The sequence below is a fragment of the Lagenorhynchus albirostris genome, chromosome 13, assembly GCF_949774975.1.
Source record: "Lagenorhynchus albirostris chromosome 13, mLagAlb1.1, whole genome shotgun sequence".
NCBI lineage: Eukaryota > Metazoa > Chordata > Mammalia > Artiodactyla > Delphinidae > Lagenorhynchus > Lagenorhynchus albirostris.
The window spans coordinates 84,628,099-84,772,277 of NC_083107.1; the positions used below are offsets into that span (position 1 = coordinate 84,628,099).

The 144,179-nt window shown below is 47.2% G+C and overlaps 2 protein-coding genes across 10 annotated transcripts; both read right to left on the bottom strand.

Moving 5' to 3' along the window:
• Positions 1-4,142: 4,142 nt before the first annotated feature.
• Positions 4,143-118,754, bottom strand: RNF144A (ring finger protein 144A). Of its 9 annotated transcripts, none has more exons than XM_060168467.1 (10): positions 118,632-118,729; positions 94,548-94,692; positions 42,812-42,957; positions 30,888-30,992; positions 30,690-30,750; positions 24,849-25,056; positions 20,654-20,804; positions 16,041-16,130; positions 12,026-12,222; positions 8,166-8,301 (listed from the first exon to the last, which is right to left on the bottom strand). In XM_060168467.1, the coding sequence occupies exons 3-9, from the start codon at positions 42,944-42,946 to the stop codon at positions 12,028-12,030; spliced, it is 945 nt and encodes a 314-aa protein (XP_060024450.1). In that variant the 5' UTR covers positions 42,947-42,957; positions 94,548-94,692; positions 118,632-118,729; the 3' UTR covers positions 8,166-8,301; positions 12,026-12,027. The 9 variants fall into 9 exon arrangements, with proteins under 9 accessions (XP_060024456.1, XP_060024455.1, XP_060024450.1 ...); XM_060168468.1 differs by lacking the exon at positions 8,166-8,301 and adding an exon at positions 10,842-11,519 and having other exon boundaries at positions 94,548-94,733; positions 118,632-118,754; XM_060168471.1 differs by lacking the exon at positions 8,166-8,301 and adding an exon at positions 10,842-11,519 and having other exon boundaries at positions 20,654-20,801.
• A 9,761-nt stretch (positions 118,755-128,515) lies between these two features.
• Positions 128,516-144,003, bottom strand: RSAD2 (radical S-adenosyl methionine domain containing 2). The gene is made up of 6 exons (XM_060168619.1): positions 143,651-144,003; positions 139,134-139,295; positions 137,326-137,555; positions 135,110-135,259; positions 132,114-132,146; positions 128,516-130,403 (listed from the first exon to the last, which is right to left on the bottom strand). Exons 1-6 carry the CDS (start codon positions 143,997-143,999, stop codon positions 130,239-130,241), a joined length of 1,089 nt encoding a protein of 362 aa, XP_060024602.1. The 5' UTR covers positions 144,000-144,003; the 3' UTR covers positions 128,516-130,238.
• Positions 144,004-144,179: the final 176 nt, after the last annotated feature.

The window sequence follows — 144,179 nt, forward strand, 5'->3', positions numbered from 1 at the left end:
ACCGAATGACCCAAGCAATTGACCTTCCTCCTGTAAACATACACACACACACACACAATTAATTCCTTCATGTGACAAGCATCTACTATGAGCAATTAATTCCTTCATGTGACAAGCATCTACTATGTCTCTACTATGTGTCAGACAGTAGTAGGAGTTAGTGATGCAAACAGTAAAAACCCATATTTATAATGTTAATTTCCTAAACTCCTGGATAAAACTAACAATCGAGTTCACTTTTCTGAAGCTTTCAAAATTTATCCTTTTTACATTTTGGGCCTTTCATAAAAGCTGTGATAAACAGAGAGAATCTGAGGAGTGAGAACAGACTATGCTCTCCTGGAGCTTTCCAGTGTGATGAAAACTGCATTAAATATATGGACATTCTGAGTGGATTTTCTAAGTCGATAAAAACTATATATAGAATGAGTTAAAATATGTATTTAAAAAGACCCAAATAACTACCTAGGGGAACAAGTGAATGACTTTTGGTTTTCCCATATGGAGAATTTTGTTTCTTTGTGTCAAAGAGTCCAACACAGCCATTACCAGTATCCCTGGCAGCATGGGCTGTGATATCAGAGGGAAAAGTGGTCGGATCCGGCATGTTTCACGGGTCTTAGAATGAGAAGAGGGGGAGGGGCCCTCGGTGTTTTGTAGTTGGAGGATGTGAGTGACTATTCTTGGTGGGGCTGTCACCCACATCAGAACCGGAATTCATCAATGACTTGACATGTTGCCCAACACTCTATGATTGACTTGCTTTTTCTCATTTATCCTTGGAAAGGTCCAGGGAAGGATACAGAGAACAAACTAGTGGTTACCAGTGGAGGAGGGGCAACACGGGGGTGGGGGAGAAGGAGTGTGAGACACAAACTATTGGGTGTAAGACAGCTCAAGGACGTATTGCACAGCTTGGGGAATAGAGCCAGTATTTTGTGATAACTGTAAATGCAAAGTAACCTTTAAAACTTGTAGAAATTTATTTTAAAATTTAAATAAATATTGAAAAAAGTAAGTAGAAAAAAAAAATCCCGTGAAGTATTTTAACCCTCATTTTCAAATGAAGAAAGGGACCCCCCTGGGTAAGTCACATGCCTAGGAAGTCACCCATCTGGGACCTGAGCCCAGGGTGCCCTGAGCACAGTGGCCACACTCCTGACCATGATGCTCTGCCCCTTGTTCCGTGTCGGCCCCATTCCTAAAACACACACGCTGAGAGACGCTAGAAAGGGAAGCATTGTAATAAACCAGTAATGAGCAGGAATGGCTATTTTTAAACGTCTGAGTCACCCACGGGCTGAGACAGAGCCCAGCATTTGACACTGTCTTCGGATCTGGCCACATCAACAGCTACGTTCTCCACACGGTGGAGAACCGTTCTCCACACGGTGAGGTCGACCTTCGCAGCAACCCTCCTATGCGCACAAGCCGTGGTCAGTACCGACACCCTCCTGCGCCCTGCAATCTGGGTCCCCTAAGAGGCTGATGTTGGTGAGTGCTGGTACAGTGAGGAGTAGTTTTTGTGGGGAGGACGAATCCATGTGCCCATGTGTATACACACACACACACACACACACACGCAGATTTATTTTGCTTAAAAGCAGTTTCCTTCTCAGCAGAGTGTCCTCTGGGGTGATTCCCACGTTCCAGGGCAGCTTGAAGAACTGAGGTCCAACCAGAGTGGGGAGGGGCTGCTTCAGGGCGGGGGACGCTTGGCAACCGCCCACCTTGGATCTCCTCTGCCTTCTGTGATCGGTCCCACTCGGGCTGGGCTGTCCACCCATGGACCATGCTCCCTCTTTGGGCTGAGCTGTATTCCTCCAAAACATGTTGGAATCCTCACCCCCAGCACCTGCGAATGTGACCTCATTTGGAAATAGGGTCTTTGAAAACGGTCAAGTTAAGACGAGGTCATCCTGGATGATCAGTCCCTGGTGGGACTAATCCAGTGACTGGTGTCTTTATAAAAAGAAGAGATGTGGACACAGAGACAGTCAGGCACACAGGGAAAAGAACATGTGAAGATGAAGACAGAGATTGGTTTGAGGCATGAACAAGCCAAGGAACACCTGAGATGCCAGCGAACCCCTAGAAGCTGGGAGAGAGGCTGGAACTGATCCTTTCCGCTAAGGGTTCTCAGAAGGGACCAAACCTGTTACCCGTTGATCCTGGGCCTCTGGCCTCCAGAACTGTGGGAGAAGAAATTTTTGTTGTTTCAGCCCCCCAGTTTGTAGGGCTTTGTTATGGCAGCCCTAGAAAACCGACACACTCCCCGTAGCTTTAGAATGAAGGTCGAGTCCCAGAGCTTTTCACGCTATGCCCACCGCAGGTGGACACTTGAGTGACAGTCCAGCCCCAGTGTGCTGGTCTGACCAAAGCCCTTGCACTTGCTGGACTGGGCCATTCCCTTGAACACTCCAGCCCTCGTTTTTGCTTGGCTGACCCTTACTCATCTCCAAGACCCAGTTCACACAGCTCATCCTCCTTCTCCGGCTGAAGGGCTGCAGGTGGCCCACCAGATCACTAATCATCGTCTCTGATGGACAGACCTGCCTCACTCCAGACTAGGAGTCCCTGTGAGCAGGGACTCTGTGTCTTCAATGCTAGCAATGAGTCCCCAGTTCACACAACACTCCTCGCTCCATCTGCATCTCCAGATTCTAAGGGTGGTTTTTAAAACGTAGCCATAGGACAGGTAATTAACTGTCTATTTCTAGCCTTTCAGTTCAGGTTAATGAGTGAGGTACATACATTCCTCCATGAGGTGTAGATGAAGCAAAGGAAAATCAAGGTGGAATACTCAGAGTTACTATTCCTTTCCCCTGCTAAACACACAGAATCCATATTTATTTTTTCCCAGTAGAGAAAGGTTGATCACTGATTTTGATGATGCCCTTGTAAACTTTGGTAGTTTTGCAAGTGCTTGTCTCTGTGGACGTAGGCAGAGGAGCCAGGCTGGGATGCTTTCCGATGCCGCCTTCCTGGGCTGGCACCGGGAGAAGGAGACACGGGAGGATGAGTGGGCCCACCTTCCCAGCGTCCCAGATCGTTTTGGCTGCAAAACAGAGTTGAGAACATTCCCAAGAGAGAAAACCTCAGTGTATGTGGATGGACCTGGAGGGTATCATGCTAAGTGAAATAAGTCAGATAGTGAAACACAAAGAATCTATGATTTCACTTATATGTGCAATCTACAAGACAAAACCAACAAGCAAATGAAACAAAACAGAAACAGACTCATAGTTACAGAGAACAAACTGGTGGTTGCCAGAAGGGAGGGGGCTGGTGGATGGACAAGATAATGTGCAGGAGATTAAGAGGTACACACTTCCAGCTGTAAGATCCCAGGGATGTAATGTAATATAGGGAAAATAGTCAATAAGATTACTCAGCCATAAAAAGGAACAAAATTGGGTCATGTGTAGAGATGTGGATGGACCTAGAGTCTGTCATACAGAGTGAAGTAAGTCAGAAACAGAAAAACAAATATCGTATGTTAATGCATGTATGTGGAATCTAGAAAAATGGTACAGATGAACCTATTTGCAGGGCAGGAATAGCGATGCAGACGTAGAGAATGGAAGGGTGGACATGGCGGGGAAGAGGAGGGTGGAATGAACTGGGAGATTAGCATTGACATACATACACTACAGTGTGTAAAATAGATAGCTAGTGGGAACCCGCTGTATGGCACAGGGAGCTCAGCTCGGTGCTCTGGGATGACCTAGATGGGTAGGATGGGGGATGGGATGGGAGGGAGGTCTAAGAGGGAGGGGATGTGTGTGTTCGTATGGCTCATTCACTTGGCCATGCAGCAGAAACTAACACAACATTGTAAAGCAATTACACTCCAATAAAAAAAAAAAGATGGTGAAAGCTTTATATGGTGACGAATGGTTGCTGGTCTTACTGTGGTAATCATTTCATAATGTATAAAAATATTGAATCACTATGCTGTACACCCAAAACAATATCCTAGCGTATGTTAATTATTACTCTTTAAACAAACAAACAAACAAAAAGCCCTGTTTTCCCGGTGGTAGAAGTTCCCCTTCCCGTCCACCTCCAATCCTCATAGTATTTTCAATCTTCAAGACAGCAGTCAACTAAGAGTATAGAAAAGATGGAGCCAGACAGGATTTACAAAAGTAACCTGTATTCCAGCCAAAATATCTTTAAAAAGAAATCCCTTCTAAAGGGTGGGGGGGGCAAACTACATAAGACACAATACACTTAAAATATGTATTGAAATTACAAATCAAACTTTTCCATATGATTCCAAAGTACAAAACACAACATTAAAAGGCATTCAAACAGCTCTTTTATACATCACAGTGTTAGTGGCACAAAACGTACTGACATCTCAAAAACACAAACCAAACTTGTTTTTGTTGTTTTGTTTTTACCACCACTTGTCAAATACATAATGTATACATGTGCATGACTCATTCATGCATATTTTTATACAAGATTAAAATACACCCATGGTAAAATGAGCATGGAATGAAGGAAAGGTCGGGTACCTACCCCTCCCTGAAGGCTGTTGGAATCTCGGAAGACAGGATTGTGCAAACCAAGGACGGGGAGACCACGGGCTTTACACACCCAAACAGCAGGCTCTCCTGGTTAGGATGCGTCCATCATTCTGCTTTAATGCAGCCCCTTCTCTCCAGCAGGCATTTTTGACAATACCAGTCATAACTCTTGTTTACTTTCATAAGGGCTTGGGTTAATGATAAGGAATAAACAAGCTTTGGCATTTTTTAAAGAGACCTTCAGGAAGCTTTATACATGCAAAATGTTTTCCCTTGATGATTTTACTGTGATTATATACACATCCCGGGGTATTTATTAATCAATGAGAATCTGAGAAATATACAAAAAACCCACCCTGGTTCTTTCCAATCCTCTCATTTTTAAAGATGACCAAGGGAAAATGCTCTCTTCTAATTTGCGAAATAACCTTTAACATTTGTAACATAGGAGAGAAAGATAAAATCATCTTGGAGTAATTTTTGCATATCTGATACTCTCCTTCCCCTGGGAACTGGCCTGGTTGCTAAACAGGTTTTGTGCAATAATATGCTGTAAAGAGAATTTGTTCCCCTTTAAAAAGATGCCAGAGGTGGCGGATATTGGTCCCTCAGCCTGCAGCTCCCCCTGGAGGTGGAGCAGATACTGGTCTGGACAGCCATGCGTGCTGTCAAAGGCTCTGCGCATGCTCAGGTCCTAGGTCGGTCTCTGTCCCGTGAGCATCTACAGAGACGCCTCTGAAGGCGCTGGTCCCCTGTGACGATGGCGAGCTCGGCCGGCCAGGCTGGAGGATGCAGGGCAGGATCAGGCTCAGAGACCAGGCACGGCCGGGGAAACCTCACAGCGTTGTCAGTTACCAAAGGGACTCAGATAACCCCACCTGGACAGGGGCAGAGTCAGCCGTGGTCTGTCGCCATTCTCTTCCACCCCTCCTCCCCAGATTTAAAGGCCTCTAAATGAATAAACAGACGTGTGCTTCCAGAGAGTCAGCAGGAAAACCACCTGTAAAAGTGTCATTTTTAATTAAGACCAGCTCCTAAGCATCGAATCCCCAGGTTTTACTGGGAGGGACCGAAAGGTCAAAACCCAAACCGCGGGCCACCTTCCCACATCCTGTTTACGTCTGACATCAAGCCTGGTTCATACTGCATCCCCACAAACAACGGGATGGCATTCCTCCCTGAAAGAAAAGGAGTCATATGGGGGCGATGCAAGTCTATGTAAGGATCTCAATGCGATCCCACTGGTATCTTTCTAGGGAATAGACAGTTTTAGTTTTGTTTTTACTGAATCAGACTGAGCACTCTGAGGCATGCCTGATGCAAAAACTCAGAGCAAGTAGGTACCCGGCCGGCCCCAGAATCTCCGGTGTTCCCTACCTGGGTCAAACCATGTGCTATGAGCAGAGGTAAAGGCACAGGGATGGTTGATGCTCTAGATGTGCACGATTTGCCCATGGACTCTTCTAGGAGAGACAAGACAGCCCGACTCGCTAGGAATAAAGGGACCTGAGCACTGACCCAGGGAATGCAACCTTTCCAAAGCCTCTGGTTCCCACCCCAAAGGAGGGGGTACGACTGTATGGACCTCTGTATGCAATGGGCAGTAGTGAGCACAGGCAGGATGACCTGGGATGATGAAGGCCTGCTCCGTGGACCACGGGACATGGGCCACGAGCCTGCTGGATTCCATACGAATTCTAAAGCGCACTCACAGATCAAGAAGCCATCTCACGCCTGGGCCGCCAACCTCATCTTCAGGCCTCCTGGAGTTGTCACTCTCTCCAGAAAAGCCATTCTACCTCCAGGGCCGATCAAAACGTCTCAAACTGCAGAGACCTAGTGCCCAGGCTTCATCCAAAAAGATGGTCCCAAGCATGTTCTTATTGTTACTGAGTTTTCAAACTGCAATTACAAGGAGGATTTTTTGCATGTAATTTTGACACAGACTGGGTTCCTAAATGGCTTCGGTTTCAAAAAGAAAATCAATACTAGAGGGGACGAGTGAGGTGAGCCTGTTTCTCCTAACTGATGAAATGTTAAGAAATAAAGACATTTCTCTATGGGAAGGTAAACCAGGACCTGAGACAGGTACCCAATTGCAGAAGTCAAGGATATAAAACACCACCACACTTTACAAATGTGCTTGCCACAAGCAAACAACTGAGATAAAAGTCAGGTTTTGTTTTCATTTTACTCCTTTGTGGAATGCTTAGTAAGTTTTAAAAAAAAGTTCCACCATGATAAATCTACAACATTTGCCTTTCTACTATGTTTAGAAGTCCCAAGTTGGATGCAATCAGTTTCCTCTTTAAAAGCCATTATTAAAGTCAACTTTCTGTAAAGAACACACTGTCCAAAGGCAATTGATGGAGTTCCGTGTGTCTTACTGATCAGGGCATCCTGCTGCCATGGTAATCGACACACACAGCCTGTAAAAGACCAATCCAAATAACTAAGTGAAATGGAAGATTTTTTTCAGCAGGGTAAGCAACAGGATTTGGAACTAAGATGATTTCTCCAAATTAGCTTAGTCATTACAAAAACTGTGAACATCCGGAAGCTTCTCCCCCAGCCCCTGGGAGTCCCCCAGCCCTGATAGGAGGCCCCCCTTCTGGGCATCAATGTCACTATTTGCTTGGTTTTGTCTGCTTGAGGAGACTGAGGCTACGGCCAAACCACAGGGATTCTCAGCAGAACTATTTCCAAGTAAAACATTTGGTTTCTGAAGACATGAAAAAATATTTACTGATACTTGGGTGAAAAGAGAGGAGCCCTGTGAGCTGAGCTGAATCACCAGAGAGAGAAAGACAAAAGGCAAACCTAAGGATGGGCATGTCCCTTCAAATGCATCCGTGTTTTCAAAGAAATGCCATGATACAGGAAACACGTTGATAACAGTACACAGCTTACAGCATCCAAAAAGTCTCCACGAGTTTCAAGAAAAACACAAAGAGCGCATAAGGCTTTCTAAATCTCCTGAAAAGTGGCCGAGCCAGAAAGGTCATTTAACCATAACTTCTTAAAATGCACATTTCAAGAAAAGGCATAGGATGGTTTCAATGCACCTTGTTGATTTTTCACTACTCAGTTGGAAAAAAAAAAAAAGAAAAAAACCTTCTAAAAAGGATTTTACTAAATGCCATTAGTAATAAAAAGAGTTGTCATAAACAGAGTGCTTTTCTCAAGTCAGAACACTTGGATTCTGTCTGAAGTGAGACGCGATCCTTAAAAGACTGCTTCTCTCAGCAACGTGGCGCCAGCTTGAAGCCAAGGAGGAGACGGACAACATTCTGCGAGAGAAGGTCTCCTAAGCAACACCAGACGTTCCTAGTCTACCACCACCTGGTGGTCCATACAGCAGCTCCCTTGTCAAGTCTGCAGAGACAGCCTCTGTGGGACGTGCCCCACCCATGCCAGCCTTGCCTCCCCCACGCCGGGGTGACTGCACCTGGGGCCTCCGCCAACGATCTGATACCAGTCCCTGAAATCACGGCATCCGGCGTGACACTGTGAAGCTCAATGGGGCACATAAGGCAAGAAACATGTTTAGTGAGAGGGGGACGGCGGGGTGGGGATGGGAGAGAACCACGCTTCCCGGAGGTGGGGTCTTGTTCCAGCATCACGCCTTCCTCTAGGTGGGTAGGGGGTCGTCGTCGCCTTTACTGCACTTGCACTTGCAGCAAAGTACAAACGGAGTGGCCAGGAGCAGGAAAGGTGAAGCCACCAAGAGCAGGAGCCCAAATCCAGCAAAAATGCCCACAACCTGCAAGAAGGAAACAGAGGAGCAGAGGGTAAGTTGGCTGATCTGTAAGTTCAGTAGCTAAAGTATAAACCACACAACGATCCACGCATCCATCACCCACCCACCTATATCCACCCATCTGTCCATCCATCCATCTGTACCCACCCAACCATCCAACTACCCATCCATCCATCCATCTGTCCACCCATCCATCCACCCACCTATATCCACTCATCCATCCATCCATTCATCCACGCATCCATCGTCCACCCACCTATATCCACCCATCTGTCCATCCATCCATCTGTATCCACCCAACCATCCAACTACCCATCCATCCATCCATCTGTCCACCCATCCATCCACCCACCTATATCCACCCATCTATCCATCCATCCATCTGTACCCACCCAACCATCCAACTACCCATCCATCCATCCATCTGTCCACCCATCCATCCACCCACCTATATCCACCCATCTATCCATCCATCCCTTCATCCATGCATCCATCATCCACCCACGTATATCCATCCACCTATCCGTCTACCCATCCATTATACACACAACATCCACCCATCTTTCCATACATCTTTCATCTCTTCATCCACTCGTCCATCCGCCCATGCGTGTTTCCATCATCTACCACCTACATCATCCATCCATCAATCCATTTATTCATCCACTCATCACCCATCCGTCATCCATCTATCCAGCATCCACTCACCTATCCATCCATCCATCCATCCATATTTCCTTCCCTTCACTTCCTTCCTTTCACTCCCCCTTCCCTTTTTTCCCTTTTTTTCTTCCTTCCCCTTCCCTTCCCTCCTTCCATCTAAATACCCAAACATCCATCCAATTATACATCCAGTTAACCAACAAGCTTCCTCCGAGCCAAATGCTGTATTAGGGGCGGCAAACACAGAGGCACATTAGGTCTTGGCTCTCAAGGACCACCCAGTCTGGTGGAAAGAGACCATGACTACAACTGATAAGAATACATTTTAGGGCTTCCCTGGTGGCGCAGTGGTTGAGAGTCCGCCTGCCGAGGCAGGGGACACAGGTTCGAGCACCGGTTTGCGAAGATCCCACATGCCGCGGAGCGGCTGGGCCCGTGAGCCATGGCCGCTGAGCCTGCGCGTCCGGAGCCTGTTCTCCGCAACGGGAGAGGCCACAACAGTGAGAGGCCCACGTACCGCAAAAAAAAAAAAAAAAAAAAAAAAAAGAAAAAAAGAAGAATACATTTTACAAAAACTGCCATTGGGTTCCAGGGTGTAAAGGGAGCCCAGGAGCCAGACACCTACATTAGCCAGGGGCAGGAGACTTTGCGTGCAATGGGAAACAGTTGAGATTATAAGGGTTATGAGGACGTGGGTGGTGAACAAAAATGAGTGGGATAAGGCATTCCAGGTGGGAGAACAGAAAGGCACAGGCGTGGTGCATTAGGGGGTGACCAGACCTGTGTTATCCCTGGAGTTTAAAACCCAACATTTACTGCTACGAATTCTGATTTTTTTAAAAAAACATATGTTTACCCCTAGGTATGAGTAAATACCGAAGGAAGTAAGCCTCAAATGTAGACATACTGTCATTCAAATCAGGCAGTGAGGCTGGACAAAGAAGCAAGGGGGGTGGTTCTTTAACTGGTCCCCCCTCCACCAGCTGCTGGAGTCCAGAATCGGAATCCGAAGGTGGAGCTCGTCCGCCACCTAGTGTTCAGAGAGATAAATACATGAACCCCTTGGGCTCATGGTTCTAATCCTGACTCAGTGTGTTCACCTCTCTGGGCTTCAGTTTTCTCAATCATAAAATAAGCAGATAAAGTAAAAGATCTCCAAGAGCTAGTATCAGCTCTGAAGTATGATGCTACGCTGCAGCATCACAGCCGTGTGAATGAAAGTGCACCCTTAGATTTTGCCGGAAAATCATCTCACACACACATCCCCTCTCACACACACACACCACGTTGTGTTTCTAAATTAGATTGTGCTTATGCTCAGAATCTGTGTTTTCTGCCGCCTGGCTGAGTCCATTTGTCTGAACATAATGTCAACAGTGGAATCACGCAGTGTGGACTCAGATCACGCTCTGTTAAAATCACGCACACAGATATTTCAGAATATATAAAACCCCCCAGGAAGGCATCACCGGTCTGCAGGGCATCTTGGATAACCTCAACCACCTGGGACACTTTCTCAGTCTCTAGGGAGCCAGGGACTCTTGCACCAATAACACACCAAAACCCTTCACCAAATGCTCACATTCTTGGTCAATAAGACCCCATCTTCATTTTCACTCAGGCTATCTTGTCTCTTTCTTTGCATGCCATTGAACAAGCGATGTTACCCAGTGGGTCCCAACTGGTGATGGGAGGATACAGGTATTGTCAGAGGGAAGTCAGCCAACAATAAAGAATGAGACAGGAAGCAAATACCTCACAACAAAAATAATCACTTCGTGAGCATCTTATAAGTACGTGTCAGGCAGAAATGATATACTGTAGGAAGACAGAAGGATAAAGGAGGAATCACGGTGAAACGAGGATCAGCCATACTGGCAAACCCTGATTTGAAGGAGCGGCTAAGCAGTCAGACAGTTTCTCAAGAGGTACACTCATTCGGAGCAGAACACAGTTTGTGTGACCACCATAAGCCCCTGTGCACAGCCTGGTGGCTCTGCCTTAACAAATGTCCAATATGTGTTTATAGGATGAACCAGTTCAATGGAATCTAGTAGCTTCTGAATCCTCTGCCCCCAGAGAGTTCTGTGACAAAACCACTCCAGGGCTTGGGAACACTAACCCAAGTCAAAGAGATGGTGAGACAAACAGGACACATTTAATTCACTGAAACTTGGCATTGGACACAGCCTGGGTGTCTGCTGCGCCCAGGCCTGAATGCGCAGAGCCCGGGCCACTGGCCGAGGGCTGTGCTGGGGTATATGGGGGCTGCTCCCATGTCTCTTTCCAGTTCTCCATCCAATGACATCACCTTGGCAACTTGAAACAGCCATCCTGGGGGTGCTGACGCCGCCCCGCCCCCTGCCGCCCCATGGCCAGTTGTTGAATATCCTCACTGCGCTGGCCCTGTGTGTGTTCTGAGGCAGGGGATGAATGAGCTAAGGGGGCCGGTAGCAGCTGCGTCGTCTACATGCAACGTTTACCGATTGCTCCCACTGCAGTCCTCCTCGCCCCACCACAGAGCCCCTCTTTTCTCTGCTTCATGAATATCTGCCGTTCTGGATTGGATAGAGTGCGAGAGAGTTAGGGTCTGCTTTTGTCCTCTGAGAGAATGGGTTCTCCTGTTGGGAGGAGGAGGTGGATGCAAATAATGAAAAACTTCTGCCCCAAAACAGAGTCAGGACACTGAAAACAGCCCCAGGAGAGGCGTCAGGACCCGCAGGGGTCAGGCAGGTGGAGATGGGGGCCTGATAAGGGAGACACGGGAAGCTGTCTCTGAGGATGGGATCGCCGAGCTGCTGTCTGCAGGAGAAGAACCCCAGCAGGGAACGTTAAGACGGCTACCCGTGCAGTGAGCCTGGGAGTAGCGTTCAGGGAGCAGGAAGGAGGTGATGTGGCTGGAGTGGAGGGGTGCTGGGGGGAGTGCTGGGGGTGGCCCAGGTCTTTTGCTCAGAAGATACGGAAGCTGGGGGTGTGCTTCCTGCCATGAGGGAGACCTGGAGAAGGAGGCGATCTTGAGGGAAAATCTAAACTTCTGTTCGCGCCTGTGCTAGCTGAAATGTACCGTTAGACGTCCAAGTGGAGATGGCCGGCAGCCAGGTAGGCACGAAGCTGCGAGTTCGGTGGGGCCGCCAGGACGGAAACCGAAGTGAGGCAGACATAGCCTTGCAGTCCCGGGGGGCCGTGGGCTCTAGGAATGCACACAGAGGGCTGACACGACGTCCCCTCCCTGCCGTGGTCACAAGCGCTGGTCCCACCTGCCTATAAATGTAGAATAATGAAACCACGGTTGACCCTGGATAATGATCCAGTCCAATTTTCTCATTTCACCAATGCAACATCTGTGGCCAAAGAGCGATTCCAAAGGCCCCAGCACTTAAGACAGAGAGGAATGGGCGTCTAGTTCAAGTACAAGACACAACTTGTGTGTATTTTCCTGAGCGTAGTGAAAAACACCCTCAGAACAGGTCACTGCGCGAGGCGCCTGCCCTGTAGCCTGGCCCCGGGCGGCTGAATGAGGACAGCTCCACCACGTGTGAACACAGGCATCAGCAATCAGCCGCGTGTGAAATGCCACCCTAGGGCTAAAAGTGAGCTCTCTCGTTACAGGGAGGTGGGTCTCCTGCTCAGAAGAAAAGGAAGAGCCGGTGTGGGTGCGACTCTCCCTTGTCAGGTGCTGGCCTCCTAAGGAAGAAGATTTACTTGACTGAGAAAGAAATGCCGCCCTTGTCTCTTACGCACGATGGCTGGAACAGCGCCGGGAAAGGCAGGGGCCGCCGCACAACAAGCGTGTTTCCAGAGGTGTTCGCGAGGGCAGGTGGAAGGCCCGGGCTGTGACCCCTCAGTGTGGTCAGGGAAGGGGGCAGAATTAGGACGTGCAGAGCTGGGCATGGACAAGACAGGGAGAGAGAGGGGTGGGTGATGAAGACCAAGACAACAGCGGGGCCACAGCGGGGCCAGGGAGAGGGACACAGCACAGCTGGGGGCTTGCGTCCCCAAGGCCAGTGAGTGACGAGGAGAAAAAGAGGAGGGGCTGCGGAGGGAGACCCAGAGTCGGGCCATGGAACGGGGGCCTGCCCGCCATCCCAGAGCACCTGGACATCAGCGCCTACTATGACGTCCGGGCGCTAGGGAGACACTGAATGCAATTTTCCTGAGTAAATTGATGGAAGATAATCAAACCTGCATTTCTGCTTAAGAGACTTGGTGATAAATGCAAAGTGAAACTCCACTCGCGGATCATTGGCGAAGCAGATGATGAACGTGCCCTGAGCCAGAGTCCGTCTGAGGGGTAAGGGAATGGAGGCCACCAATCGGATGGAAAGCCAGGAGACTCACAAGGGAAGGGAGGACTTTCTCAGCTTCCACCTGGATGCTTTACCTCTAAAAGCAAATTACGAGAGTGAAAGTTCCTTTCAGTAATGGAGGTTCTGTACCATGTGCTGGGAGGTGGTTCTAACTATGAAAACTGAAGGCTTAAGAGCTAATTGGTCTTGTGATTGCACACGAATGTCTGCTCTGGGCGGGGCGCTTCCACTGCACACCATGTCCCTCGCTAATTCCCAAGCCTCTGGCCTTCGTTCCTGGTTTATATGTCACATGCTTTGCTAGTTTTCGTGACTCCCTTACTTTCCTTTTGACACTGCTCACTCATATTTTATTGTTTACCCCAAATCCAACACTAACGTGTGGACATCTGTCTACAGCCCTGCGTGTCTCCAGGGTTCCTCACACCCCAAGGAAGAGACCCTTGCACCCCGAGTGCCTTTGTTCAATTCCACCAGCACCGAGAGGGGCCTGAGATCGGGGCCGGGGGGGGCTTCCTTTGTCCATGTGGCTCCAGGGGTGACTCAGAGCTGGCACTCAGCAGGTGCCCCTGGCAGGTGCCGACCGACGATGCTGAGAGAGGCTGGTGGGAGGTGCCCCCAAGATCCTTCCTCAACAACAGGGGAGGCTACGGACCCCCGTCCAGGCTTCTGCATTTCTCAAGGGCCCGTTCTCTAAATGACCGTTACCAGGAACCGCAACTGTTCCAGGACCCCAGGAACACGTGACTCACTCCTGGGGGTAAGCAGGCATGAGGGCTGAGGTGTGAGCACCCAGCCCAGCCTTGCTACTGGACAGGGTGACACGGTCTCCACAGCTCTCACACTCTCCTGGGAAGCTTGCCATGCTCTTAGGGAGCTCAGGCCACATGGAGAGACCGCTCCTTATGCAGAAAGAGGGCCTTTACAGAGGGAATCAGGTTAAAATGACATTACCAGGATGGGCCCTGATCCATTATGACTGCTGTCTTTATCCATCGGGAAGTTTGGACACAGAGACAGATGTACAGAGAGAAAGATGAAGTACTGGAGAGGCGCACCTGGGAGCTAGGACTGCAGGGAACGACCAGGGGCCGGAAGAGGCAGGCGGGGCCCTCCTACAGGTTTCCGAGGGAGCCCTGCCCACACCTCGACTCCAGACTCCTGGCCTCTAGAACCGCGAGGGAGTCTATTTCTGTTGTTTGGGGTGCTTTTTTTACACAGCAGAGGTGGAGGGGCGAGCACTGGAGATGGCCGTACTGGCCAGGAGGACGAAATAAAATGCAGCTAAAATCCACTCTCCACGCTGAGGTCGGCAGACTGGCCCTCGGGCCAGATCTGGTCCGCAGTCCGTTTTGTTTGGTTTGGTTCTTACAACTTTATGGAGCTATAACACACATACCTCGCAACTCACCTATTTCATGCACAGTTTGATGGTTTTTAGTGCACTCAGAATTGTGCAACTTCGCCACAGTCAGTGCTACCACCTGATTGTTTAAAGCGTTCTCCTGGAATGCAGCCACGGGCCTTTGTTGGCTACTGGCTGCGGCAGCTGCTTCCCTACCAGGCAGAGCTGATAGTTGCAACAGAGACCTTATGGCCTGCAAAGCCAGGACCGTCTACTGTCCGGCCACCTGGGGGCTCATCAGCCCTGCCACGTGGTCTGCAGTGAGGATCACCGAAGAAGCACACTTACGGGTGGTCTCCTTCTACTCCCACAAAACTGCCTGAGTCTCGGTTCCTGCATCTCCCAGACCGCCTGCTTCAAGGCTGTGCTGAGAAATGCCGACAATGTGGTAATGGTCGGAGCCCATCACGGCTCTTCCCCGTACCCAGGAGCTGGCGCACACCTGAGTCCTGCCTGCAGCTCCCCTCGGTGGGCTCCCCCGGCGCCCAGAGCACACCCCGAAGATCGCACCTCATCCTGCAAAGCCCATGGGGTCAACTCTGATCATCTCTGACCACTGCTGCCTCCTGGTCCCCATGGACCTTTATGCCATAGCTCCTCCCATCAGCCCATCTCCGTTCGCCCCTGCTTGCACTGTCCCCTCTGCCTTGTCCCACCTACTCCCATGGCCGGCTCCCCAACACTCAGTGCTCAGTCCTAAAGCAACGCCTCCAACAAGCCTTCCCAGCCACACCATCTAAAAGACCTCTCCCCAATCACACCTCCCCTGTAGCTGAATTCACGTCATATATATATATATATATATATATACGTTATCTGTCCCTACACGGAATGTGGGTTCCATCAGAGAAGGATGCATCTATCTTATTCACTGGAGTATTCCCAGCTCCTAGAACACTGCCAGGCACACAATAGGAAATAAATACGTGTTGAAAGTATGAATAACCGTACCAGCTGCACAGACATCATCACCCAGGGACCTTTCCATTCCTTCCCTCTTACCCTTCTCTGTGACTAATTTGCTCACCTGGGAGCCTCTATGGAACGCTCTTCCATTAAAGGCCATGCAAGGATTGACTAAGCACAGTGGGTCATTACCAAGGTCAAGAGTAGGTGCAAGCAATGGAAAGTCTGATGTTGAAGAATCATCAGGGGCTAAGTGTGGTGCATGTTTATTCCAGGCCTACTGAAAGCATAATCTTGGTCCAGGAAAAATTCAGGCAGGAACCCCATTTACTAGCTGTTTTTCTATATAACAGACCTTTGACCAACCGGCAAGTCTCCTGGAAACCCCACACACATGTACACACACACTCTCTCTCCCCCTCTCCCCCAGAGGTCAGAGTGCGAGGTGAGCGGCCTCCTACCTGTGTCCGATGCCAGATGACAGATGCCCTGGAATGACCCAGCTTGTTCCTGCAGGGCCCTTTATCATAATGGATCAGAAGGAAGTCATCCTGAGAAGGAAGGGAAAGAACAGGGGTGGGTGGGACAGTCCTCTCTGTTCAGTGAATGAGTCCTGCCTGGTCCCAGTTTCTCTTTTTAAAGCTCTGATTGGGGATGTGAGAGAACGAGGACAACAGCAGAGGACGAACGTGCACCCGGAGGGAGCTGCTGCCACCCCAGGTCCCTGTGAGTCCCCGGGCTCTCCATCCTCCGTGGAGCGTCCCCGACAGACTGCTCACGGGCCACTAGAGGGAGCCCTGCTCCAGCTTCGGTCTCTGCGGCAGCCTGGCTCCCCCACCCCCACCCCCGCCGGGCTCAGGGACTCTGTGCTGATGCAGGACTTCTGTACAAGTAGGTCAGAGCCCCCTGCTGCTCCACGAGCTGCCCCCAGCCCTGGCTGTGCTTTACTCCCCACGAGTCTCTGCTTGTGCATCTTCCCGCCACCCTGGCAGGATTATTCCGGGATGCAATGACTTCCTTTATGTCTGGTCCATCCTCCTCGCCCTGAAAGTCCTTCCTCTCAGCTCAGACCAAGAAAATGTTCTCAGTACTCAAGAGGAGACCCACCCTCCACCTCGGACTGTCTAGAAGTGAGAGACAGCTCGAGGGAACATCCTGCCCCCTCTACCACCTCCAGGTGTCCTCACATCCCACCTCCAGGTGTCCTCACGTCCCACCTCCATCTCCAATCACCTTCCCCTGACAACCTTCACCAGACCGTCAGGTTCTTGGAGCCGGGACCCTGAGCTGATGTCAGCCTCTGTCACCACATCCCCGGCTCGGTGCGCGGCCCCCAAACCTCAGCGAGCAGCGACCGAGGGACAGGAGTGCGTTTTCTGGACAAAGCCCTCTGCTTCTCCATGTACAGGAGGCGCCATTTTCTCTCCTATCGTCCATGAAAAGGACCAGCTCAGTAAACAGCACAAGAGAGAGGCTGACGCTGTGTGTTCACTTAACTGAGCCTGTAAACAGAGCCTCTTTCTGAGAAAAGGGGAAATAAGCACAAGGCCCAGCGTGTCTGAGGCGGGAAGTCACTCCTCCGAGGGCCGGGCAGAGCCGGGGGCCGTGGTGTCCTTTGGTCCTTAGCGGCCCCGCTGGGTGGTCCTCCCAGGGAGCCTCCAGTCTGATGATTTTATAGGTCGGCCTCGTGGAGCCTGAACACACGCTGGAGCATCAGGAAATCCTGGCTTTCTGGGGGTTGTGGCGAGAGCCCAGACGGCCACCCCCCGACTCACCCCCTGTCCTAGACCCTCATCTGTCCAAGGAAGCACAGGCGCGGGTGAACGCACGCCTCTTCTGGCTGGAGCTTGTCCTCTCTGGGGCCATTTCTGATGACTTCTGTCCACGGAGACTCTCTGTTCCTCGAACTCCTAATTCTGTTTTCTTTCACCCACACACCACGGAGAGTAACGTCCCACTTTAAGCCTCATTTTCCCAGGCTGCCTCTCACGGCCTTACTCTGTAGACTCCTAACAGCCTTTGGATTTGTTTTCTGAAACGCAAGCTGAGCTGCTCTGCGTGACCCAGCTGAAAAGTCTTCAGGGCTCTCGCCTGGCAAAGCTGGACAAACCCGGGGACTGCAGTTACAGTCCCTGGGGCCGCCTGGGGAAACGCGGATCCTGACTCTGGGTCGGGGGCGGGGGGTGTACCCAGGTCACAGATGCCCCACGTGGCCCTCATCAAGCTGCTGTTGGACCAGTGTTTGGGGGGCACGAGCCCCCGTGCCAGAGGTCCAGCTCTAGCTCGGCACGGAGCCCCTGGTCACGTTCCCCGCCTCGGCCAGACACAGACCACGTACAGCCCACATCCTTCCTGACCACGTCCTGTCCTCTGGAGGTGACCCGTCTCCCACATTCTGCCCTCTGCCTGGTCAGCTAACTCCATAGCTGTGCCCACACCCCACTCCCACCCCAGACCCAGTGACCCGCCCTAGAGGGGCTGCTGGCGACTCCACACCAGCCGTCTTGTAGCACTGTGCTCACGAGGACCAGGTGCTACTAGGGGCTTCTCAGTCGGGAGGTCACCAGCCCCTCAAGGTCACGGATTTTGCCAGCGGCATCCTGGCAGCCCAGGCCTCCATGTGGAGTTGAGTTGCCAACACTCACGGCATGCTTCCTGAGCAAAACAAAAGCCTTCTCCCTAACAAAAGCACTCCAACATGCTTTTACAATATAAAAGTGATTTCATTGTGACTTTAAGTTCCTGGATGAAGCCCTTGGGTACACCCACCGCAGGGCCTGCCAGGAACCTAGGTGCGTGGTGAGAGTGAATGTTTCCCTTACATTGTTCAGAGAAGCCTCATCAAGCTTCTGGGTGGAAGCAGAAACAATGGTGCTGGCGAAAGAGAGCACGGTGGACCAGATGCTCGCAGATAACAGTGAATTCCTCAGAGCAGCTCCACCACGGAAGGTGTGAGACTTCCTGTCCTACTCTGGCTGACAGTGACTGGTCGTACCCAAGCTGTTGGGTCTTGGGGTCTGAAAGATCAGAGAGTGGATGCCAAGTCCGTTCCTCACTCCTTCGGTGCTTTGGGGAAAGATGGTTAACCTTCCTGGACTGCTTCTTAAGGTCAGGAAACAATCATTCCACGTCTCACAGAAGGAGTGCCCGTATGAAACAACAGGGCTGTGCAGCGCAAGTCACAGATAGGCTAACCTTCAGCCCACGTAAGCATCACTTCATAAATAGGGACCATTTACCACCAACTCCAAAAACGATAGAAGGTGAGCGGGTCCCTTCTGTCTGTAAGCGGTGAATGTTGGGCCCGCAGGGGCAGCAGAGAAGCAGTGCAGTCCTGGGCCTCACGGGTGAGGGCGGGGCCTGGCGGGGGGGCAGGGGCAAGGACGAGAATGGAAAGAATCACCGTAAGATGACTGATAACTCCGGGAGGTGTATGTGCCCAGGAGCCGGTGCTCGGAGAGGAAAATTCCCGAGAGGAGGGAAGGGGGCTGTGTAAGCCCCTCCTCCGTCTCGGAAGCTCTGCTGCTTCCAGACACACGTTCACACACTTGCCCTAAATCACGGCTACTGTCCTTGATTGACCGCTGCAGAGCAGACCCCCTGTCCCTCAGGGTCTGTTTTCTGTGGTCACAGGGTCACTTTTCAGCAGCTCATCACCTACAGAGGAAAACAGGCCACCCTTGGCCCCAAGGACACTGACCTTCAAGGAGGAAATTGCCCTGTGCTACCTCTGTCCCTGGTCCGGGCAGAGTCAGGACACAACGGGGCCTCTGGCCGGCAGGGACTGTGCTTTAGAGCCAAGTCAGATGGACACACAGACGGACAGAGAGGGTGTCTCTCCAGAGACCAGAGCAGAGAGAGAACAGCTTTGGGCTCAAAGGGGACAGACCTCGGGGAGGTCACGGTAGCAGGGGAGGTCACAGCAGAAGCAATGCTCCCTCTGGAAATCTGTGTCTGTCCATTTCTAATACTTCCCCCCAAAAATCTACCAGGAGATTTGATAACATGAGGTAAAACTGGCATTTCATTTCCTTCCCCCTTTAGGAAAAGTTGATAAGGAATTGCAAATTGCAGGCCAGACTTTAGATAATATAACATAATTTAATAATCAGTTTTAAAAAAAAGAAATACAGTAAAATGCAAATTACACATATATATATTATGTATAATACAGGGAGACTATATATAGCCTATATATGATATATAGAGACTATATATTTGGACTATATATATAATTGTATATATGATAAATAAAGAAACTATACACATAAAGCCTCTGACGGCCCTGAAGACTTTTTAGTGCTTCAGACGTCATTCCAAACAGCAGAGACAGCGCAGGGCACACTGGGGAGACGGTGGCCGTATGAGGCCAGAAACTGCCATCCTGCCAGACGGCAGAGGGTCTGTATGTTCTTCTGCCCTGCAGGTGACACGAGGGTCACTAAAGTAACTGCCCCGCGCCCAGCAGCCGCGGTCCCCTGCCTCCATCATCCTTGCTATTCCGGTAACGGCCCCTGCTATGGACTGTTTGCATTCCCCCAAATCCCTGTGTTGAAGCCCTGACCTGCAGTGTGATGGTGTTTGGAGGTGGGGCTGCTGGGAGGTGTTTAGGTTCAGAGGAGGTCATGAGGCTGTGGCCCCCGTGATGGGATTCGTGTCCTTATAGGAAGAGGAAGAGAGTGCAGAGCTCCGTCTCTCTGCCAGGTGAGGCCACAGCGGAGGCGGCCGTCTGTACACCAGGAAGCGGCTCCAGAACCTGGGGACGCCGGCGCTGACCTCAGACGTCCAGCATCCAGCACGGAGGGACCAACGTCTGCTGTGTCAGCTCCCCGGTGTGGGGAGCTGCTGAGATCCCACCCACCCCTTTAACACCCAGGCTGAAGCCCAGTCTGAGCTGACCCTTCGCTCCCAGGGCTCCTGCACAAACTCCCGTCTTTTGATACCACTGCATCCAGGGAGCTCACATTACCATAAATACGCACAGAGAAAACGCCTGACAGTGTAACTTCAGTGAAGCGGCTGGCGCACGCCTCCGGCTTCAGCCTGACCCCCAAAGCCCCCGCCGCGTACTCACGTCCAGGGACTCGAGGCAGTACCAGCAGAAGGCGTGCTTGCAGTTCTTACACATCATCTGTGCGCACCCTTCATCCCGCTCGATGTAGACCTTGCACTTGGGGCAGCGTTTGATGGGCGCGTCGTCCTCCTCCAGTTGGAAAGTGGAGCTGCTGAGGGAGAAGCTGCATCAGGGCTGTGCTCAGAGGGCCAGAGGGCCAGGAGACACCTGCCAGCACAGGTTAACGCTGGAAGCACTAGCTCAACTAGAGGGACTGAGGTCCCCTGTGAAATATGTTGAAACCAAAGAGACTCGAACTCTGGAAAACAATCACCGAAAAACGGTGAAGCAGCCAGTTTGACTTGGGGAAAAGAAAAAGCAAGATCAGCACATGTCTAAATTTAGACGTGCACAGACAAACCAAAGAAAATAGGGCAAAAGGCTTAGAATGGAGGTCTCTGAATAATGGGATTATGGTCGAATTTGATGCCCTTATTCATATAATTGTATACTTTCCTAAGGGTTGATAACACACGGTATGTTCTTTGCCATTATCAGAAAAAAATATTAAAACACACACACATACACACTAATCGCTTATTAAGATCTACTTGGCTTGTCTGTACAAAACTGTTTTCCTGAGAGGTCTGAGCAGGCCCACAGGGGTGAGTATGGTGGCATTTAAGCTTGGGGTCAAGTGCAGCTCATCTGCACACCGGCTGGGTGGCAACCTCTCAGAGGCCCAGCCTTCTGGTCAGTGTGAGTGTGACAGATGGGGTTATGCATGTGTGAAGGGCAAAGGGCAGTGCAGGCCTGTGTGAAGTGCCCAGTAAATGGCAGCAATGATTCTATGCTGTTCATAAAAAGACAGCCTAGGTATCTTTTTAGGTTGACTGTAGAACGATGTCCATCCCATGCTATTCATCTTAAAAGACAGCTAAAAATATGGAATCACCTGGAAAAAGAAGCCACCAAGGGCAGTCATCGCTGATTATGGGGCACGTACTGTTTGAACTCACTGCAGCTACTCAACGTCACCAGGAGAAAAATGACTTCCCATTGGGATGAGCAGCCTTTTCAGAACCTAATGCATTCGTGAGTATAAATTCACTGCAAGTGAGCAAATTCTGGCATCCTGAGTAAATTCTGGCTGAAGGATCTTCCATAAGCATCGTAGTGAATGTCAGCCCTAATTATGTCATCGCTTTACACGGTTGTCTGAGGATCAGTGAGCTTCCGAACAATTGCAGTCTCAGGGTTTTCCTAAGCTCGAGGCTCCTACACCGTGGGGCACGTGCCCCAGCTTAATAGCTTCTTGTTTCGTTCACTAGTACAAGGTGACCAGGTAAGACGACCTGGAAGGAAGCAGTATGTCCTCGTAGTCAGGGGGTCTGGAGACAGACATGCAAGCCCTAGCTGGGCTGTGTACATACTATCAGTCTCCACGTCTGCAGACATGAGGCAAACTGCATCCGTCTCAGAGCGGGTGATGAAGATGTAAAGAGTTTCTCTGTGCTGAGCACATAGAACCCAGCACGTATACAGTAATCACTCAATAAATGCTAGTTGTTAGTAATACTATTACTGAAAGATAATACAACTGTAGCTCAAATTCATCTCTAATTTAACAGCAAGCTGCGGACCAGCCTGGCTGCACAGAATGAGATTTACAATGAAGCAGGGCTGTCATAACACGTGCAGGTACCTCCATGGGGATGGGCAGGGGCCAGCCATGCACAGACGCTAGCTGCCTCCTTCTGGAATGAGCTTGATTTCTAACAAAGGCCGAAAGTCAGGAGGTACCAAGTCCCGTGATTAAGGTTGAATATCAGGTTAGAAAACGTTGTTTTGATTTGAAAGCCAGGTGTGACCTTAAAATAATGAAACCAATTTTCTCATGTGACTCATAAACTAATTTTGAAGGAAATGCCATGAACAGAGGCCACGTTAGTGGAGAGTGGAAAGCGCCTCTCAGGGAGACTTTTCAAGCAGAAACAGTTAAAATATGTAAGTTCTGGTGCATTGCGGCATGGAAATTATACGGTATAGACAACAGTTTTCAAACATTTTCTGGTACCTTAATTATATTTAAAATGATTATTAGTAACAACTACTACTATACACTCAAACTTGTGAAGGCAGGTAGGAGTCTTTTGACAGTTTCGTCACAATTTACGTGGTCTAATGTCTTTAAGGGGCAAACACACAACATAAATGAGTGGGGCTTGTCAGGTGGTGGGTGGGAATGGGGGTTAAAGGAAGATTTAACTTAAAGGAAAAAAAAGTCTGTTATATGAAAATAACCGAGCATGTCCTCAGTTATAAATGGTAGTTGACAGTCAGCCCAGGGGCCAGGGAGACAAGAGGGAGTGGTGAGGACTGTGGCAAAGTAAAGATGCCAGAAACCCCAGATAAAGAAGGGGTTGCTGCCCAGCTCCAGACACCTGTCTCCTGGTGGGGATGGAGTTCCATGTGGCTGGATAAGCCAGAAAGTCAGATTTTTGGGGGGTAAAATCTTTGTTTTTTATATTTTCACAAAATGAGATTTGTGAGTTCTTATTCAAATTGCCCTTGTGTCAGTTTCTTAGGTGGCACAACCTGATTTTTTTTTCATTTTGTTTGTTCTTGTCCTTTCTAAGGTATATCACGGATGATTTAATATACACGTATGTTGTGCCACCGTGACATAATTGCAGTCTTTGGGCAATGACCTCCATGAAATCAGAGCACCACAGATGAAGAAATACTAAGTCGTCAGGCTCCCACCACCCACCACCCACCACCCTCCACCTTAAGGAGGTTTTATGGATCCCTTCTCCATCCCTCCCAAGAGCAGGACACCGGCTCTTCCTGACTCCTGGTTTCGCTGGTTCTTGGAAGGGAGGAGCCCCTCACTCACTAAGCGGGGCCTTCTCTTAAACAGTCACCCGACTGCTTCACGAGGGTACAGCCCCGCCTGCCCTCTACCTGCTTCTTCCCCAGCCTGGAAATCCAGCTCTCCCGGTTATGTGTAATCTGTCACACTCGCAGTGTGGCTCTCCTCACAAAATTATGAAGGATCAAGACCCTAAGTATAAGTTAAGTGTTTCGGCGCCTGCCTTATGCCAAGATGTGGGGTGACAACGCCCAAACACACACAAGAGCTCAGCCTAGTGGAGGGACTGGCCACATAAACAGATGAACTAACAGCCAACAAGGCTGGTGCTGTCATCAATGCAAACGATCTCCAGCGGGGGCACAGAGGATGGGTCTCCAACCCTGCCCCGGGAACTGGGAAGCTTGACAAAAGAGGGGACATAAGCCATGTCCTCGAGGGTGGCAAGGAGTCCCCAGGGGAAGCAGGAGGGCAGAGAAGGGACATTCCAGGCACAGCGCAGAGGTGCAGTCGGCAGGGGACAGGAGTGTGTCCGGCGTCGCCATGAGGGTCCCTGGGCAGGTCGAGCTGTGGTGAGAGGGGCGGGGGCAGCAGATGGGGACAGAGGAAGACAGGCTGGTGACACCTGCAGGTGGATGGTGAGATTTACTCCACCAGGAACTGGCCTCAACAGGCGCTGGGCCACCTCTATCTGATTGAACCAGATGCCACTGCAGATACTGGAGGACAAAACAGCTGAATACGATCAGTTTCTATGCTTCAACCTACTAAATTTCAAGGTACACAGAGTGATGCTGTGGTGTCCACCTGGCCATCCAGGCTGAGGGTCTGGCGGGGGACGGGAGGGCAAAACCGCTATAGTGGTTTACCGCAGCCTTCCTGCCAAGGCCCCCATTTCAGGGACATGTGGCCCCCTTGGCCTCAGGCACCAGGAGCCTGTATTTGGTGATCCTTCTGGTGTTTCTAACCACTGCCCCCTCTCGTTTCTGCTCCCGCACCCCCATTTCGGATCATCTTCAGCACAATGGAGTCTTGGCAAAACTTCAGGTTATCACAGGACTTAAAACCCTGCCTAGTAACTGACTGTTCATACGTTTGCCTTTCTGGATGGGCAGAGTGTACTCTGTTTCTTATGCAACTTTGTATTTCCAGAGCCTGGCACAGTGCCAGGCACATAATCAGTTCTCAAAATTTAATAAGAAACAAATCCAGGTCTGAATGAGACCCAAGAGAAGACTGACCTTGGAGGCTGACCGGGGTGCAGCCCTGTCCTCCCCAGAGGCGCATTGAGGGAGAAGCCTGACTCCTTCTCCCGGCCTGCAGTCTGTGCCCTGAGCGTACCTGGTCTCCCCGGGAAGGAAGGTGATGGGCATGGTCTCCGGGCAGCCCTGGCCAGGGTGCCAGCTGGCTTTGCAGGCGGAGCAGAATTCCGTGTCGCAGGCTTCGCACTGCACCAGCTGCGGGGTCCGCAGCCCCATGTCCTGGAGCCGGCACGCAGCCTGGCAGGTGGACGCCGGGCACCAAGTCCGACAGGGGTCCAGGAGCACCTCTAGCACAGGGAATAAAAACGGGCAAGTCAAACGCCGCAGGACCAAGGATCTGGCGGGGCTTCGGACTGATGGACACGGACTTCACGTGTTTAAGGGAGAAAAGGAAATCAAGGTCAGACATAACATCCCCTTCACGATCCGGGACCCATCTGGCTCTACCTCCTCGCCCGCAGCCACTCCCCATTTCCCACTCCACTCACGTGGGGGACAGCAGATCCCCAAGTGCCCCCAGAGTCCTCGTGGCTCAGGGGCCCCTACATCCTGGAAGCCTTGTGGTCCAGGGACCACGTGCTGCTCGCTGCCCGCCTGCCCTGGGACGTAGCTTCGTGGAGTCAGGACCGTCCTTCAGGCTCATAGCCTCACAACCTAGCCCAGTGTGGGGCGTGCATCGGGCATCCCCAAATACTGGTTAAGGATGGAAGGAAAAGAGGGAAGGGCGATGGCTGATTCTTCTTCCCATCGAAGGTCAGACCTCTGACTTATGACTATCTCCCTCCCAAGTTCAAAGCTAAGCCCTGAGCTAAGGACTGTATGAAATTCACTCTTCAACAGCAGGCTTTCCCTCTGAAGTGGAGCCCACGTCACTAAAAAGCCTGATTTGATGAAATCAGTCAGGAAGTTGATTTTGAAAAACAGAACACCACAACCCTCCCATTCCTTCACATCTGCTTTCATATCTCGCATTTCTTTAAATAACGGTCCCGAGCTGTCCTTCACGTGAGCCTGGTTACTGGTTCCTTGGACCCTTTGTCCAGTGTGACTGGACTCTCAATGCAGGCCAGCGGGAGGGAGAGCTGGGCAGGAACCCACACGGATGCTGATGCAAGGCCAAAACGCCGCAAGGGAGGCCAGAGGATTCCAGGGTGTGTTCAAAGGCCTCCAAGTCAGCCACTGAGGGTCGCTCTTGAGAAGGAACGGACTGCATTGTGCTGGGAACTTGGAAGCAGTGAAAGGCGCTTGCAGGCTTCTCGGCCACGTGACCAGCGACGGCCAGGGTGGGTGGGTTCACCCACATCAGAGACAGGATTTGTAGTCACTGGGAACTCCAACAGGCTGGGGCTGTCATGAGCTGCAGGCGTCCGGGCCTCACCTCAACAGGCCACCCGTGTGTTTGCCATGCTCCCCAATCAAATGTGGATTCAGCCCGCCATGAATGAGCTGCTGTCAGGTACAACTGGACTAAAACCCATCTCACCATCCAATCCGGGGGCTAACAGTAAGTATTTCAGTCTTTGAGGGCCATGAGGTCTCCATCCAACTACTCAGCTCTGCTGTGGTAGCACAAAGGCATCTGTGTTGATCCGTAAATGAGTGTTCCAATAAAACTTGATTTATAACCCCAAGCCAGGGGCCGTACTAATTTGGCCCACTGGCCATGGCTGGCCGACTCCTAACCTAATCTAACTTTTTTTAAAAGGTGAATTAATCAACAGCACAAAAGTATCAAATTGGTAGGTCTGGCAGAAGCTTTAGAAGACTTGCTAATACAGAGGAACACCTGCATTCAGGAAAATGTGATACTTTTTAATTGTTTTTCTTTATAATAAGGTAAAATCTTCCTGATGCGCCTAATAGTGAGCAAAGGAGTAAAGTTCGCTCTTGTCACGATGAGTTGAGAGTGGGGGCTTTTCTAAGACTGTCTCTGGCTGTCCGATCCGAGGCAGTGGTTTTCTGGGAAAACGCACGTGTGTGGGGCAGCAGCCTGCAGGCCCCTGGGCTGAGGAGGCAGGAGGAAGGCGGAGGGAGGGATGCAGAGGCGGCCGCTGCCCCAGGGTCCTGTGCCTTTTAGCAGGCGGCCCTCCCCCTCCGTCATCTGGAATTTCTCTAAGAGCTCTGCCTCCGGTACTGGTGTGCTGGTGGGTGAGCCAGGGTTTGCCGCACCTACATCACGGGGCCCCTATATGCCCGGCCCCCGAGGGCAGTGCTGCGGGATGTGCGCGCTCGGCCTTCCAACAGCTGGACACGGGCAGGTACGTCCTCAGCGGGGTCTGTTTCCCTGCCAACTTGGCAAGGTGTTTAGTGCTGTTGCCCCTAAAGGGGCAACACTGTCCAGTTTAGACCCTTCCAGTTCCCACCGCTCCCCGCGTCTGCTCTGAGGAGCCTGTGACATCAGGAGGGGACCAGCAGAATCTCTGCCTGCATCTCACGGCAGAGCGCCATCTTCCGTCCACTCCTCTTAGACGGCACACGTGGCTGCCGCCGGGTGGGGGGGGGAGCTTTTCATGAAAGGCCCAATTATATCCTGCAGCGCACAGCAGAGGAGACCCAGTTAGGGTTTCCATGGTAACGACTTCAACTGTGCGACCTGGGTCCTTATGGCACCGCCCATCCCTATGGGAGAGACTCCCTGTGGGAGATGTGGAGGGCAAACACTCTGCCCCATGGATCTGCTAGCTCAGAACACCCTTCTGTCGTGCGCCCGGCACACATGCCCCTGTGGGCACAGCCTGGGCTCCTCTCTCAGACGTCTATTGGAATTCTACATCATCACCCCGCTGCTGGAGTCTGCCAGCTGGTTGTACAAGATGGGATGCAATCAACAGGAAAATCCACACTGGGCAACAGCAGAGGTTTTCTTTCCAGGATGTGTATATACACACATATCTATGTCTGTCCATCTACCTATGTATTACATATATATGTTATACTATACATTAGATACATTATATGATATAACTATTATAAATATTGTATCTTTTATATATATATATATACACATATTTGTATATATTTTCACACAAGGCAAGTAGTGTATTTTCTTGCACACTAGAAGAAACTCATCTTAACTCCCATCTCCCAAAGGTATATTCATAATAGATTAATGAAGCAGTTCCCTAATAGCTCTACTTATCAAAAAGCCCAACTCTTTTAAAAGATGTTTTTCTTTCCTTTTTTTTTTAACATCTTTATTCGAGTATAATTGCTTTACAATGGTGTGTTAGTTTCTGCTGTATAACAAAGTGAATCAGCTATACATATACATATATCCCCATATCCCCTCCCTCCCACCCTCCCTATTCCACCCCTCTAGGTGGTCACAAAGCACGAGCTGATCTCCCTGTGCTATGCGGCTGCTTCCCACTAGCTATCCATTTTACCTTCCCCCTCCCCGTGTCCTCAAGTCCATTCTCTGCATCTGCATCTTTATTCCTGTCCTGTCCCTAAGTTCTTCAGAACCATTTTTTTTTTTTAGATTCCATATATATGAGTTAGCATACGGTATTTGTTTTTCTCTTTCTGACTTACTTCATTCTGTATGACAGACTCTAGGTCCATCCACCTCACTACAAAGAACTCAATTTTGTTTCTTTTTATGGCTGAGTAATATTCCATTGTATATATGTGCCACATAAAGATGTTTTTCTTTCTTAAACACAGCTGTCCTTTGAGAAGCACACTGTGAAGGGCCCAGCATCCCCACTCATACTGGTCCATTCTCACTGCCCTGGATACATAAACAAATGCCTGCAGCGTGGTGTGGTCGGCGCCCAAATAGGAGCTCGTGTGTCGTCCAGTGGGGCATGCAGGCAAGGGCGATGGACCTTCCCTGGAAGCTTGTTTGTTCCCAGCCTTGGGGGTCTTCCAGTTGGGAGAGTAGGTGCTCAGAAAGCACCTCACAGCCTCCCTCCTGGCTTCCTGCTTCCCAAGGACCTGGCTGGAGGAGTGGGGAAACTCAGATTGAAATCAAGGCTCTGATATAAGATGAGACGTGCAAAGTTCACAGGAAGACAGTGTTTGAAACTTTAACCATAGGACTTTTTAGTAACTAACGGTTGTCAGAAAATCATGGCAACTGTCACTTTTAATCCAGTCACCATCCTCATTTGAAAACGAATTTCAAAGGGAGGGAGTACGTTGAAACTTGCTCACTGATCCTGTCTCAGAATTTGCTCAGTGACCAGCTATAATCAAGAGCTGTATTTTATTAGCCCTAACATTTTAACATTTCATTCAGACCGGTCTCTGGTCCTATTAAGTCCGAGTCCTTTTTGTGTGTTTTGCTGCTTTGAACGTAATGCTAGAAAAATGTTTTAAAGTGATGGGTTTGAGAGATATTTTTTTAACCTAAGTCGAGTTGGGTTCATTATTATGCAAAGGAAAAAAAAAATCTTTGACTAAGCTAAAGTTCGGAAGAAATAACACAGTTAAAATTATTATGTAGGAATATTTACCCAGCTGCGTTTTTAAATTCAATGTCATAGAAAGTTCATTTTCTTGTAACCCAAGTAACTGCCACTTTCTGTCAAGATTCCCACTGGAAAATGTTTTCAGAAGACGCTCAAAGTCTCAGAAATCCAACTTAATTTTATTGCTCCACATACTGACTTTTGTATCACATGACATTATATTTAAGCTATAAACTGCCCCAAACCAAACAATATATGGCATTTGAATAAATAAACTCTTGAAAACAAATTTCAATGCCATCAAAAATCCTGTTTGATTTTTTTTAGGTTGGCCACACATTACCTTTTTTTTTTTGTTTCTTGAGAAGTGAGCCTCAAGAGGAAATGCAGCTATCTTTAGCAGTTCTTTAGAAAAAAAAAAAAAAGAAAACTTTCCACATTCAGCTAAACTAAGAGTCTCTGGACACTTTCCTCTAGTCTATTCCGCATTCCATTCCCATCCTGATGGTGTTTTCCTGTAAACACACCACCCAGGGTTTCATCTCTCATAAATGCCTGATCCAGGCAAGGACCGAGAACCAGTCCAGGAAGAGCGGGGAGCAAACTTCAGTGCTCACAAACTGAGCTGAAAATTTTACAGTCCGGATGCAGCATCTTCACAATAAAGTTTTACCTACAGAACATCTTCTACCCATGTCTTATTCTGCTCCTTTTCAGATGAGCCCAAGGTCCAGAATATATATGAAAACGAGGCCAAACAGAATCCACAGACTCTTTAAAGTACCATGTTATGATCCTGACGTATTTCAGACAGCAAAGAGAAAGACCCATCCCGGACGCTCAGCGTGTCTGAACTCTGGAGCGGCCCGGCTCCAGCCAGCAGGGCTGGGCAGGGCACTGCGGGGGACCTGGTCCACACCCCACCCCACTACCCACCAGAGATGGAAATCAGGGCACGTCAGTGAGTCTCTGTGGGTGTCAGGTTAACAGACAACCTTGTCGGGCTGTTGGGAGACTTGGTGAACTAAGGACTCAGCAGCCACTGGTCCCAGCGTGCATGACGCAGCCTGTGAACGCGACGGACATGTGTGCGGTCAGGATGGCGAGCGCCACGATTCCACCCTGCGTGACCTCGGGACTTGCTTCCAGGCCTTTGTATCTCTTAAATTCTCCGGAGGTCAAAGAATTAGTTCTCAGACTGTTAGGCCTTAACCTGGCTGGAGAATAATGCCCCACGAGGGTCTCTTTAAACTACCCCCCAAATCCCAAACCCCTAGAAGCAAGCTGTGTTTCACGAATCTTTCCTGTTCCTAACGAGATCCCCAACAGAGGCCTTCCAGCTGTGAGCTCTGCAGAGAATTCAAACGACAGCCGAACTTTAGAAGTCTAATTTACATCCATGTTTTCACTTCTGCTGTAGCCAAGTGATCTATAATCACAATCACCCAAAGCACTCCCCAAAGTTACCCGGATTCTGTCACGGGCTACGACACTGGGGCACCTACCTCTTTCAAATTGTAGCTTTTTGTATTTTTGCATGATTTCAGCTGCAACCATACACTCAATCTAAGGGAAAAAAGAAAAAGGAGTATAACAATCTGAGGGCTAGACTACAATGCCAGGTCAGCCTAGACAGAACCCATAACCCCCGATCCGCTGAGAAGCCCATGCTCGTGCACCCCAGTTTTCCCAGCTGAACGTGCCTCGTTCTCCTGTAGGTGGCCCTGTTTGGGGCAGGCAGCATCAGGGCAGCTAATTGCAGTTTCTAATCCTTCTTTGATCAAGAGTTCCACATACTGTTTCAGGCACTGAAAAAAAGAAAAAACAAAACAGAGAAATATCTGTAAACATCTTTACTTCCCTAAGGCTGAAGGAGCAGTGAGGCATTAAAAAAAAAAAAGGGCAAATCAAGAACATTGTTCCAATGCGTTTTTTTGTATATTTGCCGTGTAGCCATAGCAACGACCAAATTAGGGGTTGTATTCACTCAACAAATATTTGCGTGGTACCTCTTCTGCACCGGGACTAGGGATGCAGGCTGGACCCCTGGGCCCGACCTTGGCAAACACCATGCCAGTGCGCCCAGGGCAGGAGCAGAGGCATCGAGGGAAGCAGGGAAGCCGCGTCCCTCAGACACACATCAGACGTCAGGCGCCATGCTCAGTCCCCTATATTCCATTGTTTCACGTGCTCCTTAGAATATTCTCGCAGGAAAGGTGTGACCATGTCATCACTCGGGTGTGAACACTGAGTCACCAAAGAAGGAACTGCCAGCTTACCCAGACAGCAAGGGCAGAGCCCAGATTCCAAGCCAGCCTCGCCTGCCTCTAAGTCGCCCCTGCACCCCACACCGAGAACCCAGGTATGGCTGCCCATCCTCCTTCAGGGACCCCTTACTTACTGGGCAATTACTTGCTACCACCTTCCGCTACTTGGCAGTCTGGCTGGACATCTGAAGTAAGTCAGAAAAATCAGTGAGGGACACAAAGCAAAGTTCATAGCAAAGTGAGGAGGCCTTTCCCAATGCCAGTTTACTCTTGCTTCACTGTCTGCTAGTCGTAAAAATCCAATACTCCCTTAAAAAGCCTTTGTAAACAACAAGTAGAAGAAAGGTCATGACCTTCCCTAGTTGCAAGCTCACTACCATTTGTGACTGAGACAAACATTGAAGCTTACATCAGAACTCAAAGAGCATGGGAAACCAGACCTTTCAGTGAAGGGACAACAGAGCACAATATCTCACCAGCGTCTCCAAACCTCCTTTCAGTCACAGCCCAGTGTAATACTGGGGCTCATAATTCCACCACCACTACACTATTATAATAACACTATTACGTGTCACAGTGATTCATCAAGAAAAGCACATGAACTGTTGGTGGGAATGTAAACTGATGCAGCCACTATGGAGAACAGTACGGAGGTTCCTTAAAAAACTAAAAATAGAACTACCATATGACCCAGCAATCCCACTGCTGGGCATATACCCAGAAAAAAACATAATTCAAAAAGACACATGCAGGGGCTTCCCTGGTGGTGCAGTGGTTGAGAGTCCGCCTGCCGATGCAGGGGACACGGGTTCGTGCCCCGGTCCGGGAGGATCACACATGCTGCGGAGCGGCTGGGCCCGTGAGCCATGGCCGCTGAGCCTGCGAGTCCGGAGCCTGTGCTCTGCAACGGGAGAGGCCACAGCAGTGAGAGGCCCGCGTACCGCAAAAAAAAAAAAAAAAAAAAAAAAGACACATGCACCCCAATGTTCATTGCAGCACTATTTACAATAGCCAGGACATGGAAACAACCTAAATGCCCATCGACAGACGAATGGATAAAGAAGATGTGGTACATATATACAATGGAATATTACTCAGCCATAAAAAGGAACAAAATTGGGTAATTTGTAGAGACGTGGATGGATCTAGAGACTGTCATACAGAGTGAAGTATGTCAGAAAGAGAAAAACAAATATCATATATTCACACATATTTGTGGAACCTAGAAAAAAGGTACAGATGAACCTGTTTGCAGGGCAGAAATCGAGACACAGATGTAGAGAACAAATGTATGGACACCAAGGGGGGGAAGCGGCAGGGGGTGTGGTGATGGGATGAATTGGGCGATTGGGATTGACATGTATACACTGATGTGTATAAAATTGATGACTAATAAGAACCTGCTGTATAAAAAATTAAATAAAATAAAATTCAAAAATTCAAAAAAAAAAGGAAAGCACATAAGCTGTTTCCTAAGCCTCTTCCTCCCCCCCGCAGAATGTCTAATCCATTTCATTATAAGAATGCATGGTTACTAGGAACGGATGGGCCTAAAATCAGATCCAGCTGCACTTTCCACTGGTTCTGTGCTTTGAACAAGTCTGCCTCTCTACCAGCCTCATTTTCTGGATCTGCATTTTAGGGTGGTTCAGCCTACATCATGGTGGAGTCGAAAAAATATTGTGCAAGGGAAAGAGGTCGAGGACTTCCCTGGTGGCTCAGTGGTTAGGAGTCCACCTGTCAATGCAGGGGACATGGGTTCCATCCCTGGTCTGGAAAGATCCCACATGCCGCGGAGCAACTAAGCCCGTGCACCACAACTACTGAGCCTGCGCTCTAGAGCCCGCGAGCCACAACTACTGAGCCCACGTGCCACAACTACTGAGCCCACGTGCCTAGAGCCCGTGCTCTGCAACAAAGAGAAGCCACCGCAATGAAGAGTAACCCCCGCTTGCCGCAACTAGAGAAAGCCCGTGCGCAGCAACGAAGACCCAACACAGCCAAAATAAATAAATAAATAAGTAAATAAGTAAATACATTTATGTTAAAAAACAAAAAGAGAAAGAGTCTAGAAGACTACATGGACAAGAGTGTATGCTCAGTATATAAATGACAGTTGATCTAAATGGGTAATTCTCACCATTTTAGCAAACCAGAGTATTTCATTCACTAAAGACTCTAAAGATGGCAGTTCCTTAAAAAATAGAAATCAAGGTAGTCCTCGAAAAGACCCACCTCCTACAGCCTCTCTCAAGAGCACTGAACAGAACGCTCAGACTCCACGTGTCAACTGCAGCCTGGGTTGCTACGACCCAAGGGCCCTGTATGCCTCTGTCCTATCCAAGCTCCCTGTGACCACGCGGGCCCTGAACTCAGGTTTTCCGCAGATCATCTATGTTTCACCAATGCAGTGATGATGAAGAGAGCTCCAGAGAACCGAGTAAGGATGAGCCTAGTCCTGGCACTGCCTCTGAGGCCTAAGATGGCAGAGGTTTCAGAGGTAAACTCATCAAAACCAACACGGGAGCTTCCCAGAACGAGGGAGGGGCAGAGGAGGAGGGAGGGGGTCACGCCGAGCCTCCATCAGGCCTGCACCTCTTCAGTAGGACGGCACCAGGGTTTGGTGGTGTGCTGAACCCTGACAGCAAGGTTTGTTCACAGTGGGAGGTGACTGGAAAGCGAATGTCCTGTGTGGGGCTGGGGGCAGAGGCTGAGGAAGAGAAACACCGCAGGCTTCAGAGCTACAGAGACACCTGGAATCCCTGCCCTTCCAGGCAGAGCCGCGGACCGGTTATGTGAAGAGTTTGGGCCACAGCCCCCTTGACTACAGAATACAGATGCCCACCTTGCTGGGCTTTTGCCATGGTAAGAAAGAAACTATGTAGAAGCACCCGGCACAATTCCCAACACACAGACCAGCTAAGTGAGAGGGACCGCGGTTACCTGCGGTGTGTCTCTCTGGGTGATAGATGTCTTACAGTCATAGGTGAAAAGAAAGTCAAAACCTTAGCAACAAGATCATATTTTACTTTTTACAATTAAGTTTGTCTAAATCGAGTCTCTGGAGGACACGGGAATGCCATAAACTGATAAAATGCTGAAAACTCTCACAGTACTGTGCAGAGAAGTACGTGACGAGAGAAGGTTTACAAAATGCAGCCATGAAAGCTGGTGTGAAGCACACACCCGGGGGCATCTCCGAGTCTGAACGACGCTGTTGAAGAGACTGCTCTGTTGAAGAGACTGCTCGTATCAACAAGCAGTGCGTCACGTCTGCGGAGGACTACCCAGGAGCGTCCGTCCTATGCCATTAGCAGGCCGCTATGCAATTTGCAAAATGACTGTGCTCTGGAAGCATCCGTTTGTTTACTATATAAAAAGAGATGAGGATCTAAGTGTCTGACCAAGCACCCACCGAAAACAAGCCCGGGCTTCTTCCAGATATAAAGCAGACCGTGACTCACAAGCTATGGTTTTCAATCTAATAGCACAAAGATGTCTTGAAACGAGCACAAAAATACGTCAGAGAAACCTCAGTCAAAATATACATGACAAAGGCAGACACTGATGTACTGATACTTCCTACCATCATATTAGTTATAGCTCTCTGTAACCAAATGCCTCAGGACCCTGTGTTCATCACTACCTGTGTTAGCCAACTAAATAAATGGGAGGCTCTTAGGAGGTGTTAATCACTCCCATTTTATGGAGGAGAGAACAAAGCTCAGGGAGGTTAAAAACGAGCCCAGAGGTGGAGTCTGTAAGTGTAGGAGCTCGAGCTCAAACACACGTGTGCCTGACTCCAAAGAGGTGAGGGTTTTGTTTTTTCAAACTCGTGTCTTCTTCCTCCCCAATCAAGAATTCTTTCATGAGCCATCATTTATTACTTATTTTCTGTTACCTCATGAGGTTTTTTTTTTTTTCTTTCAGTACAAAGCATTGTATGCATTTTAAAGTGGCAAAGTCTGAGTCAAACTAGACTGTGTCTTTATGTGTCCCTGATGCTTGGATGCCAGGACATTCCCCGACATCAAGACCCCAAGGCCCCTGTGGGAAAAGATGCGGGTGCAGATCCTTAAGACGCACTGTGCTGGGGCTCCAGTGGGGTCCCACCTCAGGGGCGCGGGTGGTCAGGAAGGCATCCCAGAGATGGAAAGCTGGCCAGAGGGACAAGACGTCCCAGCAAAGGAGCGTCTACCACACAAAGGGCAGGAGGAGGGAGGGGGGCTGTTGAGAGCCGCAGACTGTTCCAGGCCTTTCGCTTTCCACTGTGTCGTCCAAGTCTTTGAAACCCGGTCCAAAGGCAGAGGCAGCACTGCTGACCTGCTAAGGCAGCTCCGCCGTGCCAGAAGGTTTCTGCCAGGGAGAAGGGGGCCACGCAGACACCTCTGCCTGATGTAGAGTCTGCAGCAAGCCTGGATTTCATCTGCTTTCTCCCTTGGACGCCCGCTGGCTACTGATGATGCTAACAGCTGAAAGAAACCTCCAGAAACCGTGCTCGAAGGTGCTTGAGTAGCTTCTGCTTACCAAGATCCACTGTTTACAAACAGTCCATGCAGGCAGGTCCAAACAACTGTGGTGGGACCCCCACGAACAGTGTTCAAACAGCAAGGACCCTGGAACCCCCGCCCTGGGTTGGGATGCCAGCGAACCCGCCTGCCAGATGTGTGACTGGAGCCAGAGCTGTGCCTCTCTGAGCCCCCGTCCTCCACGGTGTGGAATGAGACAAGCCTGGTGGACAGAAAAGGGTGCCTCTGCAGTCGGTGCCCCAGGGTCCGCAGTGCTCCGGCATGGTGCCCGCACACGCACCACGTGTTCTGCCCGGCATCCCCTCGGCCTCCATCACTGAGTGTCTGCTTACATTCCTTCCCCATTAGAAGGCAGGCTCTTTGAAAGCAAGAACCGTTTATCTCTCCAGTCCCTGCGCCTGGGAGTGCTGGTAGAATGCAAGGGATTAACAACGCCGCAGGGAAAGGCAGATGCCAACAACTGGGGAGCTGAGCGCTCACACACACGACAAGCCGACACCCGCATGGACATGGACACTCGGCAGCCGTGCAGAGGAGGGGAGACCCAGGGCGGCGCGGACCTCAGGTCACTGCCAAAGAGCAGCTGGACGACGTGGCATCCCAGGCATCTCCGCAGGCGGGGAGGGCAAGCCCTTCCTCACAGAGCTGTCCTCAGGGAGGCGGGAGCCACCGCCTGGCACAGCAGGCATGACAAGGATGCTTCCTGCATCACCCCCCACCCCCCGGCCATGCCACCAGGGGCTGGAAACCTGAGCAGGCCACCCAGCCGGCCCCGTGGTGAACGTTCTGGCCGCAACGCTGCTCCAGACTGCAGGAATGGGACTCTACCCAAAGCAGGGGAGTCCAGAGTATGAAGGTTGCTTTTGTAAAATTTTTAGAGGAAAACAAAATGCAGACGTACTTTCTACCAAAAGAAAACCCCCAGAAAACAAAACCCAACTCTCATCTCTGTGCTCTCTTTGTCCTCTGCTCTTGACAAACCACAGGATCTGCTGTCTCCTGGACTAAAGCTCCCCTGAGCTCCGACCCCTCGGCTTTGCTGAAGACCAGGTGCAGCCCCACGGTCAGCCCTGCTCCAGGTAACCTCAGGGCTCTGCTCCCTGGCTGTCCTTGGGCCTTTCTGGCGAGAAGACACCATTCTCTCCTCCGCAGGGAGGGCGCTCTCCTCACCCTCGGGCTTCTAAACGAGCTGCAGGAGACGCCGTGTGTGTAGGACAAGGTCTCTCTTCTCCTAAGCCGCGGAGAAGCAAGTATGAGCGTTTCACCAAACCACACCTTCATCACCAAGAGCTCCCAGGGAAGGCCAGACAGAGCCGGCTGTGGTGGGCAGGGTTAACATGGAAATCAGAGTCAGGGACACAAAGGGGTCCTCTGTTTCATCCACTCAACAGATACCCATTTACTCTGCACCAAAAGTCCAGGAGGCCGGAAATGCAGAAGCAACAGATAAACCTTGGGTTGAACTCTTCCTGAAAGTAGAATGAGTGTGTTTCATGCGCAGTTGTGTGGGATCTGTGTGTTGTGTGCATGTGAATTTAAGAAGGCACGTGAGAGAAGGGGATGCAAGGATATGATGAGTTTGAGGGTCTGAGGGTGTGACAATGGGAGTACATGGGCAATTGCTCAGAATAGGTGGTACCTGAGGGCTAATTCTAACAGAGGGGTACTCTGTTCACCCAGTCTCGTTAGGTTCAGCTGTCTAGATTTTCCAAAGGACTGAAGATTATTCCATCGAATGGAGAAACCAAGACTTTTGTTTGTCTTTTATCTCATGAATAAGAAGGGGCTGGGGTGACCGAGAATGCCCATTTGGGTGTCTTGCCATCAATGGGGCAGGGTTCCAGGACCCTGACTGCAGCAGGATGCGGATAGGTCTCCTGCAAGAGAACAGGGAGGTCGGCTTTGAGATTCAGAATCAAGTGCACAAAACAAGGAGAGACAAAGAGGGACCCAAGTGTCCTTCCTGGGTAGGAAGGTACTGAGATCTGGGGGCGTGAGAAGGAAGCCCAGTGCCCGTGACCCAGGACAGAGCCTGCAAATGCCTCCCAGCAGCCCTTCAGTTCTTTGTTATGTTTGTCAGCAAAGCTGATACCAGGAGTCAGCACTTTCTTCTGCATGGTTAATGCACAGGCATCAGGTTTTAATGCAAAAACCAAATGCACTGGAGTCAAGGCACACCCAGTGAACGTTCTAGAGCCGCTGGTCCCGTCTTTCTGAGCTGCAGTGTCCCTTTTAGGAGATGGAGAATCCTGCCCACTTGGCAGGGTCTTATGGGAAGTGCGGCCATGTCGCAAGGCACGGGGTAGACCACCGGCAATCAGAGAAGCTGTTCTTTCACCCACAAGGGGAAGTTTTAGAGGGACCCTAAATCCAGACGTAAAAATGAAAACCACACCTGCGGAGCCTGTGAGCAGTGCCCCAGCTCGCCGGCCCCAAGAACAGGAGCAATGACGGTCACACAGCCAAGGAGGCCAGAGGGTTCCCTGGGAACACACGTGTCTTCTTTACCCACAAGTTACCGAGAGAGATGCCCTCGCTCTACCTGTGGACAGCGCGGGGTGAGGACATGCCATCTGCAGCTGCTACCATTTTGTTACCATCACTGGGAGCCCCAGCTCTGCAGGCTTCCTGGGTCACGGGCAGGATCCTCATGCCACCAGAAGCTCTTAATGCCTACACAAAGGCAGTGCCAGTGGGACTGGCAAGTGACAGTGTCCATGCAGTCTGAGAGCTCAGAGACTAAAGAGTCCCACTTTCCTTCCCTGGACAAGGGCACCAGAGAAGACGGGGAAAGGGACTCGCCCAGGGCCCCCCATTGTTAACGGTGGGGCGGACCCTAGGACTAGCCAAGTGCCCTTCCTGCAGTGTCCAAACTGTGGCTGTCTATGCAAACAATGCCCTGCTGAGAAGCTGGTCTCACTGGAAGATTCATGCACTTTCTAGGCCCAAAGCTTTCTGCTCCTTGCACATCTCTGGCCTCATGCGGGAGGTGGATGACCCAAGCTGCCCTGCTCTCTGCACGTCACCATCCAAGCACAGCTGCACATTCGCATCTTTCTGGCCTGATGCCCTTCTAGTCCCTGCCAGTTATGTCACTGTGGGAACCCCTCATGGCACCCCGTCCTTTGCCTGCCCTTCCTGATGGGGCTCTATCCATCACGCTTTCTTCAAGTGACCCCCTGAAGCCTGCCGGGTGAGTTCCCTTCTCTGTGTCGTCACATACCTCTGTTTATCCTGCGATTACAAGTCTTTCCATCCCAATGACAGCAACCCAGACCTCTCTCTCGCCTACACATGGGATCAGGAGAGCAGAGACTGGAAGCTCTCATCTCCCCCAGGTACCCAGGGCACCTGGCAGAGGCTGGAGCTTGACAAGGACTGAAGAATGGAAGTGACCAAGCACCCACTTTGTGCAAAGCTGATGGGGATGTTAAGGTGTGCAAGTCAAGGTCCATCTCCTCACGTGCTGGATTTCTGGATGAGAAAACATAACTAAGGGAAAGAGTCAGAAGTTCTGGGTCTCGGAAAACAGACATTTCCACCTTCCTGATCCCTGGGGCGTGTTATTTTGAGGGGGGAACCACAGCACCCCACGTCTTTGAGCCTCAAGTCCCCCCAACCTTCGGAACAAGAAGATCCCCTCCAGTGCTGCAAGCTGTCACACTGACCCTGCTTTGTCAGCAGTGAAACACCATAAACGTTCTATGTTATAGGATGCTGCAAGTATAGGGGAGACCACAATGGCCTTGATGGGCTTCATTTTAGCTTAAAATGTCATACATTTTAGCTTCTGGTCCACGGGGCGTCTCCCAGGCCACCAGAAACATAGGCTGACGAAATGGAGATGGGATTGGCTCTCAGTGCAGGATCTTAGTTTAAGGACATATATTGACATAAACGTCAGCAACCCTTTCTCTCCTCCCAGTACTTTTGCACAGGAACTGTTGGTCATACTTGAAGATTTCACATTTTTGCACACAAATGTTCAAGTTTACGTTTATCTCTTTAAGTTTCATTTTCACATTCAGCCAAAACTTGACCATTTGAGCTACCTGGTGGGCGTCACATCTCCAAACCCCTGGAGCTTAGCATCATACCTGAAATGTGCACGGGGCTGGGAGGGTCCCTCCAGCCACTGAGACCCTTGGACCAGTGCATCCCTCTCCTACCTGTGTCACGCCCCATCGGCCCCGTGCACAGGCTCTCCATGACCTTTGAACTCACCCTAAAGCCACCAGGCGCCCGGTAAACAAGGGAAATCCCCCAGAACAGGTGTCATGGTCACGCCACGTTAGTACGTGGTAGGCACACACTTCTGGTGCTCGAGGAATCTGGGGAGATGCAGGTTAAATCAACAGCTGTCCCTCGTGTGGGTTCCTCGGGGCTTTCTCTGTGCTCTTGGGCACCCAGAGCGTCCCAGGGGTAAGGGTACAGAGAGGGACACGGCATGCTGCGTTTAGTAAATCCACTGAAACACACAGATTGTCTGAGTGCATCTTTGAGGACAAGTGTTCCTCAGGACACACGCTTGGGGAAAGCTGCCCAGAGCTCCCTCGAATCCCTGCGGTTCTAAGTCCCAGTTCAGAAGCGAGATGGAGAGGATCTGAGCCTCCACGTGGCAACTCCTTCACACGTCCTTCCTGAACCTTAGGGTAAACTCCGTTCAGCTCCATTATACAGATGAGGCACACAAGGGAAGCTGAGGTCAGAAACAGCCTGCGTTTCAGTGCCCTGACGCCAGACCCCAAACACCAGGCTTTCCCCTCGATCCCCTTCCTCCTTGAGGTCAATCTACCTCAGACCTAAAGCCCATAATTCTCTAGTAGTGTTTTATTTGAAGAGTGCCCCCTTTCAGCTTTGCACAGTTTTCTCTCTTCACTCTTTCCTACCTTCCCAGGTCGGTCCCCAGGAAGAAGACAATGGCAGTTCTGCTGGCTGGGGGGCCCTGAGGCCTACACAGAGGGGACAGCAGGTGACGGAAGCCCTAGGGGACATGGGCGCCTTCCCCCAGTCTGCGACACGCAGGTGTTTCCTGTGCTTCACGGTGCAGGGAGCTGCGGACACAAGTAAGCCTGCCTCAACATCTTAATTTTTAATAAATGGCTGTGAGAAAACAATCACAGCTGTCACCTGTTTCTCAGTGCTCCCAGCAAACCCCTCTTTGAGAAAACAATGTCATTTTCCTCTATTCACAGTCCCTGACTTAAATTAAATGTTTGATCTGAATTAGACTTGCCTATTTATTTTCACTACTATGCTCTAGAAATAGAAAACTAAAACAACAATGACAACAAATGAAAGGCTGGGTAAAACCATGCCAGGGTGAATGGGCGACCTCACAGTGGAAGAAAAGAAGTCGTGGGCCCATGAGGCCCTCCCCACACGACGCAGGCAGGGGACACGAGCGGCAGCAAGCTCGCCTACAGGCATATCTGCAGAGGGGAATCGAGCCAATTGGTTGAGAATGCGGAAAACTCCCCTTCAGGCAAGAGGGAGGCAATTCTTGCATAAAGAGAACTCTTTAATCCATCCCCACGCTGGACCATCTCATCCTCCAGAAATGAAAACGAGTCCAATTCTCTGTGTTCATTGGCTGCACGTCTGTCTTTCCACCCACCTCCCCCCAGGGCTCTCTCCCTCCCATCCTTCCCCAGCTCAGAAAAAGCCCAAAGCAACTTCCGGTGGTCCAGGTTGAAGTTACTTTCCTGGGGCTTTAATGAGGCACATTTCTCGGCTGCTAAGCACACGGCTGAGGCCGACTCTGTGCGGTTCAACCCAGCTGCCTCTCCCGATTATCTATCGTGGGCCCCGCTGCAAACCAGGCATTTGGGGGCAGAACCGTGCCCTCAGGAAGCCAGTGTCTAACATAAAGGGAAGTCAGAGACCCAGACTTAAACGACTAAAAGCTCCGTCTCATCTGTAAAATGCAGATGATGCTATTGAATGCACATAGGTCCCAAACAGGCAAGGTCTGTAAAACAGAGGCAAACAGAATAAGGTCTGTAAAATAGGGGCAAGAAGAAAGAAGTCTCTGAAAATCAGGAGGAGGCTGCCGGGGACAGAACCCAGTCCAGACGTCTGAACCATACATGGGAAGGCCGTCCCTACAGTCCATTTATAACAGGAGTCAAATTCAGAAACTTTTTTAGTTTTTCACAGTTTAAAGGAAAATTGTTTTTTCTGGACTTTTCTTTTTTCTTTTTTGTTTTTGTATTTCTTGAATGGGAAGAAAAACCAAGCAAAATTAAACGAGACAAACTGAAAACAAACCCTACACCCTCATGTTTCTCTTCTGATAGGTAAAATGCTGGGTCTGAGAGAGGCCTGATGGGAACAGAAGCCCCTACAGGCATTAAGAGCAGGGCATTTGGCCCACGGTGACGCTGGCTGCATCTTCAGGAAATTCAAATGTGATTTCAAGATGCAGCCTCTCCGGCTTAGCACTAAAGCAGTGACGGCTGACACGGACAGCTGACTATTCTACCGTACACACTCACCAGGCCAGCACCCCTGCAATCTCAGTCATGTCACTGTTCAATCAAATTTAAAGGGAGCTGTGGTGAAGCTTTGCCTTTCCAGAAAGGAGCGCACACGCCATGCTCAGGGTTTCTCCACTGCGTTCCCAGCTCCTAAGATTCTGTTTAACTGATTACTTTTGCACCACGAGCGCCTGCAATCGAACATGCTTGGGGAGCCTGACTGATTTGGAGGGGAATCCCTCCGATAACTGGGTAAAAGTGAGGGCAAAGGGCTGCATGGTGTCTCCAAAAACAAAAGTGAAAAAGGCTCATCCTGAAATTCTATTAAACTGGCGTTTTCTGCAAGACCCACCAGGGTACAGAAGATGCATTGGCACTGGGCAATGGTCGTCATCTTCTCCACTGGGTACTCCCCGAGACACAGCTTGCAGGACACCAGCGGGTCCAGGGCCAGGTCCCAGGTGGGCCGGCACCGTGCTGTGGTCATGGCAGAGCAGTCTGAAACGAGAGAAGCACAAGGCATCAGACACCTGTGGCCTCCACCAGAACCGAGGCAGGGGTCACTCCTGGCTGAAACTGGGGCTCTGGGGGGTGGCCAAGTGAACACTGAGGGGCCGGGGTTTTAGAGTCCTCGTCTGGGTCCTCTGAGAAGTTTTAGCCAGAGGTCCCTGATCTGAGTCTGTGGGCGATTCCCTTCCCGTATTGATGGTAATATTCAAAACGGCGAGTGATCTACCCGTCGGCATCCTTCCCTCCACGCCTCTGATGGGTACTGAGGAAGACACCGTCCACTAAACGAAGCACCCAGCTCAGGAGGGCAGAACCTTAGCAACCCGGCAAAGGACGCTTTTGTTAAAATAGTTACTAATCAGATCAAAGTGTTCTCCAGTCTCTGCTGTAGGGATATCCCAGGGAAACCAGTTGGTGGAGTTCTGGCCTCTCTGTGCCCTCCCAGTAGAATGGTCCTTCCACACTGGTTTCTGTCCTCACCGCCCAGGTGTCACCTGACCTTCCAGAAGCAGCTCAAGCACCACTGCCTCCGAAGTCCTGGAAGACTGTCTAAAATGTAAGTTTCAGGGAGGCAAGGCCCTTTGGCAGATTTGTTCATTTATGTGGGTCAAGTGCATCCAACAGTGCCCGGTATGTGACAGACACTTCACAATCGTCCACGGAACAATCCTCACTTCCCCACCCTCCCCAACATTCTCTGTGCACATCCACCTCTGGTCTGTGTTCCCCTGATAACAGGCATCTTCCTATTGCTATGTTACACACCGATTTCCACTGCTTACTGCTCGAGGGAAACAGAGAAGGTGTGAGTGTCCAGCTCTTAGCTCGGCTCTGACCCACGGTGGCGTCAATAATTTCCTGTTGATTGACTGAATTCTTGCATGCAGGGAAATGGCTCCCTGCTCCTAGCATACCCCCTGCGGCTTGATTTAAGCCTTACAACACTTATTTTGCACCTGTGGTGGGTAAGTATGTGCTTTATTCTACCAGCAGCCCCTTGCCCCCCAAACTCAGAACTGCGAAAGATTCAGTTAAAATTTCAGATAAAATCCACGGCCATCCAAACTCTCACTATCTGCTATCCAAATCTCAGGATCTAAACTGATTTAGAGAATTTGGTATCCTTCCCTACTGAACCCCTAACCTCACTCTCTAAACTGAGGCATGAAAAGATTTGGATGGCAAGACACACCTACATTCCCCCCGAGTTTGTGAGGCCACGAAAAGAGGGTTTGTCTTGTTCAACTCCACATGTACAGCAGAAGACTGTACGCATAACGACCAAGGTACACACATGAAGGGAAAGAAAACAAGACAAAGCAACACCAACCAACGCCCAGAACGTACACAAAACGGCTCTCGGATCCTGGAAAGTCTCAAAGATGCGTGAGACAGAGCTCCCCACCTTAGGGTCTTCGGATTCAACCCAGGAACATCCTTTGCCAAATAAAAAGCTAATTGATAACACAAGGCAGAGTGTAGGATTATGTGTGAAATCAGTGCTCAAGGCACTCGGGAAAACTGGAAATCAGCCTGGGCTAGAATCTTCCGGATAGAACTTCGCAGGGGAGATAAGGCTTGAGTTTTAAGGGGAGGTTACATTTCATACAGGTGAAAAGGGGGTGGATATCAAAATAAGAGAGAGAGGTAACCCAGCATCTTTCACCAGGCAACAGGGTGTGGAGGCAACACCATAGGGGCAGAAGGAACTCTGCTCCTCCAGGGCAAACAGAATACCCCTATCTAGTAGGGTGCTGGCTTACTTGGCCACTGTCAGCCTCAGTCTGCTCATGTGTGTGATGGGGCCACAACCTCCATCTCCCAGGGCTGGTGCAGGATTAGCAGAGATCATATGAAGGACCTGACACACATGGGCAATGCTCAGTAAACCCTCGTCCCTTCCCCTGGGATGCCTCATTTGGCCATAGTTTATCCACCTGTGAGAAGGCCTCTGATGATACCAGCCAGGGGCTGGGTGTGCAAGTTATTTCTGGGGTCAGGGAGCTGTCATGATACTTTTTTTTAGAAAAAAATTATATCCATTTCTCGTGTTTTGACAGCCACAGCTCACCGGGTATCACTAAGCAAATATTTACTTAGGACGAACCACTGTGGGTTCTACGCAGGGCGCTGGGGGCGGGGAAGGCACGTGTGAGCTGGGGAAGAGACTCTGCGATGGTCTTGGGAACGCACAGAGGAGGTAAGACACAGTGACACACGACCCAGGAGCATGAGTGATGTCAGGGTGGCAGAGCAGCGGAGGAGACCCTGACCTATAAGAGCTCAAGCAAGTGAGGGGAGTTACTGAATTCCGGCGGGAATCGGCATTGGGAGTGAGGGCGGGAAATCCGAGGTCGGGGCAGGGAATGGACAGCAGCCTCCTCCCAGGACAGTTAGTATCTGTGGGCGACTTAGTCTAAAGTAAGTGCGCTTTCCATTGTTAGAAAAGAACTCTGACACAAATTCAAGTAATTTTGGGGTGGGTTGGAGCCTTCCGGCTAATTTAAACAAACATGATCATTTGACCTTAATCCAAGGGCACCAGAACACTTAGGTGATTTGGGGGTCACTCAGCGATCTGGGGGTGCAGAGTGTACCAGAATCAAGGCTCCTCCTGTCCCTGAGTTCATTTTCATTTGGAACATCTCCCTGCATCTTGAATTTATGCTTATGATGATTATTTTAAATGTCCAGTGTTGCCTGGATCCTGGGCTCAGGTGCCAAGACTTTTTTCTGTATGTTTCTCGGCACCTTTTTTTGTTTTAATCCTTAATATCTCTTAAAGCTCACAGTACAGAGTGTCAACTGTGTTTTGATTAAGACTGTTAGCTAAGCCCTATCAGGGATCACAAAGCTTTACTGGAAGCATTGAGAAACTGCCTAAGACTGGAAATGTCCCCAAGAGGACAGAGGTTGCTTAATTGGCTTTTCTGTCCTGGAGAGCTGGGGAAAGGCTGCAGTGGACACTGTCCAAAAGGTCTGGGGTCCAGATTCTGTAGGGCACTGAGCAGCAGATGACATGTCACCCAACAGACCTGGGTCCAAATTCCTGTTCTGCCACTTGGTCATGTGATTATGGAGAAATTACTCAACCTCGAGGAACTTTAGTGTTTTTCTCTCTGTAAAACGTACACACCATCACCTCCCAGGTACACTTGTGAAGAGTGAGTGAGAAAGAATACGTTTAAAATTCCTGGTAAGTAAAGGTCATTAGGCTCTGTCGGGTTCAAGAGCTTGGACATTAACCCATATGAACCAAGGGGAGGAGAAAAACTGAGAGATGGTAAGATGGACTTAGTCTTAGGAAGTTCACGCTGATGGCCGTCATCTTTGGAAGAAGCAAACACCAAAACCTCAGAAGCCTCCTGCTTTATCATCTGCTGTGCAGGTTGCTCCAAGGCTGGACATCACCCCAAATGGCAGAAATCAGGGACTTAACCCTTTGACATAGTCCTTGAAGCCCACGGCCCTGACCGCACTCACTGCCTTTCACCCTGGACCACTGGTCCCATCCTGGCTGGTTCCTCCCCAGACAATTCTCTCTCCCCCAGCTTCTGAGCTTGGCTCCTTTCTTGTTTATAATGACCCTCAGTTCAACTTGCAAGGCTTGACCTCTCACTTCCTTTCTTCCTGGACCATGATTTCCTCTTGACCTGAGACAGTGTGGCCTCCACTGCCCTGGGCACAGGTCAGCCGCAGCCTCTCACCTCCCAGCCCCATGATTCAGCCTTGAAGCAGGTCAGACACGGTCTCCTGGCAACTTGTCAGTATTCTTTCCTACAGAGTAGACACTCTCTAAGGTGAGCTCACAATCATGATTCAATGGGAACAACAATTGGACATATTTTACCAAAAAAAAAAAAAAAAGGATACATTGTCTAAGCCCATCACGACCTTCCCGACACACAGGATGGGCTGAATATGATTTTGCAAACATTGAACAGCTGCAAAATTGAAACAGGAATTTGCAAAGAAAATCACAATGCACAATAAGAGAAAAAAAAGTGTTTGTTTTCCTAATGTGCATGTCAAGTAGAATGAAACAACAAACTATTTTAAGAACATCTGGTCAATTATAAGCATTATTCAATCTAAGCAACTCAAAATGTTTATAAGGCAAGTTACTTATTAAGCACGACTGGGTTATGCAGAGGGTGCATTGTGATGAGAGGTATACAAAGATGAGAAAGAGCTAGAAGGGAAAAAAACCCATTGAGGGAGACAGTCTTAAAAGTACGATGTGGTTATTTGGCCAGGACCATCGCACCTGGGCTCTGGGGCTGTGGATTCTGAAGGTCCCTACTCACCCACTGTCACCCCTTCAAGGCAAAGTAGGGGAAGGGAAAATCAAATTGGTGTCAGCCAATCACTGCAGGACTGCCCTAAAGCCGGCAGAGGCATGTTGGTGGTTCTTCCCCAGCCGAGGGGGCAGGGGGAGTCACAGCCATCTGAGTTTTCACTAGCCTTTCAGGGAATTCCCATATGCAGTGAAGTCTAAGAACCACTGGGCTACATGATTCCACAGGATAGCATCTCCCCCAAGGACCCTCCCACCCTGAAGCCCATAGGGGCTTAAGCCCAACACATGATCACCTCTCAAAAATGCTATACTGTGCAGCCTGTGTCTGCCAGGCACGGGGTTAGACTCTGCATATTAGCCTCCTTTATTCTTTGCCATGACTCCCTCTGGGGAAGCGTGGCCTCTCCACATCTGCCACGTGTGTTAGTTTGTCCCCCAAATTGAAAAGCAGTGCTTTCTACCCTGCTGGACAGTGCTGGTCACAAGCAGACAGCCCATTCCATACACATATATGTGCATCAGGCATTATGTGAACCAATTTTATACATTATTTCATGTATCCGCACAGTGACTTGGAGGCTTTAGTAGTTGTTATTATTCCAATTTCAACAATGAGGAAAGCAAGACACAGAGAAGGCACGTAACCAGCCTGCGAGACGTCCTTTGTATATCCTATGGATTGCATGAGAAGGGAGCCTTCTGGGTCTGTAGACAAACTAATTCCAGTTCTGCCACGGAGCTTCCTGGGCCTCACCCGAGTGCTTCCATGTTGGCGGCGGGGTGGAAAGCTACAGCTTCACAGTTTGGAGCTGCCAGTCACAGCAGAAACATGAGAACGGTGGCTGGGTAGAAAACTGACTGCAGGGAGGTTGACTTATCCAAGTGGATGTGGTTCCATGAACCTTCAGGAAGGTGTCTGAGTGTCATCTCCTCCAGAGGAGACGATGCTGCTCCCAGGTATTCATGCAACTAACGTGAAAACATATTCACACGAACACCTGTGCGTGGATACTTCCAGCAGCTTTATGCATGACTGCCAAAACGTGGCCTCAACCAAAATGTCCTTCAGGAGGTGAACGGATAAATGACCTGTGTGTCATCCAGACAATGGAACATTTTTTCAGGGCTAACGGGAAATGAGCTATCGAGCCATGGAGAAACATGGAGGAACCTTCAATGCATGTTATTAAGTGAAAGAAGCCAATCTCTCTGAAAGGCCACAGACTGTCTGATTAAAACTATATGACATTCTGGAAAAGGTAAAATTATGGAGACTGTAGAAAGATCAGAGATTGCCTGTCAGGGAGAAAAGGATAAACAGGCCGAGCACAGAGGATATTTTAGGACAGTAAAACTAATCAGTATGATCTGTAATGGTGGATGCATGTCATTATACATCTGCCAAAACCCACACCAAGTGTGAGCCCCAATGTCAATGTTGTGGGCAAAGTCATGTCCCCCACAAAGTTCCTATGTTGAAGCCCTAACCCTCAGTGTGATGACTGTATGTCCTTTCGAGGCAATGAAGGTTCAGTGGGGTTGTAAGGGTGGGGTTCTAATCCAGTAAGGCTGTGGCCTTATGAGAGAGGAAGATCTCAGCATCGCCCTCTCTTTCTCCTACAGGTGAGGACTCAGGGAGAAGGTAGACACCTGCAAGCCACAAAGAGGGCTTTCACCAGCACCTGAGGAGAACCCAACCCTGCTGGTTCCCGATCTTGGACTTGTAGCCTCTAGAACTGTGAGAAAATACACTTCTGTGTTTTAAGTCACCCAGTCTATGGTGTTTCGTTATGGCAGCTGGGCTAATACAGCAAGCTATGGACTCTGGGTGGGAGGGATGTCTCAGTGTAGGTTCATCGCTGTAACACCCACACCTCTGGTGGGGATGGGATGTCAGCAGTGGTGGAGACCTCAAACTCTTCTATATGGTACCTCCCTATACAATCTACATCAGCTTTCTAAATATAAGTCCAAATCTCTTAACCTAAAGCTAAATTTAAAACCAAATCTGTTCATCTAAACTGCCCTAAAATAAAAAGTTTATTTTAAAAAATTTGTTATTTTCATTTAAACCCGAATAAGCCTATTAACATGCAGAGTCAACTGGAATCTTTTAAGAATCTAAGATTTTAATCTGTTTTAAGACCATGTTTTCCCCAGGCAGTATTATTTTTATTTTTTAACTTATTTTTTTTTCTATTGAAGTATAGTTGATTTACAATGTTGTGTTAGTTTCAGGTGTACAGCACCGTGATTCAGTTAAATTATATATATATATATATATATATATATATATATATTCTTTCTCAGATTCTTTTCCATTATAGGTTATTACAAGATATTGAGTATAGTAAACTGTGCTATACAGTAGGTCCTTGTTGATCGTCTATTTTATATACAGTAGTGTGTATCCATTAACTCCAACCTCCTAATTTATCTCTCCCCACTCCCTTTCCCCTTTGGTAACCATTAATTTGCTTTCTATGTCTGTAAGCCGATTTCTGTTTTGTAAAAAAGTTCATTTGTATCATTTTTTTTAGATTTGACTCCAAACAGTACTATTAAGTGTGATACTAAAAATCAGAGGAATACGGGATTAAATATAAGTGGGCAGATTCGTGTGCTTATTTTTAACCATCAAACCCCGCACGGTCTTCAGGTGGTAATGAACACAGTGATACTCCAAGAAGGCCGTACAGTGTGGTTCCGCTGGACGAAGCACAAAACACGCTCCCAAGCACAACCACACACCATCAAGGTTAAAAAGGGAAGAAAAAGCTACTTTTCAGTCATTTCGCTGTCACAGGTTCCCCAGCATTCAGACTTTGCAGGGAAAAGAGCAAAGAGGAGACAATCAACAAGGGGCCCAGGGACCAGAGAGAACTCTGGCCTGTCCGAGCTGCACTCTGCACAGGAGAAACAGTCAGAGACCTGTCAGGCACAGGTAAGGGTTTCCACTCCGCATGTCGTAGAGGCCCAAGGGTCCCTTACCATAGACAGGACGAGGAAACTTGCCTTCACTTAACCTGGGACCTTCCGTTTACTTCCCTCCTGCCTCCCAAAGATTCGGACCATTTTACAAGCATATAAACTCACCTCTGTTAACAGTGACCCAGAAGCCTCTTTGTGCTAAAAGCAGGGATGTCTAAGGCAGTCAGCCATTCCCGGGCAAACAGGTCCTGTTGCGTTTGGCTGCCCCCCCCACCCCATCCCTGAGGCCCCATCCAGTAAGGCAACCCCCTTGCCAGGCTGTCCCACAAACCCGTGTCCCAGCCGGGCCCCACGTCTGAGGAAGGTAAGCCTGTTTCCCCTTGAGGTCTTCAGTCAGTTACCCGACACGGGTGTCCCTCAGTCACCTTTTCCGTAAAATGGGGTTTTTAGTTTTGTCTTTTTTTTTTTTTTTTTTTTTTTAATGCTGGGAAATACTTGCATTCAAGCAGGGAAGGGAAGGCAGAGGTCTGGCCCGATGCTCTATTCCTTTAATGCTGTGGGATCTGCCCCGGGAGCTTCTCTGCTTGTAGTTATCTCAAGTTCAACATATTTCAACTTAACCCCCTTCTAGATGTCGTTTGGAGGGCGAAGGAGATCTGCTTCCCATCGCCACTGGGCTCTGGGGCTCTGACTGCCTTGTCTACAGATTCATGGCTTGAGACAAATTTGTCATATTCAAAATCTTGAAAGGTACTAAAAGTGGGTTTAAAAAAACATCCACGAATGGGAGCTCTGCACCTTTCAAATGCACCTGCACAGGTGAGAGCGAAGAGGAGTTCCTTCACCCGGCGCATCCTGACTGTGATGCAGCCCCTATTCCTGGGCGCTGAAGTGCACAGTGGGGTTGAGGGGAAGGCTGACTTAAACGAGCCGCCTCCTTCCACAGAGCAGGCCCACATCCTCCCTCCATCCTACCCTGGCGCTCTGGGTCTGCGCTTCTCTTGCCAGAGAAAACGTCTGGGCTGGGGTGAGGCCAGCACAGTAAGTCTTCCTGCAGCAGGGCCCGGAGCCCGTCTGCCTGCCCGGGGTGCCAAAGAGGGAGGCCCACACAGACACGACAGAAAGCCGGCTGAAAAAGCCCTTACAGACGTTTCCAGCGCCAGCCGGGGCGCCGGCCTTGAGACGCTTCCTCCCCGGCCTGGGCAGACCTGTGCACTTGCTTCTGGAAGCTGCCCCTCTGTGGGAGGCTTGGCTTGCGAAACAAGTGACATTCACGGCAGAGCACTCACTCACAACGCCCCAGTATCTTCCGCATCACAGACTGCTTCCCGCAGGCGGCCCAGCCCAGCCTGGCTCCCTGACCTCGGTCCAGGAATGAAACGAAGAGGGAGACACAAAGGGACTATTATTCCCACCGCAAACGTCACACTTTGGCTACCAGCGAGCGACAACTTTAAAAGTCAGACATAAAGGCGTTGCGTTTTAAGGCCGATGGGGATCCTCATCAGATTGTGTGTCCTTTTAGAGATGACTTCCCTGCTCCCAGCCGTTTAGGGATTTGCTAAGAGGTCGCACAGCCACCTCACGCCACCCCACTGCCTTCTACCTGGCCATGAACGACCCTGATGGTACTGTTGCCAAACCTTGCCAGTGACACAGTGAATCATTATCTCCACTTTTTATTTTTCAGATAAGGACACAGAGAAAAGAGCAACAGAACATGTCCACACATGTAGGATAGAGCACGGACAGCATGGGCCACGCCCATTCCCTGCTCTAAACATTCCTAATCACATTCTGCCAAAGAAAGGGCCCTCAGTGGGGCACAGGTGTCCTCCACGTCCCCCGCCCCTTTAAGTCAGTCCTGGTTGACGGCAGGTGCTTTGGGAGCACGCTCTGGCCAGCTCAGGTGGAGGTAGGACAGGTACAGGTAGGACAGGTAGGTAGGACTGTGTCCTTCCAGGCACCAAACAGAGGTCTTGCTGCTAAGACAAGGAGCCTGGGAAATTCCTTGGTGTGGAGCTTGTCAATCCCTTGGGTTAACAGAACAAGACGTGATGGAGTAGGGAACACGCAGTGGGATGGACACGGGCCTCTGTGAAGATTCCAGAAGCCGGGGTTCTCATGTCAGCATTGCTGCCCACCGACCACGCGACCCCCGGGACCTGTCCTGGACCCTCCTGCATCAGTAGCCTCATCTGAGCACTGGCTCGGGCCTGGCTCGCAGGATTCCTCCAGGCCCCTGAACCCTCCCTCCTTCCACCCACCTGGGAAGCTGTCACCCAGCTCTCAGCAAGAGTGACTGCTGCTGTGACTGCAGCAGCAAAGGGGGGCTTCGGCGGGGGGGTTGGGGGGTGATACATATCAGAGAGAGAGAGCTAGAGGATAAAACATGCTCTCGAAGGATCGATCCTGCCACCACAGACCCATCTCAGAGCTCAGGTACTCCTGCGGCTGTGAGCCCTGTCTGTCCACGAAATCATCTCAACACTCCTGCCCGCCCTTTCTAAGAGCTCACCACAATTCCACCTCAAGCCCCTCCCATCCCAACGCCTACGGTTACACACCCCAATCCTTCCATGTACTCCCGATCGGTAGTTAGCCAGCCGGCGTTAGGTTTCTGTAATGATCCAAACACTGTTCTAGACACGGGATGGCAAGGGCCAGAGGTCTCACCCACACAGCACGTCGGGCAACAACCAAAGCCTTTTCTCCGGTTGAAGCACCTGCTTGTGAAGACCTCAGCATGAAAGAAAAGGGATCAAATAAAAGGTATAGAATGACAGGGAATCTGTTCAAAGAAACCTTGGGGGAGTCGAGCAGAATCACCCTTTTATCAATATTGAGCTGCAGATGGTTTCGGCTTCCTTGATGTACTTTAGCCAGAAAATTAGGTAAAATTTGGAGCTTCCAAATACATGCAGCAGATTTCTTATTGTACCGATATATACACTTCTTCTATCAGGTTTATTTGGATTTTGTCTTTGCTTCTTAAGAACAGATGAGAGGAAGGGGTATTGCTAAAAACAGAGTAAGTGGATACCATAAACTCCACTCGGGTAGTTAGAGCTGATTCATGTTTTCAGTGAGGAGGCCAGGTATCTGCGAGATTCTCTGAAGACAGAGTTGGCAGGATGACATTTAGGACTCAATGAGGGGCCTGAAATAACCAAGAGGCACACATGGCCCAGCCTGAGGTTCCGGTGGTGTCCCTGCAGGCCAGGCCACGGCACGTGCTAGAGGTCTGGGGTCGTTCAGGGTCTGCATGCCCGAGAAACGTACATACACATATACCCCTTAGTTTTCAAATGTACATGATATCATTGGGATGAACTAAAATGTGTCCCTAGGGGAATTCACACCTGGGACAACAGAAGGCAGTCTTCCTTCGATCATTCATTAAACAGGTATCTCGGAGCGCTTTGTTCCAGGCACTGCTCTGGTCACCGGAAACGTTAACAGTGCACAGACTCTGCAAGCACCCCTGCCCTCTGGGAGCTAACACTCCACTGGGGAGACAGGAAATAAATGAGGTAAATCGGTAAAGCAGACAGTGTGTCAGCCAGTAATGCGTGTGCAGTGGGCAAAACAAGCAGGGTGGGAGAGATGTGCTGAAATGGTGTCCAGGGTCCCCGACAGACCAGCGGGGCAAAGGCAGAGGCCAAGCGACCAGTGGGAGACAACGGCAACTGTCCAGGGGAGAGACGGGGTGTGTCCGGGTGATGCCATGAGAAACAGGCCAAGGACAAGCGGTCGTACTCTAGACCTGCTTGGAAAGAAAAGACGCTAGGACGAGCTGACAGCCCAGGTATGGCTATGAGAGAGACAGGGTCCAGGCCAGCCCCAAGGCCTTTGACCTCACAAGTGGAAGGACTGAAGGACAGAGCTGCCCTTGCTCAAGCCTGGTGGGCGTGGGAGGAAGGTGCCAGCGTTTCTCCATCATTTACCGCCGGCAACGAGCCTCTCTGAGCCCAGCTCAACCGCTTTCCCAGGAAGCAGACACGGTGGGTACACGTTACCAGCAGGCAAGGTAGGCTCTGCACGGGGCAGAAGCCCTCCAAGTGAAGAGCAGAGTCTGCGAACCAGGGCCAGGCCTTTTCTTTGTACAACCTTCAAGCTAAGAATGTCTTTTTGCATTTTGAGAGATTATAAGGCAAAGAAAAACACAAGCAAAGAAATGTGGGCCAGCAAAGCCTAAAACGCTCACTATCTGGCCCTGCACAGAAAAGCCTGCCAGCCCCTGATTTACAGGTGGGCATCCTCGATTCCGTGGGTGGAGCCAACTAGGACTCCTGGATGAGGCTCAGAAACAGGAAATTCCTACAAGAAGTCCTCCAGGAGAGCAGGCCCAAGGTCAGGACCAAGGCCAGGGACTGACGACAGCAGCCTGGAAATGTCACATTAAACACACGTAACCGTGAGCAACTCTGCAAAGCCTGAGGTTCGAAGAAAGGAAGTGAAAGAACTAGAGGTTTGGGCCCTTTCTCTGCTTCCACGTGTATGACAGCCAAAGGCCGGACACTGCCTGGACAAGACAGTTCTGAGTGCCCCATCCTTTGTGCTCTAGTTCATTGAGACCCAAGGGCTCCTAAGGATTTGTCCTAGAAAGACCACAGCAGGCGCAAGTCAGAAGGTCCAGCGCACACCCTCAGCATCCAGGAGACTTCTTGTGCGAAGGCAAACAGGAAGCTTTAAATCCCACTTCTCCTAGTTGGAGCAGACCATGAGGTGATTGCTCACACAGGGACCAGACGCATAAAAGTGCAATCACCTCGTGGTGTGAGCCACACTCAGTCCCCGTGTCTTTAGATCTGGAAGCAGTAACCTCTGACACCTGCCAGCACAGGCGTGGGAGAGACATGCAAATCCCACGTGCAGAGCAGGAGTGGTGTCCCCTGCCTTGGACCCTGTAACACTTCTATGACAAGTATCTTCCCTATGCTATCTCCAAACTCTCATTTACACCTCTGGGTATACTCAGAGCTCACTTTTAATCACCAATAAATTATAACCCGCTGCGCCCCAAGTTGGGCAGAATCCACATCACTCTATTCCTTGGGGGCTCAGCTATTTTCTCATTGTAATAATGGCCTGATAACTATTAAAGGACCCCTGTATTCAGAAAACGAGAGCTTGGAACAAGCCTAAAGAATCCCATGTCACTTCATCAGTATGATGATTATGACAATAATATCACGAATCTTTGTTTTCCAAAGCCCATGACCTACAGACTATCACATCTTTCACCTTCTTTCAATCATCTGATCACCTACCTAAAACCCCCTGCATCCCATCACCTCCGGTCCCCTGCCCCTCTTTATGTTACCCCAGGCATTGTCTACATGCACGTCTTTATTTATGTATTGTTTTCTTCCCCCTCGAAAGTAAGTTCCATGAGAAGAGCCAGTATTACCATCCGACAGTTTAAAAAAACCTACTCAGAAAAATATGGCTGTATTTAGTTCTTTCCTTTACTGCCTAGTTAACTAGGTGGAAAAAAAAAAATACTAGCCTCAGTGGGCATTACTTATTTCATTGGGGTGAAGAGAACATTCCTATTTTCTGACCAAACAATGCTGAATAGCATCTCAGAATGCCCTTGTGATTGCCTGCAACGTTTCTGAACTTCTATTCAAAAACACTTTCTATTGTATAGTTGATAATCAACACTTCAAAGAAGGAAATCAGCTCAGTTATCTTCATTTAACAGATAACAGCAGAGGCTGAAGAAGAATAAAACATTTGCCAAAGTCTCAAGGTAACAGATGGCAAATCCAGAATTCTCACCCCCTTCCTGACTTTCCAAAGCCACATTCTCTTCCCGCACCAACATTTCCACTACTCTCAGGTCCACCGAACGCTCTCAAGGCACCCACTGCTCAGATTGCTGACGGGGTGGCAGAGTCTCCCCTGGGGCTTGGAGAGGCCCCTTCACTCACAAGAACTCCACTCACGGCCCCTCTACTCTCGTCCACTGCACACAAAAGCCAATTGCTAACCTGGCTGTTCCACCTTTAGATGACAAGAGGCCACCCTCTGAGAAAAAGCGCCATTGCTGTTTTAACCTAAGAATTTTGAAAGTGTCATGTTTTGCACATAAAAATATCCTTTCCGTCACCGAGAGTCCTCCAGTTATGAAATGAGGCATCTGGCCCCATGATGGTTAAGGACAGTCCATTTAGCTGGCTAAGATACCGAAATCAATCCAGCGTTCCACTTCCTTGATGAGATGATGAATCATAATCTCACGAAAAGCTCCTCTGTCTTCCCCAGGCCCAATGCCAGAGTCTGTACTTTCTAATAATCAGGAGAAACGATCTATCACCCTACTGGGTTTCCTAACCTCTTTGTGAAGAAAGCTGGGTCATCAGTATGTCCTTGGACAGGACTGAAGACCAGGGGTCCAGAGGTGTGGCCAAGATTAGGGAGTCAGGAAGGGTCCTGAGATCCACGTACCCAAGCCCCAGGCTCAACCCTCGCCCACGATTCTAGAACTCATATTCCAGTAGGGACTCAGAGAACACCACAGCTGCTCCAATCTCTCTTTTCTGCCCCTGGCTAAGGAGACGCCAAGTGCAGATGAGCTTACTGGATGGAGAGAGAGATACCCAAGTCATGACAGAGAGATGGGATCATGGAGATGCCACGAACCCCTTCTCGTCCCTCTCCTGTTCCAATACCCCGCCTGTCCCCACTCTCCAGCCTTTAGCTAGACAACACTGGGGACTCTATTAAATATCAAAACCACAAAACTTACTCAAAATTAGTTCTGACATGGTGGCGATGATGCCCCACAGGTGCAGACACAGAGCTTCAATTTAGAGAAGAGTCACAAAGACAGAAGGAAGGCCCCAGACGAACAGGGTCAGCACTCTGCCTGCAGAACTACTTCACCGTCTCCTGAACATGCAGCTTTGTTCGAAGCCCACCCATGAGGGAACTGGATGTAACCAAATAAACTGATGCAACCTTTCCTGCAGGGAAACAGAGATGCCAACTTCAGATAACTCTCAAGAAAACACCAGCTTCCAAGGTGGGCAACATTCCTGCTGGGAATACCCATAAGAAAGCGAGTCTAGAAAGCGCATTTATTTCCAGCCCAGTGTTGAAACCTGAGTTGTACTCCTCGGACCGGCACATGGTGTTCCTGTGCGTGGAGCCTTCCTTCGCGGAGAACAGACGTGGAGAAGTCTGTTTCGGGGAAGGACCAAGTTGTTGACATGATAATGGGTCTAAAGGGACTACGTTCTCTCAAAGACATACAACTCTTTGGTCACTTGAGAATCATCAGTGTAGAATTACAGCACCCAAAATAATAGGACCCGCTATGTCCAGCCAATGTTTTCCTCTTTCACAGATTTCAGGCCTCTGACGCATCAAGGGCCGTCTGCATGCTTCCTGACATTCCAGAAAGGAGCAGGCTCAGGTGCTCCAGGGCCGTGGAAGACCACACACACCCTCGTCCACAGGCACCCAGATCTCATCTCCAAGTCTGCTCGCACCTGCGCAGAGACGATGAGGGATGGGGGCCGAGGGGCTGTTTCTCCGGGCTCCGCAGCAGCCTCACGTGTCTGCAGGACGCTATTTCATCAGGTCTCTCCTGCTTGAAAGCTTCTGACCCCTCCCCAGCAGTGCAGATGCAATGCAAAGCCCTCAAGCTCCGCCTGCACCCACCTTCCTCTTCCTCAGAGCCCATCACTGTCTGCGGCTTACCTTACTTATCTCATTTATCCTCTGCCGCCCTTTCCTCGAGGAGGCCGATGTTCATTGTCTTTTCTCACACTTGCATCCAAAGGCCCCGGCACAGAGGACGTGTCCCATGAAAATAGGTCAGCACAATCTACCTGATGCTCCAAACTCATGCCTGGGAGAAAGCCAGGGTGACTGGGTGAGAGGGATCTCTGCTCTACTAGAAGCTTTTCTGGAACAGGGAGGATTTTATGTCCATGTCATATCCACTACCTGGTATTATGGGCTACATGTGGAAAGTAAATATTTACTGAGTGGATGTCTCAGTAACTACTAAATTAGCAATTTGGTGTGACTCTTCTCTGCAGTGAAATACAATTGCTCATTTTGGCCCAGTTAAATTCATGTGAAAATTGTCCAAAGGACCACGTCCAGTCACCTGTGCTTTGGTGTGAATTCGTGTGGAAAGGCGCCAGCTCTCTCTTCCTGGGAGCCAGGACACTGGCCATAGCCAGCTCCGCGGCCTTGGCCCACCCCCTGAGCACTCTGCACCCTGATTTACTCACGTGGAAGATGATAGGGCTGATCCTCCACCTATAAAGTCAACGGCACATTTTTTAAATTATAATTATCTGGCTACAGTCACGGCGCCACTACTTAACACACATGGCTAATGGTAATACATAATGATAGACCACTACTGAGAGGCAACAGTCAATACTTTTCAAGGACCTTAAAAATGTTCAACTCCTTTGATTAAGTAACACCGGTTCTGGGAATTCATCCATAAGAATAAAAAAATCAGGACTTCCCTGGTGGTGCAGTCGTTAGGAATCCACCTGCCAATGGAGGGGACACGGGTTCGATCCCTGGTCCGGGAAGATCCCACATGCCACGGAGCAACTAAGCCCGTGCGCCACAGCTATTGAGCCTGTGCTCTAGAGCCCCCGAGGCACAACTACTGAGCCCACATGCCACAACTACTGAAGCCTGCGTGCCTAGAGCCCGTGCTCCACAACAAGAGAAGCCACCGCAATGAGAAGCCCGCACACCACAATGAAGAGTAGCCTCTGCTCGCTGCAACTGGAGAAAGCCCACACACAGCAACGAAGACCCAATGCAGCCAAAAATAAATAAATAAATCTATTTTTAAAAAAAAAGAATAAAAAAAATCAAGGGCATTAAATGTTCATTATAGCATTTCCCGTAATATTAAAAAAGTTTTCAGAGCATAAATATACATTTTAAAAAGAAATATCAAACCGGTAAAACGGAAGAATGGAAAACTACGAGCCACAGAATGATATTTTACAGTCTTAACCGATGGCTTTACAATATAATTTTGGATAAAAATCATATGCTATGTTAGCCACCACAGACAAAGAAAGGATACACACCCACACAAGTAAAATCACTGCTTCATTAGAATGAGGAGACATGTTTCTTCCTGGCAATATTCCTTTATATATACAATTTCAAAAAATTCTGCAAAGCCAAGGTAAGTCAAAATAAATAACAAAATTATTTTAAAAAACAGTTGCAAAACTTATTCCAGTTAACTTCCTTTGAACAGTTTTAGAAATTGAGAGATAAAAGAGCAACAGTAATAGAAAATGATCAAAGTACAAGAAGTAGTTCACAGGGAAAGAAAGACAAGTGTCCCCAGATGGACTCATTCCTAAGAAGAGAGATGCAAATTCACTGCATAAGATGCCACTTCTCAACTCTCCAACCGGCAAACATTCAAACGTTTGACAAAACACTCGTCCACGAGGCTGTCGGTCAATAATTGCTCTCCTGCCCGACTTGCTGGAATCCGAGACGATACAACACATCAAAAGGGTTTTGTTGTCAGAATCTACCAACACTTTACCTACATTTATCCTTTGAACCAGAAATCCCACTTCTCGGGCATGTGACCAGTGTATGTGTGAGCAAGTTTGTCATTGTGGTCTTGTCTGAAATATCAAAAGATTAAAAACAATCCAAGTAGGTTAAATAAACTGAGGAAGTCAACCCTGGAATGGATTACTAGGCTACTGTAGAAAGAGGAGAAACATTACACGCATTAAAATGGGAAGATTTGAACGATGTAGTAAATTTAAAAGGCAAAGTGTAGAACATGTATTTTGCATACTGAATGTTGTGTAAACTTCATATGTATATTCGTACTTATTTGTATTTGCATAAAGAAACACTGGATGCTGCAGGCACTATGGAGAACAGTATGGAGGTTCCTTAAAAAAATAAAAATAGAGCTACCATATGATCCTGCAATCCCACTCCTGGGCATATAGCTGGAGAAAGCCATAATTCAAAAAGATACACACACCCAGTGTTCACTGCAGCACTATTTACAATAGCCAAGACATGGAAGCAACCTAAATGTCCATCAACAGATGAATGCATGAAGAAGATGTGGTATATATATACAATGGAATATTACTCAGCCATAAAAAAGAATGAAATAATGCCATTTGCAGCAACATGGATGGACCTAGAGAGTATCATGCTAAGTGAAGTAAGTCAGAAAAATATCATATGATATTTATATGTGGAATCTAAAATAAATACAAACGAACTTATTTACAAATAATGCCATTTGTAGCAACATGGATGGAAAAACAGATTATCATACTAAGTGAAGTTAAGCCAGACAGAGAAAGACAGATCTCATAGGATATCGTTTATATGTGAAATCTAAAAAAATGATACAAATAATCTTATTTACAAAATAGAAATAGACTCACAGACATAGAAAACAAACTTATGGTTATCAAAGGGGAAAGGGGATAAATTAAGAGTTTGGGATTAACGCATACACACTACTACATATAAAATAGATAACCAAAAAAGAACTACTGTATAGCACAATATCTGTAATAACCTATAAGGGGAAAGAATCTGAAAAAGAATATATATATATATATATATATATATATATATATATAACTGAATCGCTTTGCTGTGCACTTGAAACTAACACAGCATTGTAAATCAACCATACTTCAACAAAAAAAAAAAAAAAGAAAATGGAAAAAAAAGGAACACTGGATGAATACCCGAACCATAATTAAAGCAGTTACCTAGCGGAGTGGGCTGGGCTAGAGGGTGGAGGGACTGACTGGGCACAGAGGCAAACAGGACTCTTCAAATATTACCTTTAAATAAATTGATTGTGAACTATATGGATACTCCTGTTTAGAGATTACAAAGACTTTAATGAAATAAACTTAAGTATTTTAATAACAGTAATTTAGAATAAACAGAGGGTCTCTTGCCTGGTCCTAATTCCATCAAGGGATAATGCCTATTCATTCTACATGTAGACTTGCATACTTAACGTCAGGGGATGCATTTCAAAATTGTATAAGAGAAAAGTTCCAAATGATATTTTAATAGTGTTTTTCTTCTCTGAGCTAGCTCAGAGTTCCAAAACTGTCAACGTATAAATGCTTTCCTCCATGTCTCTTCCAAATTTAAAACCTGGCATTTATTTTATTGTTGAAAGGCTCAACGTCTTCTGATCAGCTGCCTGTCAGTGCTAAGTTTTCAGACAAGGGCCTGTCAGCTCACAGAGTAATAAGACTTTCACAGTGTCAGCCTTTGGGGGAGGGTTTTATACTTCCCACAAGGAAAAAAAAGCAACATCAATTCAAATAAAGATTAAGAAATAATAATAACAGCTAACATTGACTGAGAACTTGCTAGGTGCACAAATTCATGAGCCACTTAATCATACAGCAGCTGTAAGAAACATCAGCCCTCATTTGCAGGAGGGCCGGGGTACAGGGAGGCTGAGTGGTGGAGGTGGGGTGCATCTCTCGGCAGGCAGGACCCAGGCCTGTTCTCTAACCACAAGGCTGTACGTCTTTATTTTCTGAATGCAGTGAGACCGACGTAGCACTGGTTGTCACGAGGCAGCTATAACCTCAGCGACACGCGGGACCACGCTCCAGTCGCCGCTCTTGCTTTTTAAGAATCCTATGTGTTCAGTTACAACGTTCCTGGTGAACAGGGGTAAGTGAGCTCGCCGTCCCAGTTTACAGAGTATGAATGAGATGGAGCGGGTAAGTGGGTGGTGTCCAAGCTACCATCAATAGACGAGCACTAAGCATGGTCTGGGAGCTGTGGAGTCTAGAATTCTTACCCAATCTTAATTTCTACATCCTTCCTTCCACTAGTGAATAATGTGCTATGAAAGCCCAGTAAAGGTATAGACCAGAGGCTGGCAAATGTTCCCCATAAGGGTCAGACAGTTCCTACCATAGGCTTTGTGGGTCATAGAGAGGCTCCGCAGCAACGGCTACACTCGGCAGTGGTAGCCTCAAAGCAGCCAGAGGCAGCTCCTAACCCATGGGCAGGGCTGTACGCCAGTGAAACCAGGGGTCAGGATACGGTGTAGATGCCTGTGGGGGAATCCTGCCCGTCTTTCTGACCGTCCCGCTGCTCTAACGTGGTTCAAGACTGTAACAAAGTTTGCCTTTGTTTTGTTTTGAAATCATTTCTATTCTGAATGCCTGAGCCTGCAGTGAAGACACTACACAAGCTGATGCTTTGCCAACTATAGCCCGAAGAACCTGTGCACCGAATAGCCCGCCTGGTTTCACGCAGGACGGGGACCCAGTCAAGGTCAAGAAAGAGCCTTCCATTCAGGCCACGTGCTCTAGTGTTTATTTCTGGCAGAAGTCCTGGGCCTTTGCTCGCGCGGATGTCCACGCCTCTCCTCCACCTAGTGAATCTGTGCCCCCCTCACCATCCAGCTTCATGGCATCTGCCAAGATCACTGCAGTGCGACCCTCCCATGACCCTCCCATGAGTCTCCCCGGCCCCAGGTCCGAGGTACCCCGACCACAACTTAGATTCAGACGCAACGTCTTACCTCCATGCTCAGTATCTAAGACCCTCCAGACAAAGCTATGCCATCTTGCCTTGTGCTCCTGACTCTTACATAAGCATTTATCCTGTGGGTCAATGGCAATAGGATGGCTTTACCATCCCAGTACACACGTGAGGAGCTGAGAAGGTGCAGTACAATGACCCGGCCAGGCTGTGGTTAAAGAGTTAGTGGCAATTCTGAGAGAAGATCCTAAGTCTCTTTATCCAAGGAGCCTAAGACATCACAGGAGCCTAGTCTGATAGACAGTGGCCTTTGCTGAAAGTGGACAATCTCCAGGACCAGAGGCCACTGGGTTTGAATCTCAGCACGGCCACAGGATGGTGGCAAATCACTTAAACTTAACATCAGCTTACAGTTACCACGGCACTATCTTAGGCTGTATAAAATGCATACTGCTTCATTTAATACTTCCACCAACTGTGACGTATGCACACTTATCCCCATTTTATAGATAAGAAAACTGAGGCACTGAAGTGCTGCAACTTGTCCAACATTAAGTGTCAGAGACTAGTTCCAAACTGAGGTGTTCTGGCTCCAGAACCCCACTCTTCCAACCATAAACTCTAGGGCCCCTTGGGCCTCACTGGCAATGGTGTCTGTTGTTATTGATCATTCAACACATGCTGTTATTATGATTATTCTCTCCTCATTGGCAGAGGATGTACACCTCTCTAGCTAAGGCGGGTTGCAGAACTGACCTCATCAACTCTTTCCTGCCTCATCAACTTCTCCGCCAGCCACAAGCATCTACAGGAGGTCTTCCTCTGGGAGTCTGGGCCTGGACACAGCCCAGGGATGGGCCTCCTGATCTCGGCCTTGGTGGGTGTGGACAGTGCCCTCACGGAGGGTCAGACACACCCTGGAACACTGCTGGCTGCCTTGTCAACCGAGATCACAGCAACACCTACAGCCAATGGTAAGATGGTGCATAAGCTAGAGAGGCCAGGAAGTGGGTGGGGAGGACCTAGAAAGGGAAAGGGTTGCCAAGGAGTCTGATCCTACGCTCCCATCCCAAGAAAGAGCAATTAGCCCACAGAAGAAACCACCTGGGGCTGTTTCTGCTCAGCCTGACCCACTCGAAAATTCTTCTAAAAGGGAAAAATCAGTTACAAACACATGAAGACTTGCAGCTTAAGAAGGTGAGGGGTGCGGTGAATGCCAGAAGTTACATAACATCCTTTCTGTAGGCTGGGGGAAAGCTGTCTCCCGAAGTTTGACAAATGAACAAAGAAACGTGGCAGCATTTCAGACTGCCACCCAGTCTTTCTGTGGAACTGATGTGCCCACGAGTGAGCCCATCCCAAACCCTGGCTCGTGATGAAGAGGAGAAGGTGGGGAGGGGGAGGGAGATCATGTAAAATTAGCATCTTCTCAGCTGTGTGCTGAGCTGGGGCTTCCAGGATAGCGGAGGGGTTCTGTGGCTCCGGCCTGATTTGCGAGTATTGCATAAGGTTGTGGGCCTGGGGGTGGGAGCCGTTCCTCCCCAGGAGCCTGAGAACAAAGAAATGAGGCTCCTCCCCCACGGCCCACCGCTCGGGAACCAGGCTGTGGTCTCCCCTGTGTGCAAGCCGGTAAGAAAAGACCAGAAAGAAAACGGCATTAAATTCAAAAGAAGCCAACAGGAATCCAGAAATATACATGCTGTACTTAACCTACAGCAGAGAAACACGCAAGGCCTCATTCAAAGGTAGAGTTGCAGTTAAGCAGAGTTTACTGCACACTTGCTAACACAGTAAAAGACGAGGGACAGCTTTGGGAATCACGCTGTCCAAGCCCTCTTCCATACACATCACTCAGAGACAAGAGACCTCCATGGCCACATAGCAGAGCGGCAGAATCTAATCAGAAGACAGGCCCCTCATCCCCAGGTCTGCGGAGGGGCCGCACCGGCACAGTAAGATTGGAGGGCTGTCTGCGTCGAGAATAAGCTGTTCACACAGCTGAAATGAGGGGCAGAGGGCACGAGGTCTACAGAGAAGGGTCAAGGAAAATGCTCAGTAACCCTGACACTGTACCTTGTTTTTATCCAGACCCACCCAAGAACCCAATCTGTTTTTCACTCTTAACCATCACGTCTCAGAGGTAGCTCCGTATTTTAATTCTGCAGCATTCATCATCTTCCTGGCATTTACGCGGAGCAAGATTGTAACTACCACGTGTACCGGATGCCAATCGGCGGGACCGCCCCCCAGCCATCGCATCACAGCCCCGTCCTGGGCTCACAGCACCAAAGAAATCAGGCCGACTGGAGAAACCAGACAGCTGGAGGAGCATTCAGACGGGTTCACAATGGTTCACAGACTCTTAGAAATCAGAGGATTAAGAGAACACTGCACAGCCCTCCCCAGAGGCCCCCGCATAACTTCCGGGCTACGGTGAACCTCGAGCCAGCTGGAGCTCCTGCAGCCAGGACAGAAGAGGACAGTGGGCAACCAGAGGCACCGGCAATAAAGTCAAACGAGGTGCTAATCAGTATTCCTGTTTCTCTAGATTTGCCAGGTATTTCACAAAGTGTATGTTATACTTTGTAAGAAGAAAAACAAGTAAGAAAAATGTGGCAAAGAAGCAAAAAGTTTAGGAAAGTAAGGTAGAGCTGAGTAATTTTAGCGCACAAAGTTCATGTCCTCAAGGTTTTTGTTTGTCTGCCATTTTTTTTAACAAACTTTTTTTTTTTTGCGGTATGCGGGCCTCTCACTGTCGTGGCCTCTCCCATTGAGGAGCACAGGCTCCGGACGCGCAGGCTCAGCGGCCATGGCTCACGGGCCCACCTGCTCCACGGCATGTGGGATCTTCCTGGACCGGGGCACGAACCCGTGTCCCCTGCATCGGCAGGAGGACTCTCAACCATTGCGTCACCAGGGAAGCCCCAAACGTTTTTTTCTGCAATAAATTGTGTGCAGGCCATGCTTCAGGGGCAATACATTTAGCTCAAAACTTCAAACAGGGACTTCCCTGGTGGCACAGTGGTTAAGAATCTGCCTGCCAATGCAGGGGACACGGGTTTGAGCCCTGGTCTGGGAAGATTCCACATGCCACGGAGCAATGAAGCCCGTGAGCCACAACTACTGAGCCCGTGCGCCACAACTACTGAAGCCCGCGCACCTAGAGCCCGTGCTCTGCAACAAGAGAAGCCACTGCAATGGGAAGCCCACGCACTGCAACGAAGAGTAGCCCCCGCTCATCGCAACTAGAGAAAGCCCGCGCGCGGCAACGAAGACCCAACGCAGCCAAAATTTAATTAATTAATCATTAATTTAAAAAAACTTTGAACAGGGACAAGGTCTTGGGAGAAAGGCAGGGAGCCCTGGGTCCCTTGAGAAGTATCCGTAGGGTGAGGAAACTCAGCCCCTGAGGTTGTGCAGGAAGAAGGCCCACATCCCGGCCCCCCGGGCCTGCGGGCCGAGAGCACGTGGCTGGAACCAGATGACCTAGGTCACACCCACCTGCGGCCCGTGCTCTCTGGGGACCTTGGGCAAGTTACTCAAGCAACCCAGCCTCAGTTTTCCCATCTATAGAATGAGGATAAGGAGATGTGCATTAGTTAGTTAAGGCTGCCTTAACACACCACCACCGACGGGCAGCTGAAACAACTGTCATCTATTGTCGCACAGCTCTGGAGGCTGCAAGTCCCAGGGCAGGCTGGGGGCAGGGTTGGTTCCTCCACAGCCCTTCTCCTTGGCTTGTAGACAGCCATCTTCTGCCCATGTCTCTTCACATCGTCCTCCCTTTTGAGGTGTCTCTGTCTCCATATTTCCCCACTTGATGAGGACACTCATGATATCGGGTTAGAGTCTGCCCTAATGACCTCATTTCAACTTAATTCCGCCTGTGAAGACCCCAGGTGACTGCTGAGGGCCCTAAACTCAGCCAGTGCCCTTCACGGACTAAGCATCATTGTCATCATCACTCCCAGAGCTCCACCCCTGGTGACAGGCTGTCACCAAGGCCGTGTGCAAGGCCTGGACCAGAGGCAGGAGGCACAGCCCGAGGCTCAGGACCCCATCTGTCCAACAGGACGAGTCACACTCTGCCAGCCTCACGCTTTCTCTGCAGGGGACGGGGTGGCCTGGAAGGGCAGCACTCGGGGACACAGCGTGGCCACCATCACCCTTTCTGATGTGGAGGAGGAAGATTTGCAGAGCCATTGCCCACTGCCCCCTAAGTTCTAAGTGCCTCCTTTGTCCTGAAGAAGAGTGAATTAGTTTTTCTAGACATGGTGGCTCAATTGACTTGTGAAGAACAAATTTACAAGGAATTCCGGGCGCTATTTTGTATGGTTGGAGAGAATGACCTTTGTGTCAAGCACGTCTGTTTCTGTGGCAAGAGCAGGCTGGGTCAGAAGCCCCTCATCCCTGCTGCCACAGGACACACTAAAATTACTGGACGGGCTGTGTTTTCCCAGAATCAGTCAAGGGTTTGCCCGGCTGCGGAGGTGAACAGCAGTTGGCTCAGCGGGGCCTGCCAGCCAGGAGGGAGCTGCGGCCCTAATTCCCACCTGGCTTCCTTCTGTGCCCTAAATGTTCACCGCATTCCTCCTTCGACCAAAATAAAATGGAAGTGTTTTTGCCAACATATTTCAACTTGAGAGTCATCCTGGAGGATATTGTGACTCTGTATTTTCTAATGCAAATAAGGAAAGCCCGAGGGCCCTGGAATGTCTCTCTGCCAGCCTTCGAGACAGTGGCCCAGAGAGCGGAAGAGACTTGACAAAGGGACGCACTCGGGGTTGGCAGGGATGGGCTGTCTGCGGACCGTAAGTCCAGTACGTCTGCCCCTGCCGTGCTGTCTTTGCATCAGACTGCCCCAGGCCATAATATCCTGTCTTCATAGAAAAGTTCCCCTCACTCCGTGTCATAGTGGCAATACAGGGGGAATAGTAGTGCAGTGCACGAGAGGGACACAATTTAAAAGCAACTAACAACAAATCCCACAGAACTAAGAATCCTTTCAAGAGGGAACCATTTATCGGGCCCCAGAGATGTCAGCGACTTATTGCAAGCAGTGACCCGTTTCTGAAAAGCATCAGCGTTCCTTGAAATGCTCATAGGAGGTCCGCCAACACACGGATTCCAAATTCAAATAGGTTAGCGCTTTGAGTTTAAAAGTACATCCATGCCCTTTAATTCATCTGATTCTCCCAGCAAGCTCTTGGCTTTTCCCTCATTTCGCACATAGAGAAACAGAGCCTACGGAAGCATCTCAGCTTGGCCTCCCCCAGAAGCAGAAGCAGTTTATTTGGGGAGTGATCCCAGAGACCCAGCTGTAGACGTGCAGAGTGAGGCAGGAGAGGAAAGGCAGCCAGAGCAGGATTCATCAGGAACAGCTCCCCCCATGGGTCATAGGGGCTTCCTCCCCACAGCTGGGTGCTGCAGGGGGCGGGGCGGGGTACAGACCACAGGAGTCACTGCAGACCGGGGGTCTCCATCCCCCCACCAATGGGAGTGCCCAGCTCTGAGCTTCGGGAAGATTTCCTGGGGCAGGTGACAAACGGGCTGTGCCTTTCTGTACATGAGGAATTAGATGTTTCACAGAACATCTTCCAAGCTTGATTTGCGGTAATTTGTCTGATAAATTAGTCTCTAATTGGAGAGAGAACAACCTAAATGCACAGAGATGGGTTAGAATTTATTAGAATACGTGCCTGAATTGATGAGAACCTGCATTCAGGGGGATGGCGATGGGAAAATGCAGGAGCATAGGATGGATGGGACAGTCAGTGAGGGAAGATGCCAGAGGGATGCGGGGAAGGATCGGGGGCTGGGGAGGAGGAGACAGAGAAGTATCCCTCAAATGCCCCTCGCAGGTCCTGGAGACACTCTTGACACGGTAACAGAAATCAAGATTGGAGAACAGGAGTCTGTGCCGGGCAGAAACATGGACGTTACCAAGACAGAAGGGCTTCCAGGTGGACACACAAACCCAGTCTCTGTATCCCAGGTCTGTCAACAGGGAATCGGGTAGCTCATACACCCACAGCCCAAGGGACCACCTGGCATGCCGAAACCTGCCCAATGGCCCTAACCACTAACCTCCTAACTGTCCTGTTCACAGAACACCCTCCTCAGTTATTATTCTACTAGACAAACTTGAGGTTCTTCAGACCACCCCAAAATAGCTTCCAGTCACTCACCCTCTCAGACCAATATTGACTGGACTTCATAAATGCAAGGGAGGAGGTTGTTAATTTAGCTACCATTAGCCTCTACCCTAAAATGTTCTTTTTATAACAGATTGTTTTGGATATTTTGGTGATTGGGGATTTCTCCAGTGGCCATTTACCCTTCTCCCAAAACAACCCTCAAATAAATCACAGCCTTTCCCGTCTCTGGGAAGCCCAGGGCTGGGCCATGGCAACTGGATACCATGCAGTCTGCCCACTGTGCTTGTGGTCTGGGTCCTGCACCCTAGCCTGAAGGTGAAGAAAATACCAACATGGAGAAGATACCCCCAATCTTAAAATATTCTAGAGCCCTTCTGGCCAATTTGTCACAATTAAGACTCACACGGTCAATTAAACCTCCTCTTTTCTTACTATGTAGGAGTTAAAAAAACGAGGCAAACTCAGGGCCTCACGAGGGCACAGCAAGTGCTTGCTGAGTGAGGACTTTCCTAATACTGAACATGGGATTTTGGTTTGGGGACAGTCTTCTTTTTTCTTCCCTTTTCTTTCTTTCTTCTTTTTTTCCTTTTTAAAATAACACTAAACTTTTAAGTCTCTCAAAACTAAAATGCAAATCCTGTTTAAAAACTAGAAACGTAATAAATGAAAACCCCAAGAAACACATACCTGGTAGTTAAAACAAAGATGTCCTTCTACTATTACAAAGTTACTTGCAGAAAAAGAAAAAGGTTGTGCTTATTTCACTGTTCACCTGGAAAGGGTAGACAGATGGCTTCATCTAGGAAACCCTGAAGGTAGAATCCTATAATATTTTCCAAGAACTGGTGTCACTGGCCTATCAGCCCTGCACATCTGGGGAAGCCACCTGCACGCGGATCAGCTGCCTGTGCTCACGTTTTACAACCTTGTCCAAGACTTTGGGAGGTTCTGCCTTTATAAGAAACTGGTCCCCCAAACTTTATCAAGGCCCTGAATGTACAGACCTTTCTGTAACTGAGAGAAACCTACCTCCCCAGGGAAGGAGGCCTGGTGCTGCCAGCCCACGCACCCCGAGGCTCCCATCGGCCTTGGCAGGTGTGGTGGGTAGCGGGGAGGGCCGGCGGGGAGCCCTGCACAGACACCTCAGTCTCCCCGGCAGGGTCAGAAAACCTGTCTCGTGTCACCGCCTCAGACAACCCTTCTTCAACAGCAAAGGACACGTCCTCATTTCCGCACTGCCCATTCGTCTGCCGAGTGCTTATGCTTCTGTAATATGCTCAAAACAGCCTCGCCAGCCAAGGCAAAGGAAACAGTTCCCACCTGAGTACACGCGGCTACACGCAATTCCAAACGAGAGCCCCGCATAAACACGCACTCGGGACCCCGTTTTATGCAGAAAACCCTGCTTTTGTATCTCATCTCCTTACTCTCTCCTTGATCTCAAACCATAAGCCCTGCTCCAAATAAGGAGAATTCACACTGAAACCAGTGTGTTCCTTTGCCCCTGCTTTTTTGTTGTTCCTTTCCATCTCCGCTACTCTTGCAATGGTTTTCCTTTAACCCTACTCCTCTTTTCCGGGCCACTTCATTAATTCTTCTACAGCTCTGCCTCAAGCTGCTGAGGTGGGCCAGTTGGTGAGCAAGGAAAACACGAGACTCCCAGAGGGACCCTTCTCCAGTGCAAAACCGCTTCACTCTGCATAGCCCGTGTGCCCGACGCCTTCCCCAGCTGAGGACGCTCGGGACCAGGGACTAGATTAAATGCATCTCCGTGACCCCAGCTCCTCATCCAGTGACTGGCACGTAAAGGCCAAATGAGCCAGAAACCCTGAGTTTTACCCCTGGACAGGTCATGAACCCGCTGGAAGACTTTTACTCATCAATAGGAGGGAGGGAGGAAGGGTGCGGAGAAAGAAAGAAAATTGGAAGAAAGATAAAGAGAGAAGGAAAGGGAGTTAGTTAAACCACGTGGTTTATTTGGTTCTCTTCTCTTGTAATGTTCTTTCGTTCCATCATTTTCTTTCCAGACGTGGGGCTCAGGCAGAGGACATCTAAGCGGACATCACACAGTTGACTACACAGATTCGTTCTGAGAAGGGGGAGGAAGCCAGACAAAGGGTTTAACTTATGAGAGCCAGGTGCCGAGGAGCAGCGTGACATGTGAGGAGAAGGTGGGGGCACGTGGAGGGCTCTGGGCTCGATCAACACCTTCAAGAACAGGAAGAAGCCAACATGGGGGAATCTCTCTGATCAGAATCGGCTGCATGGTAACTTGGTGCCCTAACAGAATGAGTGGAAATTATTTTCTCTCTAAAATGCATGGACATACTTCAACCCAAAGACCCCTTGCTTGGCCAGTGAGGGTGAAAATACACTCGTGCAAGAGTTGGGCTTGCATCGTTAGGCATTTAAAATCTGTGTCATCAGAGAACTCATGATGCCACCTCGATCCCTCCTCTCAAGGCCCAGTGCCTCTGTGGAAGGGACAGAAAAAGATGTTCTCACGTGCCTCAGACACAGAAAACTGGATCTCAACAATCAATCGCCGCTCTCAGACTTGCTGCCTGATTCCAGGCCACACGCAACTTTTCCCCCGTCCTCTGCTTCCCAGCGCCGAGGACGGCCCCGTTATTCTTCCATCTTTCAAGATCAACATTATGATCATGCGGTCTCCCTAGACCAAGACCAACCAAAGACTCCAAAGGTCCAGCACTGGCCTCACGATGGCACAAACCATGGAGAGGGCAAAGGGCCGTCCAGTCCGTGTGTGAGGGTCTTCACTGGGCCCTGGGTAGGACAGCATCCAGCCTCAGGAGGTTTCCAATGCAGGTGATAGAATAAGACACGTGCACAAATAACTACACAACATAGAAGGGAAAAGAAGTGATGTTTTACTGGTTGCCCAGTAAGTGTGAGGAGCTTTACCTATTTACATTAATTTAGCCATGACCTCAGTCCAATGGGATATTTGTTACCCTAACTTTACAGATGAGGAAACCTACTGTCAGAAGGTTAAAGACGTCTCACAAAATCTTACATGTATTTAGTCAACAATGGGAGATTTCCAAATGCCAACCAGACACCATAGCTAATGCCAAACACTCTAGGAGTTCCCAGTAGAGACACAGCGTTTCCAGATGAACTCATCGGTAATGCTTCACGGAAGAGGAGCTATTTGTGTGTGGCTTTAAGGGACTAGTCGGATGCTGCTGTGCGAGAGGAAACAGATGCCAGGCAGAAGGGCCAGGGAGTGATGGAAAGTAACAAACCACATGCCAGAAATGAAAGCACGACCTTGCTGGACCCACCCGCATCGGAATTCCCATTTCTTAGTGACATGTGTCTCTTGAAATAAAGTATTAACGATGTCATTATCATGCATGTCTCATCTCTCCAAATACATAAACATCTCTGTGAAGGCTGGATCTATGCCAAATATCTTCAAATCCCCAAAAGGTCCACTCCCAGAGCCTTGAGTGTAGTCGTCACTTAACGCAAATCTTAAATGAACAGATAGCATGCTGAGATGCAGTGTACTTTTACAGGAATTCAACGGCAAAAATAAAGTACCTCCACCCCTTAGAAAATCATTGTTTCTTTTTCCTGATCTGATCTTGCTGCATATTATCATTTTAACATCTGAGTACAACGAAAGAAATAAAACGCAATCTAAATATATATCAAATACCTATGAAGCAACCAACCTCTCTGTAATGCAGTAAGAGGCAGTGAGAAACCCACGGACTGCTTTAACATCAGACTTAAAAAAGAGAAAAGCATTTATTATTTCTTTCCCAATTGCAAAAGTATGGCTTGATGTTTTAAAGAGAAAATACAAGAAAAGGCATAAAGAGTCAAATGATAAACTCACAAACCAAGAAAGACATGAAGGAGGCCAGGTTTATTTCAAACACCTAAGCAGGCTGTTTTAAAGGTTTCTTCAATACCCCCCCCACACACACACACACACGCACACCCTAAACTGGCATTACACTGAGCAGTGGCTTCACACAATCCCTTCACTGCCAAGTTCAAAATAAAAGGCAGACAGTACTTTCTTCTGTTCTTCCTTTCATACTGAAGGTAGCAAAACAAACCACTTGTGAATGTGAACACGGCAGAGCTCCCGACACCCTGCCTGCAACACCTCACCCATCCAGGGCAAGGGGAGTAAGTACACACACAGCCACATGCAGGGCGATTTGCAAAGACAGGACTGCCAGCACCTCTTCCTTTTATAGGTGAGGAAATTGAGGGCCAGTGAGATGAAATAAACGCCAGGCAGAAAGCAAGCCCATGGCTCCTCTGACTTCAGTAATTCTTTCCCTGAATTCCAGCACGTCTGAGTCATGACTGCTTTCTCTTCACGTTCAAGATTGGGTTAAATTTCTTCAGTGACAGGTTTTGGTCACCACTTCCCATAACGCGTGCCTGGCCGCTCTCATTGCCAGGAGGAAAGGGCAGCATGTAGGGATCGTCGTGGACATATGCCCCCACTCAACTGCTAACAAAACAGAAGCAAAGGCCCCCTTCTGGGTGAGCCTTCCAAGCATCAGAGCAGACTCTTGCGATGCTAAGTTTCAAAAAATAAGAACATAGGCCAGCGTTTATCTGGAAACCTCAGAGGGCTTGGCTCTGCGATAAAGACTCTCTTCCAAAGGCACCAACGTCTCCATCTACACTGTACATCTTCCCTAGCCCACCCCAGGGGAGAAACAGAAAAAAAAATAAAATTAAAGGGTTTCAATCAGCAAGAAACCAAAACAAGGCACAGTTGACTTTTCCTCTTCTCGTGTGTCCGTGTAGTTTTCCAAAGGCCTCCACTGTCATAAAGCATCCTCTCGAGTATGAGAGGCGATCTGCACATTTCCAAAGAAGAACCAATTCTTAGAATCTCCGAACGTGGGCTGAGGAGATCGTAGGAAGCAAAGCGTCACAGAGAAGAAGTGGCTTAGAGGAGAAACGTGGGATCTCTGTACCTGCAGGAAGGTGAGATCAAAGTCCTATTTGATGCCAGACAAGTCTTGGGGGACCCATGGGACTTGGGGCTCCACTGGCTGTTCCAGCTACAATTCTCCTGCTCGGACGTGAGCACGCAAACGGACCCAAGGCCTCCATGCTCTTAACTAACCATCAAATTCTGCAGAGGTTCTGAGTTTCTCTCCCACTGCTCCATCCCAGGTCTCAATTCCTCCTCTTCCCGTCCACCTTTTCCTACTCCTGGGAACCCCAGACCTCTCATTAGGAGAGAGGCTGTGAACATTTCAAGGCATCCTAAGAGTCCAGGGATGTGAAATTGAGAGCTGCCCGGGTTCAGGCCTGGGATGCTTGTGCCGTGTAATATCGCCGACCTGGCCCGGGGCTGTGACTGGGCTGCAACAGCACCTTTTACAGGGATCCGGAGGCCCCTGTCCTCGCAGGGTAGGGATGGGGGAGGGGAGGCGTGTATTCCAGATAAGTCACTGGGGCAACTTGACGGGAGCATCGCACGTCCCTGCTCTAAGGGGAGAAGAGGACGATCAGAGGAGAAGCCAGCCCTGCTCGACGGTGACCGAGCCACATGCTGGCTCATCTGAAGTAGGATTTAGGGGGGCTGACCGATGGGGAAAATATAATTCTTAATTCAGTACCCAGAGTCCTCTCAGATGGCCCCCCCCCCGCTCTAGACCTTGATCTCTGCACAACCCACCACAGTGTTACTCTGCACCCTGTACACTCAACCCAGATCATGACCCCGACCCTCTCCTGCAGGGTTTTGAGAGAAAAGTGGCAGTTTCTCCACGTTTTCATCCTTTAGGTCTTCTAACGTTTGCCTTCTGCAAAATAGAAGCTTAAGACACATGTGCTGAGTTGATCTGGCCTCGGGAGAACAGGCACAGGTGTATAAAAATGTACAAAAGTAAAAGACAGTGTGCCCTGACCGCTGGATGAGTGGAGGGCAGAGGGCGATGCAGCGGGCAGATGTGGCGTCAGGTAAACATGGCCATTAAAAGGGGGTCAGCACTGACCAGCCCTGTGGCACAGGCCTGACCTCTCTGCGCCTCTGCTTCATCATGGGAAAAACAGGGGCATAAGGCCTGTCTCGTGCGTGAGGTTTCCGCGAGGGATGAACCAGCCTCTCTGTGCACAAAGCCACCCACGGCCTGGACAGAGGAGACCCGCCAATGCCAGCTGCCTGAATCCGGGGCTTCATGACAGAGTCAGCACTGAACTGAAGGGAAAGGGCTTTTAAATGATTCTTAAAGAAAAAAACAAAACTCTAAGCTCCCTAGTATTGACTATAAACACACCACATCCTAACTGCAAGGGTTTTTAAGAAGTGGTCAGTGGGGCTGGTCATCCTTCATGGTCTCAGGCACTGGCAAAGCTAGCCCTTTCAGCACACGGTGGCGGTAGCCCAGGAGGACAGAGGTGAAGCCTCAACTCCTCGACAGCCCGAGGCCACCAGGCTCCCGACTCCTGAGCCAAGGCCCGAGAAGATGGCATCAGGCTGGTGAGTGTTCATGGTGAAGCCGGGCATGTGGAAGAGGCGGGGGAGACGGCACTCTGGCCTTCCCCCTTCACGTTGCTGGACAGCCACCTGCGTCTGGACAACCCGCCAGGCCCCTCAAGCCTCTGACCCCCGGTCTGTGTGTCTGTGCATCTGTATATCTGTGCATCTGTGTGTCTGTGCATCTGTATGTCTGTGCGTCTGTGTGTCTGTGCATCTATATGTCTGTGCATCTGTATGTCTGTGCATCTGTGTATCTGTGCATCTGTGTGTCTGTGCACCTGTGAAGGCAGGCGGGCTGGCTTAGGACCAGGAAGGGGCCCCAGGGTTTGCACAATGATTTGGGGTAGAAGGGAAGGGGGTTCTGCGTCCTCCACCCCAGCTCAGATCACACATGATAGCTGATTTGGAGGGAAAAAGTTCCACTGCCAAAACAAAAGCAGTTTGTAACATGTGGCCTATATTCGTTGCTAAGGCCCCTGTGGGTCTGAGACCCTCTGAATGAGCCCTGCTGCTGTGGACAGCCTCTAGGTCTGGCAACGCCACCAGCCCCGACAACAAAACCAAGGACCGAAAGGCCCCCGTATTCCTCTAAATCCCGTGTTTTCAGGCACTCGCACCCTCCCGGGGTCAGCGACATCTGTGCAACGTGCGGGCCAAACCCCTACCAAGATTCACGGGAACACCGGACTGATTGGGAGGGAAGGCCAGCCTGGGACCCTCTGGGAAGTCAACTGTGGTCACACAGATGTTCCCAGAATAGTGGACACTGAGGCTCTGGCCTGGCCCGAAAAGCCACATCAAAGGCCCAGGAACTTGCCACTATGATTCAGGAGAGGCTGCCATGTCATCAGCTAAAGGTGCGAGTCCCAGCCTGACTGTGTGATGCCCAAAGGGGCCCAGAGCTACTCCGGAACCGCAGACGGGTCCCATGGCCACTTTCTCAAGGTCTGTGCCGAGAGGCCTGAGGGGAGCTAAGGACCTTTCTTCTTAGAAACTGCTCTACCTGCAGTAGGGCTTTTTTTCTCCCTCGCTGGGTGATGAGAGAGCAAGGAGAGCAAGGAGAGCTTGTCTTTTTTGTCCGTCTGTCTGTGTACACGTCTCTGTCACAGCATTAGCGAGTTAGCCGGGCTTTGTGTTTCCATCATTCCTGTTTACTTTCTGGACCTTTCCCAGCTTCTACAGGAGCAGCAGTGCAGAGCAGGGGGCCTACGGAGGGGCTGCAGGGGCAGGGCCGATGGGACGGGGCCCAGCATCCCGAGAACAAGCGGGCCTGTCCCCTGAGGTTGCCACATGACAGCCACTCTACAGACTGCCGGCGTCCCTCTGTCAGCTCCACGCACAGGGCAGAAGCCCTCCGGGGATTCACATGCTTCCCGGAACGTCCCCTGCCGCTCCCACCCCGGTCTGTAGGTGACTAATGGGATGCATCCAAGATTAGGTGGTCTCGGTCCAGGAGAAAAGCTGAGAACCTGTATCGGGCTGCTGACCAGTCAGTACAGGGTGCTGGGAAAGCAGGGAGTGTGAGGTCCCCACGGGGCCTACAGGGTGACACACAGGGTGACACACAGGGTGACACAGCTCAAAGACTGGAAAGGGTGGAGCAAAGGATACTGCTTTTATTACAACAAAAGCATTTCTAGAATTAGCTCTCAGAGCAACCCTCTAAGTGTTCTCTGGGATCTATGAGAGGCCCAGAACCGAAAAGGCTCAAAACGTTTTAAGTGTTGGGCTTGCCTGGTGGCACAATGGTTGAGAGTCCGCCTGCCGATGCAGGGGACACGGGTTCATGCCCCGGTCCGGGAAGATCCCACATGCGGCGGAGCGGCTGGGCCCGTGAGCCATGGCCGCTGAGCCTGCGCGTCCGGAGCCTGTGCTCCGCAACGGGAGAGGCCACAGCAGTGAGAGGCCTGCGTGCCGCGAAGAAAAAAAAAAAAAAAAGTCTACGTGTTGAGAGAAATTACAGTGTTATACAACCCCGTACACATCGCTGAGAGCCAGAGCCGTGCCACAGCGCTGCGCAGAGCTGCTTGGGAGACAACAGAGACGAACCCCCTGGGGCAGCCTCCCTGGCAGAGGCCACAGCGCCGCCCGTACATCAGGGGCTTGGAGCCCAGGACCAGCGCCAAGGTGAACGCCAGGTAGAGCAGGTTCCCTGTGAGTGACCCCATGGCAAGCCCCCTCCTCTCCATCACATCCTTCCAAATACCCATACTGCGCACACACATGTAAGGGGATTCAGGAGGGAATTCTTGAACTGTAAACGCAGTCCGTTTACTCACTGACTAAGTGCACGGCCTTCCAGGCGCTGTCAAAGCCCAAGGAGATGCACGGTCTTCCCCACCAAGCTCACAGTCTACTCAGAGCTGGTTAAATCCTGATGACAGGGAGGAGGGACATGGGTTCCAACAGAAGCAAATGAAGGGGACAGGGGAGGGGCTTCTCCACCGAACTGGGTCTCAGGACCAGCTTCCTGCAGACACTGGACCGAGGGAAGGGAGGAACAACCGAGAAATCACTCCTTGGACTCCAGCCAGGTGCGTGCCGGGGGCCTCCGAGCAGACAAGGCCGCAGGTAGGCTGGAGCTGCCTCGTGGGTTCAGATAAAGACTCTTATCTTGGTCCTTGAAGCTCTGGGAGCCAGTGCTGGAGTTTTGAACAGAGGGTATGTTTATCATTTTAGGACGATTACTCCTCGGCAGTAATCCAGTTAGATCACTGGGGCAGAGAAACCAGTTAGAACTTTGCTGAAGACCAGTAACAATTTGGAAGCGGCCTCTCTGTTTTCAGCAGTGTATGGACATAGTGAAAGGCTACCAGAGAACGCGTGAGGGCACGGGATCTAAAGCGGCAAGCCTTCCAGAGCGTGATGCTGAGGCAGCCCAGTGCCCCCAGGGGCCAGTAGATTAAAAAAGAGCATCTTTGAGGATATACCGGTAGTGAGACGAAAAGAACCCCTAAGATTCAAGAGACCTAGACTCAAGAGCCGATTGCACATTAACTTCACAAGCTCTTGGATGATTCCACACCCCCTGGAAGCCTCAGCGCCCTCATCTGTAATTTGGAATTAATAGCGACCACCCCACGTCTCATGGGGCGGTCACGGGGACTGCATAAACGAAACGGGAAAGCATCAGGGGCGTCCGCGTGGGAGCATCAGGCAGGGAGCTGGCGGCCCTCTGCTCTCCGCCCCCTGACTCTCTAGTTCAGCCACTTCACAACTATTTCGGGTCCGTACCTGTGCCAGACACTGAGGCTACCGAGACAATTAAGGAAGGTGCCGCCCTCAAAGAGTTTACGAGAAAATAAGTGACCATTACTGTGCATCTTGTCCCAGAAAAATAGAAACAAGAGAGGAATTTGCCCGTCGGCAGCCATGACTCAGTCCTCTATGGATCACACCCCCCTTACCATGTAATCTGGGATATTCTGGAACAGCCATAAGCCTTGAAATGATTCAGAGGGACCACCTCGTTGTCAAAGGTCTCGGAAGGCTCAAGGCCATGTGATATTTTTACAGCTTCTTTTGGAGTCAAGAGCAGTACAGATTTTGTACTTACTCTGAATTTAACCAGCATTTAAGCGTGCTGATTATAGCTGCAAATACACTTTCTGCTCCTGCGTGTGACTGGAGAGTGGCCAGGGGAGAAGCCTTGGAAATTTACAGGACAGAAATAGCATGTGGTCTGTCTGCTTGAAGGAATGGGTCCCTCTGTGACCAGCAGGGAGAAGACCAGCAAAGGGCCTGAAGCAAACCCAAGACAGAGAATAAAATGAAGCTTTTTGTCACCATCTCCCTGTTACCAGCCACCTTTTGCCCAGTCTGGGAGACCCCTAAGAAAGCCGACAACAGACCCGGGGCTGGGGTTTCAGAAGACACAGGACGCAGCAAGTCTAGCTGGTGAACTGGGGTCACCCAAGCAAAACGTCTAGACATGGTTCTGAATATAAAGAAAATAATGAAAGTGGAAACGTGGAAATTGCTTCCTAATTGGCTTTGCACGAACGAGCAGCTGTCCTGGTTGTGGAAATGAACTATTAGCGGCAGGAAGGCCTAGAAAAGGATGCAAAGACCTGATCTCTGCTCCAGCCCCCAGCCAACCTGGGGACCTTTGATGTCTCCAGCTTCTCCTCTGCTGAGCTAGGAGCTAGAAGGAAAGGCCTTGTGTAGGGTCTGCACTTCCCCAGCTCTCCCTGGGGGCCAGGGTGGGGAGGCCTTCACTGGCACAGGCTACAGGTACCCCAAGTTTGTTCCAATCTGAGCCTGTTTATTTTTGAGACATCAGGCTTCCCGAAGACTTCTTTGAAGAAAGGATCACTGAACCACCTCCCCGAAATAATTGTGGAAACCACGTGCTACATGAGAAGCACGATTTCCTTTAAGCAGAACACTCCACAATTCTATATCCAGACACATCGGCACTGCCTGGCAGGGAAGCGTGCAGGAGAAGAGAGAGTGTGATCTTGCCCCATAGGGTCTGGCATAATGCCAGATCCCAGAACTTCAAGTCACTGAGAAAAACATGGGACAGAGAGGTTCCTTTTTAAAGAAATACACACTTGGACTTGTTTTGTTTTTTTGTTTTTTTTTTTTGAGGGAAGAGGGTGTAAGTATCTTTATAAATGTTGATATACTACTATAGAAAATAAGGGTAAAATGAAATTACAGAATTAAAAAATCTAGAATACCATTTTGATAAGAAGCAACGTTAATGCTGTTGTGTCCTCTCTGTATGTTTGTATGATGTATGAAGGAAGCCCCTCTGTTTACATACAGGTTACATCTGGATCAGTCATCTGGTCCAAACTGACCAACAAATATTTCTTTACACTAACACTTGCTGCACCCATTTCACTGACCATCTACATAAACGTCATGAAAACCTTCCTAGCAGTAAGGGGTTATCAGCCACAGTGATGCTCCCAATACTGAAATGGGCTTGGAAACCATCCGTATCTTCGGTAGCAACAAAGATTCAATTACTTTAAAACAAAAAAAATGGGAGACATCTACTTCTCTCAGTATGATGAATTAGACTCTGCAGAGGTCTCTCACACTGGAAGATAACTAAAGTCCAGTTAAAATACTGAACCAAAAATAAATAAATAAGTACCTCTAGCTTCTATGCCTCCAAGTTAATTGCAGTGTTCTGAGGCTTTTGTGTATTTTGAGAACAAAGGAGTTAAAATATTTATTTTAGACCTTAGATGTATTTATGGTAAAATTTCAGCAGTTTCCACTAAAAGAAGAGAAATTGAATATATAACTGCCCAATGTAAAAGGAGGAAGTGGAAAAAGAGTACAAACAGACAAACATGCACTTTAAAAAACAAGCAACAAAGAAAATAGTATAAAAACAATTTAGTAGGGGCTTCCCTGGTGGCGCAGTGGTTGAGAGTCCGCCTGCCGATGCAGGGGACACGGGTTCATGCCCCGGTCCGGGAAGATCCCACATGCCGCGGAGCGGCTGGGCCCGTGAGCCATGGCCGCTGAACCTGAGCGTCCAGAGCCTGTGCTCCGCAACGGGAGAGGCCACAACAGTGAGAGGCCCGCGTACCGCAAAAAATAATAATAATTTAGTAGGAAAATAACCAACCCTATTAAATCATATAAGAAATAAACTGATTAAACTCAATAGCCAAAAGAAATAAATGATAAAAATGAAAGTTAAAAACAGAGATACACATAAAACCATAGGAAACTGGAAAGATTGGAAGTCAAAGGATGGAGAAAGGCGGTCCAGAAAAATGCAACCCAAAGAAAGCTATCAGACAAAAGAAGACTTAAAGCAAAAATCATAGCTAGAGTAAAAGAAGGCAATTATGTAACAATAAAATACCCAGTTCATTACGTAGCTATAGTAATTCTAAGTTTGTATATATCAAATAGCTTCAAAATATAAAAAGCAAAAATAAAATAGTTTCTGAAAAGAAATGACAAATATACCACCACAGTGGGGAAATCACAATACATTGTTTAATATAGCAAATATAGAAAATTAGGAAAAACAGAGGTGATATGAAAAGCACTATTAACAATCTAAATTTAATAGACATAGGAACTCTCATAATCAACAAACTAAAAATCCACAATCTTCTCAAAAATACACAGAACATTTACAAAAACTGAGCTTACACAGGGACATATAGAATGACCAGCAAATGTCTAGTAACTGGTATCATGTGGATCATGTATTTTGACATCAGTGCAATTAAGACAGACATCAATAATGAAAAGATTCTCCATGCTTGAAAATCACAGAAGACTCATCAATAAACTCATGGGTTTAGAAGAAAATATTGAACTTTAAAAACATGCAGAACTAAACATACTGAGACTATTGTTTAACAAAACCTATGAGATGTCATTAAAGCAGTACTAAGAAATTTATAATCTTAAATGCTTATATTTAAAAAGAAGTCTAAAAGTTATTGAGCTGTCTCTGGCTTAAGAAGTTAGAAAAGCAACTGCAGAATAAACACAAAGCAAGTAGAAGAAAATAACTATTAACAGGTAAACAAAAATAAATAAAACACAAAGTTAAAATAGAGTCAACAGAGTCAAAAGTATTTTTCTTTGAAAATAATAAAACATACACTGGCAGATTGGTCAAGGAAGAAAAAAGAGATATGGCCCAATTAATATATTTGTAATGAAAAAAATGGATAGGGATTTTAAACTAAATGAATAATTTTACGCTAATTTTAATTTGAAAAACAGGTAACTAGGAATATACTCCTAGAAAAATATAATTTAAGAAAACTGAAAGAAATTCAGTTTAAAAAGAAATAGGGATTCAGATTTTAAAAGCCTCAAAAAAATTAAATAGATAAAAATCTTCCAACAAGGAAAGCACGAGTTCTTGTTTTTAGCTGAGTACTACCAAAATTTCAAGAGCAGATAATTCAAATCATACAGAAAATCTTGCAAGAAATAGAAAAAAAAAATCCTCTTTACATCAGACAAAAAGCAGTTAAAGAAAGGAAAAATAGAGGCCAAAATTACTCATGAGTAAAGAAACAAAAATTTAAAACAAAATAAGAGCAAATAGAATCCAGATGTGCATCAGGCATATATTTAGGGGGAAAAAGTAAAGCCGAACAAGCTAGATTTATCCTAGGCATAGAAGAGAGTTTACCTCGGAATGAGCCATACGTGTAAGATAACATAGTAACAGGAAAACAGTGAAAATCATATGATCATCCTAATAGATGCAGAGCAGCCTTTGATAAAACTCAGCATATACTTATGAATAAAAGCAGAAAACAAAACTGTAAAACAGAAACATAAGGGAACTTCCTTAACCTAATAAAGGGTATTTGGAAAAAAAGTGATAGCAAACAACATTCTTAATCAAATTAGAACACTCCTTATAAAGATTAAGAACAATGAAGGGCTATCTTCTATTGCTCCAATTCATTATTGTACTGGAGGTCCTAACTCAAACAAGGAAAACAGGAAAAAGAAAATGTGAGAATTGAAAGGAATAAACCATACTTTAATTATTCACAAATGGCTTTTTACATATAGGAGGATCCATAGACAAAATATTAGAAATACTAAAGGTTGAGTTAAGAGGCTGGATGCAAGATCAATGTATAGATATCAATTACACTTTTATCCTCCAGCAAAGACGCCATCTCTGAAGGCACCCCAAAACTGAGGTGGCTGGAAACAAACAAACATGTCACATGTACCTAAGAGCATACAGCAAATGAGTAAGATCTATCTACAGAAAAGTATAAAGCTTTCCCAAAAAACATTTGTGAAGACAAATATATGGATACTGACATAATGTTCATGGATAGGAGAACTCAATATCAAAAAAAGTCAATTTTTTCTCAATTGATGTATAGATTGACTGCAATCCAAGCAAATTCCCCACAGGTTTTGTTGTTGTTTTTATTGATGCTATTGCTGTTTCATAAACTAACTCTAAAATCTCTATAGAAGAGCAAAAGTCCACGTACAGCCAAACATCACCCAATAAGAGGGAAAAGATGAAAGGACCAAATATCAAGACTTCGTAGACAGCTACAGTCATTAAGAGCAGGCAGCACTGATACAGAGGTGGGCAAATTAACCAACATACAAATAGAGACAACACAGAAAAACAAACCCATGCACTTAGGGAAACTCAATATATTACAGACTGTATATCCCAGATCAATAGAAAAAAAGGATTATTCAATAAGTGGTACTAGGAGAATTATTATTCTTTATGGATAAAAATAATCCTGGATTCTTCTATCACACACAAAAATTAATTCCAAATAATTGTAAAACTGATAAAAGAAAATAAGGGAGTAACTTATAACCTTGGGATACAGAAAAATATCTTAAATGAAAGGCTCTAACTATAAATGGCCAAGGTTGTATACATTAAATACATTAAAATCAAGAACTTCTGTTCATCAAAAAGCACCTTGTGAAAATATATGGCACAAAATAGAAGGTAATATTTTTAACAGTATGAATCTTCAGAATATATAAAGAATGCTTTCAAATCAATGAAAAAAAATATACAACCCATTGGGAAACTAGAACAAGGAGATGAACAGTCCTTTTACAATAGATGAAGCAGATGATAATTAAATATGTGAAAAGAAGCTCAATATTATTGGTACATTAAGTTCACTTCACTATTAATTTGTCAAAAATTAAGAAGTCCAATAACACCAAGTGTTGGGATAAGGCAGACATGAATCTTAAAGGACACTTATAGTCACTGCTGATGGCAATGTGCATTGGTGGTATAATCACTATGGAAATCACCAGGACATTTTCTTGTAAAGTTGGTCATGAATTAGCCTTTCTTCAGGCCCAAACTCTCCTCCTAGCTATATAACCAAGGAAAAAACATAGTGTACGTATAGCAGAGATATATGTGCAAGAATATAAAGAGCAGAGTGTTTTGTGACAGTAAAAGACTGAAAATAACTCAAACACCCACTGACAGGAGGAAGCACGGATGTTAACCTTATCAGATATTATGTAAGCGAGGTGGATAAATATAGCTACACGGAACAAGGTGGTTAAATCTGAGAAACAAAACACTGAACAACAGCATGACACAATTTTTAATGAGTAACATTATATATACTTTTAGGAGTACAGACTACCAAAAATAGCAAGGGAAGATTAAATGATAGTGCGGGGAAAAGCAGATAGAGGAAAATGTCGACATCAATATCACAGTGTTAATGATATTTTTGTTTAAGAGACAGGTTCATGGATATTCATTAATTATGCTTCATAACTCACATACATAAAGTGTTGTATGTACTGGATCCGACTTTAAAAGATCTGCACATTTCTTTAAAAGATCTGCTTAGAATGGTGTTGTCTAATCTGGTTCAGATTTAAAATGAGTATCTTTTCATGGGTACTAAATTTTCTAGATGGGGAAATCAAAAAAAATTAAAAAAATAAAAATCAATAGTGGTTTCCTCTGGGGAGGACAAGGAGATGAAGCATTTACATTTGTATTCAATAACCTGTCTATATTTTAATAATTTTACTACATGCATATACGTATTTAAAAAATTAAGTACCCAGCTTAATTGGTAAGCTTTAGGAACTCGAATTTGGTGGTTATAAGCAACAATAGCTCATTGGATTCAGAAGGATCATTGTTGATTCATCATCAATGAAATTAAAGAAAACAAGGATGTCCGGGCTGAGCTGGTGGCCAGCTCTCTGAACGGATGTCCTGGACCATGCCCACACCGCCCCCCAATCCCACGCCTCCATTGCCCCAGCCAGGGAGGCAGCTCTGGGCGCAAGAAGTCCAGATTCAACTCCAATACCAGCTCTTAAGGTCTACAGATTTCATGATCCTTTCAATAAAGAGGACATCCTTTGGGTCCTGTCCTATAAAAGAATAAGAACCTTCCTCAGATTATGTACTTGTAATTTCTTCTCTATTCTATTGGAAGCTTTTTGATTCCCTAAAAACAGGGGAAAAAGGACGATGAAATGTTTTCCCCTGGCTAGCCCCCTCTTCAAAGATTATGAAATACGATTTTTTTCCCCATCTTGGAGCAATTTATACACAAAACATCCTGCTTCTTGTCAATCCTCACATTCAGTTCACTCACACAGTGGAGAAGTCACAGTCTGCTCTTCATTCTGATGTTTCAAAACCCCATAGTTCATTTGATTTTCTTTCTGGGGGATATTAGTGATAAGATTACACTCTCTGGTGTTCACTTCAGCTTGCACCACAGTGTTGAACTTGAACTGAGCAGAGAGAATCCAGAACACAATTACAAAGTACCCTGTGGTCATCTTATACAGCCTACACTTCCTAATACTTCTAGGGATGGATGCCCCAGAGCCCAACTGGCCTCTTCCCTCACCACACCAACCCCGCCCACTAATGGACTTCACAGTGATGTTCCAAAACTCCGCAAATAATTCATCACATTTCAATATATATGGCCCCTCCCATAGCTGGGTAGTTACTACTGGCACTCAAGATGTCTTGCAAACCTAAATAACTTCCTGTTGGCATGGATGCAGAGGAACTGACATTCTAATACATTGCTCATGGGACTGCCAAATGTTACAGCCAATGTAGAAAACAGTTTGGAAATTTCTTGTAAAGTTAACCATATCTAGCAAAAAAAAAAAAAGAAAAACACTTAAATAACTTTGTTTCTGAAATTTCTGAACCAAGATGTTCTCCCAGACTTCCTAATCCTCCCTGCTTTCCTGGTGCTGAGAGTGCACACAAAACCTTCTTTATCAGGCAGAAAGGTCAAGTGAGATCTGGAAGTTGGGTGTCCTGGCTTTGTTGGGCTCCAACTTCCAGCTGCATCATCTTGAACAAGTTGCTTTCAGTCTTAGTTTTCTCAACTGGACAGTAGGAAGAACAATAGCTATAATCACAGGAGAGCTGTGTAAGCTAATAACAGTACACAGTGCACATGGAGGTTCATGTATGAACTCCAAAGCGATATACCAACGACAGCTATTAGCAGCCATCAGTAGTTACCTCATCTCTCCCTAGACATTTGGACAGTGGCTTCAGAAGCCAGAGAGTAAATCAAACTCTCTAGGGTTGTGGCTTCTCCCTGCTGTGCTGGAAGACATCCCTTAGCCAGATCCTCCAAATTCCTGCAGCCCTCCCTAGTAATCAGAATATCCCTCCTCAGAGAACAAAATGCACATGACTGCGGGAATGCCTAGCCCTCCTCACAGCTGTGAGCAACGCGCTTCCTGTCATCTTGTTTGCATCTTCTGTGGTTCCAAGGTCCAGCCCCACCTGCACACACACTACCCTCACTGCCCCTTCCCTCAGGTCCCAGAGGAGGCTGCAGGTGGTCATTTCATTTGCATTTGGTTCCTAACCAGTAAATAATAGCTGAAAGTTGTTTACACATCATGAGAAATGTCCCCATCCTTCACGCACATCTGATCCTCACAAGGACTTCCGGGTAGGTAGGGAAGCATTCCTGTCATTTCCGTTTTGCTATGAAACTATCCAGGCTCTGAGACGTCAGTGACTTTCCCAAGCTGCACTGGGCAGTTAGTGGTGAAGCTGGGCCTAGACCTGTCTTCTGACCCCCTGTGTCCATCACTTCCTACCACACCACAAAGCCTTGAATTTGCTCTGTGTGGCACAAAGCAGAGATTTTCTGGTTTTGTTGGAGAGGGGCTGGGCTATAGCCAAAAATAACCTTTTACAAGTACACAGGCCTTTAGCACATTCCTCATTGCCATTAAAACTTATAGAAGAATTTTAAATAGTTGCAGAATATGTAACTTCTGGCATATTGGAAATATTGCCTTTTTAAAATAAAGTAGCAACAGTTGAAAAAATGTAATTTTCAGTATATCATTTTTTTTAATATGCATGAATAGCTAAAGCAATCCTGAGAAAGAAGAACAAAGCTGAACACTTCTCAATTTCAAACTATATGATGCAGCTATGGTAATCAAAACAGTATGGTATTGGCTAAAACAGACACATAGATCAACAAAACATAATAAAAATCCCAGGAATAAACCCATATGTATAGGAGCAATTAATTTTCAACAAAGACACCAAGAATATACAATGGGGAAAGAATAATCTCTTCAATAAATGGTGTTTGAAAAACTGGATAGTCACATGCAAAACACTGAAACTGGACCCCTATCTTACACCATAAATCTAGAAGAAAATCTAGGCAGTAAGCTCCTTAACACCAGCCTTGACAATGATTTTTTTTTATTTGACACCAAAAGCAAAGGCAACAAAAGCAATGTAAACAAAAAAAGTAAACATCAAACAAAAAAGCTTCCACACAGCAAAGGAAACCATCAACAAAATGAAAAGGCAACCTACAGAATGGGAAAAAAAAATTTGTAAATCCTATGTTTGATAAGGGGTTAATATCCAAACTATAGAAAGAACACATACAACTCAATAGTAAAAGTACAGGGCTTCCCTGGTGGTGCAGCGGTTAAGAATCCACCTGCCAATGCAGGGCACACAGTTTCGAGCCCTGGTCCGGGAAGATCCCACATGCCATGGAGCAACTAAGCCCATGCACCACAACTACTGAGCCTGCGCTCTAGAGCCTACAAGCCACAACTACGGAGCCCATGTGCCACAACTACTGAAGCCCGTGCGCCTAGAGCCTGTGCTCCACAACAACAGAAGCCACCGCAATGAGAAGTCCACGCACTGCAATGAAGAGTAGCCTCCACTCGCCTCAACTAGAGAAAGTCCACGCACAGCAACGAAGACCCAACACAGCCAAAAATAAATAAATAAATTTATTAAAAAAAATAGTAAAAGCATAAATAATCCAATTTTAAAATGGGCAAGGAACTTGAATAGATAGTTCTCCAAAGGAGATGTACAAATGGCCAACAGGTACATGAAAAGATGCTCAACATCACCATTCATCAGGGAAACACAAATCAAACCACAAGGAGATGTCACCTCACACCTGTTAGGATGTCTATTATCAAAAAGACAAGAGTTAACAAATGCTGGCAAGGATGTGGAGAAGAGGGTACCCTTGGGCACATGATGGAGATGTAAACTGGTACAGCCACTATGGAAAACAGTATGGAGGTTCCTCAAATTATTATAAATATAACTGCCATGTGATCTAACAATCCCACTACTGGATATATGTTGAAGGAAACAAAATCATGAACTCAAAGAGATATCTGCACCCCCATGTTCACTGCAGCTCTATTCACAGCAGCCAAGGTATGGAAAAACCTAAGGGTCTGTCGGCAGACGAATAGATAAAGAAAACGTGATATGTGTGTGTGTGTGTGTGTGTGTATGTGTGTATTTATTATTATTATTATTATTATTCAGCCTCAAAGAAAGAGGAAACCCTGCCATTTGCAACAACATGGATGAACCTGGAGGCTATTTCTCTGTCTGGAAATAAGCCAGACAGAGAAAAAGACCACACGATATCACTTACATGTGGAATCTAAAAAAAAGGAAAGAAAGTAAAACTCAGAGAAACAGCAAAGAGTAGAAAGGTGGTTGCCAGGTGCAGGAGGGTGTGGGAAATAGGCAGAGGTTGGTAAACGAGTGTAAACTTTCAGTTATAAGATGAATAAGATCTGAGGATCTAATGTATAACATGCTGACTATAGAGGCCCCTTGTTTAAACAAATACACTCAGAAAAAAAATTTGAGAAAAAATACATTCATTTCAATGCACCTCTCCATAGAAAATACCTTAATACATGATTTCATTATAACCATGTTTCAACTATATGTTTGTCCATATTATTTGCATATTTAGCTCCTTCCAATAACTTAAGAGATGAAGACAGTTTTCACTGTCAAACCAATGAGTCAATGAGAATTCCTTTCTATCAGAAAGATTTTACCTTGTTTTTAAATTCAGATAAGTGTGTTTATATATAGATGGTAGATAAATTATGGAATACACCCATAAAGTCAGCCATTAAAATAAGTAAATTCAGGATTAAAATGAGATTGAGATAATTCAATTATGCTATGCAGTTTTCAATACATGATAATGCCTAGATACTAAAGGTTTCCTCACTGATATTAATCAAGCCATGCTAAATGTAGCTAACATCATAAGTATGATAAAGGATGATATTTCTCTGGTAAAAGTAATTGCATGTGTTTGTGAAGCTCTGTTCTTAGGCTTTGGGGAATAATCAAAAACGTACTGTACTTTTTAAATCGGGGGGAAAATATTCCATTAATTTTGTTAAGCCACATGATCACACTTTTCCTTTTGACTGTTTTCCCTGCTTTCCATCTTTTCTTTGTATTAGGAGCACAAGAGTGCCCAATGAATCTGTGCAAATCACTTTTTAAAAAAATCCTATCACTACCCTTAGCAAATCATAATGGTCCCCGACCAGCCACAGGAAAGAGTCTAACTCCAAACCTGCAGGGTCCAGCCCGAGTGGCCTTCCGTACTGCCTTCTCATCTCTGTCCCTCTCTCCTCTCCACTCAGACATGTCTCAGACGTGAAGGGATCTAGTACTCAGCACCCACTTCTCACAGCCTCACTTCTGCTCTGTCCCGCGCTCAAGTTTTGGGAATTGGCGTTCCACACCTGCCTGTTAACATTAGTCAAAGGAAAACATTAACAGCAGAGACCCGCCCCGTGTCTACTCTTCCATCCCTCTTGGCCCAAGCACATGACCTTGCACATAATAGATGCTCATTAAGTGTCTGCTGCTTGGCTGTCTAGAGAAGTCCACACTGCCCCAGGGAACAGGCACTTGCTTCTCCTTGATCAGTGGTTCTCGTTGCCTCTGCACTTTGGGATGTGGAAACACCGAGAATGCTCACGGAGACTTACCCAGGAAATACTGACTTGACAGCAGGGCTTAGAGGATAGCACATATAGCTCTCAAAACAAAACAAAAAAAAAGAACAACAAACAAATTTTTTTAATTAAAAAAACAAAGAAACTGCAATTGAGACAAATGTGGAAAATGTGGTCATTAAGATTTATTTGAACAGGGCCTTCCACCATAACAACTCAGAACAGCATCTCTAAGTGTTTCTATTTCTAAAAATATTGCTCGTGTAACTACCTCAGCCACTCCAAAACCATGAGAAGTTAAGCAGGGTATTGATATTTTCGATTCTAGTTAGAGTTTTAAACGACCTTTGCCTTAAAGCTTCACCAGCCAAGAGCAGGGTTGAGCCCAGCTGTCCCAGCTGCAGCTCTCCACATGCCGGCCATTCCCAAGGCTGAGTCAAGGCCAAGGCTCAGTTAAAGTTTCTTAACAGAAGATTTATTTTCTTACCAATGACATTCTCCACTGGGGGAAGAAAGAAAAAGAAAAAATGAAACTATCTTTTAGATATAGCTATGTCAATGACAGAAGTGTGAATTGGGGGTGGTTTATATCCAACGGAGGCCGTGTCTCTTTATAAAACCTAACCATTTAAAAATATCTTTGCTTGTGCTGGAATGCCATTTTCTGGTATTTTGGCTTCTTCAACATGAATCTTTTGTAACTATGAAGCCATTTCAGCTCTTGGAATTTGCTGGAGACAGATTCCCAAGCAGAACGTCCTGGGAGGTGGGAGTGGGCAGATTCAGGAAAGAATGCACAATTCCACTTGGCCTTGCAGTGCATTTATTCCAGGGTGCTTTCATGTTTTCCTCATACCTGAGGGAACTCTGTCTCTGGACCAGCAAATGTACTGCAGAGAGGGATGCAGTAACCCTAAAACGTTAAAGTCGAGGTTAAAAAAAAAAAGAAAAAGAAAAATCCTCTTAGTGTCCAAGGCCTATGAAGAAGGGGAAGGGCGGCTTCAAATGTCAGCTGTCACATTTCCTGTGTCTTTACTGCACTGATGAGCTGGCTGCAGGCCTCCCTCTGCCTCAGCAAAGAAATGTGTTGGTAAGAAATTAGCAATATATTCCCAGTATTACCAGAGGAACATTGGTAATATCGGTATCTGGTTCGGGATTCAACAAGAGTTCTCGAGCAGGCCCTTTCACAGTGCAGGCAGTGAGGGAGCTCCCTGGTGGCCTAGTGGCTAGGACTCCGCACTCTCACTACAAGTTCAATCCCTGGTCTAAGAACTAAGATCCCACAAGCCTAGAGGTGTGGCCAAAAAAATTTAAAAAATAAAGGGCAGGCAGTGAAAAGGCAAAGTGGGGTGATGAGAACCTGAAGCTCGGGGCAAGGAACGCTGGAATTTAGGTTCCCGAAAGCACCCCAAATCCCCAGGTTCAGGCACACGGTCAGCCCACCACCTCTGGTCTCCCCAGCCATTCCCTCCAGTGTCCCCGGCCAGACAGCTCTGGCCCTTCTCCTGCACCTCCAATTCCCCTATCGCCCAGCCCAACCTCCTCACGACCGATGTCCTCTGTCCTCAAGTCACCGTGGCAATCTCCAGGTGACCTGGGCCATCTCTCTCCTGCAGATGCTATTGCTGGGCCACCCCTGTCAATCTGTCCCTCTCTGCTCAGCCAAATGACAATTCGATTCTTTTTTTGTTTTAATTTTATTGGAGTACAGTTGATTTACAAATGTATGTTAGTTTCAGGTGGACAGCAAAATGAGTCCGTTATACTTACATATGTATCCATCATTCTTTTTCAGATTCTTTCCCCATATAGGTTATTACAGAATACTGAGTGGAGTTCCCCGTACTATACAGTAGGTCCTTGTTAGTTATCTATTTTATATACAGTAATGTGTGTGGGCCTAGACATTATCATACTAAGTGAAGTGAGTCAGACAGAGAAAGACAAATATCATATGATATCATGTATATGTGAAATATAATTAAAAATTGATACAAATGAACTTTTTTTACAAAAGAGAAACAGACTCACAGTTCTCCATAATTCAATTCTTGAGCTATTGTGTGTGTGTGTGCCCTCAACTCCACAGCTGAACTGTCTAGAAAAACACACAATCTCACTGATGAGTACAGGTGGACTCTTACGACTAACAGGTGATCACTCCGCACCTCCTTCCCTTTTTCCCCAAACTTACAAGCCCTCCTGCACCATGGCTCTCTCAGCTGGTGACTTTACTTCCTATTTCACAAAGAAAATAAAAGCGATCAGAAGAAAACTCCTCTTCTGAGCACTACCTCGGCCCCCATGTATCTGTCATTTAGTCCGTCCCCCACCAGTAACTATCTGTGCTCTGCCTGAAGCAAACAACTCCACCTGTACACGAACGCACCTCCCTCACCCACTCAAGACATGCTTCCAGCAACCCTCTGTCCTATATTATCAACTTTTTACTCTCTACTGAATCATTCCCATCGGCGTATAAATAATGTTAATGCTTCCAACTCAAAACGAATTCTCTTGGCCTGACTCACCCCACCAGGTACCACCCCATTTTCGGCTTCCCTTTGCAGCAAACCTTCTCCAAACTGCTGTCAACAATTTCGGTCTCAGAGTTCTCCCTCCATCTTTCCCTCGGTTGCCACAGTCACCAGACCCACATGACATTTTGCTGTTTTTACCGAAGGCACCAATGACCTGCGTGGCACTGATCCAAGAGTCAATTCCGGTCTCCGCCTCATCTGGCCCATCCACACGCTGGGCACAGCTCATCATTCCCTCCTTCTGAAGTGATTTCATGTGGCTTCCGAGATGCCTCACCCTTGGATTTCCCCTCCCTCTCCAGGGGCTGCCTCTTGGTGTCCCACTTCCTTTGCTCTTCCTAAAGCCGTAATGTTCCAGGGCCCAATCCTGAGAACTCCTCTCTCACTAGGATCTCACTGACGTTATTCCTTTAAATCCCAACTGCAGGCCAAAGACCCCCGTTGTACCTCCAGCTCAGATCACCATCTTCAACTATCGGATGTGGATATACCTGTCCACTCAGCATCTCCATTTGGGGGGGTCTTATAATCTCAAACTCAACCTGTTCAAAACTGAACTTCTAACCTCTTTTGGCACCAAGCCCTCCCCACCCTGCAGACTTCCCCATCTCAGGTGGCGACAACTCCCTCTAGTTGCACAACCCAAAATCTCTGCCATCATGATGGACTTTCCCTTCTTCTCAAACCCCACACCCATTCTGCCAGGACATTGTAAAGGCTCTTTCTTCAAAATATATCTAGAATGTGACCACGTTTCCCTACTTCCACGGCTACCAGTGGCACAGGCCACCAAATTATCTCTTGTCTGACTTACTACAATGGATTTCTCTAATGACCTCTAAGTGGTCTCCTGGTCTACCCCCCATCATTCAACACTGATACCAGAATGAGCCTATCAAAATGGATCCCGTCCCTCCTCTGCCTAAAACACTGCACTGATTTCCCGTCGTAAAGCCTAGAATTCCCCCCAATAGCCCGCGATGCTAACAGGTTTCTGTTACCTCCTGACCACTGTCTGACCCCGCCGCCCGACTCACTGCTTCTGCTGGCTCCCCTGCCTCACGGTGTTCCCCCAACGTGCTGCGATGCACAGACTGGACTCTGGGCCTTCACACCCACCTTTTCTTCCAGCTCCAAGTCTCTTGTCCCAGTCGGTTAAATGGCTAATTCCCACACTTCCTTAAATCCACGTTCAAATGTTGACTTTTTTATGAGACCTCCCGGAGCACTCCATTTAAAACTCCACCCCTCTAAACTTGGTACCTTTTTATTTTCTCCACAACACTTATGCCTGGGAATGAGACATGAAATTTACTTCTTCACATGGTGGTCAGTCTCTTGGGGCCTGTCCCCACCCTCCACTCACACGCACCCCCCCCCAACCTGGAATCTCCATGAGAGAAGTTTGCGTCCGTTGTACTCACCGTGGGTCCTGGGTTAGAACAGCACCTGGCACAATACGGCTGCTCAATCCATATGTTCTGGACAACTTAATGAATCACTGAGACCCTAGGGACGTCACTTTGATCTTCTAAACCTGTTTCCTGGTCTACAAAACCGGACTAGCAATAAGAGCCTCATGAGCTTCTTAAAAGCAGAAAATGAGGACCCGTGTGGTAGCCTTTGTAACATATTAATTACTATAACCGCTTAACATAATATGTTGAAGACCATCCTCAAAACTCATTCAGGGGAAGCAAACTAGGCAATTGCTTATTTGGTGTGGTTTAAGAGGTACAGAAAAACCCATCCAGGTTGGGGTCTTTCCCAACAATGGCCTGAGAGCCCACCAAGAAGACATAAATGAAGGTTTTCAAGCTTTCATTTTCCAATGTCAAAGTTACCTTTGAAAAGTCCTGATGGGAGGAGAGGAACGGTCTTCTGGCCAAATCCTGGTGTCCTGATGTGCTCAGCTGGCCCTCCCTCTCATGGCAGGCTGCCCATCTGGAGTAGTGGGGGAAGATCTCTGGCACTGGGATCCCTGCAGACCTGGGGGATGGGGAGTGTATCAGACTCAGCAGGGTGAACACCTGGGGAGCAGGAGAAGGGCACAGGAGCTTAGAGAGCAGGTTGGGGGGTGGCAGGGGGCAGCAAAGATCATTGTGCTGATTTAGAACCCAGCATCAGCCTTTCAAATCCCCAACCCAAGGGGGAAAGCTATTGATATAACTACTAGAAATCTAATCTGATCAACATTTGGAAGGTACCACCGGAGAAGAAACTAAGGTTTATGGTATAGGTAATCAAATTCCACAAATAAGGTAACAGATAAATCTACCAACACAGACAGTTCTCAGATAACAATGTGTCCCTGGGTCTCCATTTCTGTCCCCTCCTTTTCCAATCACAGCCATTCAGGTTTGCCCCAGTGGGACTCCTACAGGCAGAAGTTTAGGGCCATAGAAAAGTTTAAACATAAGGCAAGATTATGTTAACTGCAATCCCCAGGGCAACCACTAACAAAACAACTGAAAAATGTATAAAATATGAACAACAGAATTAAAATGGTATGCTAGAAACTAACACAAAAGAAGGCAAAATGGAGGAATAAAGGAACACAAAAGACATAAGATCCATAAGGAAAAAAAGCAAAACGGCAGACATAAATTCTATCTTATCAGTAGTTACACTAAATTGTCTAAACGCTCCAATCAAAAGGCAGAAATTGGTACAACGGATAAATAACATATGCTGTTAGAAGAGCACCAAAACAGAATCAAAAAGAATAAAATACTTATGAATAAATTTAACAAGATATGCAAGATTTGTACATTGAAAACTACCAATATATCATTACAAGAAATGAAAAACTAAGTAAACAGAAAGGACATCCTGTGCTCATGGGTTGGAAGACAATATTGTTAAGACAGCACTACTCCCCAAATAGGTCTTCAGATTCAATGCAATCTCTATTAAATTCTCAGCTTTCTTTTTTGCAGAAATTGACAAGCAGTTCTTAAAATTCATACAGAAATCCAAGACATCTCACATAGCCAAAAGAACCTTGAAAAAGAGAAGCAAAGTTGGAGAATTCACACTTTTGGATGTCAAAAAAAAAACAACAAAAAAATGCTATTGTAATCAAGAGAGTATGATACTGGCATAAGGAAAGACATAGAGCGCAATGGCTTAGAATTGACAGTCCAGAAATAAACCCATACATTTATGGTTAATTGATTTTCGCCAAGAGTGCCATGACAACCCAGAGGGTAAATGATAGGCTTTTCAGCAAATGATACTGACATTCAGAAAATGAATCTCTACACAGACCTTACACCTTTCACAAAAATTAATTCAGAATGGATTGTACACCTAAATGGAGGAGCAGAAATTATAAAACTCTTAGAAGAAAGCATAGGAGTAAATCCTTGTGACCTGAGATTACGTACTAGTTTCTTAGATATGTCACCAAAAGCACAAACAGCAAAAGAAAAGTTAGATAAACTGAGACTCCATCAAAATTGTAAAGTTTTGTGTGTTATAGAACACCATCAATAAAGTTACATCAACCCACAGAAAGGGAGAAAACATATACAAATCATGTACCTGATAAGGACTTTGTATCCGGATTATATAAAGAACACATTCAAATCAACAATAAAAAGACAAATAACCCAAATTAAAAAATGGGCAAAAGATCGGAATAGACATTTCTCCAAAAAAGATATCCAAATGCCCAATAAGCACATTTAAAAATGTTCAACATGGTTATTCAATTATGGAAATGCAAATCAAAACCATAATGAGATACCACGTCACACCCACTAGGATGACTAGAATCAGACAGAAGATAACAAGCATGGGTGTGGGTGTGGAGAATTCTGAACACTTACACATTGCTACTGGAAACTGAAGTGGGGCAGCTGCTTTGGGAAATAGTTTGGCAGCTCCTTATAGGGTTAAACACAGAGTCACATATGGCCCAGCAGTTCCACATCTAGGTATGCACCCGAGAGGATGGAAAACAAATGTCCACCAACAACCTGTACATGGATGTTCATAGCAGCAGTATTCAAAACAGCCACAAAGTGGAAACAGCCCCAATGTCCATCAACTGGTGAATGTGAAAACAAGATGTGGTATGTCCACAGAAAGGATTTGAAATGCTACAATAAGGATGAACTATGAATATATCATGCTAAGTAAAAAAAAAAAAAAAAAAAAAAAGTCAGACCAAAAAGGCTACAAACTGCAAGAAAACATGTATATGGAATATCCACAACAGGTAAATCCAGAGGGACAGAAAGTAGATTCATGGTTTCCAGGGGTTTGAGCCAAGCAGAGTAAGGAGTGACGGCTATTGGATCAGGGATTTGGGAGGGAACTGAAAATGTTCTAGAGTTAGATGATGCTGATGCTTGTACAACTCTGTGAATATGCTGAAAATCCCTGAATTTTATACTTCAAAATGATGAATTTTATACTATATGAGTTACATCTCAATGAAACTATTATTGAAAAAGAAATATATCAACTGGAAAAAATGTAAAGGCATAATAACTCCAGAATTTCCCAAGTTTCTCTCTTCTCAAGTACAGCATCTGCTCATCAGAAATGCAACACCAGCATCTGAACTTGGCTTATTTTTAGGCATCTATGGTCAGGAAGCAAAGAACAAAATCAATTCTGTCTTTCTAGTCACTTCAAAGTAGGGCATCGGAGAGCAGCAGATGTTTCCATCGGAGTAGACGTGAGATACATCCCAATGGACAAATCCACATCTCCTCTGGAGCTAGCGCTTCCTCCCTGTGCTTTTACTAAAATGACAAGCTTTGCCCACGTGTGGCCTGAGCAAGTGAGTTTTCCTGCAATGCTCCTGACCAGCTCCCAAAGCCTACAGCCTTCAATGTGGAGGCTGAAACCTCTGAGCTACCCCCGCCCGTCACCTGGTCCCTGCACAGAGCAACCCTGTCCACCTGCAGGAAGCTCCTCCTCTGCCCTGAAGCATCAAGGTACCAACTTCAGAAAATATGACCCTGTGTTTGCACATCTTTTCTCTGCCTGTACTTGGCAATCAGTAAGAATCCTTCAAACAAAAGATAATACAAAAGTCTGCTTTACTACATGTTTCTGCCATTTTTCCCAGGTACGAAGAGCCAGTAAATAGAACTATAATCTTCAGCAAGAAAGAAAAGCTCTCGGTGAGCTGCTGCAGTGACAACAGAAGACTTTTAGCTACATTAGAAAAAGGTTCATGGAAAGAGGCTGCACGCAGAGCTCTCTGCCCGGAGGCTGTGCTGTGAGCCTGTGTGTTTTCAGGCTGCCAGCAGGTCGGAAAACCCCTGCCCACCTTCCAGAGCCCCACTCTGGGGGCTGCCTTACGCTGGCATCGCCTGGGCTCCACAAACAAGCAGGGGTTAAAGTATTAAAGTGCTGCAGTGTTTCCCACGGTGGTTCTTCAATCACACGTTTTGTGGAAGTGGTGGCCACCTCCAGCCTTGGCTCAATCCTCCAGGTATGAAACAGTGCCCTTCACAGAGCTCTGCTTACAGAGCTGCACAGATTGTGATCGGTCAGTCCCCACCCTAGGTCCCCACAAGCCCTGCTATTTTTAGTGCTGGTGTTGCAGAGAACTGGGAATATATGTACTGGGTTTTAGCAGAAACACCTATAGTAAACATTTATCAGTTATTAACCTTTTTTTTGCACTCCCACCATCTGGGTGGGAATGATACAAAAACGGATCTGCCATGATCCTGCTCTCAAGGAGATCAGAATTGATAGGAACTTTTATGCCCACACATTACTCTCCTGGGTGATTAAACATAAAAAACATTACTTTTTGTCACTGGAAGAAATATGACACACCACAGCCTAGGACCAGGCTTCTTGTTTCCTAAGTCTGTGCTCCTCTGGAATCTCAATTTCATTCCAATATAAATTTAATAAATTCACCCTTTTATAGGAACAGGGATGTTACATCAAATAACAAAGGTCTCAACTGTTTGGAATAACCTGAGAAAGCCAACCTGGTACAAAAATACGCATTAAAGAAATTATTTCACCAACTGTATGTACATCAATATATAAATGGGTCCTATTAGTGAGTTATATATAAGATTATTCCTTGCTAAATTAATTCACCAAACAAAGAACAGCTGGAATCACTAAAATAACCAGGCTTATTAGAAAAAAACTGGGGGAATTCCCTGGTGGTCCAGTGATTAAGACTCCGAGCTTCCACTGCAGGGGACACAGGTTCGATCCCTATTTGGGGAACAAAGATCCTTCATGCTGTGCCTCATGGCACGGCCAAAAAAAACAAAAACAAAAGAAAACACTGGGGTTAGCGATAACCACTCAAAACCTTCAGAATTTCGTAATACATATACGCACACCCACATATATATATATACACATACTGCAGGATTGCTTGGCCCTGCTGAGGGAGCACTGCGGTCAGATCTAGGGTGGCAGGGGCCAGGCGGAGCACTCCCTCACCTCCACACAGCAGCTCAGGTGCAGGCACACAGTAGCAGGAAAATGGACTTAGCCAAAACTGGGTTTTGCCAGGTGATTACTAAAGTGGGAGAAAGGGCCACATTTCAGAAAGAAGAGGATTGAAGACATAAGGGTGGCAGTGAACGCTGAAAAGAAAGTAGGGCTGACGATCCTGTGGGGATGATGTATTTCTGAAGACCAGGAGCAAAAGGATTAGCTGCACTGAGGAACGATAGTGATCAGAGTGGGTGCTGGATGTCAGGTGTCGGAATAACCAGGTATCACTTTGGGAACGGGCAGATGACAGAATGCTTCACAGCACTCTTTGCAAGATAAAAACTGGAAAGTGACTTAAATGTCCATCAAAAGGGACAAGCTGAATAAATAAGATGGTGTCTTTCATATAAGTGAAGAAGGAGCTGGATCTGCAGGCACTGGTATGAAGAGATGTCTAAGACATAACAGCAAATACAAAGGCATAATACATAACAATGTGTATAATAATCCCATTCACAAACATAAGTTTTAGTTATACACTCACACACACACAAAATTTTTCTAGAAGAATGTAGAAAAAAACAGTTAGTAATCACTTTATACTAAAGAGAATTTTATTCCTCATTTTATTCCTAATTAAACTTTTTTGTTTTACTTTCTACATTTATAACTCTAAGTTTTTAGAACTAAAGATTTTTCATGTAGTCTATTACCCATGAGATGCTACACATTGAGAGAAAGTAGTTATTTTTCTTTGGCTTCACCCAGAATCTCGTACTGCAAACAATTAAAATCCCACAGAAAGCCCCATTGCTTTGCATTCCAGGGCTCCCTGAAGCAAATCCTCAGAGCGGGACTGGCTCTGCCACGGGCACAGGGATTAGAGTTAGTGGAGGCTCTTCCTTCTTCCTGTCTGTCTCTACACTGAATGGACATTGAGATTCAACTGGTTATCAGCACAGACTCCAGCTCACAGCGTGAGATCCTCCCACTTACCTGCAATTCCATACACACGAGCACTCAAGAGAGATCCAAAGGCAGCCCCTCTACCTCTTCCCAATCTTTCAATTTCCAAATCAAGAACGTCTTTTAGTTGCTGCTGGGCTTGAAAGTTCTTAATTCAAAAATCCGTGTAGTTCTACTCGGTTCAGCTTCTGTGGCCTCAGCAAGTGGAGGCTTTCGTATGTGCAATTTGTTTGACTCTGAGATGAATAGAGGTCTTGTTCGGCGTGTATAAAGCCATCTCTGTCTACGGGTATTGTATACTAATAGCATCACACACTGGGAGACAGAGAGCCCCACAGCCATCCCTTTGGAGTCGTCCTGCAGTTAGTTATTTCACATTTGTCTTCTCTGGGGGAAAATAAAACACGGTCTTCAGCAATGGAGATATTTGTCAAATTATAGCTATGGAACAGATTCATTGGCTCCTTAACTATCAATTAAATAAATGATTTTCAATTATCTTGTTGCGATAAAAGGCATTTGGCTAATACCATCATCCTTCCTGATTCTAAGAAATGACTCATAAAAATGAAGCTAATTCTTAGGTTTAAACCTGCTCACAAAGAGCAGATTGATTTACCCAACTGGATACTGAATTAGGCACAGATTAAGCAGCTTGTTATAGTAGAGGCATTACCACAGGAAAGAATGGTTTATTTAGAAGGGTGAGATAAAACACACACCAACTTTAAGAACTTAGAAAATAACTCCTTTGACTATGTAGCTCGGAAAAAGAGAAAGGTGGATCTTTATGTGCTGATAAAGAAAAATCCAAAATAAGTAGAAAAAAAGCAATATGCAGCATTTCCCACTTAAAAAGGGAGGTGAGAGGGACTGGTGTGGAAGTATATAAGAAACTGATAGCAGGTGCATCTGGTTCAGAAGATTAAAAGCCTGGGGCAGAAGGAAGAATTGCTTTGTACTGTAAAAGTTTTTATACTGTTAGACTTTTGAATTTTTAATGTGCTATATATGATTTTTATTGAGGTCAAATTCACATAGAATTAACCATTTTAAAGTTAACAGTTCAGTGCATTCAGTGCACTCACAATGTTGTACAAGCAGAACCTCAATCAAGTTCCAAGATAAGTCGCATCACCCCAAAATAGAGCCCATTACCTACTAAGCAGTTTGTCTCCACTCTCAGTCCAACCAGTCCCTGGCAACCAGAAATTGGCTTTCTGTCTCTATGGTTTTACCTATTCTGGGAACTTCATACAAAAGGAATAATACAATATGTGACCCTTTGTGTCTGGGTTCTTTTGCACTTCATTTTTAAAAACTAAAATTTAAATACAATATTTCCTGGAAAAATTCCATTCAAGTCATTCATTACGTTTTTCAAAAATATTTAAATGCCTAATATATGTAAATCCATTATATCATGTCCCATAAATGACAGAACAATGAAATTAGCCATGAAAAGATTATTCAGCTAATTATGCTCCACTTCAAAGGGCAAAAAGTTATCAGCCTACTGAAGAAAAGTTTGAACACCTACCCTACGCAGAATCTCCTGCAAAGTATCATGAGTAATTTAGAAGGAAGAGAAGGTTAGATTCAAAGCTGGAAGGGAACAGAGGTTTCATTCACTTATAGGTTAAAAAGTCAAGGCCCAGACCCACAAAGTTCCCCAGCGTCACACCGCAGTTCTGAGTGCCCTGGTTTCCATTGATATCCTCTCCAGTCTCACAGCCAACGCCTTCACAAGGTTTGTTATTGAACAAAGGAGAGTAAGGCAGAATAGCACATGTGGGCAGAAAACTGTGAGGGTGGAGACCTGAGGTTTCAGCTCTGACACATAAAGAGCTGTCACTCCCATTCTCACACGAAAGGGCTGGACAAACCCACAATCAGAAACTTTCTGGACCCATCAGAAAACTGAGGGCGCAGGGCAAACCAATCCCCTGAAATCTGGAGAGGTCACAAAGTCACAGCCAAGATCTGCTCACCAGAAGGAGAATCCTCTAGGCCACAACAGATAGGATCACCTACATGGTAATTTTCATGAATTGCTAGAAGTTGAGTATGAACTAGACTGAGCGAGAAAGAAACTACTAGGGGCCACAGTCTTGAGGAGGCCCCCATGCTTTGGTGGGTTTGACCTCTAGGAATCCCACCAGGTTCTCACAGTGAAGAACCAAGAAAATTCACTCCTGGTTCTAGCTTGGAGAGGGGAAGAGTAACCAATTGAAATATGCCCAGATGGTCTACATAACACAGGCCCATTCTGCAGCCCTCACCGAACCTGAAGAACAGCAATGACTTCACTCCAGTCCTGTCTCACCCTGTCTCACCCAAGGAGGAGCAAAATAGCTAAGAAACTCTTGTGAAGAACACAGCCCAGGTACACTGTCCTGCTGAAAGACTGAGGCTTAATGTTGAGAGTATAGAATGCTCCCCTTCCTCGCAACTTACAGCCCCATTAACAGGGCACCAGTATGGTAACAGTGAATTACAGGTGAGAGGGCTGCAGGAAACAGACACCCTCTAATAATGAGTTCTTAGGAAAGTTCTTAGGAAACCACAAAGACGTCAGGGAAGACAAAAAAGTTCATGAGAGGAATTTGAAGCCTCTGGCACCTACAGCTACAGCACACATTAAACACAGCTCAGCTCCTACCAACATTCACATAAAACCTCACCCTAAAGGCTTTCTGCCTTAGTTCCTACTAACAAATACATCATGCTCAGCTATCAACAAAAAACCCACAAAGCATACCATATGCAAGAGAAATTGCAAACTGAAGAGACAGAGCAAGCATCAAGCCCAGACCCAGACATGACACAGGTACTGGAATTATCACACAGGGGATTAAAACAGCTATGGTTAATGCAATAAGGGTTCTTTTGGGGCAGCGTAGACAAAACACAAAGCCAATGGGTTATGTGGACTGAAAAAAAATGCACAACCTAAAAGTTGAGAATTATGTTTTATTTGGAGGATTTTCTGAGGACTTAAGCCTGGGAGACAGCCTCTCAAATCACTCTGAGGGACTGCTCTGAAGAGGTAAGGGAGGAACCAGGATTCATAGGAGTTTTGCAACAAAAACCCAGTCTTCAGAACATTAAAAGATTACAGTTAATTAAAGAAAAAACAGACATCTCAAGTTAATGAATTTAGCACTTTTCTATGTATGGGAAGATATAAGAGTCTGGACTCATCCCGAAACCATTCCTTTGATGTGCACCTCAGCTATCTAGGGCCAGTGTCCTACCTTTCTCCACCCTAAATCCCCTCAGGGTACACAGTTGGTGGTGGCTGCAGTGGCTGATGGCTTGATGGCCACAACATCTTTTGTCTACTGATGTGGCAGGTGACATTTTTCACCCACAGTTATGTAAACATAAAGATGGATTTTTTTTTAAGAATCAAAGGAAACGCTAGAAAACAAAACACTGTAAAGAATGAAGAATGCCTTAGTCGGGCTCATCAACAGAGTAAGCACAGTGAAAAGTCAGTGAGCTTGAAGACAGGTAAAAGAAAGTTCCCAAACTAAAATGCAAACCAAAAAGAAAGAGAGAGAGAGAGAGAGAGAGAGAGAAAGAAAGAAAGAAAGTAAGGGAGGGAGCGAGGAAGGAAGGAAGGAAGGAAGAGAACATCCAAGAACTGTAGGAAAATTTCAAATTTCAACAGGAGGAAAGTTCCCAAACTAAAATGCAAACAGAAATAAATAAATAAATAGATAGATAAATAAATAAATAAAAGAACATTCAAGAACTGTAGGAAAATTTCAATATACATACGGACATAGGCATATGTCAGAATATGACATATACGTAATTAGAACACCAGAAAAAGAAAAAAGAGGAAAATATTTGAAGCAAGCATGGCTGAGAATTTCCCAAAATCAATTACAGACACCAAACCACAGATTCAGAAAGCTCAGAGAACATCAAATAGGAGAAATACCAAAATATGTACTCCTAGGCATACCATACTCAGCTGCACAAATCAAATACCAAATGAAAATCTTGAAAGAAACCAGAAATGAAGGAGAAAAAACACTGTACCTATAGAGGAGCAGGAATAAGAAAGTAGATCTGACTTCTCTACAGAAACCGTACAAGCAAGTAAGTGCAGTGAACTATTTAAAATGTTGAAAGAAAGCCACTACCAAACTAAAATTCTATTTCCAGGAAAACTATCCCTCAAAAGTGAAGGAAAGGGCTTCCCTGGTGGCGCAGTGGTTGGGGGTCCGCCTGCCGATGCACGGGATGCAGGTTCGTGCCCCGGTCCGGGAGGATCCCGCGTGCTGCGGAGCGGCTGGGCCCGTGAGCCGTGGCCGCTGAGCCTGCGCGTCCGGACCCTGTGCTCCACGATGGGAGAGGCCACGGCAGTGAGAGGTCCACGTACAGCCAAAAAAAAAAAAAAAAAAGTGAGGGAAAAATAAATACTTCTTCAGACAAGCAAAAATTGAGGGAATCTACCATAAAAAATGTAAAGTTCTTCAGAGAGAAAGAAAATAAGTCAGAAACACAGATCAACATAAACACAGGGAAAGAGAGAGAAAATAAATGAAGGTAAAATATAATGTTTCATTTTTTAATTTTCTTAATTGATCTAAAAGGAAATTATTTAAAGCAGGAATAGCAACCGTGCATTGGGTGACTACAGAATATGGATAAGGGAAAAGAATGACAGTGAAGTCATAAGGGCGGGGAGAGAAGAATCAGCAACACCTGCTCTAAGGCACCTTTCCTGCATAGCAAGTGGGGCAGTGGTATCTGAAAGCTGACTTAGTTTAGTAAAATATGTGTATTGAATACATACATATATATATATATATACTATATATATATAGCAAACTCTAGGACAACCACTGAAAAAGGTTAAAAATAAGTATAACTGATATGCCAATAGAGGAGATAAAATAGAATGACATAAAATACTCAAAACCAGAGAAGTCAGAAAAAGGGGGAGAAAAAAACAAAGAACAGATGTCATGAATAGAAAACAATTTCAACTATGGTAGGTATTAATCCAACTATATCAATAATCACTTTAAGTGTGAACGGTCTAACCATACCAGTTAGAAGTCAGAGATTTTCAGAGTGGATAAAATAGCAAGACTCAACTATATGTTGTCTAAAGAAACCCACTTTAAATAAAAAGACTCTGGTTAAAAATAAAGGAATGGGGAAAGACATAACATGTTAATGATAAAAGAAAGCTGGAGTAGCTATGTTAATTTCAAACAAAGCAGACTTCAGACCAAGGAAAATCATCAGGGATAAAGAAGGACACTACATAACAATAAAGGAGTCAATTCTCCAAGAAGACATAAAAATACTAAACGTGTATGCACCTAACCACATAGTGGCAACATACAGACACAAAAACTGACAGACCTGCAAGGAGAAATAGACAAACCCACTATTATGGCTAGAGGCTTCCCCACTCCTTTCAACAATGGACAGATTCAGCAAGAAGAAATGCAGTTAGTACATAGCTGACCTGAACAGCACTAAACAGTCAACTTGATTTATATGACACATAGAATATTCCATCCAACAACAGCAGAATACACATTCTGCTAGTTCATATGGAGCACTCTAGGCCATAAAACACATGTTAACAAATTAACAAAAACAACAAAAATCATACCGAGTATGCTTTCACTTCACAATGGAATTAAATTGGGAGTCAATAACAGAAAGAGAGCTGGAAAATCCCCAACTATCTGGAGATTAAACAGCACACTTCTAAATAACACATGGGCCAAAGAAGAAGTCTCAAGAGAAACTAACAATATTTTGAACTGAATGAAAATTAAAATATAACTTATCAAGATGAGCAGAATGTAGCAAACACAGTGCTTACAGGGAAATTTATAGCATTAAATGCCTATATGCCAGAAGAAGAAAGATCTAAAACCAATAATCAAAGCTTCCTCTTTAGAAAACTAGAGTAAAGAGAGCAACTTAGGCCTAAAACAAGCAGAAGAAAAGACATCATAAAAACTGGAGCAAAAATCAATGAAATCATAAACAGAACAAAACAGAGAAAAGCAACAAAACCAAGAGCTGATTCTTTGAAAGATCAGTAAAATTGATAAACATCTAGCTAGGCTAAAATTGTGATGGTTAAGATGGTACATAAAACATAAGGAGTGTGAGCTTTCAATAAGAAATGCACGTAGGACTAACCTCAGCCCATAGCCTGTATCTGCCATGTCTACCAGCAATGCAGTGGTTTAGAGCATTTTCACTGAAAATTTAAAGCAAAACAACAATCAAAAGAGAAAAATAAGGAAAGGAAGAAATGTGGCATTATTTCATTTAGACTGTGCTCAACAGAAACAGCTGAAAAGCTAGAGAAAATAACAGCCTTGATGGGTCTAATACTTTCCATTTCTGTGGACCAGAAGGGCAGTATTGTATCCAACCAGGACGTGCTTCCCAGATGGAATTTGAGAGCATTTAGAGGCAGTATTTGTCCGAGTTCCCAGACCCCTCACCACTTCCTCACATCTCATACCTGGCTGCCCCCGTCCCTGTGGAATTCTGAAGACTTATTCGTGACTCTGCCTTTTGGATAGAGCTTAAAGGCGTTTCTTCAGGTTTTCTCATTGGCGATTTATGAAATCCTCAGAGGAGCCAAAAAAAAGAAGTAGCCCTAGTACTAGTCTCACTTTTTGGGTGAATAAAATGGGACCGTTTACAGAGAGGTTAAAGGTTTTTGCAGAAGTGACCGATGAGATGTGAAGTCTGGGGCAGGATTCTGAGCCACCGGGCCTGCAGTCCTGCTCCATTCAGCTCAGGCAGTGACCATAACCACAGGGCTAGGAGGTGCCCGGACTTCACAGGGCGAGTCATGGTTCTGACATGAACTGCCACTGCTGGGATGCAGGGGCATTAGCTACAAGCCAGCCTGAAAGAGCCCCCTTTCGGGAAAAATGTCAGTGTTTGTATTGCTTTATCTTGTTTAACAGAAGGGATGTCTACTAGTTTACACTCATTTCTCTTCAAGCCCTGTCAGCAGAACGTCCACTTGAGACACAGAGTTATTTGCTGAAATATATTTGTTGTATATGAAATAATAAAATTTTTTGAGGGGGGAGTGCAGAATTTATAATTAAACGTTTTTAAACTGAAATAAGTCCACTATAAAATTAAACAGAACCACAATTTAAAAAATCAAAAATAGAAAAAAATGTCACAATCCTTGTGAGTTAGGATTTCCTTTCTGTGGTATATTTTCCATCTTTGTACACATATCATGCATACACTTCAGTCTCATAATTGTTTTCATTTAATGATGTATTTTAAACATTTTCCCATGACCATAATCTCTAAAAATCTTACCAAATAAGAGCGGGATATTTGCTTATCCATATTTAGATGTTTGCCATTTGGGGCTATTATTAAAAACACACAAAGAAACAAATGAAGAGCCTTTGGGCCTCAAGCACTTCTTTTTCTCCAGATTTAGTATCATTTCCTTGAGCAAAATTCTCCAAAGTGCAACTGTCTGAAGTAATCATGTGGTTACAAATAAAAATCATGCATTTATCCTTCAGTCATCCCTTCCCCCAGATTAGACCTAGCAATTCATTCTTCCTGCTGAGGCAACATGATTTATATTTAAATGCTCCCTGCTCTGCAGCAGGGCTCACCTCATCATATTAGCAAATTTTCCCTGTAGCTAACTTATCTTAGGATTGTTTTTCAATTAAAAAAAATTTTAACCCAGAAATGTTTTATCTTACTACCCAAGGTATTTATTATCACATAACGGTAGTTACACTGTAACTAGACTGATTTCTAGATAAGCAGAGTGGTATAAAGTACATGGGGTCCATGGAAGGAAAGATCTACACACAATCTAAGCTAAAATGATACAAACTACATTTGCAGCTTCTAGATGATTATTTTTATTAGCAGTTCATCTAAGGGTTTTTGTCACGTGGGGTCCGTTTATAAATGTCAGTGGTTTTAAAAACTACCATATGGTAGTGTTTCAGAAAAAAGAGAAAACTTTTAAACCTTCAGGCAGTATCTTAATGTCCCTCATTTATTTATGTTTTTAACGTACTGAATTGCGATAAAAGTTTAGCACACTGAAGCTGGGTGTAAAAGGCCCTGTGCTGGGAATTCAAAAATGAGTGATAGGCCTGGCCTGCCATTTAGCGAGGCGCGTGTGATAAATAAATGGGGAAGTCTGAATCTCAGAAGGCAAAAGCATGGAGAGCAGTGCTTACCTCAGGGATGTTTTACTCCCAGAGGCCCCACCATGAATCATGCCAAACACTAAAAAGTACCCTCATTTCAGGTTAAATATGATTTTCTATATAACTGTGTCTTAACTCTCAGCTGACTAAATGACAGTTGTATTTTGTTGACATAACACGACACGGGTGTTACCATCAATTTTGGCTTTTCAGGTTTTGGGCTTCTTTTTGTTTCTTGTTTTTTTATAATACTTTGGAGCTAATACTTGTTTCCAGGATTTTAAAATACTCAATTTTGCAAAGCTCGCAGGCCCTAGGCACCGTGCCTGCTGTGATCGCGAGTGAAAGGATGCTGACTCAACTCCGCGTCATCCACAAAATGCCAGGGCAGTTCAGAGCCAGGATGAGGTCCAAAGGGGCCACGCAGAGCTCCCAGGAACCGGCAGGAAGAGAAGCAGCTGGTGAGCCAGGATGACCACAGGAGAAGGCAGAGTGCCGAGTCAGGAAAACGGAGGTGAGCCTGGGATGCAGGGAAAAGCAGGTGATGTGGAGGCAGAGGTATCCTGGGTCGCCCTGGACCATGGCAGTGTGTCCAGTGACTGCGGGGAATACAGCCAGCCAAGGAAAGCAGGCCAGAGAATGGAAAAAGCAGGCGAAAGAAACACATCTCAAAGATGCAGGGAAAAAAAAGCTGGCAGCTCTGAAAGCGGGGATGCAAACAAGGCAGGCACCGTTGCCGGGAATGAGGACGACAGCTCTCCGGAGGTCAGCTAGAGAAGGATGCCTGGGTGGGTGGCTGACCAGCTGGAGAAAACACTCTAGAACATCTTAGGCGAGATGTGTGGACTCAGGCCAGGCACAGGTGGCAAGATTCACCAAGAGGGGACATGTGTGGGAGAGGATTCTCTCAACCAGCCTCCATTGGGCATCTAGTGGTGGAGGACTGGTGGATACACTTGACCTGATCCTGGACAGCGGGTGGCCAGAAGCCGATGTCCCAGGGCAAGCCAGGTGGACACTGTGAGCCACGGGGGACTTGGGAGAGAAAACCAGGAGGGCGGCTATTAACCCGAGGCCGGAAGTTGACAGTTGAGGCAGATTTCAATGATCAAGGAGCTTTGTAAAGAAAAGTGTTCATCTAAGGCGAGCCCCTCCTTTTACACATAAAACATAAAAGTCCAGGACTTGCATCTGAATTGGTACTGAATGGACTCAGTGGAATGCTTGAATCTGAATAGCGAAGGCTGTGGAGAAGAGGATGGGCCGAGCTGGGCAGGAATCTCAAGCATCCAGGACTAAACTCAAGAGAGAACCGTCCAGTGACAGTAAACTCGACACAAGTCAGGCCCAGACCCGCTCCTGGCTGGCCCCACCAGTGCCGAGTCCCCGGGTGGCCAGGTTCTAGAAGGGGGCAGAGCTGGGCTGGTCACAAGGTCTGTCAGCTGAAAAAGAAACTCACCCCTCCAAGTCCCTTTGGACCATCAGTCCAAGGAAATATCAGGAGAGCCGCATCGGTAATTTTAAACGTTCTGGTATCCACATTAAAAATAAAATGTAAAAATAAGCAAAGGAAATTCATTTTAGTAATATATTTAACCCAATACAGCCAAACTAAAATCATTTCAACATGTAATCAACTTCAACGTTATTAATGAGATATCTTGCATTCTGTTTTTCACATTAGATCTCGGAAGCCAGATGCTTTCTACACTCAGGACACAGTTCACGTGGAACTGGCCACAGTTCAAGGGCTCAGCAGCCCCACAGGACGAGTGGCTGCTGCCTGGACAGCCCGGACCTCCACCCGCACTCCCCTCTGCCTGCCCGCCTTTGGTTTGCTCCTGCTGTACCAGGAAGAGGTCCCCAAAGAGAGGCCTTATCTGTCAGGCCCCAGGACACAGCTCAAGGCCTCCAACCAGCGGCCCCCTCGGGCAGTCGAGCTGGTCCTCCTGGACAAAGGCTGGACCAGCTGCATGTGGCTGGGGACAGGGAGAAAACAAGGTCACTATCAAGGAAGCATGGCTTCAGGCCAAAGGAAAAGAATCCTAGGAGTGATTAAAGTATTAACAGATAAGAACTGTTCCCGGCCACTCTGCTATAGGAAGGGTACATTCATCGAAGGACAAACTGAAAACATTTCCTTCAGAGACTTATCACGTTTGCACATTCCACAGCCCAGGACCTGGCTTAGGGTGAGGGCTCAATGAATATTTACTGAGCATATTAAAAAGCATGCACCTTACGTTGGAGCTATTTCACAAATAGGAGAAATGGAGAGTGAGCAGTGTTGCTATATGGAAATTCCTATGTGTCCCAAGTGGTTGTTTTTAGTGAAACTGCAATTTATAAAATTACAAAAGTTTACGAGATTGATACCTGTCCGTCCTGTTGATTACTGAACAGCACACCCTATCTTGTTCTAGAAACGCCTCACCAGTCCCCCCGCCCCACCCCCCATGGCTCACCCTCACTGTCTATTCCTTCATCTGCCTTTCAACCCCCAGGACCAAAACCATTTTGCCAAGTGAATGAATGAACAAGAAGAAAGAAGGAATGACGAGATTGTTTCTGGACTGGAACATCTTTGAAGGAAAAAGACGCCTACTAAGTTCAAGAAATATTTACCGGGCACCTACCATGTGCCAGGTGTTAGAGGGATACAGAAATGAATAAGACTGGACTGATTTCCTGGCCCTCATTGCACCCCAAACCACAAACATCCACGGGAGATTCAGGGGTGCTTGCACTACACTGGCGAGACACCACGAACACTTAAGCCACGTGCACAGTGGTCTGGATCTCATCCCATACGGATTCTTGCCTTTCAGAGAAGAGCAAGTGACAGCAGCAAAGACATTGTATTAAATCACAGTCTAGCCACGCACCACCCCGGAAGCTCTGTCCTGTCCCGTCCACTCGGGGACGCTCTCCCTGCTCCCGTGGTCTCTCACGTTCTCAGCATCTCTTACTCCCTGGAGTTGCCGTCCAGCCCACCGCAATGAGACAGAAACAGAGGCAGCCGTGGTGCTTTTGGAAAGGGTGGTTTCCATGATAAAGAAAGACAAATGGATCTGACACCAACTGCCCCACCTCTCCGGCTACCTAAACACGGGTGTGAGTGCAGCCTGGAGAGCCATCTGGCCCCGGGGTCCAGGGCAAGACGGTGCAGACACAGGAGACCCTGGGTTGTCAGAGCAGCTGAACCAAGGCCAGCCACCAGCCCCTTCCATGGCTTGTCACAGAGGACACAGGGAGTGTTGTGTTGCTGGCCAGACATACAGTAACATACAAGGACATATGCACATGTACTGCATGGCACTGGGAGATGTGTGTTATGGGCTGAACTGTGTCCCCAAAAGATATGCTGAACTCCTAGGTCCCAGCGTCTGGGAACATGACCTTATAAGCGTCTCTGAAGATGATCAGCAGAGTGGGTTCACCCCAGTATGACTGGTGACGAGCCATTTTGCCTATCTTAGTCCATCCAGATATCCCTAACAAAAATTCCACAGACTAGGAGGCTTCTAAACAACAAACATCTATTCCTCACAGTTCTGGAGGCTGGGAGTCCAAGAACAAGGTGCCAGCAGATCTGGTGTCTGGTGAGACCCATTTCCGGTTCACAGACAGCAGTCTTCACCATGTCCTCCCACAGAGAAGGGGTGAGGGAGCTCTCTGGGGTCTACTTTATCAATACAAGGGCACTAATCCCATTCATGAGGGCCCCACCCTCACGACCTCATCTAAACCTATCACCTTCCAAAGTCCCCACCTCCTAGCAACATCCCACTGGGGGTCAGGTCTCAACATACGAACTTGGGGGGCACACAAATCCTGGGTCTATAGCATCACACGTCTGCCTGAGGACAAGAGGGAAGTTAGTAAGGTCTCAGTGAGCGAGATTGGGAGGAGCAGGGAGAATAAACACGGAAGCAGAGGCAATTTCTTAGGGTCCCACGAGCTGAGGGACTAAAGATCCCGTTTTTCTTCTTTCTCATACATCCAGCAGAAGCAAGCAACATCCACCACTCTACCTCCCACTATCTCAGGCTAACATTTCAGCAGGACACAAAGAAGAAGAAGCAACTGGGATCCCAGCAGGGACACCCAGCTCTGTCTGGTCCACACCAGCACTGGCGCCGCCTCACGCCTGCCAAGCAATTAGGAAGAAATACACAGTTTCCGCCAACAAATTCGGCTCCCAAGGCGCCAGCTCTGAAAGCCTTCGGGAAGCTCTTTGTATTCCATTGTCCTAGGACTGTTATGAGCCATGCATGTGGTACCAAGAAGTACCGTGTGGCAATCAGGGTGTCAGGAAAAATCAATTTATGGGACTGTTTGTTTCTTTGTGTTCTTAATGGCATAACCAACAGCCAGCCCCCCAGGGTGTCTGCAAGCCTTCCCACTTCCCAGAGCAAAGCTGCTCTGGGAACACACAGCCTACAAGATGCTCTTGAATGCAAACTGGCCCCATGCACCAAAGCAGAGGGGAAGGCACTCAAAAAACAGACCCCTCGGGGACAGATACTCACCACTATGGGTTATCTTACATGCCCTGTAGGTCCAGAACCTCTAACAGCTCTCTTCTTCTATGTGACTCGAGGGTCCCCACCACATTCACCTGGCAAACACTCCAGGAACCCTGATCACCTCTTTACCTAGAGCACCTCTGTCTCCCATTAGAAATATCCAGACTCATGAGGCTGATGGAGCCTCACCCGCAGCCCCGGGTCCCCGACATCCTCATGAACACATCCTGCAGTGTCCTGCTCTGTGGCCTGACCTCCCCAAAGAGAAAGCATCTTTCGATTTGCTCAGATCTTGCTGGAGAACAGAATGTGAACCCTGATCCCCTCTCTTTGTCGATAACCCGCCTCAGGTTCCCTTTTGAACCAGGTTTCTCTATCTTGGATTCAATCACAGAGCAAAAATTCATTTAGAGAGAGCATGATAGGCACTGAGGGAATGCAAACATGAAGAAGTCCCTACCCTTGTAGAGCTTATAATTTAGTAAAAGAAATGATAAAGTTACAGGAAAATTAGAGTAGAGAGGTTTAAGTGCAATTACAGGTTCTGAAGAAACGTTGCTGTGGAAACACCTGGTAGAGAAGAGGGTCCCAGCTCACGGGAGAAGAGGCTGGGGCCTGCAAAGAAAGGGGCCTGGCTGGAGCCCCAGGTCTGCCATTCCGTCCTCTCTGCTCCGTGCCTGCATTTTCTCATCTGCAAGATGCCAGTGCTGGAGGAGTCAGCCTCCACGGCTACCACGTTGATGACCCCACAGCATTAAGAAAAAGGCAACATGTGTGCGAAGCCCGGAAGGATCATTAGGAATTTGGCACGTGGAGGTGGTGGGAGGATGTTCCAGGGCCTACGTGTGGAAGCTGCGGACAGATCAGCCTGGGAAGACGGGCTGGAACCAAGTGGGGAAGAATCTCAGAAGCTCGATCCAGGGACACATGCGTGACTTAACAAGCAACGGTGTCTCAGCAGGAAAGTGACAAGAGGTCAGTGGTGAGCCTGGAGGCGGACACCACTGGGAACCGCAAAAGTCGTCCTGGGAAAGTGAAACAATATCTGCATGATTCTGGCCTCAGAACACCTACTGAAGAGACTGTTCTACCTTGAGGTCAAAGAGGCCCCCTAATGCAGAGGTCTGCACACTTTCCACCCATGAGCGGGGCGGGGGAAAGCAGCCTCTCTGCCCAGGGGGCTGCCCTTCCTGTAGGGTGTGTGGGCAAGCCTCCGCGCGAAGGGGGCAGCAAGGGGTGGCCAGCGGGGCTGTTCTGGAACGTGGGAGCGCCTGAAGACCTGCCAGCTACAGAGGACAAGCAGGGAGGGGATGCACACACCACCTGCCGCTGGCCAGGGACCATGTCCCGGATGCAGAGACAGACCGTCAAGGAACGGCTCCCTGGCTACCCGTGGAGTCCGAAAGGCATTCTGTCCTCCTTCGATGCAGCCTGCGCAGCCCACCTCCCTCCAAACCACCTTTAAACGCTGCCACCTCAACATCAAACATGCTGTTTCAAAGGACTGTTTGAAAACTGACCCTTCGGAGGCCGAAACATGTCCCAGGTCAAGCATATCATAGGGTTCCATCTGCTGGGTCTGGAGCTCCCTGCCCCACCAGCTCTGCCCGGGTTCCTGCCTGCAGGGTGGAGCCGGCAGGAGCAGGGGTGACCCCAGTCTCACTGCCATCCTTCGCTGGGGCTCACTTCCAGCTCGGAGCTTCCCCACTGCAGGCCCGGCTGCCATCACCTGGGGAATCACAGCAGCCTTGCTCAGGTGACCCCGCAGACAGAGCGTGGCGACGCTGGGTTGTAAAAGCCATGGCTGCCGCTGGGCTTCCTCTCATCTTCCCTGAAGCCTCTCTCCTCTACCAAGGAAACTGGGGGCAGGAAGGGAAAAGGGGGGAAGACTTCTAGGACAGAGGCTCCAAAACCAAAGAATGGAAGTCCCCCGCACTGCTGGGATGGTCCAGGAGATTCCAGAAGTGAAAGCAGCGCCGTTGCACCCAGGAGCTTGGTTTGAACAGGGTTCAGAGATAGCCGGGCCACCCTCCAACAGGACAGGGGCTCAGCCCCGCCGTGCCGGCCCGAAGTTCCCTTCCCACCCCAGGCAGTTTCTTGCTGTTCCCAGCCCCAGAATTTGACCCTGATCTTCTCATTTGCCTGGTTAACCGGGACGCATCCTTCGGGTCCTAGCCAGCATCAATGGCTCCAGCAGGCAGGCTGCTCACCACGCCCCACTGCATGGTGCACACCGACCCCAGTGCTAGAACAATCTGTGACTGTCTACCTTCCGCCCCCCAGACCGTTGCCTCCTCAAGGTCATGGAGGATATCCTTTTCCACAGGACTCTGAGTTCCACGTCAGCTTCAACATGTACCACGTACCTGGCCTTGGACGCCACAGCTTCTCCTTGTCCCTCTCACCTTGGTAGGTTGGGTACAGTAGAGATGCCTATCCTATGGGCCAAGTGAGAACTGGGTCCGAGCATACAGAGCACTTCCTATCAGCACCTGGTGATGGAAAATACTAAATGAACACCCACTGTTCCCTGGCTCTCCAGGGAGCCAAACTCCAGGAGACTATAATATGTTGGTTGACATGCTTCTTCATGCTATCCAGGAACTTATTTTTTCTCTGTAACACTGCATCCAGCTTGTCCACTTGCTTCTTGGTGAAAGCCCTACTCTGCGTCTATCTATAGGCCATTCAGGAAACACAATCCGGTTCAGGCTTTAGATTCCAGGAAAGAAGGAAGATGCCAGACTCTCATCACCAAGGAGCCACCCTCTTCAAAGCCCATCTCTCAAATTATCATCTTTGAGAAAAGCCATTGTTCTGAAAGCAAAAATATATATATAATGTTTTTTCTTGCAAAATTCTTTAAAAATGGTTGCATTGGCAATATTGATGCTCCTGGAAAAGACCTTTAAAGCAGCACATTTTTATATCTGGATCTTGGAAATCATTTAGACCAACACCTTAGTTTCACAGTTGAAGGAACTGGGGCCACACAGGGAGGTTAAGACACTTGCTCAAGGTCACAGAGCTGGGTCAGAAAGTTGTACAAGCTCTGCCTTTCAGCCCGAATCCCCAGCAGGTATGTGAACAGTTGCTTCCATTTAATTTCTTCATCTAATTAAGAAAAGGTATTCATGTGTGTCAGTAATGCAGAAACAAAGGAGAGAGGAGGCTGGTTCCAGAAATGATTGCCTCACATGACTTTTCCAGTCTTAAAGGAAAGAGCCTTCAACTTAGTTCTCGGGTCTCCAAGGTAGGAAACTACCCAAGGGAATATGGGGAGGGTCCATCTTCCGTAGAAGCATTCCATTCTACTCACAGCCCCGTGGCTGCCTCTCATCTTCCACACCCCAGGGATCCAGGGGAGGTCCTTATTGGCCAGATGCGCCGGAAGAGTCTGGGGGGCTCCAGACCACCAGACCCCAGGGCAGCTGACACGTCTTCATCCTCCCAGTTCTAGGGTGGAACAGGAGAAAGAACAGCAGGCCGCCGGGAGAGCTGATGCCAGGCCCAGGCCAGCCATGGCCCTCTGTGTCGCTGGGGCCCCTGACCTCCCCCCTCCAGTCCACAATGTCCTCCGTCACAGTGGGCCGGCTGGCCTGGTGACCTGTGCTGACCAGCGAGCTCCGTGATGCTCTGTCTGCGGGGACAGACTTCCCCTGTCTCTACACCAGAGAGAAAGGCTCTCAAGGAGAAATGTGCACAAAAGAAGGCAGTGGGGACAAATTATGAACCACAGTGGAAAAAACAGGCAACGTGGCTCCCGGCGTCTGGCCCTGCCGCCGTCTGGCCTAGCGGCACGTTCACCCGCTAAACGCCAGCAGCTTCAACCGAAGTGTGGGCAGTCCCTTCCAAGTCCAAAACCACATCGAGTCCACAAGCCAAGCCCTGAACTCAGGTGAAGACCTGGATGCAGAGATTACACTCGATCAAAGTAAGGGCACCGGAACACGCTTCTAAAACACAGGGATTGGTAAGTGCTCTTGCAGGTTCCAGTACCCCCATCTTCACGGCCCGTGGGCGCCCATACCATCATCTGCCTGCTGCAGCTCTGCTCCCCGCACTTGAGTTCTCCCTTCATCAGCTCCTCTTCCAAGTGTCCTGACACTTGAATCAGAGCTTCTTTAAACAAACTCCCAAACCCCCGTGGTGCTGGATCTGGAAAAGGCCCCTCCCATTAAAATTAGGTCATCTGCACCTTGTTTTCTCCTGAGGTTCTGAATCCATGCCTGACCTTTCGTAAGGGGCAAGGGCACAGGTGGGAGCCCACGCTGGGGACTAAAGGCGACACACCCCACACTGGACAGTAAGGTGCGGTCCCCATCCTTCAACCCCGCCTTCACCACTCTAAATCCGGGCCCAGCTCACTCTCCAAAAGCATCAATGGCTCCCACTGCCACAGGATCAAGGCCAAAGGAGGCCTGGAATTCAGAATTTCACGATCTACCCTCATCTGACCACTCTAGGCATAATTCCTTTGCACTCTCTAAAAAATAATAAAAGCAAAAATTAAAAAGGTGCTGGAAGACTGCACAAGACCAGGTCCTGAGTCTCAGTACCAGGAAAGGGAACACTTGGGCTGCAGGCCTGTGGGAAAGTTCGAGGGTCACACTTTGTGTTCCTTCCCCCTTCCTCCGCTGGGCAGTTCCTTCTGGCCTGGGGCCCTTCCTGTCACCTAGAACCTGCCCCTCCTTCAAGCTCTGACCCAGTACCAGGCTCCCCAGCAGCTGGGACCCTCCTCCCCCTGCCTCTACCTCCTGGGCACTCACAGAGCTCCCAGCTCTTCAGGCAGGTGTCCACACACAGCACTTTCCTATCCGCACAGCTTATCTGCCAGCTGCCCCCGGCCAGATTCACTGGAATGTGTCCTTATCAGATCCCCAGGCCCGCTCCTAGAAAAAGGCTTTCCTCCCACAACAGTTCAAAGCAAGATGTGAGGTCCGTTTTTAGTTCAGGGACCAGAGCTCCCTCCTCCCGCAGGGCAGCAGGACCCCCTGGGGATACTCCCCTGGGGCTCCCTCACCCCGCCTACCTTAGGCCTGGCACAAGGCCAGCATGGGATACTTGTTGAGCGAGATTTTTATTATTATTATAATTGTTCACTGGGAAAAGGGCAGGCAGAGAGAACTTCTGGAGTGCCCATCCAGAGGTCTGCCTATGGAGATCGAAAGGGTGCACGAGGCACCCGTTCCTCCCCGCGACCCTGAGCCTCCAGGCTCGCAGGAGCGCCCAGAGCTGGGTGCCCAGGACAGTACGGGGAAGCTGGGGAGCCACCGCCGGAGGGTGGGGCGGGTAGACCCGCAGGGAACTTTCCGCGCGCCCATGGGGAGGGGACGGCTTGGAGGAGCGAGACTGGCGGCCGCGGGCATCGGGCGCCGGGATGTGCCCCGCGGAGGACGCGGCGCCGGCCCACTCTGGCCGGGCTGAACCTTCCCGATGCCCCCACCCCGCCCCGCGCCCCGGCGGCTCGCCCTCGCCAGACCCCGTCCACCGCGGTCGTCCGTCCCGCGGCCCCCAACCCAGGGCCGCTCCGGGACCGGCCGGAGCGCGGGGACGCGGCGCTGCAGACCCGGCGGACCGGGGAGGCGGGCGGGGTCCCGAAGGGGCCGCGGCACTAGAGCCACCGAGGGGCAGGGCCAGGGTGGCGCCCTGGGCGCGGACCGGCCCTCGCCCCTGCCCGATCCCGGCGCCCGAGGCCGGCTCGGCACGGCCACCTCTCTCGGGCCCCTCGGCCGCGCCCCGCTCCCGCGAGGCCGACACAAAGGGGACGCGCGTCACCCACCTGGTCCCGCGCGGCAGGGGCCCCGGGGCCGCCGCTCCTGCTCGGCCACGGGCGGGGCTCCGCGCGCCGTGCCTAGGTCCGCGGTCCGGGGCCGGGTGTCCGCGCTGCGCGTCCGCCGCCCCGCCCGGAGTTGCCCTTTATTCCCGTCCGCCCTCCAGCCGGGGCGCACGGCCCGCGGGGGGAGAGTGGGCGGTGGCGCCGAGTGGCACAAAGACGCGGGGAGCACAGGCTCGGCCCGAGCGCCCCCGCCTGGCGCGCAGCGCCCCCTGCCGCCCGCCCGCCGCGCCCCGCCCTGGGCCGCGCAGGCCCGCAGGGAAACCCGGTGCCCGAGGACCACCCGGACCTCACGCCGCCAAGAGGCACACAGGGCATGTCGTCCGGCGGCAGCCAGAAGACTGCCCCAGATGCCGATGCGCCGGGAAGAAACGATCAGCAAGACAGGAGAGAAATGGGTGATCCCAAAACACTCTTAGCGCGGGTGATACAAAGAGCACTGCCTCAGAGCAGATCGGGGCTCCCAGAACCTGGGCTCGATGCCCCGGCGTGTGGGGACATTGAGATGAAGGCTGAGGGCCTTTCCACGCCAGCGTCACGTGAAATGTCTTTGCATCCCACTACCTGATTGCTTGGACGGACGGAGAACTGGAGGCAACTTGTCTGGTCCTTCCTTCTGGGGATTCCCGAGATCCAGGCACAGCAGTTTACTTCCTATGCTTAGGGTTTCTAGCTTGTTAGAGCCAAAGATCTTTGAAGGTAGAATTTTCCTGTAAGATTTCTCTTTGCCACTCCCTCTAGTAGCTGGAAGTTGCACCAGTGCTAAATTATATGTCTCAGGCATGCGTATCTGAACAAAACCTATTGGTGCGTATGAAAGAATGCCTCCTTCAATAGACAGACTCTTTTCTCCAGAAGTATGGGAAACCCCACCACCATAGCTTTCTTCAACACGAATTCTAATGCCATCACCTACGGGCCCAGTGACCTTAAGCAAGTTACTTAACTTCTCTGTGCTTTGATTTTCTTATCTGAAAAATACAGATGGTCATCGAGATCTTGGCAGGGGTTAATAAGGCAAATATGCATAAAGCAATCTCAACATAACTGGAAAATTGTAAGGATTCCATAATCCTTAGCTGTTATTTGTCTCATTTTTCCCCAAACTACAAGATTCTTAACTATCTTGACACCACATCATTTGTCTTCCTCTACTACATAACCGTCTTTTTAAAAATCATAATCATAATAAATCTTCTCATCTACATTGAGAAGTTATTCCAGTAAATATTTTTCCTCCCCAAATATGAATGAGCACTTCTGATGTCTTTGTCTAATTCTTTGTACAAATGTCATCTTTCAAGGAAAAGGCACAATGGGAAGAATTCTAACAACACTTGGTTACTCCAGCCTCTCACCAGAAGATGAAAATGATTCTGCATAAAGGCCTGAGCTTCACAGAAAATAGATTCACCCCTTCTATACACTGGTTGTGGTACCAGGAATGTACTGGTGCAATACTGCTTATGAATGAATGATTAAATGAATGAAAGGATGACAGCAAATAGCAGGAAGGAGGATGAATGGGCCCATACTGAGATGCAGATGTTTGTATGGTTAGCAGGGGCATGGGAATGGGGATGGGGGGAGGGCTGGCAGGAAAAGGGCTGAGGTGCAAAGCCAACTTCTTACCCAACTGAGTCACTGAGTCCTTAAGCAGTGATGTGTGTGTGTGTGTGTGTGTGTGTGTGTGTGTGTGTGAGAGAGAGACTTCATTAGCATGTTTGTTTGTTTGCCTTTGTTAACATAAGTTTGTCCGGAAGATGGGGAAAAAGGACACCATCATTGACAATACAGTTTGCAGCAGGCCATACACTGCATCTCAAATGTCGTTTTTCTCTGTGAAGTCTTCCCAATCCATCACTGCTTTCCCCACCTCCAGGAGTCTGAAGTTGTATAATATGCTGATCATGGCATCTCTTAGACTTCATGCTTTGGATATTTACTGCCTGATTTTATTAGGTCGTGAGATTCTGTAGAACAGCAATGAAGTAATTTTGTATGGAATTTCCCAGAGGGCCTTGAGCATAGTAAGTGCTCAATAAATAAAGACTAGAGTCATCTGCTCTGAGCTGTGCCACTGAGCAACCTTCCTGGTTCTTTCCAATGTCTCTCAAGGTCACGTCCCCCCATCACTGGTTGGTTTTCTGTCCGACTGACCCTCTGCACAGGTCAGGGCTCTCAGCCATCTCACCCAGAGGTTTGTCAGGTCAAGATCACTTTAAAAAATACCCTTTGTTGCTAAGTGTTTGTGCCTGTGGGCAATGTGACTCATCATTCCCTCTCTGTACAAGCCCCTTTTTGATTACCTACTAAGGGCAAGATTCTGTGCTAGATGGTTACAGGCCAGGGAATCAGTGCCACAGTAAATAAATGGTCCAGAGGCTGGAGAAATGGAAGTCCATTATGAAGTTCCTCCTTTACATAGAAAACTGAGCGAAGCTCAAGATTCACACTGGTGGCTGAAAGCAGAACAATTTTAGACAATGGAGTTTGTATGAATTCATAGTCACACATTCTGAAAGTATAGAAAATTCACACTTCTTTAATTTTTAAAATTAACTTAAATTCAATTCCTTATTTCTAGAGCAGCAAGTAATCAGAATGCCAGTTGTTGTTCTATTTCTCTCTCCCTAGAGGCGCACAGGAATCTGGGGGATTTTACAGTGCTGAGATATGGGATGTAACCTGTCCTCTTCAGCCCATCACCCTGTCCATCCAGCAGTCCCTTCTCCAAGCCCTGCAGTCCCTTGCAAGCAGGCTGTGCTCAGCTTCTCTTCCAGGTACACAGGAAGCTGAGATGTTCCCCACCTCGCAGGGTGATGCCAAGTCTCTGCCGTTCTCAGGGCTTCTTGGGAAAGCTTTCATCGTCCCACCCCTGCCTCCCTTCCCACAAAGACCTCCTCTCTTTCCTTCCCAGCCTAGATGTCCCAAATAATCTCTTCCGCAGGTGGAGCATCCGCATAAGGAGCCGGGAGAGGCTGCTTCAGGCAGCTCTGCCTTCTGCTGTACAAAGACCCCTGGAGCCAGAAAAAGTGCAAGGCTCCAGGTATTTTCCCAGAACACGTGGAGAGAAAAATGCAAAAAAGCAAAACTGCCTTACCATCACAATAAAGTGTGTGGTCAAAAAAACAAAGCATGGGGCTTCCCTGGTGGCACAGTGGTTGAGAGTCCGCCTGCCGATGCAGAGGACACGGGTTCGTGCCCCGGTCCGGGAAAATCCTACATGCCGCGAAGCGGCTGGGCCCATGAGCCATGGCCGCTGAGCCTGCGCGTCCAGAGGCTGTGCTCCGCAACGGGAGAGGCCACAGCAGTGAGAGGCCCGTGTACCAAAAAAAAAAAAGCATGATAGCTTAAGGAAGAAAAACAGAACTTCAGGAAAGAAAGTACAAGTGAAGGGGAAATTCATCCTTGCAATCACTTAACAACAGCACTGCTAGGGGTGAATTGTGTCCCCCAAATTCATAGGTTGAAGTTCTAACCTCCACCACCTCCTGATATGACCTTATATGGAAATAGGGTTGTTGCAGATAAGGTCGTACTGGAGAACAGTGGGCCCTAATCCAATACAACTGGTGTCCTCATACAAAGGGTAAATTTTGAGACAGACAGGCACACAGGGAGGACGCCATGGGAACATGAAGGCAGAGATGAGGTGATGCCTCCACAAACTAAGCATCACCAAAGATTCCAGCTAAGCCCCAGAAGCTAGGAGAAGGCCTGGAACAGATTCTCCCTCTCAGCCCTCAGGAAGAACCGACCTGGCCGGTCCCTTAAGCTCAGACTTCTAGCCTCCAAAACTGTGAGAAAATAAATTTCTCTTGTTTAAGCCACTCAGCCCATAGTACTTTGTTTCAGCAGCCCTAGCACACTAATACAAGTAGCTAGAAAGTGCCCATGGGTGACTACGATTTAGAGAATAATTTCATAACAAAAATAAAAATGTCATACCAAAGTGATAAAGTACATGCTAATAAGCAAGGAGGTTACCATGTTAATAAAAAAGTAAAGATAGTTTTCTGGCACTCTCTCAGAAAGTAAAATCATTTTCTGTCTTGTTCACCACCAACCCCAACACAGTAAGAACAAGTTCTGGGCACTTAATAAATATTTGTCGAAAGAAACAGATAAATCTTGTCTTCCAGGACTCTCTGCTACCTTGTACTTCTATATGGCTCAGATGCAAAGGCCATAGGTTCTACGCAGACGTTTAGACCAGAGAGAAAGTTTAATCTCATCTTTTCATTTCACACATAGAAACACTGGGGTTTAAAGTGGCCCTTGAAGGTCCCAAGATCACTGCCAGTTGGTGACACCCGCGGTACTATTACTCAAGGTTCTTGGCTGATCCAGTTATTTTCATGTTTTATTATATTGCTTTTCTAGAACAATCAATGGGATCTGACCCTTGTGGCTTGACAGAATTTTAAAAGGCTTTTCCAGTTCTGAAGGAATGACTGTTATATTCAACATTAGATGGACTTAATTGTGGGCAGACATTTGATGCTCACTAAATATCTACGTACTTCCCCACATCTCCCAGCCCCTTGCAGGTAGGAGGGGGCATGTGACTCATTTTGTTCACCAGACTGTGCGCAGGACTGTCACTTCTGAGCTGAGGCAGAGAGAAGAATTTTAAGACCTCTAACTGGCCTGGCCTGGCCCCATCACATTGAGCACACAGCCACCTAGTGAGACGGTTGGACCCTACAGTGAAATCAGTCTGGGTTCCTGGGTTACCTCCTGTTAGGTAATTCTTCTGGTAATTCCCAGAAGAATGTACACTTGCACGTGTTAAGCTATGGAAACCTAGTCTACACTTACTAATGCCTTCATTCTAGACTTGCTGTCAAGTCACAGTAATTCACTGTGGGTCTTAAGGAGAGTCAATGTGCAGTCCCAGGTAAGCAGAATGAGTCATCAAGTCTTAGATGTGAGAGCACGTTTGAGGCAGGTGGCCAGGAGCCAGAGAATATGGGAACCTGGAAGGAATGGAGGTATCAGAGAGGCAGAAAGGCAACACCGTGAGGAAATCAGGCGAGAATCAGAACAGAGATTGTGGTGCCCGGAGCTCGTTCCTCATGCGTGTGGCCATGTGGTATAATGCCTTAAAGGTTTACAATACAGGCTGAGAGGGGAACAGGACATGAGCTCCGTCCAGTGGACAGGGTTTGGGTGAGATCTGACAGGTCGATGCAGCAGTGCCTTTGCACAGACCCGCCTATAGAACCTGCGCTCTTCCATCCTACCATGGAACCATGTTTCCAGGCAGCACTCACTCCCCAAGCTGCCTGGAGTGAGGGGGTGTTGACAGCTCACTTCCTGGGAATTCTCCTCTGCCAAAGGAAGCTGCCTCACCCAAATGTCTGGAGGCAGTGCTTCCAATCATCGGTCCATTGGGAGTTAAAGGCCTGCTCAACTGCATTAATTTGGCACAGTCCTGAAGGGTCCCAGCCAAGTCCCAACAGCTGAAGCTCTATCGCAACCTCCTCCCAGGCCCTCTTCTCCCCACTCCCTATGAGAGCCATTCAGAGAGCATTCCCTGCCAGGAAACATCCGAGGCAGAACCTGCCTCCCAGAGAGCCGACCCGGACATAGTGAACAGCGGGAAGAGCCCCAGCACAGCCACAGAGGGGAGAACAAGGACACATCAGCCGGGGTCAACTGGTTGGGCGAGGCAGCGGGTTTGTCTACCAGAAATGAGGGTGGAGGGTGGGTCCTGGACAGCCAGGATCCACGGGGCCTTGGGTACCACTTGTGGATGGACAGTTCTGAGGGACCATGGGAGTAAGAATAGAACCGTGGCTGCAAAGACCCTTTCTGGATCTAAACAGACCTGGAGACCCCTTTGGAGATTCTTGTTTCTGTTTGTTTCTAAGAACCATTTGATTTCTTTGTATTTAACTTTTATTCTGCTATGATTTTAAGGATACTTTATGTTAAGGAGATGATTCAATCTCTTTAAGTTCTCCAAGCCCGGACAAGCTGGGAAACTTCTCCTCATATTTCAGACCTCAGTTCACTGCTGTTGACTTTGGTGTCGTTAGGTCTTCAGCCTTTGGGCCTGACCCGAGCTCTCATGGTTTCCTCACTCTCGTGGTGTCCATGGCTCTGACACCATGGTTCCATGTTGGGATGAAAGAATGCAGCTTCCTCTTCCTCCGTCCCCATCCTGCATGTGTATGAAGGTCTGTATCAATTCTCTGTCTTCCCCTTTCCTCCCTGTCTTATTTCATACCTGTGTATGAATGCTGGATGCCAGGCTGTATTTCTGAGAACTTTTTCTTAACACAGGATCTCAGGGTAAGGCCACATCTCATTTCCCTGAAAGAAGATGCACATTTAGAACATCTAATCATCAAGAGAAGGCTCCACAGACTCAAGCAAACAAACAAATAACAACCAAGCAATACCTGGAGTTGCTGAGTCTGGGTGTCCCGGGAGGTGGGGAGGCAGAGGGAATACCCCCCTCCCAGAGCCTGGAGCCCAGGCGAGTCCTCCCCAGTGTTACCGACCGGTGGTCTCTGCCACGTGAGGGCAGCAGGAATGGCTTACCCGGCACGCAATCGGCCAGCACCTTGGTCTTGGACTTCCAGCCTCCAGAACTGTGAGAAATAAATGTCTGTTGTTTAAGGTGTATTATTATGGCCACCTGAGCTGATTGCAACAGGTCAGTTCAGTGCAAACAACACTTGAATAAAGTGACATCTGTGTTACGATGGAAGGAGTGACAAGGTATCCCTTGAGAAAATACACAGCTCCTGCTTCACACACACACACACACACACACACACACACACACACGTCTTGTGACTCCTCAGTAACAGCTTATGGGGAGGAATTCTTGGAAACTTATTACAACCCAAACTCCAAGAGAGAACTGGTAGAAGTCAGTCTATTCAGACATGGAACTAAGGGGGTTCAGGGTGACAGATCATAATTTATAATAAGAAATACATATTTGGTCTTCATCCTCATTCCTGGTGCAGAGCTCCTAAAACCCTTGGACTTTCCTAAGTGATGATATTACTAGGTTCTTGGATCACTTTAATCACTAGAAATTGATTAGAGGTCAGATGAGGAATTGAGGCAAGGCTTTATTGGGACTCATGCTACAGCAGGAGGGAGTGAAAAAAAGGAACAGGTTTCCTTGTTTGCTCCCCAGAGGGGGCGAGCTGGTCCCTTAAATGGGGTGGGGGGGCATAGATGGGTCCAGGAGGGGTGGCTTGGATGGTGTGCCCACCCCTTTGGTGGTGCCGTGTACAGGGGGCGTCCGCGTGCCGCAACTGAAAGATCCCACGTGCCTCAAGGAAGATACTGGAGTGCCACAGCTAAGACCCGGTGCAGCCTAAAAAAAAAAAAAAGGAATCAGGCAAGGACAAGCCGAGATGGCCCCAGGTTAAAAAATAAATCACTTTTGGGCAGTTCCCTGGATCCTCCTGGAATGAACTTGCGCAGAGAAGCTTTCTTTTCATTATCATATGTATATTTTCTAGATAAAGTGAATTCCCAGAGCACAAGTTGCACTCACATTCATAATCAAACATGTAAACAACTCAAAAACGAAATCCAGTGATTTTTTTTTTCAAATTAACTGCTTTTTTTAGAATACCATTGAATCTCTTCTCATCTTTTTGTGTGAATTGTTAAGAACTGGCTGTTCTCATTAAAGTGTAAGAATGCTAATTGGCTTTAAAACCCTTCATAAGATATTAGTGGAAAATAAAATTGAGTAAGAGCTCAATTCTATTAAAATTATGCATTACTGGACATATGCATGAAATTAATTAGCAGTTGCCTCTGGGTGATACAATTATGGGTAATTTTTATTTTTTTCATTTTGCTTTACTTTGTTTTTCAGATATTCTCCAAATGCATATTCTTTTTAGAATCATGGGGGGGAAAATGTGGTTAAAGTCTTTCTGGTCTTTCAAACCCAGCTCAATGGCATCTGAGTTGAAATTGCTATGTGGGTTTTCTGCATAATTTCCCATCCTTTTCCCCTGACTGGTACGACGTATGCCAGCAGTGGCTTGACACTGGGTTGTGTACTCCAGATGTGGCTGTCCGTGTCCCAGCCACGATGACAGAGGACCTTGGCTGCCCCTTGAGTCCCTTTCACTGTCTTCAAGCCCCTGGATTTGACCTCTGTCCTGCGGGCTGGAGCCCAGTGTTGGCCTGTATCCAGGATGGGAAAAGGTAGTGAGGCCTTATCCTTCTTGAAGAAGTGAGTGCTTGTAACCGGAGATCGAGTGCAAGTACATGTCTGGGAAATGCCACATGTCCGAGGAGGACGAGTCTGCGTCTGGAGGATGTGAGGTGGCCATTGGAGCTAGGGATGTGAAACTCTTAGCTCCCACAGCCAGGAAGCGGGTGGGAGGGAGAAACAGGCCGACAGGGGAAGCAGTGGCAGGGCCGGTCTGATGCATCTGAGGTGACTGAATAGACCGCTTGGAACTGGGTGCTCGGGGGGAGCTCTGCATGTCCTTGGACTCCAGGGTGCCAGACGCCTGCCCTTTGGACTGCTGACCAGGTCACACTCAGAATGGTGGTTCTACGACCACTCGTACCCTGGGCTGGTACTATTCCTGCTGCCTGTCTGCAGGAATTCATTCCTTCAGAAGGGATCAAGTTTTGGACACTGGGCCCCCAAGAGGCTGGCTTTTATTTTAGAACACAAGGAGTTTTTTCCCCAGGGGCTCACCTCTGCTCCATCTTGCTGCCCAGTGGGTTGGTTGAGATGTGCTTATTAATTATTGATAAGCTTCTTGCTTATCAAGAAGCTTGCCTTTAGCGAGGGTGGTTTGTAAAAGCATGTAATTACTTTAAAACACACACCAAGGAGAGACTTCATTACATTGACCCACTGAAAGTGAAGGTAATGTACAAAAAATACTTTAATGTATTATAACATCTTACAATACAACAGACCAGTAGTCAAGAGCATCATATATGGAGAAAAAATATACATATTTACATATATTTCTCTAAAATTAATAATGTCCTAAATATACTCAAAAAAAAAACCTTAAAATCTTATTGCATGATTAGTCTTCAACTAATCGCAGTGAATGAAACAGTCCTTTCAACAGAAGAGCAGCCTACGGGATGAATTATTGCCTGACGGCGCCTCATTGAGAATTTGTCCGCCTGTTTTAGTATCATGATTCTCGTTACTGATCCAACAACTAGACTCCAAACTCCAGATTGTCATAGAATAGGAGCTGACATTTCAGATGATTCAGCCAAATGATCTCATTCATCTTCAAACTTAAACAGGCAACTTTCATAGCATTTATCACTAAATAACAGAGATGGTTCATCCTTTCTAAACCAGTACGCTGCTACTAATGTCTGATCTTTCTAGGTTTCTTAAGACAAAATTCCATTCATAGTATCACAAGCCAAACTAAGCAATAATTGAAAGCACCACAAAATACTTGCCTTTAACACTTAAATTGAGACACCTCACTTAAATTACCTTTTATTTTCCTAATAAAAAGGAATATGTCTCACAAAGCTGATACACATATTTAAAAACTGAAACTATAAAGCAAAATGTTATATAATCCAAACTTGAATTTTACTCTAATGATAAATGTCCTGACTTCTCCCACTTAAGAAAAATGAACATTTGAATATTTTAAACATGAAGGCTTTGAAAATTCTCTCAGTGCATAAGAAAAGGGGTTGTGGTGTAAAAACAGCTGGAAAATGCATTTAAAATAGCTTATATGTTTTTCTCTTTTTCTGATTTTTGTTCATTTTTGTATTTTTTTTTGTTTTTTCTCTTTATATATATATATATATTTTTTTTTTTCTCAAGTGTAGTGTTTTGTTTTATACTTCCCTTTGGGGAAAGAGAAATGCAGTTTCCCTCAACTCGAGAGAAATTCACTTCAACTCAGAGGATTTGGGCTTCAGATTCAGATTTTGTTTCAGATTATAATAATTGAGCATCTACTGGATACCACACAATGTCTTCTGTGCTTTCACATATGTGCCCTTTCTCTGTGGAATAATGTAATGGTCAGCAAAGTAAACTCATGTTAAGTAAGAAACAAAAAACCTGTTTTATGGTTATCTGATTATATTAAGGTCGTCATGGTTTAGATACTGTCAAGACCCACAGAGGAAAAATACTTTCTAATTCTTTTTTTTTTCCTAAAAACATAAAATAAAATGGAAAATACATGACAATTCTATCACAGAAGACACACAAACATATTTCAGTTGAATTACAGTGATTTAAAATTTGAAGTAGGAATATCTTTTCTGGGAAAAAAAAAAAAAAATCACATAAACCACTTTCAAAATCACCAAGTGTTGAAAAAAGATTCTGAAGCGGAATTTCTGCATGGCTGCATAGCAGAATCAGGCAACATTTAAATGCCACCTAGTGGCCAACTCTGGAACTGCAGCTGGATTACAAGAGTTCTTTGAGCAAAAATTTGTCCATGATTTTGCTTTTGTAAAACAGTGATAGGAACTTATTATTTCCCAGGAAATGGTATACTGTCTAGGTTGCATGAACAAACTGAATGTGGTATTTCCAAGAGGAGAATTTTTTTTTTCTTGTCCCAATTCAGTGACATTTTCCCTCAAGCTCTTTCTTAGCCTAGCAAAGGAAGGCTCTGGATCTTATATTGACCTAGATTACATTCTTATTCCAAGTGATTCGGAGTTAAATGGGAAATATTATATTGTGCCACAGCTTCATTTACAGAAAATTCTGGTTCATCCTACACTCTTCGCCACACCCTTTGCTCCACCTTTGCCTGCTGCTTTTGCAGATGAGTTCATGCCAATCCAGGAACGTGTCGCTTTTCAGGGACACGGGGACAACCAAGCAAGTAAACTCATATGCTGTTGCTTGACAGACTCAGCAGATTCACACAGCAACCCAAGCCCTGACCCCATGTCAACTTCCTCACTAAATTTAAAGCACACCTTGGTTTTGTTAAGAATCTTGGAAGAGAAAGGGGAGCCCCAGAGATCACTCACATTCCTGGAATAGTCAGCGTGGGTCAGGGCCATGCAGAGCCCTGGGGAGAGGAGTTATCTCCTTCTAGGTACTTATCAAAGCCTGGTAAGATGAGCATTTCTTATTCTTTGAAACATGTATGGACTATTTCTAAACTTCTGGGTAAAAAGTCCAAGATTGCAGTGATATAAAGGCCGAAAAGGAAAGAGCCTCACCGCAAGCAGAAATAATCGGGGGAGATAATTTGTAATTTTTCCATATGGGAAAATAACTATCAAATGAAAGGACTAGAAAAATAACTTCAAAATGGAAATATAGGAGTCAGTAAATACTACTCAAAAATTAAATCCATAATAAGCTAATTAAGTAAAGTTAATGGTCTTGCATGTTCTAAGCATTTCAATTTTCCCAGTTATTTATCTGTTCAGTTACCACAGGCAATCAGATTCCACGTACGACTGAAAATCGAATTTGGGGCCGCTGGCAGTGCCTACGGGAAGCAGGGCAGCCACGCGCTGAGTGCCAGGGCGGTCCCCACAGATGGGCTGAAGGTTGTTCAGCCTTCAGCTTTACCAGTCCAGCTTCAGGTCCGCCTTGCTCCATACGTATTTCCCTCCTCGCTTGAGAAACATCTTTTCATCAAAGCCGCTGAATTTTATAGCTTCTTCTACGCCAACATCCAGGATGGACGTGGAAGGATCCTTCCGCCCGTTTCTGCAGTTCACGAAGCGCATCTAGGAAATTCATGACAGAAATTGGGATATTTCCTGTAAAACTCAATTTGGGGGATCAACGCAAAATGACTTTTGATGTTCCAATCATTTCAACAGATGTTTGTGGAGAGCTGTGAACCAGATGCTTCACTGGGGACGTTGAACTCTGGGGACATCATCTCTGTACTCAACCAGCTCCCATCACCCACGTGAACACCTGAGACCAGGTAAGGGCATGATAAACAGAATTATATACACGTGCCTGTCCCTCCACTGGGGGGCGGGGTAATCAGGAAAGGTTTCCAAAAAGTGTCGCCATCTAAGTTATGTTTTGAAATTGTAAACTAGAGAGAACAATATCGTAAAAGCCCAGAAGCGTGAAACAGTACTGTGAGTTTGGGAAATTTCAGGTAGATGATATTCCTGGAGTGAAAACTGTGTGTGCAGGAATTAAAAAAAAAAAAGTGTAAATTAAAAAAAAAAGTGTAAAAGCTTCTTTTACGAAAGGGAGATAGCATGGTAAGAAAGGTGATACAGAGGTGGGCAGGTCCCACATCAAGAAGAGTAGCACATGCCCTGCTAAGGGTCTTGGTTTTTATCCTAGATTAAGCATCTTACAGACAGGAACCAGATCTTCACACCTCTGTGACCTACCATGGCACACAGCATTTTGTAGTAACACTTGTTGAATCAAAATGTTCTTAGATTGCCAAAAGTAAATTTTGTTCCTACTCTATTTATTCCAACTGTACAGAAACCAGAGAGTTTGTGGAGGAACATTGGTCAAAATCCCCAGCCAGTCATGGCACTCCAAAAATAAATTCTGTTTGACTTTTCCTCTCTGCCTTGAACCCATAAACTGAACATTTGTGTTACCACCTTTTCCCCTCTGCTCCTTAAAGAAAGCACATATTGACAACAAATGAATGACTGTGAATCATCACTATTTAACTTGAAAATAATAAAATATCAAAAGTCACAGGAAGCATTTCTCGAAACACCAAATTCAGTTTAAATATAGAAAAGCCATGGTTCTCGTTGGAGCTCATTTCTTAAAAACAGATCTTTGAATGGAATTATTTGTCCAGTGCTAGAAATATTGGCAAAAGTTTATGAATTGGGACAGAAAAAGAAAAGAAAAAGACACAAGGAAAGGGAGAATTGATTTGTTTTTCAGTTTGGAGAATGATGGCATATCTCTTCCTTTGGAAGGCAGTGGGGTAGGAAGGTACCAGTGGCTTTTGGAGAGGAACTGTAACCTCTTCTCTCCAAAGCCAAGAGCTATCTGTCAGAGGACAAGCTGGCAGCATCTGAGGTATTAAAGGCAATAACGTCAAGTGTGACGTGTCCTTCCTGCAAAGATCCCTGGGTGCCCCTTGACCAGAGAACCCAGCCGAAGATGGCGTAACAAAGGAAACTGCTTTGTGTGATGTCAGCTCCGTGCGACACCCATGGGTCCATAGCCGTGGGGAAAAGACCATCGAGTGCGGGTGTGTGCAAACACTGGGATCAGATTCAAGCCATTGCCTGCCCAACCCCTTAGCTCAGAGATGGACACAGCGAAGTAAGGGTTCTATAATATTAATGTTAGTCGGTGACAATAAAAATATGAAATGCTGGCCAGAAAGAATGAATATGGACTAAATGGTTATGCTGATTATAATTCAACCCTGACCTTGCTGCTTAATGAATTTTTAAGGGATCATTTTATAATGCATTATACATACTCACATATTCATCCAGAATAAGGTAGGAATCTCTCATCTGCAAAGCAGAAATCACATACCAATTTAGTCTCGAGCGTATTTTTCAGTACGTATGCTCAACTGCCTGTCTTACCGTGTTTGTGCGTTTGTGCTTTATTATTTCTGGAGGCCACATTTCTTACATCTCTTGAGTATCTTTACATGCGTCCCTTACAAGGTGAGCCATCTGCCAGTGCCCCATACCCACCTAACACTCATCTCCGAGCCATCTGTTTGTGTCCATTCGGATTCTAGCAGATTCTAGCAGGCTGGCTTCTGCCCCATGCTGGAAGGGTCACATGCCACTCTGAAAGCTCCTCTGACAGTGAAACCCCCAGGCTAATTTCCCCATTTCCTCTAGCTCTGGGGAACCCTGTCCTTCATTGTTCAATATTCCCTGTGTCTGCCATGCCTCTGATGGACCCCCTTTTCAGTGAATAAAGCAGAATTCCTTTAATGCTATTACCTGGGAGCTTATCTGAGGATTTTAATATTACTTACATTACTTGTAACTAGTTATGCCTTCTATAGGTATATAGAGAGAGTGCCTACACTCTCATAGGAAGGTATATCCTCTATACGTACCCCATATAGGTAGGAGTCTGCAAACATTTTTCTGTAAAGGGCCAGAGAGTAAATATTTTCAGCCTCATAGACCATGTGGTCTCTGTGGCAACTAAAAGCCACTGTGGACAGTGCTTAGAGAAGAAGCATGGCTGTGTTCCACTGAAACCTTCCTTATCGACCTTGAACTTGCACTTCGTATACTTTTCATGAGTCACAGATGTCATTCTTGTTCTGATTTTTTTTCCAACCGTTCTTGGCTTGCATTCTGGGTCTGTCCCACGGGCTGTGGTTTGCCAATTCCTCCTGTGCATGGCCAGTTCGGGACCTTGTTCCTGAACGTCTGGAGGTGGGCCAGGCATCAGCATCACCTGGGAGCTGGTTAAAATGCTGAATCGTGGGTCCACCTCAGACCTGCTTGCTGGTTTGCAAACTTGGGAGTTCCCTGGGTGAAACCTTACCCACGTCAGAGGTAAAGTGAGCTGACCCCACCTATGTCAGAGGCAGAGTTCACCGACCTCATCTACATAAGAGGCATGGTTAGCTGACCTCACCTACATTGGAGGTAAAGTTAGCTGAGCTCACCTATGTCAGAGATATAGTTAACTGACCTCACCTCTGTCAGGTATAGTTAGCTGACCTCACTTACGTAAGAGGCAGTGTTCGCTGACTTCTCCTATGTCAGAGGTGAAGTGAGCTGACCTAACCAAAGAAAGGGAACCAACACACAAAGCTTGTCTTGGGTGACCTGCAAGACAAGAAGACCTCAGCACCCTCTGCTTGTCTTAAAAGTTCATAGAGAAGCCTGAGCTGGGTTCAGTCACATGTGCCATCCAGATGGTCTCACCGTGGGAGTGTACGTCCTGAAGACAGAGGAGGGGTTAGGAGCCTCCACTTGCCCCAGTCCAGCTCTGGGTCAAACAGTGGTCACCTCCTCTCAATAACTTCCCCAACCCTGCGGACTCTAAATCTGCATTTTAGCAAGACCCTGCCTGGGGTGGGGGGGGGGGCGGTGTCTGTACAATGAAGTTTGAAATGAACTGACTAGTAAGCTTCTCAGGCTTTGGAGTTATCCAAACCCCAGTCTGTCCCTTGCTGGGCTCTAAGGGAGGTGAGTTAACTCTGCCTCTGACATGGGTTAGGTCAGCTAACTCTACCTCTGTCACAGGAGAGGTCAGCTAACTTCACCTCTGACACAGATGATGTCAGTTAATATACCTCTGACATAGATGAGGTCAGTTCACTGTACCTCTGACACAGATGAGGTCAGCTAACCACGCCTCTCATGTAGGTGAGATCAGCTCACTTTACCTCTGACATGAGTGAGGTCAGCTAACCCTTTCTGTCATGTAGGTGAGGTCAGTTAACCCTATGACCCAGCCTCAGAGTTTCTAAAATGGGGGTAATATTTCTGGCTCATAAAGCCTCTGTGAAGTGCTCAAAAAGCAGTAATTTATGACATATTTTCTTTGATCTCACATTACCTGTGTAATTAAGACAAATTTTAAAAAGTCAAATAAAATAGTGTAGAGATATGAGTATTCTCCTCTGTTCTCTGGCTTCTTTTCAAAAGCTGCTCTGACCCCATTCAGGAATTTTCTTATTCGTACTCTGGTCAACATTACTTTGAAGTATAAGGAATGAATCCTTGTTCTCAAATTTCTAATATGATGTAAGCATATGAGGGAGAGATTCTTTGGCGGAAGATGGGGAAAGCTTTTGATTTTTAAATACTTTAAAAATAATAAAACTACCTATTTTAGAAAAATTTAAAGTCCAAACAGTTATCAAGGTAAACAAAAATGACTGATAATCCCATTATCCCAAGATGACCATGGGATGTGTACATACACACCTTTTTTGCACATTAGGATTAAAGGTCAAATGAATTTTGCCTATAGTTCTTCATTTGTACCTAATATCATATCATGCAAATTTATCCTTGTTCCCTAATATTCTTTGAAATAGGTTATATAGTCAGTATAACATTCCATACAGGGAACATGAGCTTACCTGTTCTCTGTAAGTTGAATATCAGGCTACTTTCAATTTTTTATTCCTGTCCCTAACACTGCAGTAATGTAGCTTTGAATAAGTTCTTTTTTTTCTTTAGCTTCTGAGAACACACTGATTATTTACTCTGTCTCTGATAACACCTGGAAGCTCCAAACTGTAGACGTGCTTTGGCTGACACTGTTTAAATTACATGATACATACACTTGGACTGACAAGATGGATCCAATTTTTCACATTGGAAACCTAAAGATCTAGTGAAACTTCCACCTCAGCCCTGAGACTACTCCCATCTCTCCACGCAAACCCTCCAAAGCCACAGTGTGTGCAGCCCTTGGTGGAGACACTTTCCTGTTTGGAGCTAAATGTGTGATGGGGAACAAAACAACATTTGCTTCATACAACCTTCTGGTTAGACTCGGGCACCAGGCAGGGCACGTCTTTGTGGCGGTCCAAGAACGCTTCAAACTCTTCATCACTTATCACGAACGGTTCTGCTTCTCTCAGAGCATCTTCTCCAGAATTCTCACCTTCAATTATGAGGCATTGGAAGACCTGAAACACAAGTGTGGTGTTGGCTTTGTGAAGAGCTTTCCATCTCTTTTTGCCCCAAATCTCATTTCTCCCTGAACCTCTCCTGAGCAAAGAAGACTCCTCCAACTAGGGAACATTCTAGAAAGACACTGCTCTGGGGAAATGAGAACATGCCCTGAAATTTAGGGATATGGTACTAGAAGCCCAAACATTCCCAAAATATAAATTTTTAAAAACTGGTCTAGATTACATTTGATCTAGTCTTATAACCTAATATTTTCAGACTACAAAATAATGGTTGCCTGCAAGCCCAGGGCCTCCCGCGGAGGAGGCTGCCTGGAGGACCAGGTTCTGAACCACGTGAGCAATTGCATAACAGTTGACACCTGATCCAGGTTTACATCAATTTGCATCCTGCAGACCTCAGTGATCTGATGCAAAAACTGTTTTCTAAATGGACAGCAGCTAATCCTCTCCCTCCAAAAAAGTCAGAATGTTGAAAAGGCAATTCTGGAGTGAATCAGGCAAGTGGAAGCCAGAGTAGGGGTCGAAAGATTGGAGAAAAGAGATAGAGAAGAAGTGACAAGGAGCCATGAGCAAACCAAAGCTATGAGAAAATATATATATAATATGTATTTATAATATATAAGTAAAGTACATGAGTGATGACTGGCAGGGGGCTCTAGAAGGGAAATCTAAGAGCTTGGAGCTTGGCCCTCTGGCTCTCCTCTGACGCCTCCACACAGTAGGTCATAGCCTGGGGTCCTCCCATCACCCCTGTTTCTGTAGCTGTTTTCAGTTCCTCCTGGACCTGGGAGAGTGGCTGATATTCCAGCTTACTCACATATATAACCAAACATCAAGTTCAACATACAAATTAAAACTTTTTAAAGTAAGAAACATTTCTTGTTTCCCATAACCCATTTCCACATGTTACAGGATAACCTCAGGAAAATAATACATTAATCCCTTTCCCATCTCCACAACCCTTCTCTGAATGCTAACGTGGGATTAACAGCACATCCCAGGCAGCTTTGATAGGAAAGGTTTTCTTGGTGTCTAGACAGGAATTCCTTCCCTAGGTCTTCTCTACCTGTGGAAATTCTATCCCTCTGTCCAAGCAGGAGCCAAATACCTCCTCGTACACGAAGTCTTCCTGGCTCTTTGGCAGAAATAAAGCTTGCCTGTTTCACCCTGCCACATTATCCCAGCACACATAGCTTTATATTACAAGAGTTTTCTTTAACTCTTTTACTTGCTAGAATTGAATTCTACATCTTATCTTTAGTTGCATTAGTCTGGGGTTCAGGCACAGACTTTGGATACCTGCATAGCAATCATCGGGGCAGCTTGTTAAGAATACATATTCATACAAACCCTCCTGCTAATCTGTTTCAGGATAGTGGGTATAGGATGAGGCCCAAGAAGCTGATTTGAAACAGTTCCCTGAGTTCATTCTGAAGAACAGCCAGGGGCAGAAACCTTCAGTTTATAATTCTTTGTAAGCATCTGTGCATGGTGGGTGCTGTAAGTCACTGTGAACTGGCTTACGAGTATTTGAACCTTAGACTTTTTAGTAGCTGAGAGTGGGACTAAGTCCTAAAGCACACATCTGGGTGAATGAATCTTGGGAATGAATTTTGCTACCACTTGGGGATGGCCTTTCTCCCAAAAGCTTCTAATAATGCTATGAAAAATGAACTAACAGAATTTATGAAGAACACATACCCATTTATAAATAGGCCAAGAGTTTTTAAGACAAATCAGTCTTATTATTTTAATAAACACATAAGAGTTAGACTTCCTATGAACATATTCTTCAGAATATCTCCAAGCACTTCTCATATTCTTTTATATTTACTTTCACAATTTCCCAGAAGGAAATCAGTTATAAGGGGGAAATTGAGGCAAAGACAATGTAAGTAGTTAACGTTTAGCAGAGCTGAAAGAAGGACCAAGGGCCTGCTTTCCCAACTGGCTCTCTGAGTCCATAGTTCTCTGTATCCTTATCATTTCGGGTTTTGCCGAAGCAAGTCTCTCCTGACCGTTCTCTTAATTACAACCAGCAAAAGCGACTCGGTACGTACCTTCCAGCGGATGGGGTTCAGGGCTTTAATCTGTTCCGTCATGTCCTCGTCCACATTGTATCGATTGATGACAGAATTTATCTTGAAGGCCACTCTGTAATCTTGGCACCACGTCCTCAATTTTTGGAGATTTTCCACGTGGTTCTTGTTTCCTTGACCACGGCCAATAAGGACATTGACCTGCTCGTCAAAGCTGTCGCAGGAGATGGCGAGAATGTCCAAATATTCCCCTGAGGGAAAACCGTCACCATTAGGCTTTTCCATCCAAGGATGCAGACACAGGCCTTTAAGCCAGAGGTGGAGAATTGGAGCCTTATGGACCATAGGTAGACATAGGTAGGTAGATAGGTAGACATAAACGTTTTGTTTGTTCCTCCAGACATCTAAAAATATTTCAAGCTCTTTGCAACTATTTTTGGGGGGATAGATTTAACACAGAATGTAGATTTATGGTGTATCTTTAATAATTTGAGCATGTGGCAGCACTAACCTTGAACTCCCATATAGGACCAGGATCAACGGAAGTTCATAAATGACTGTCCACGTGTCCACTATTAATAATCCTTACACTTTCTTTTTGTCTCCCTACCACTAATGATCCTTTTTCTTAGGCACTTCCGAATTCACTAATTGGCACCACCTCTCCCGTACAACATTTGAGCTTTTGACCCAAAGGTGCAGCAACCCTCCTGGTCCCTACTCTTTACACCATATTGACAGCATGTAGAGCCCATCCTGGAGAGAGCACGCTGCCCTGGGGACACAGACAGCAAACCCAACCAGTTCTTCTCTGATCACACAGCTCCCTAACCCTGTCTTATTGCTCTGAATCTGGTTCCCAAAGCTTACTTTTGAACTTCTGAACCCCCTCTTTCACTGAGCGACTCCCTTCACGGTCATTTTGATGTTGACTCATTGCTCTGTGGTCTTCCTGTTAACCTTCCTCAGGTGGGCTGTTCTACCCACATCCACACCCAGATCCACATCCAGTTCTTCATCATCTTGGAAGGAGGATTTTATCAGAGATCTGCTGTGAGTGTCCTCAACAGATCACAAGTGCAACTACCCTTTGGATGATTTCAAGGCTCAAACAACTTACACAAAGCAAAGCACACTCTAAGAGTTCAGTTAGAACTGTTTCCCAAAATGATAGTAGTAATAATAGCTAACATTTTTCAAGTGCCTCCTAAATTCCAGGTACTGCTCTCTGAATATTAACATCTATGTAAAACTTAGCTTCCCAGTCTTAGGACCAGGGGTTCGTAACCCTGGGTCGTATAGTGGAATCCCTCGGAGCACCCCAACTTGGCCTGTCCACATACCACGAGGCTCTGATATAATTAGTCTGGAGTCCAGTCCCAGTACAGATATTTTATAAAGTTCCTCAGTAGCCAAATATGCAGCCAAAGGTGAGAACGACTGTTCTAGTCTAATCACTTACTTCGTACACGAGACTACTAAAATAGAGTTATTTCCGAAAATACTTTAAAAATTAAACATGAATAGCAAACGATAAGGTCAGGGCTTGCAAAACTGCACACTGCGTTCATTCTCCCCACTAGCGGCTCAGCTAAAACTAGCTACGCTGATAATGGACGGAAGAGTTCTGGGGCTCGTCTGTTCTGTTATCTGCCTTGCCATACTTGTTGACTTAGAGCCCTACCAGCTTGAAAAGAGATTAGAGTAAGCCCACTTGTTTCTTCCTCCCTTTGGATTCCCAGCAGGCCTGGCCAAAAGCCCGGGATGGCGGGAAATAGAGCAACAGACCGTGACAGAGGCGGCCGTCCCGTGCCACGTGAGGCTCTCACCGTAGGTCTGGAACCACCTCTCCCGGATCAGGCTCCCGTTGCTCACTATGCTCACGCTGGGCAGTTGCAGCTCCTGTTTGCAGAACTTCACCAGCTGGCCAAGGTATCTGCCCCGGTCGTGGAGGAATGGCTCCCCACCGGAGAAGTTGATCTTTTCCATACCTGGGACAGACAGAGCACGGCTTTTCCTTCTAGTTTTCCACTTCACCAACATCCATTATTATTTTAATGGCAAAAGTAGTATATTCTCAGTGTAATAGAATGAGATGAGAGAAAAGTGGCACTAGGACATACGCCCAAGCTCCAAAGCCTTTGATCTTTCTAAGTGTGCAGGGTCGCCCTCCATCCTAGCTTTCCCGGGACAGTCCCGGTTTATGGAGGACCAAATCTCATCAGTTAGTTTTTTCTAGCACCCTCTTTTACTCTCAGATGTTTCTACAATGGGGCAATGGTAAATTATAACACCTCACTATTTATAAGCTAACATGCTAGGAGGTGGCTTGTACGATAAGCATTATTATCCAATAAAAATACGATCCCCTAAAAGTGTGGTTAGATAGGGGCAGATAACTAGAGAAAGTGAAACAGTGCATTGGCCAGTGATGTAGCCCATGAGGAGTTTGAGGATTAGGTTAGAGGTGATGAAAGAATGAGAAAACTGAACGAACAGGATGTAGAGATGTTGCTAAGAGCTTAGACGAGGAGCAATTAATTCACAGTGGTGCCAACCTACAAGCCATCCTGTCACGGCACACGGATCAATAGCTGATGCTCATAATGCTTGAGTTCTATTCAGTCCGCTCTGTTCAAAAGCCGAAGACGTGGGCTTCCCTGGTGACGCAGTGGTTAAGAATCTACCTGCCAGTTCAGGGGACAAGGGTTCGAGCCCTGGTCTGGGAAGATCCCAGATACCGCGGAGCAACTGAGCCCGTGCACCACAACTACTGAGCCCACACACCTAGAGCCTGTGCTTCACAACAAGAGAAGCCACCGCAATGAGAAGCCTGGGCACCGCAATGAAGAGTAGCCCCCCTCGCCGCAACTGGAGAAAGCCCGCGCGCAGCAACAAAGACCCAACTCAGCCAAAAAAAAAAAAAAGCCAAAGAAGTAAATAATATATTTTAGAAGCATCTCCAGCCAGAGCAGTAATTTTAAATGTAATGTACTTTTATTGTTTAAATTTAAAAATAAATTTAAAATTTTAATAGCTACCAAAATAGATTTTCCTCTATTTGCCAGAAATCTTACTTACAGGACACATCACCCATACTATACCTTAACCATTTTAACTAACTTTGGTTTTATTTACTTAAAACTGAGAGGTCATGATATAAAAGTATTAATTATAACTGTAATCGTTTATACTCTATTAAAAAACATATGAGCATTTATTTATTTGTGCCTCGTAACAACTTTTTAAGGTTGATATATGAGTTATCACTATTGTCTGTATTTTAAAGAATATTAAACTGATATTCAGAAAGTTAAATGTCTTGACACATTGTTTAAGTGCTGGAACAGGAACTCAAATCCTGGCCGTGTGAATCAAGAGGCTAAGTTTGTTCCATAGCCCCAGACCTCTCTTCATTTGTTCATTCATGCACTAATTCATCCATTTAAAAACATTCATTAGATTCCTATTACCTTCTAGATACTTTGCTAGGCAGCAAGATAAGCAGAATGCTAGGTTTCAACCTTGGAACTCAAACTCTTTGGGGACCCAGATATTAAAAACAAAACACAAGAGCACAATTTTAAATATGCTGCAGTAGGCACTTAGGTTGCTTCCATACCTTGGCAATGTAAATAATGCTGCTATGAACATTGGGGTGCATGTATCTCTTCAAATTAGTGTTTTTACTTCTTTCTGATATATATCCAGAAGTGAAATTGTTGGGTCATATGGTAATTCTATTTTTAGTTTTTTAAGGAACCTCCATACTGTTCTCCACAGTGTCTGTACCAATTTACATTCCCACCAACAGTGTACGAGGGTTCCCTTGTCTCCACACCTTCTCCAGCATTTGTTATTTGTGGACTTTTTGATGATGGCTATTCTGACTGGTGTGAGGTAATACCGCATTGTGGTTTTGATTTGCATATCCCGGATGATTAGTGGTGTTGAGCATCTTTTCAAGTGACTGTTGGCCATCTGCATTTCTTCTTTGGAAAATTTCTATTCAGTTCTGCCCATTTTTTAACTGGGTTGTTTGTTTTTTGATGTTCAGTTGTCTCAGCTATTTATGTATGTTGGCTATTAACCCTCTATCGGTCATATCATGTGCAAATATCTTCTCCCACTCAATAGGTTGTCTTTTCATTTTGTCAATGGTTTTCTTTGCTGTGCAAAAGCTTTTACATTTTTTTAAAAGTGTCCATCAATAGACGAATGGATAAAGGAGATGTGGTATATATACACAAAGGAATACTACTCAGCCATAAAAAATAATGACATTTTGCCATTTGCAGCAACATGGATGGACTTGGAGGGCATTAGGTTAAGTGAAATAAGTCAGACAAATATTGTATAATATCATTTATGTGTGGAATCTAAAATAACACAACAAACTAGTGAATAAAACAAAAAAGAATCAAACTCACAGATATAGAGAACAAACTAGTGGTTACCAGTGGGAAGAGGGAAGTGGGGAGGGGCAAGATAGGGCTAGGGAGAAAAAGGGTTATAATTAGGATTATATGAAATCATGTGTGTGAAACTTTTGAAAACTGTGAAGCATTATAGGATTTAAAGAATCTTTCATTCAAGTAAAAAAATAAAATAAATAAAACATGCTATAATACATGCATTTGTAACAAATGCCATGGGATCACAAAGGAAGGTGAGAGGGCATTCATTCTGCATGACGAGGACCAGGGATAATTCTAAGGAGCTTTGAAAGTTCACCAACAGAGACTGAGGTGACAAGCATTCCAGGAAGAGAGAACAGTGCGATCACAGGCTCCACGATGCAGGTGTTGTGGGAGAACTGTGTCACATGATGTGTCCACAGCTTGGGGCCCTTCAGGAATTGGGGTGAAGGATGGCAACACTGAGCTTGAAGCCTGTGCTGACAAGTTTGGGCTTGGAAGCCATGCAAGAGAGCTAAGTGGGGGAGTTAGCCATCAAAATATATATTTTAGTAAGATAACGTGCTTTCAGAGGGGACCCAGAGACAATGAGATGAATTGCAGCAGTCCTGGTGAGAAATAATGAGACCCTGAACCAGACCCCAATGGGAATGGCAAGGTGGGTCAGGCATTGGATGAGCTGTGGATGACTGGGCAGGCGTATGGGAAGCAAAATGAGTCCGATCCAGTAAAGTGCAAGCCTACGATCTCACCATATCAAGCACAAAATCCGGCAAAACTAGTGTGTGTGTTAGAGTAAGAGCTAGTGGTTATCCTGGGCAGGAAGGGCAGGGGCTGAAGGGAGCGTGCGCTTTGGGTGCCCTGCTGTTTTCTGTCTAGAGTTGTGTGCTGTTTACCTGGGTGTGTGCAGGTCTGTGCAAATGTATGTTACATGTCTGTAAAAAAGGCAAGCAAGTTGGGGCTTCCCTGGTGGCACAGTGGTTGAGAATCTGCCTGCTAATTCAGGGGACACGGGTTCGAGCCCTGGTCTGGGAGGATCCCACGTGCCACGGAGCAACTAGGCCTGTGAGCCACAACTACTGAGGCTGCGCGTCTGGAGCCTGTGCTCCGCAACAAGAGAGGCCGCGATAGTGAGAGGCCCACGCACCGCGATGAGGAGTGGCCCCCGCTTGCCGCAACTAGAGAAAGCCCTCGCACAGAAATGAAGACGTAACACAGCAAAACTAAATAAATAAATTACTAAAAAAAAAGGTAAGCAAGTTGAGAAAAAAGTTGGCCATGTGGCTGAACTTGCTCTAGGGAAGACAGGAGGACAGATCTGGAGCAGAAGATGTCACCGTAGAACTGGACAGGCTGGGGTCTCTCTGAGATGCCTTCGAGTTACTGACGTGGTGACACTGAGTGAGTCTCCAGAGCAAAGTCATTGCCTTATTCGAGTCGTAAATAGTTTCTCTAAAGTGTCATAGTAAGAACAGGTAAATAATCCAAAATAAAAGATTCAGCTGTTGCGTTTCTTAAGTCAAAGTGTTTGTATTTGTTTGCAACCTTCCTCATTAACTGTTTCTGGGAAACCCCAAGTGCTTCGGGCCGACTCAGAGTGCAGCACGACCTTCCCGACCTGCCTCGCTCCGCGGGCTGGGCGGACCGGGACCCTGCAGGTGCAGGCGCGGCTCGCTTAGCTTAGCAGCGTCAGGAGGATGGGTTTGCTCCACTTACACCCAGGTCAGCCGACTCTGCGGGCTGGGAAGGCCTAGACACCCATCCCCAAATTCACTTCCACATCCTCTGGAGGGAGGGCATCCTCCCTGTGCTGTGGGAACCGCTAGGATTCTGGGGGAGCCGTCCAGTCCATGCGCGCTCCCAGCCCCCTCCTGTCAGCCAGCCATGTACCAGCTGAGCCCCTGATCTCGTACTGGGTCCGGACTCACCCGCTTCCTTCAGCAGCAGCAAGCCTCTCTTGGCCTCCGCCAGCGGCAGCACGAAGGACGTTTTGGCCGTGTGGAAGCAGAAGCCACACTTGTAATTGCACTGGCGGGTGAAGTGATAATTTACGCTGATGGGGGTGATGGGCAGATCGCGGTCCTCTTTGTCTTCCCTGCTGGGCTTCCTTGGTTTTCTCCTGCCCCGCTGCTGCTGGCTCTTCTGGCCCCCTGCCAGCCAGAATGCTGTACTGAGCCGGGGGAACAGGGTCCCCAGGCTGCTCCACATGGAGCCCAGGTGCTGCACGAAGGCGCTCAGCAGCTTGAGAGTGAATGACACGGGTACCAGTGTCCACATGGTGGCCAGGTTCCCTGAGGCCGCCCTGCAGCTGCAGGCTCACTTTATATGTGCCCCGGCAACCTGTCACACGGGGAGGAGGGACACACCTTCCTTGACTAACTCTCAGCGGAGCACAAGTTTCGATTTCTCTCTTTATGAAAATGAAAGTTGGAACAGGGCCAAGACTGAAGGCTCAAG

Bases quoted from the DNA above. Each gene is read 5' to 3' on its own strand.
- RNF144A (XM_060168467.1), bottom strand. From the start codon at position 42,946: ATGACCACAGCACGGTGCCGGCCCACCTGGGACCTGGCCCTGGACCCG. The intron at 30,993-42,811 runs GTGGGTCTTGCA...TCTTTTTTTCAG, and splicing joins AATGCATCTTCTGTACCCTG to TGCCTGAAACAGTATGTGGA. The intron at 25,057-30,689 runs GTAGGTGCCCCA...TCCCTGTGCTAG, and splicing joins AAAGCTACAATTTGAAAGAG to AGGTGCTCCTGGACCCCTGT.
- RSAD2 (XM_060168619.1), bottom strand. From the start codon at position 143,999: ATGTGGACACTGGTACCCGTGTCATTCACTCTCAAGCTGCTGAGCGCC. The intron at 135,260-137,325 runs GTACGTACCGAG...CTTGTGTTTCAG, and splicing joins TGAACCCCATCCGCTGGAAG to GTCTTCCAATGCCTCATAAT. The intron at 130,404-132,113 runs GTGAGTATGTAT...TGAATTTCCTAG, and splicing joins ACCTTATTCTGGATGAATAT to ATGCGCTTCGTGAACTGCAG.